The 144,179-nt window shown below is 38.0% G+C and overlaps 2 protein-coding genes across 3 annotated transcripts; one reads left to right on the forward strand and one right to left on the reverse strand.

Annotated features, from left to right (window-relative positions):
- Positions 1-53,261: 53,261 nt before the first annotated feature.
- Positions 53,262-61,550, forward strand: ERMN (ermin). 2 transcript variants are annotated; one of them, XM_025855765.2, is made up of 4 exons: positions 53,262-53,366; positions 53,659-54,598; positions 55,255-55,347; positions 58,430-61,550. In XM_025855765.2, the coding sequence occupies exons 2-4, from the start codon at positions 54,358-54,360 to the stop codon at positions 58,945-58,947; spliced, it is 852 nt and encodes a 283-aa protein (XP_025711550.1). In that variant the 5' UTR covers positions 53,262-53,366; positions 53,659-54,357; the 3' UTR covers positions 58,948-61,550. The 2 variants fall into 2 exon arrangements, with proteins under 2 accessions (XP_025711550.1, XP_073740017.1); XM_073883916.1 differs by lacking the exon at positions 53,262-53,366 and having other exon boundaries at positions 53,658-54,598.
- Positions 61,551-68,292: 6,742 nt separating this feature from the next.
- Positions 68,293-110,280, reverse strand: GALNT5 (polypeptide N-acetylgalactosaminyltransferase 5). Its single transcript, XM_025854374.2, has 10 exons — positions 108,731-110,280; positions 94,823-94,989; positions 93,118-93,237; positions 84,184-84,319; positions 83,472-83,591; positions 80,620-80,737; positions 79,357-79,680; positions 74,306-74,386; positions 71,366-71,527; positions 68,293-68,433 (listed from the first exon to the last, which is right to left on the reverse strand). The coding sequence occupies exons 1-10, from the start codon at positions 110,170-110,172 to the stop codon at positions 68,293-68,295; spliced, it is 2,811 nt and encodes a 936-aa protein (XP_025710159.2). The 5' UTR covers positions 110,173-110,280.
- Between the last annotated feature and the right edge of the window lie 33,899 nt (positions 110,281-144,179).

A 144,179-nucleotide genomic window follows, 5' to 3' on the forward strand; every position in this document is an offset into this window, starting at 1 on the left:
GACATGAGCTAAGACAGTGGTTCTAAAAGAACAGTCTTCAGACAAGTGCTGGCTTATTGCAAAAGAACCACCTGGGAAACTTGTAAAATGCACATTCCCAGGCATCCGATCCCAGAAATTCCACCAAATAGGCCTGGGTGGCATCCAGGAATCTTTTTAAACAAGCTCCCCAACAGAATCATACACAGGTGGCCAAGGAACCATGCTATGAGAAACACTGCTCTAGAAACTCATTATTCTCTGCCAGCTCTGTTATTGGTAAAGGGTTGGAATTGAGTGAAAAAGGAAGAAAAAAGTATAGGAAAAATTATGAAAAATGTCAAAAATTAAGTGTCTTTAGAAGAAAGCTACCCCCTAGTAATTTCCTATTAGATTTCCCATCGTGGTTGTGTGAAATCTTTACTCTTTCCAACCTCAATTTCTCCCTCAATTTTCAACAAGGGGTGATTCTGACTCCTACTTCACTGAAATGGAAGGCATCTGAAAGGAATGCCCTCAATTCTTTTACCCCTAATGATTTCTGTCTCCTTTTCCCTCTGCCCATGCTTCTGAAAAAAGATACTGACTGATGTGAATCCATGTTTTCCCCACATCTCACATCTTTTTTACTTATCCACAGATTCCTTCCATCAGGCCTATAAATGTTTGCCATTTTTCTTTGTTTGAATTTAACCAGTTGGGCCTGCTTTATCAGCATAGAGTAAAAAGAAGGTCGTATATCTTCAACATTGAGATTAATTTTGTGAGCCTCTGATTTGCTTAACTTAGCATGAGGAAACTATCATTCATGGATCCTATTCCATCTTCCTTACGAAATTCCATGAGAATGTTGGACCCTTAGTTGGTTGTGCTTCCAAACTTCCTGAAAAGAGAAATGGAGAATGTGAAAAGTTAGTAGGCAGCCCAGGTTCCGTTACTGTTGCTTCTGTTGGTGTCACAAAATGTCATTACTGACATCCTGCCTTCCAGAGCTCAAGGCACTGATATTGTTCCTGGTCCCAAGGCTTTAATATCTTGGGATTTTTTGGAAAGAGGCCAGTCCAGGTCATCTGGTGTTTAATTCAGCCAGGAGAATGTGAGCTCCCAAGATGACCGTTCTTTTAAGCTTTAATTTGCATGCTTAGTCTTTTCTCTTCAAGACCCCTTTCATAGTGGGTTGGTGAAATTGGAAGGAGTTATGGTCTAATTTTCATACTGGAGCAACCCTCTTTGCATGTCTAGCCGGGTTCTGGTATTGAGCAAAGACCATCTGTTGAGACTACTCCTTACCTTGTGTGAAATCTCCTTTGCATACTTTTCCTGTGAGTGGATCTCATTAAGGACAATCTCAATGCATCAGAGGTCTTAAATCGCTAATTTTAGAGTCTAAAGAGAGGGATCAGCATTTCTTTCCTGGTTTCTTGACTCACCTGCAACAGCATCCTACTTTGCATACCAGGGACAGCTGCTGTTAGCTGATAAAAGTTTCTATTATTTCTTTACATCTAGACAGTAGGTTACATTTAGTAACTAAAGAGCCACTACAGTGGCTTCCCTTAATAACAAAACCATACTCCAAGATAACTTGTCTCCACTCCTAGATTTAGGGAATTCTGTCATAATTTTATATGTTTTAAATACGTGTGTATATCTAGAGCTGTATGTATATACAAATAAAGATAAATGCATGTGTATGTATATATCTGTATTTTTGAATCTCCTCTTGGCTGATTTCCCCTTGAATCTGTTACTGTATCTTCCTCCTCTTAACATAACCCATCTTCTCGGAAAAGTGTAGCCCCCATTCGCTGTCTTCACAGCCTTCCAACGCAACTACAGAGGTTCATCCTCTGTGATCTAGTTTCTGTGTAGCTTAATGTCATCATTCATTCTTGTCATTGGTCACCTAAAGAACAATGTTAAGGCTTTTTATTAATCTGGGTCTTTCTCAAACTCTTTGTAACATTTGCTGTCTGCGATCAGGCTCTCTCCATTATGAAATACTCTACTCCCGCCTTCTTGATTATTCCTTTTCTAATTCTTCTTTCAGAGACCTAAATAGAGTCATTCCGTGAGTTGTATTCTCTCCTTTTCCCGCTCTCGGCTCTTTTTCCTGGGGTTCCCTGTGAAATATCACTTGGGTTCCTCAGCCATTTTCCCAGGCCAGAACTCCTTGCTTCTATTTTTTTTTTTAAAGATTTTATTTATTCATTGGACAGAGAGAGACACAGCGAGAGAGGGAACACAAGCAGGGGGAGTGGGAGAGGGAGAAGCAGGCTTCCCGCGAATCAGGGAGCCCGATGTGGGGCTCGATCCCAGGAGCCTGGGATCATGACCTGAGCCAAAGGCAGACGCTTAACCGACTGAGCCACCCAGGCGCCCCAAATTCCTTGCTTCTAATCTAACCATCTGATCCCATCACTCCCTGTCTCCCATAGAGATCTTTTCAATTGTATCAAATGGGCAAACTTTTCTGTAACTACAAAGATTAGGGAGAATACAATACATGAGTGAGTGGTGTAAGCAAGAAAAAGGCAAATCAGCCTCAGTGTCAGGACAACAGAAAGAGATGGGGACCGCAGTGCTTCTGGCTAGAAGGCCAGCTGGTACTCAGCTCCAGTGAACTGTTTTCCAGGTTTTCTGTATTTAATCGAGCCATACATGGTCTCCTGGTTTCTAAACACTGACCACTAAATTTTGAATTTTAGAAAACACAGTGCAAGCCAAAGAAAATACATTTGTCAGCCATATTCAGCCTCCCGGAAACCAGTTTGCAATTTCTGACCTAAATCTAGATTGTTGAAGAAACCCCTTACACAATCCACACTCCTCCTCCACTCTCTGCCTACTCCTGCTCGCCCTACTCAATTGCTAATTAATCTTTCCAAGGCTAAAGTGAACTGCAGAGCATGTCATTTCCCAAGTAAAATATTCCACTGTCCATCAGATTAACCACAAAACCTTAGCAGAGCTCTAAATGCCCCCTTCAACATAGTCACGATTTTATTTCCCCCTGCTCCCCTACATATATCTCATGCCTCTAGAGTGAAGTAGAGGCTTTTTAAACAGACCTCTGCATAATTACCTCATCAGACCAACACAGGCTCTCCATGCCTCTGTTAATTCACACTTGGTGTGTTCATGCGACTTCTGCATTCTCTTGTTAAGGTGGTGTACACTGTCCAAGGTTTCATTTTGTTCCCAAAAATTGTTGATGAAATTGGGTAGGACAATATAAAACATAAGAAGAAAACAGTAAAAATCCAAAATTCTGCACTTAGATTGCTTCATGAGGGTCTTTTAATTCTCCTCTCACTTTATAGAAATTAGGGCTGGATATTCTTTATAATGCTTTATACGAAATGATACTGTTGGCATTCCAATTAGCAACTCAATACTCAAAGGAGAGGACTTGGTTTTAGGTCACAATGTTGGTGAATGAATCTACATCTGTATATTTTAGGTGAAATCTTCAGGTTTTTATGATTACCTGCTTTAACAAACTTTGTAGATTTATCAAATGGATGTCAAATTATCTTAGGTTAAATCTGGTATTTTGCACCCTTCTTTCATCCCAAGCTTTCTTGACACTGGTGTCTTGTTGATGCTGTTCCCGTAGTCTATAGGTCCCCCTCTCTTCATTTCTAATTTTCTCAAATTCAGTGAATTGTTTACAAATTGATTCAGATGCCACCCTTCCCATCACCCCACAGATGTGCAAATACACACATGCACACACACCCATACATACACCAACAATTTTCCCCTTGATTTGTCCTCCTTGATGTGAGCTCTCCATCCTTTAGCCTTCTTTGGTCTTTATGCTTCCTTTTCCTAATAACACTAATTATATTCTTTGTTATACTGTATATAACAGTGTACAATATATAGTCATTCATGTTCTTATGCTCCTAAGAATGCCACCTTCTTTAAAGGTAAATTTGTTTACTTATTCATTTTCATGTTTCTCATAGTACCTCACATTGTCTATGCAAATGGGAAGTATTGAGACTGGCTTGGTTTCTTGTGCCTCAAAACTCTTCTTTCTTACTTGGGATCATACAATGCTGACTGGCAGCCTCCTCTGGGTCTCAGATGGGTGCTCAAACCTACTGTTAATCAGAGGGTTTTGAATGATTGTATTTGAATACTCAAGAAACTTAGAATCTGTCTCAGGATTTGCAGGCCAGTTATAACAAATGAGTGTCTCCCCTTTCTCTGTCATTGACAGATGAACCAGCCCCTGGTAAAAAGATACACTGAAATTAGAAATGGTATGTTGCCAGACCAATGCTGAGTTCATTGCTTTTAGCAAAATCTTTGGATTTTAGTGTGTGGTCAATCATGTTTGCAGTATATATGTTGATTTTACACTTTGAGGGATTTTAAAAAATTCCATGTGCTTTACCTTTGTGTAATTGGAGGGTTTTGATTGTTACTATGTTAAAGGGAAATTTTAATATAATATCCAAATATCCAAAAGATATTTATTGACATTTTTCGCCTTATAAGCAAAAAAATTTTTTAATGTTGTGTATGCATCACTAAGTATGGGACACACGAAAATTTGGCAGTCATTTTGGAAAACAATATAAACGTGTGCCCTTTGGGCTTATTTTGGAAACAAAAAAGAATTAAAAAATGTCAGATTTATGGGGTGCCTGGGTGGCTCAGATGGTTAAGCGTCTGCCTTCGGCTCGGGTCATGATCCCAGGGTCCTGGGATCGAGCCCCCCATCGGGCTCCCTGCTCAGTGTGGAGCCTGCTTCTCCCTCTGCCTCTCTCTCTCTCTCTCTCTGACTCTCATGAATATATAAATAAAACATTTAAAAGAAATGTCAGATTTATAAGAGCAAAATCCCCTTTGGGGTGCCAGAAAAAGGAACAAGCATGGATTACTTACCGGGAGTCAAGCATGGATTACCAGACTATTCTCAAATGAGAATGTCCATGAGCATAGTTGCTTAGTAGTGACAAAATAATTTTTATGCTTTTATTAAATCAAATTAAAAATGCTTCCAGTTAGCTCCAACTCACGAGTTTTCCTACAGGCCTTTGGGCATTTATAAGTTAAATTGTACTTAAAAATATTTATAATTTATATATGAAATTGTAGTTTTTAATATCTAAAAACCATAAAACATTTAAATGTATCTACACGAACTGAATTTTACTATCTATAATGTTCCACAACTTTATCTTTAAACTTCATCAGATGCATATTTTTTTAACCTTTGATATATCAAAACATTTCTGCTTTGCTTTCTCAGATGAATGCTCTACTAGTGGGATAGTGCTTTAGGATGGCAGCCCTTTCTCAGGATGGTAATATTGTTGATCTTTTGTCTTCTCATTTTGCATGTAACCAATCCAAAGCCAGGTTTTTTTTCTTTTACAAAGTATATTCTGCAATACTTATTCTTGGATTCTTGAAAAACATTCTGGGAAATATTTTACCTATAAATCAGACTAAGGAGTATGAGTGGTGTGTGTGTGTGTGTGTGTGTGTGTGTGTATTAAACTTGTTTAGATTGATCTTTTGACTTGAAAAATTATCTTTTTTTCCATCTCACTGATAGTTTACTCCTATTTTTGTTCTTTGACTATTGGCTTTAGACTATCTTTATTTTCTCGAATTCCCACTTTTTATAGTTTAAAAATCCAAATATTCTGTTCTCCAAGTCTTTTCTCTTTTTTTCCTCTGTATTGCCATTGTTTTTCTTCTTTTTTCTTTATTTGTGATGGCGTTCCTTCAAAATCAAGGTCTACTTTCCCTTTTGGTACATCGACTTATTTTTGAAAAACTCAGAATCAAGTTCTTAATATCTAGAACCCTTTAAAATTGAATTACATCACCTTTCTAAAAATTCTCTTCTAATGAGTATATTAACTCGACCTTAATAAGAGTCCTTTGTTCCCTGTGATCATCCCTGCACATGCTAATGATTCCTGATTTTCTTGTTCCTTGTCTATGTTGCAGATATTCAATCAACCCTCCATCCCCTCATCCCAACCTAGGTTTAAGATTATCCCAAATTTCTTGGCATCTGCCATGAACTCTTCTCTGAATCGTCTTCATTTTCCTTATTGTAGCCCTGGGGACTATCAAAATAATGCTGGTGTAAGGATTGAATCAAGGAGTGTTCCCTCTTTTTCTCTTCTCCTGGAGAGTTTCTGAAAGATTGGAATGATCTGTTCCTTGAAAGCTTGGTAGTACTCAACTATAAAGTCATCTGGGTCTGCTATTTACTTCTCTGAAAGACCTTTAAATTTTTATTTGACTTTCTTCACTAATTATAGGATTATTCAAGAATTCTGTTTCTTCCTGGGCCACCTGTCTGGCTCAGTTGGTAGAGCATGTGACCCTTGATCTCAGGGTTGTGGGTTCAAACCCCGAATTGGGGGGAGATTACTTGAAAAAATAAAATCATAAAAAAAGAATTCTGTCTCATCTTGAGAGATTTTTAATAATTTACATACTTCTGGGACTCTGCTCATGTCATGTAAGTTTCCAAATCTTTTAGTATAATAGTTTTCATAGTATCACTCTATTTTCTTTTTAATCTCTGTTAAATATTTAGTTATGTTATCTTTAAAAATCCTAATATTTGTTTGTCTCTTCGCATTTTCCCCTTTCAATCTTGGATAAGGCTTACTACTTCAGTAGTCTTTGAAGTATACATTTTATCTTTGTTGTACTTATTGTATTTTGTCTTTTATTTGATTTATTTTTGCCTTCATAAAAAGGTTTTATTTTTATTTATTTGACAGAGAGAGAGAGAGCACAAGCACAGGTAGGGAGAGGGGCAGAGGGAGAGAGAGAAGCAGGCTCCCCGCTGAGCAAGGAGGCCAATGTGGGACTCGATCCCAGGACCCCGGGATCATGACCTGAGCTGAATGCAGACTCTTAATGGACTGAGCCACCCAAGCACCCCTTGATTTTTGCTTTTTAAAAATTTTCTCCTTTCTGCTACTTTCTTCTAGTCTACTGTTATATTTCTAATTTGTTAGGATGGATTTATGTTTTTTTAAAGAAATCATTAAGGATACAGATGTCTTTCTAATTCTTAGTTTGGATGCATCCCTTGGGTTTTGACAAATATTGGATATGTATTATTTTTATTATTGTTTAGTTCTAAATATCTTAAGTTTGCATTATGATTAGTTATTTTGCAAATGAGCTATGCAGAATTGTGTTTTATATTTCCAAATGCATGGGATACTTCATTTAACTTTTGTGTTATTTAATCCTTTAATTAATTACAATTCAGATAATACAGTCTGCATGATACTTACTGTTTACGAATAGCTGGGATTTGTTTTTAGCTTGTTACATTTTCTTGTTGCCTTTTCTGTTGTTGCTCCATGTGCATTTGAGCAGATGTGTAATCTCTAATTTCTGGATGCAGAGTTAGATATAATTCAATTTTTTATGCTTGGCTATTAAATGGAGGCAAATACTTAGAAGTTTATCACTTTGGGTTAGATTTGTCAATTTCTTGTGTTTAAAAACATTTTGCTTCATATATTTTGAAGTTATTTTGTAGACCTATAAGTTTAGAATTATTACATTTTTCTGATTACTGGAAACTTCTATCACTATGTAGAGATGTCTTTTTCTCTAATGTTTTTTGGGATAAAGTCCATATTTCTAATATAGAATAGATATTATGGAATTCTTTTATGGTGGTTGTTTATTTGGCACATCCTTTCCACACTTTCAACATATGTGGATCTTTATTTTTCTGATGTGTTTCTTGTAAACAGAACATAGCTGGATTTTTTTTTCTTTAAATTTTTTATTGTTATGTTAATCACCATACATTACATCATTAGTTTTTGAGAACACAGCTGGATTTTTAAAGGTCCATCCTTAAAAAGTTTATCTTTTATTTGGAATACTTAGTTTTATTTTATTTGTTTTGATTATTCATTTTATTCGTATGTGTCCTATTACCTTATATTGTACTATTGATTTGCTTTCTCTATGCTTTTATAAATTCTCCTTTTAAAAAAATAAATTCAGGGGCACCTGGGTGGCTCAATCAGTTAAGCATCTGCCTTCTGCTCAGGTCGTGATTCCAGGGTCCTGGGATTAAGGCCTGCATGGAGCTCCCTGCTCAGCAGGGAGTCTGCTTCTCCCTCTCCCTCTGCCACTCTCCCTGCTCATGCTCTTTCTCTCTCAAATAAATAAATAAAATCTTTAAAAAAATACATAAAAATAAATAAAATAAATAAAAATTCTCCTTTTTAAATGAATGGGTTTTGTTTTTGTTTTTCACTCTATTAGACTGGATTTGAGGGTATACATTTCTAGTTTGTTCTTTTAATGGACACACTTGAACTTGTACCGTGTGCACTTAATAACCTAGCAAGGTCTGAAATTGACACACAGTTAACCTCCTTTTTTGAAGAAAGCAAGAATATTTACCCATTAACTGTGATCACCCTTCTCTTGACTTGTATGTTATTGTCCCCCAGCATTTCAGTTTTCTTCTACCCATACAAAATAAATAATAACAATGATTATTTTGTGAACATTTATTACTCTCATCTTTATTAATTCCTTACCTTTTCTTCTTAGAAAGCCTTCTGAGGCAGTCCTTCTGACATCATTTTCTTTCTTCCCAATATTGAATTTTAGTGAAAGTCCAATGACAAACTCTCATTTTTTAATATAAAAAAATCTTTTTTTAAGATTTTATTTATTTATTTGACTTTATTTCACATTTTTTGAAATGTGCCTAGGTGTTCATTTCTTTTGTTTATCCTGAATGGCATTTATTTTCCTTTCCATATCTAAGGCTTCTTATCTCTCATCAGATGAGGGATTTTTCAGCCCTATCTCTTGAATATCACCTCTCCTTCAGTCTCTCTATTCTCCCCCTCTGTATATTGAATTAGACATGTGCTAGAGAATCCCATTCTGTGCTTCTGTGTTTGCGTGTCTCTTTTGCATATTCCATTTCCTAGTTTCACTTTGTTTTCATCTTGCTTTCTTCAAAGTTACCAGTTCTTGACGATTTCTTCAGGTGGTCCTTTTACCTGTGCTTAACTACTCTTTAATTCATCCACTAAATATTTAAGTTCAATGCTTCTATTCTCTAAATGTTCTACCTATTTTTTTTTTCAAATTTTCATCACTCTTTTTTTCCTTGTACCTTAAAAGAGAAGTCAATCTTTTATTTGTAAAAACACCTAGTACACCATTATTTTATATTCTGTATCTGATACCTCCAATATCTGAAGACCTTAATGCTACAATCTGTTGCTTCTTGTGACTCTTACTGAGGGTTACTTGTCTTTACAGTGTGTTCTTGATCACTGAAGCTCTTCATTGACTACCTTTTCAGAATTCATAATCCCTTTGATTTTGTAAGAGCATGGAACATGATAGCTTAATTGTCTTCTGTTTCCTAGTGTATGATTTTATGTGTTTGTCCTTGTTCTTTTGTTCATTTTAAAAGTTTTTTGTAGCTTCTGGTTGAGGGTTTCATGTTGGAATCTTTATGTTTATTACTGTTTTTGAATGAAAAAAATAATGTTACTGGCCCTTAGATTCAGAGCGGTGTGGAAAAGCACCAATGACTTTAGCTGGAGCCCTGGGCAGCTTCAGATCAGGAGTCTTGCCTCACTAATCCGCATCAGCTCAACATTGTTCACCGACCTTGTTGCATGTTTCTTTTCAGCGTGAGCAGGTGAACTGGTCCAAGGTCATCTCGGGTTTCAGCAGAGCCTCTTGGCTTACTGTGGTTTTAGAAGTGATCATTCTGGATTTATTTCTGCTCAGTTGCATTCATCTTTAACTACAAATCTGATCTTTGTTCTCTTTTTATTCTTCTTCTCCTCAAGTTACCTCCAGATGGTTTTTTGAGGTCAAATATCCCAGCCTTAGTGTCAATTTCTCCTATGCTATTTGCATAGTGTTGACTTTGACTTTCTTAGGGATATTTCCCAAGTCTTTTGTGGACTGCCATTCCCTTGTTTTTTCTTCTTTTATGTAAAATGCCATTGGGGAAAGTCCTTAGCAATCCTCTGGCTTACTTTAAGATGTATTAGGTTTATAGTTTTCTCCTTCATTTTGGCCCATATTTTACAGAAATTGGCAGATTTTGTGTGAGTATGCTCCCATTATTTTTTTCTATGTTTGTTTGTTTTATAGCTCTTTTCCAAACTTGTAACGTTCTTCCAAATTTAAAAAGTTATTGGTACTTTTAATAGATTCCAAGGAAAAATACAGAATAAATATGTCTTTAATCTGCATTATTTCCTTGAAACTCTGAATCACACAATTTTAGAAGGATAGGAATAAATATAAAGCCTATTTCTTTCTCAATTGTAAGCCTGCAGGATGGCCATTTCATGTAGTGTACCATGAAATGCCATCTAAGGTGGCCAACCTGAACAGCAAAGCAAGAGAAAGAGTGCATTCACTAATAACTTCTTTCCAGAAAAATATTTTTAGGGGAGTCTCTTTCCTCCATGTTACTTTGATTATAATGAAATGGCACCTTGCATTCCTGTTTCTACACCAGAGTCTTGTAAATATTTTGGATCATAGAAATAGTATGGAAGCTTTCACTTACAGCCTCCTCTTTCCATAGGAATTGGATACTGGTTGACGTGGAGAGTGGGGTTGGAGGCAAAGGACAAGTCCTAGTAAGATTAACCACCACCAACCAACTGTAGCATTTTAACAGCATTTGATTAGGCCAAGGTCTTTCTAGGAATTTTCACTCTTATTATTGCAACTAGGTGCTTCATGGATCTCAAGAAATGCCCAAAGTTATTTGTATGGAGTTTAGCATTTCTATTCAAAGAACGTTGTTGGGTAGGATTAAAATTTTAGTTGGCATTTATTTAATGCTTACTATATGCTCTAGCACTCTTCAAACTCTTCCCTGTACATTGTGTCATCTCTGCTCATCTTACTCCAAGAGCCAGTTGTATTATTTTTCACAGAAGGAGACTGTGGCTCATTGAGGTTATATGTCTTGCCCAAGGTATGTACACCTAGTAAAATGTGATTTTAATTGAATTTTATAATGATTAAGAGTTTGGGTTTGTAGTCAGATAGCTCTGGAATCACATCCTGCTGCTACTTTTTGCTAGCTTTGTAATGTTGGGCAAGGCAGCAACTTACTCCTTCTGGGCCTGTTTCCTCAGCCATACCATGGAGACAATAGCGGCATCTAACTGGAGAGGACTGTGAAAATTAAATGAGATAAGTTATACAGAGAGCTTAACACAATGTCTGACACATACTAGGCTCTCAATAAATGCCAGCCACAGAAACAATAAATAACTCCTATCTCCATTGAAAACAAGACGTTACATCACGGGAGGGAATTCCTGTATATCAATCTGAGAATCGGAGTTTACTGAGATTCGTAACTAGTGATAATTTCAAGAGGAAAAGAAAATGGATTGTTGTGTTTATAAATTCATTAAAAATAGGAAGCCCAGTATGGAGACTGTCACAGGCTCTTAAAGAAAATGACAACGACAAATTGTCAGACTGTATACCATATCATACTGCTCCTTTTGAAGAATTCAATCCCATAAAGTATGGCTAAATACCAGGAGGCTATATAAATGGAAATGTTTGAGCAGAGGCTCATGACATTTACCAGCATCATGGTGAAGTGGAGTAGTTGAGAGCTACGACTTTGGAATCAGATGCTGGTATCCTCTGTCTAAAAACTGTATGATCTTGGCTTCTTTTGTTAATTTTAAAATGGATGGCAAAATATTACGTAAAATTGTTGGGTGATTAAATGAAATTGTTAATAGAAGCTCTCAGTACAGTGTCTGGCCCACAAAAAAGATTCCGTAAATGTTAATTATGTTAAAAAACTGCCACACTTTGGTATCTGTCTTCCCAATTCTTTTAAAAAGGTGAAAGTTGATAAATTTTTTCATTGCTTCTAGAATTTCTCTTTATGGATAATCCTACTTGAGTTCCCATAACTCAGATCGTTACTTTCCAACTAATAAAATTCACCTTAAATAATTCCACATTTCTCTGTTCCCCTTTCTAAAAATACCATTGAGAGAGAAGAAATTGCCTATCTTCTTAGCCTCTTACTTTAACTTATTCCTTTGATCCCTAAGCCTGTAAAAAAAAGGCAAGTTTCTCACATTATCTTTTATCTTGAGACTCCAAGATAACAGGAAGAAGTGCACTTGTGTAAAGAGGTGGTTAATTCATTGCCACTAATAAAATCCCTCAGTATCATTACAGCGGGACGATGCAGTATTTTAAAGGAAAATGAAAATATGGAATTCTTTTAGTTTCCTTATTTCTTGAATAATGCAGATTTCCTTAAATACAAATTGATACAGTTTTGCTACCTATACCAGTGAAGACAACTGTGAATTTAGATGTGAATATGTTTTAGGTATTATATACCAAGGGTCAGGCACTTTTAAGGTGATGTCTCATTTATGCCTTCCAACAGCTCTATGAGATTAATTTTTGAATTTTAATTTTACCGTTAAGGACACTGAGGCTCAGAAAGGTGAAGTGACTGGTCCTAGATCACCTGGCTGGTAAATGCTGGAGTATGGTTGCAAACATTTCTTTCTCACTAGATATTCTGTGCTTTTTTTTGCAATACCATAAGGCTTTCCTATAAAGTAGCCCAAATATATGCATTAAGCTATAATCTTACTTAAGTATTTTGTTTTTGACATTTTTCCCCCAGATTTTTCTTTTACCATTTCAATATACTAGTTCTTTTTCCTCTGTTGATGGAAAATATTGCTTCTAGAGGAACACGCTGGTACTAAAAAAAAAAAAAAAAAGACTTGTTCTCTACTTTTATACCACCAAAAATAATGTGTCCCTACCTCCAGCCCCATTATCCAATTTACCTCTGCCATTTTACTGTTACTAGTTCTATATGCTTATTTTGTGAAACAATACCTCCATTTTAACTCAAGTACCACTTGGTTTTATTTATTCATGTTGACAAAATATCTTCTGTAACTGTTTAAAAAAATGAGTTAAAAGAGTTTAGAGCTCTGAACCTTTAAATTTCTCTGCTCTTTAATCCATGGCTAAAAGCACCTGACTTATTTCCCAGATATAATGAACTGATAAAAGTTGGATGTTTACAATTACCTTGAGACTTACAGAAGTAAAGCTTTATAAAATTTTCTACAACTCAGGTCTACCTTCGTGACATTCATATTGAAATTCCCTTGCATCATTCATAAGGCTATGAAATTAGGTTTGCCAAAATACCAAGGACCATGAAGTTCAAAGTAGCAGCTTTCTATGAGAAGGCTTGTGCAATCATATTTGTACCTCAAGGACTTAGCTTGTGATCCCACATTATTCTTCCACTAAGTGCAATGGATCCTGGTCATTATCCTTGTAATACCAATACAGATTGCTGACTTTTTCTCTTGATCTTTACTGTTTACCTATTTGCAAGCCTTGACAGACATAATGTGATTATTTCCAAATCCTATCACAAGGAGTTCAGCTCTTTGCATTGCCTGGCAGCCTGACGCAAGGTTTCTAGATGAGCCAACAAAGAGGATAAAAAAAAAAAAAAGAGGGGAAAGGCCTAAAATGCAATGGTTTGTAGCCCTAATTCTCTGCAACATTTCCCTTTCAGCTTTTCATGAAAGTTGGCTCACTAGACTCCTCTTTCACTAAGAAAACTAATATACTGAACTTAAAGGATTAGGTTCATATATATATATTTTTGCCACTGAGAAATTCATTAGAGGACTTTGTGATCTGCTTCTCTTGAGTAGATTCAGTTTTAAATTTTTCCATTAACAAAGACACTTTATCTGTCTTGGCCACCTTTTGAACTCGCTCAGTTCAAAATTTCCTCAGTTCAAAAATACACAGGAGCTGATGATCAGAAATGAACTTTCTTTGCATTCCCCAGGCATGTTTCAGGCTTCTCCCCTCTATTTCTTTCATTGTCTTTGCCTTTACATAGTTTTTTCACATTTATTTTGTTTTCTCTTTTCATTGTCTTCATCTTTGCTGACCAAATTTTATTGAAATTAGGTAGTAGGGTTTTGAGCTTAATGCAACATTGTGCAAAAGGTATAGTCTTGTGGAAAATGCAAAGACAAAGTGGACTTATCTGTTATTACATAGGAAGGAAGTAGAAAATTCAGAATCTCTGGTCTTCCGACAGTGATCGCAGAACCAGGCTATGCAATGCAGAGACCAGTATAAAATAAACTGAGGGGCAAGGTTCAGAAATTCCTGCCTCCATCCTTCATTTTTCCTTCACATGTCGCATCAGTTAAAACACCCGTTGGCTTTGTCTCCATAACATGTCCTGAATCTGACCACTCTTCACCATCACCGTTTCTCCCCACCTGCCTGTTAACAGTAGTCCAAAGCCTGAGCTTGTTTTTGGTCTGTGCTACTAAGTGTTTCAAAAGCTGAAGTGATTTCCCCAATTCCATTCCTATCCCCCAAATAACCAGAGTAAACTCTTAAAAATGTAAATTAGATCTCATTGCTTCATTACTAAGACTCTAATTGCTTCCCATTGAATTTAGATTCAGTACAAACTCCTCATCGCCATGCACACGTCCATGCAGAATCTGGCTGTTGTCTGTCACGCTGACCGCATTCTGATTTCTGTGCTCCAGGAGCTCTGGCCTGTCTTCCCCAAACGTGTCATGCCACTGTAGTTCCCTGTGCTCTGACAATTTTGCCCTCCGGTGTTCAAGTGGCAGGCTTCTCGTCACTTGGCTCCTCTCCTCAGAAGACCCACCATAATCACCACATCTAAAGATGTTCTTCCTCATCCCCGTCTCTGTTGCTTCTCCTTATTTTGTTATCCATTTTCTTTTCTTTCTAACACTTGATTCCATCCGGAATTATCTATTAATTTATTTCCTTGTTTACAATCTGCCTTCCTAAAATAGATTTGTAAGTGTATGGGAGCAGAACACTCATCTGTCTTGTCGACTACAGTATCCTCAGCCCCAGAAGAAATGCCTTAGCCCAGTGTAGATGATCAATAAATGTTTGTTGAATGAGTGAATATCTAAAGATGATCATGTATTGAGAAAAAAAAAAAGCAAAACATCTCCTACTCTGATGTGACTTCCTTATGAGTTAACCACAACAGGAAGATTGGTCTCAAACAAACCTATTGTCATGGACATAAAGGTGTTTAAATAATCCATCCACTTGTCTTTTTAGTAACCAGAAATTAACTGCAGCTTCCCAGCTACTCAGTGAAACGATTCCCGGAGGCTAAATGTATATAGCATATTAAAATAAACACTTAAAAAAAAAGGCTTAGATGCGTGTATGACAAAAACAGCACAGGAAAACTATTTTTAGTGATATGTCATGTGATTCTTAATTATTATCTCTGCTTATGTGCTACAGTTCCCAGAACTTTAAACTTCACTGTCAATGTCCGATTTTCTTTTAAATTGTCAACATTCTATTTTAAGGTATCATTTAGGGCCAGACATATACCTATATCTATATCCCTTGATATAGACAACATACTCCTATTAATGTAGCCTAAGATTTCATTGGCTTTTAGCTTTGTCATCATCTTAGACTTGCAGTAGCCCTTCTCTGGGGCATTTTAAAATGTACTGTTGGCCTGAATTTTGTTCTTTTGTCATTGGAATTTTAAAATCTCTAATATCTGATTTAAATTTGTCTGTATTAAATTTAGTCTTATTGGTTTAGTTCTATTATAGCCTTTGGCTGCCTTTTCCAAAATGCTTCCAGTGGAACATTCATGTGCTCACAAAGGTAGTAAGAACACAGACACACAGGGTGCCTGGGTGGCTCAGTCATTAAGCGTCTGCCTTCGGCTCAGGTCATGATCCCAGGGTCCTGGGATAAGCCCCGCATCGGGGTCCCTGCTCAGCAGGAAGCCTGCTTCTCCCTCTCCCACTCCCCTTGCTTGTGTTCCCTCTCTTGCTGTGTCTCTCTCTGTGAAATAAATAAATAAAATCTTAAAAAAAAAAAAGAACACAGACACACACACACACACAAATACATTTCCCATCATAAGTTTGAGAAGTTCTGCATTAAAGAGATATTAAAATGGTTAAAAAGATTGAACTCTGCATGATTTCTTACAGCTTAATCTCTAGAAGAGAGAAATGGTGGGAGCTATTTTAAAAAAATTATTTACCATGGAACTCATTTTGTAGAATACTTACCAACATTTGCAGGAACACAAGTATCTTTGTGACCTCAGGCATGTTATGAATCTTCTAGAATGAATAGAAAGAAAGTGATGTATTTGACCCATAGAGAGAGCTCAAGGTTTCCTGTTGTTTTATTCTCTTTTGTTAAGATTTTTAGCTAGTATCCAAAATCTATAAAGAACTTATCAAACTCAACACCCAAAGAAGAAATAATCCAATCAAGAAATGGGCAGAAGACATGAACAGATATTTCTGCAAAGAAGACATCCAAATGGCCAACAGACACATGAAAAACTGCTCAACATCACTCAGCATCAGGGAAATCCAAATCAAAACCTCAATGAGATACCACCTCACACCAGTCAGAATGGCTAAAATTAACAAGTCAGGAAACGACAGATGTTGGCAGGGATGCGGAGATAGGGGAACCCTCCTACACTGTTGGTGGGAATGCGAGCTCGTGCAGCCACTCTGGAAAACAGTATGGAGGTTCCTCAAAAGGTTGAAAATAGAGCTACCTTAGGACCCAGCAATTGCACTACTGGGTATTTACCCCAAAGATACAAATGTAGTGATCTGAAGGGGTACATGCACCCCAATGTTTATAGCAGCAATGTCCACAATAGCCTAACTATGGAAAGAACCAAGATGTCCATCAACAGATGAATGGATAAAGAAGATGTGGTATATATATATATATATATATATATATATACACACAACGGAATATTATGCAGCCATCACAAAAAACAAAATCTTGCCCTTTGCAACGATGTGGATGGAACAAGAGGGTATTATGCTAAGCGAAATAAGTCAATCAGAGAAAGACAAGTATCATATGATCTCACTGATATGAGGAACTCTTAATCTCAGGAAACAAACTGAGGGTTGCTGGAGTGGTGGGGGGTGGGAGGGATGGGGTGGCTGGGTGATAGACACTGAGGAGGGTATGTGCTATGGTGAGCGCTGTGAATTGTGTAAGACTGATCAATCACAGACCTGTACCTCTGAAATAAATTATACATTATATGTACAAAAAGAAGAAGAAGAAGAAGATAGTAGGAAGGGGAAAATGAAGGGGGGGAAATCGGAGGGGGAGAAGAACCATGAGAGACTATGGACTCTGAGAAACAAACTGAGGATTCTAGAGGGGAGGGGGGTGGGGGGATGGGTTAACCTGGTGATGGGTATTAATGAGGGCACATTTTGAATGGAGCACTGGGTGTTATATGCAAACAATGTATCATGGAACACTACATCAAAAACTAATGATGTAATATATGGTGATTAACATAACATAGTAAAATAAAATTAAAAAAAATAAAATTAAAGAAAAGATTTTTAGCTCATTCTTTATGATTTTTCTACATATATTATTCTATTTAGTCAACGAAGTCCACAAAATGTTGACATTTGTCTTCAGGTTTCCAATGGAATTGTCAGACTCCTCCATGATCTTTTATCTATTCTTCACTGTATTCACTTTTACCTAGAGTTATTTTAGTCTTGTGTTCAAATACCAAGTTGAAATTCCACTTTGTTAGCTAGTTTTGATGAAGTTCAGTTCAACAGCTATTTCTTGAGAATGCTCTCCAAGCATATTGACCAGGCCTTCTTTGCTGTGCATCATGAGTCCTCATGTGCCTCTCCATCTTTTTCTCACTTCCTAGAGTGTGATCACATTGAGTCTAGGGACTTTCAGGCTTTCTTTGACTGTCTCAACCCAACCTCTAAATCAGACACACAGCTCTTGCTTATTGAGATGAATAGCTGATGCAGTAAAGTGATTATTTCAATTGAGAACCTAATCTCAAAGTGATCTTGGCCAATATTTGCAAAGTCTTTTCAGGTTTTGTTTTGTTTTAATTTTTGTCTCTTTCTGATTTTCCTGTGGTAGAAATTGAAAGAAATACATGAAAATGAGACAGAGATTAGGACCATATTTGCAACTTCTCTGTTTTGGTGGATCCTCTCTTTATATAGAAGTAACGGTGCTTCCCTTGTATCTCCCCACCCAGGTGTCTGGGGCAGTCACAGAGAATGCCCCAGCTGCTTGGTCAGCTGTGCTGTGCAGACCAGAAAAGAGTGAGGTGGTGAAGGGAAGGGAGCCAGGGCAGGGAGAAGATGTGGCTGAGCTAGCACATTTGCTTTCAAATACAACTCATAGTCATTTGGAATATTAGAATCCATTTTACTTTACTTTCTCATTGTCTCCCTCTGGTAATAATTAATTCATGGAAAATGTTAGTTAGGAACTTATGTGTATGGGCAGAACTCTTAAAATTACTCTTGAGTCTACCATTTCCTCTTTTTTGGGAATCTGTAGTCCCCAGGCTGGGTGTCACTGCTCTAGAGAATTTTATATGTGCCCATTAGCCATCAGCCCTTCACCTGACAGGTAGTGGATGTAGGATACAGGTCCTCTCAAGCACAGATGGGAATTTAGTATCCCCACCTTTTCATGCTTCACAGTTTCCTTTACTGTTTCAGGGCACTTTCTTCCTCAATCCTACAGAAGGAAACTGTGTTAGAACCATACTTTCATTCCCATAAGTACACATAACTGGGGTGTGTGTGTGTGTGTGTGTGTGTGTGTGTGTGTGTGAAATATGTGGGCAAAATTTGAAGAAGAGAGCACTAATCTTTAACACTCCTTTCTACTCCTAATTTCCTTTATAAAGTGAAGACTCATCCTGATTTGTCCTCACTTTCTTAGCAAGACCCCAACCTACCACCTTCTTGTATCTAATCACAGGACTCTTTCTTCCTGTGTGGTGACATGGAAGTTAATGGGGTATTCAATATGTTTCCTTTTCTGTCACTTAAAAGAGTTCTGTTCATGTTATCACTGTGCCACTTTCTATCTGGCTGATTCTGGCAAGTCTCTTAATAAATCTGGGCCTCAGTTTTTTCATCTGTAAGATGAAGGCACTGGATTAGAATGACTCTTAGGTGCTATCCAGTTCTAAGCGAAACTTTAGTTAGTAACCAAGGAGATGGAAATTTTCTTAACTTCTTAAGTATGCCATTTATCTCTTGGTAGAAAGAGCATGGGGCTCAGAGTCAGATAGCCTAAGTTCTCAATCTCACTTCTTATTGGATTACATCACTGTATCAGTCAAGGTTTAACCAGGACAATAGAAACCTCTATGGGGGACATAGCAGTCTCCCTATGACTTAGGTCACACTGCTTTCTCTTCAGAGAGATGTAGAAGTCTTTTCTTACTGGAAACTGAAGAGTGGTGGTAATAAGCTGTTCCAATAAATGATGCTAATAGTGGGCTTTCATAAAACTGTGGTCCAAGGACTTCTTGAACTTCATAAAAATATTCTTGGTGTAAGAGATCCTGATGGGGGTTTTTCTAACAATTGGTTTATTAGAAGAATTCAGGGAAGGGTGGCACAAATGTAAAAGGAGGGTATGTTTTGGAGTGTAAATAGAGTTTTGACCTAAGGATATGGTGAAGGAGGAAAACACTATTTAGGAACATGAAGAAATATATGTAAATATAAAATTCATATACTACAAGTTGCTTCTATATGCAATAAACAGGTGCTAACATGCATTCCTGGTCAGAAAATCTGGGAGTCACAAACTTACATATGGAAGCTTTCAGAAGGCAGTCAATTGTCCCAAGCTTTGTTTTTCTCTAGCAGAAATCTTGTCTTCTATGAGAAAGCTGAAGGGAGTATAGAATTTTTCCCAAGGCTTGGTATACATTCATGGGAGGAGTATTATTTGAAGTATTCCATTTCCAAGTGCTATTGGTCTGTTAGAAATGCTGTTAATGAGCTCCAGAGGTATGGCTTTCTTGAACTTGACAAAAAAGAAATAATCAAAAGTTATTCATGGTAAACACACACACACACACACACACATGCATGCGTGCACGCATGCACACACACACACACACACAGAAGGTAAGTAGAAAAATAGGACTTGAACAGAAGAAGCTTGGGAATCTGAATGACAGACCAATTATAAGCATTAGTAAGATGTGGAAGCCCATTTATTTTCTGTTTTCTGCAGAAGAGACAAGAGCATAGTAGCCATATTTTATTTTAACCACATATATATGAACTAACAATAATAGCATTTTAACAGAGGAGCTGTTTCACCATCAAAAGTTGCCGGAGAGGATACTAAATTTCTTTTGAGAGTTGAATTTCTGATTGGACAGATGAGGAAGAATAGTTGCTTCTTAAGGCAAATGATAAGCTAATATTGGATGCAAGTCAATTGAAATACTCCTTTTAATATTCTAAGACATTCTGAGGATTGACATTATGAATAACACTATTATGGAGCTGGCTGGCGTGATAGAAAGAGAATGGATTTTGTATTCAGACAGACCTGGATTTTAACCTTGCTCTGCCCTTCACAAGTTCCATAACCTTGAGTAACTTACTTAAATTTCTAAGCTCAGGTTTCTTACTCCATATAAAGCAGCCAGCAACACTACCTCACTGGGTTGTTGGGAACATGATGGGAGAAATTGTTTAAGGGCAAAATGGAGCTTGGTCTTTCACAAAGTTGTTAAACCAGATTCCTACTTGAGGGCAGATGGAAGACTGGTGGAAAGCTTGTTATCAGCAAGCAGTCAGCCAGCCTAATGTTCAGAGGATTCAGTAATCTAGGCTCCAATGAACAACCTAGCATGCCAGACAAATGTCAGAATTTTGGATTCTAGCCAATTATGTTATTTTGGCAGTCATCCATGTCACTTTTTTATTAAGGGCCTTAAGACCAAGAGTCAGAAATAAAGGAAAAACATAGTACTAGTTGAGAGGATTATATAGGCTTAAAGAAGAAACTAATCAAATGGAATTGGTGTGAACCCTACTAACCTGGCTTCAAGGGCAGAGGATTTTAAATCTACCTCTGACTGGCCTTCCTCTGCAGCTTTTGGATTTCCTTTTAGATATTCTAATGACAAATAATGCTTCTCATGAATATTTAAATATCTTCCACGATGAGGTTCTGGAAACATTTTGCATTTCTTTTTGGCTTAGGACTTTGAGCAACTTTCTTTGTGATTAGAATGCAGAGGGGGTTATTTTCTCTTTCCTATTGGTTATATAGGATTCAGGTATTTCAGACATTAAAATGTCAGCAGCCCACAGAGGATATGGATGTGGATGAGATCCCTGAAGAGTAACATCAAAGGTCTCACCTTCTGACTGTTGATAAAGGCCCTCTTTATAAGATACGTGTTGTCATGGTGATGGGGAGCAGGGACTGAATTGGGAAGGAATTAGAGAAGACAGTATAGCATGGTAAAAAGGATTAGCATATATATAAACTATGGAGAAAAGTACACTTCCTTGATCTAGTCTTAGACATCACACAGACTGCTTGCAGGGTACTGGCACACTTTAGAGAGTCAACATACAGCTGAAGATTCTGTGATCCCAACCGGTTTCTTTCGTCTCTACTTTATCTGAGCTATAATTTCAAATTTGAGAGTGGAAGTTAGGTGTGGAAATTGTCCTGCTTTTTAACATCTAGAGGCACTTTGAGGAGAGCCGAGAGGCACTGATATCTTAAACATAAACTTTCCCTATACGTCGACATGTCAATTCAAACATTTGAAAATTTACTTAGCAACAATTGTGCACTCAGATTCTGATGGTTACTGTAGGACAGGCAAAGGAGGCAGGATATCACTCCTAACTTAAAGGAGATAAAATCAGATATCAAATGCAAGTTGTATTTTTATTATTTATTGATTAATCCTTTTAAAATTCTGTGTAAGAAGTTTTGAGAATCAGCCTAAGAACCTGTACCGAGCTCTAAAGAACTATTTTTCCTTAGTAACAAGAAATAACTTCATAATAAAATATAATTTCATTGATAAGACTAGTATAATACATTTAAAAATGTGTACATTGAATTATAGAATATTTCCTCACTTATTTTTACTCTTTTTTTAATTAGCATAGTATGTATTATTTGTTTCAGGGGTGCAGGTCTGTGATTCATCAGTCTTACACAATTCACAGCGCTCACCATAGCACATACCCTCCCCAGTGTCTATCACCCAGCCACCCCATCCCTCCCACCCCCACCACTCCAGCAACCCTCAGTTTGTTTCCTGAGATTAAGAGTCTCTTATGGTTTGTCTCCCTCTCTGGTTTTGTCTTATTTCATTTTTCCCTCCCTTCCCCTATGATCCTCTGTCTTGTTTCTCAAATTCCTCATATCAGTGAGATCATATGATAATTGTCATTCTCTGATTGACTTATTTCGCTTAGCATAATACCCTCTACTTCCATCCACATCATTGCAAATGGCAGGATTTCATTTTTTCTGATGGCTGCATGATATTCCATTTTATATATATATATATATATATTTCATAGATGGTTTTTATGATATATATCTATATCTATATCTATCTATCTATCTATATATATATATATATATATCTTCTTTATCCATTCATCCGTTGATGGACAGCTTGGCTCTTTCCATAGTTTGGCTATTGTGGACATTGCTGCTCTAAACATTGGGGTGCAGGTGCCCCTTCGGATCACTACATTTGTATCTTTGGGGTAAATACCCAGTAGTGCGATTGCTGGGTCATAGGGTAGTTCTATTTTCAACTTTTTGAGGAACCTCCATATTGTTTTACAGAGTGGCTGCACCAGCTCGCATTCCCACCAACAGTGGAGGAGTGTTCCCCTTTCTCCACATCCTCACCAACATCTGTTGTTTCCTGATTTGTTAATTTTAGCCATTCTGACTGGTGTGAGGTGATATCTCATTGAGGTTTTGATTTGGATTTCCCTGATGCTGAGTGATGTTGAGCACCTTTTCATTTGTCTGTTGGCCATTTGGATATCTTCTTTGCAAAAATGTCTGTTCATGTCTTCTGCCCATTTCTTGATTGGATTATTTGTTCTTTGGATGTTGAGTTTGATAAGTTCTTTATAGATTTTGGATACTAGCCCTTCATCTGATATGTCATTTGCAAATATCTTCTCCCATTCTGTCGGTTGTCTTTTGATTTTGTTGACTGTTTCCTTTGCCGGGAAAAGCTTTTTATCTTGATGAAGTTCCACTAGTTCATTTTTGCCCTTGCTTCCCTTGCCTTTGGCGATGTTTCTAGGAAGAAGTTGCTGTGGTTGAGGTCGAAGAGGTTGCTGCCTGTGTTCTCCTCAAGGATTTTGATGGATTCCTGTCTCACATTGAGGTCTTTCATCCATTTTGAGTCTATTTTTGTGTGTGGTGTAAGGAAATGGTCCAGTTTCTTTCTTCTGCGTGTGGTTGTTCAATTTTCCCAATACCCTTTGTTGAAGAGACTGTCTTTTTTCCATTGGACATTCTTTCTTGCGATGTTGAAGATTAGTTGACCATTGGGTTGAGGGTCCATTTCTGGGCTCTCTATTCTGTTCCATTGATCTATGTGTCTGTTTTTGTGCCAGTACCACACTGTCTTGATGATTACAGCTTTGTAATAGAGCTTAAAGTCCAGAATTGTGATGCCACCAGCTTTGCTTTTCTTTTTCAACATTCCTCTGGCTATTCAAGGTCTTTTCTGGTTCCATACAAATTTTAGGATTATTTGTTCCACTTCTTTGAAAAAAGTGGATGGTATTTTGATAGGGATTGCATTAAATGTGTAGATTGCTCTAGGTAGCATTGACATCTTCACAATATTTGTTCTTCCAATCCATGAGCATGGAACGTTTTTCCATTTCTTTGTGTCTTCCTCAATTTCTTTCTTTCATGAGTATTCGATAGTTTTCTGAGTACAGATTCTTTACATCTTTGGTTAGATTTATTCCTAGGTATCTTATGGTTTTGGGTGCAACTGTAAATGGGATCAACTCCTTAATTTCTCTTTCTCCTGTCTTGTTGTTGGTGTATAGGAATGCCACTGATTTCTGTGCATTGATTTTATATCCTGCAACTTTACTGAATTCCTGTATGAGTTCTAGCAGTTTTGGGAGGGAGTCTTTTGGGTTTTCCACAGAAAGTATCATACCACCTGCAAAGAGTGAGAGTTTGACTTCTTTGCCGATTTGGATGCCTTTTATTTCTTTTTGTTGTCTGATTGCTGTGGCTAGAACTTCTAATACTATGTTGAATAGCAGTGGTGATAGTGGACATCACTGCCATGTTCTTGACCTTAGGGGGAAAGCTCTGTTTTTCCCCATTGAGAATGATATTTGCTGTGGGTGTTTCATAGATGGCTTTTATGATATTGAGGTATGTACCCTCTAACCCTACACTCTGAAGAGTTTTGATCAAGAAAGGATGTTATACTTTCTCAAATGCTTTTTCTGCATCTATTGAGAGGATCATATGGTTCTTGTCCTTTCTTTTATTAATGTGTTGTATCACATTGATTGATTTGCCGATGTTGGACCAGCTTTGCAACCTGAGAATAAATCCCGCTTGATCATGGTGAATTATTTTTTTTAATGTACTGTTGGATCCTATCGGCTAGTATTTTGGTGAGAATTTTTGCATCCATGTTCAGCAGGGATACTGGTCTGTAAATCTCCTTTTTGATGGGGTCTTTGTCTGGTTTTGGGATGAAGGTAATGGTGGCCTCATAAAATGAGTTTGGAAGTTTTGCTTCCATTTCTATTTTTTGGAACAGTTTCAGGAGAATAGGTATTAATTCTTCTTTAAATGTTCAGTAGACTTCTTCTGGGAAGCCATCTGGACCTGGGCTCTTGTTTGTTGGAAAAGTTTTCTTTACTGCTTCAATTTCCTAACTGGTTATGGGTCTGTTCAGGTTTTTTATTTCTTCCAGGTCATTTTTGGTAGTTTATACATCTCTAGGAATGCATCCATTTCTTCCAGATTGTCTACTTTGCTGGCATATAGTTGCTCGTATTATGTTCTTATGATTATTTATATTTCTTTGGTGTTGATTGTGATCTCTCCTCTTACATTCGTGATATTATGAAATCATGATTTCATTCATGATTTGGGTCCTTTCTTTTTTCTTTTGGATAAGTCTGGCCAGGAGTTTATCAATCTTATTAATTCTTTCAAAGAAACTGCTCCTAGTTTCATTGATATGTTCTACTGTTCTTTTGATTTCTATTTCATTGATTTCTGCTCTGATTTTTATTATTTTTCTTCCCCTCCTGGGTTTAGGCTTTATTTGCTGTTCTTTCTCCAGCTCCTTTAGGTGTAAGATTAGGTTGTGTATTTGAGACCTTTCTTGTTTCTTGAGAAAGGCTTGTATTGCTATATACTTTCTTCTTAGGACTGCCTTTGCTGTATCCCAAAGATTTTACACAGTTGTATTTTTATTTTTCATTTGTTTCCATGAATTTTTTTTAATTCTTCTTTAATTTCTTGGCTGACCCATTCATTCTTTAGTAGGATGCTCTTTAGCCTCCATGTATTTGAGTTCTTTCTGACTTTCCTCTTGTGATTAAGTTCTAGTTTCAAAGCATTGTGGCTGCAAATATGCAAGGAATGATCCCAATCTTTTGGTACCAGTTAAGACCTGATTTGTGACCTAGGATATAATCTCTTCCGGAGAATGTTCCATGGACACTAGAGAAGAATGTATTCTGTTGCTTTGTAATGGAATGTTCTGAATATATCTGTGAAGTTCATCTGGTCCAGTGTGTCATTTAAAGTCTTTATTTCCTTGTTGATCTTTTGCTTAGATGATCTGTCCATTTCTGTGAGGGGCATGTTAAAGTCCTCTACAATTACTGTATTATTGTCAATGTGTTTCTTTGTTTTTGTTATTAATTGGCTTGTATAATTCACTGCTCCCATGTTAGGGGCATAGATATTTACAGTTGTTAGATCTTCTTGTTGGATAGACCCTTTAAGTACAATGTAGTGTCCTTCCTCATCTCTTATTACAGTCTTTGGTTTAAAATCTAATTTGTCTGATATAAGGATTGCCACCCCAGCTTTCTTTTGGTGTCCATTAGCATGGTAAATTGTTTTCCACCCTTCACTTTCAATCTGGAGGTGTCTTTGTGTCTAAAATGAGTCTCTTGCAGATAACATATTGATGGGTCTTGTTCTTTTTATACAATCTGATACCCTGTGTCTTTTGATTGGGGCATTTAGCCCATTTACATTCAGGGTAACTATTGAAAGATATGAATTTAGTGCCACTGTATTGCCTGTAAGGTGACTGTTACTGTATATTGCCTCTGTTCCCTTCTAGTCTATGTTACTTTTAGGCTCTCTCTTTGCTTAGAGGACCCCTTTCAATATTTCTTGTAGGGCTGGTTTGGTGTTTGCAAATTCTCTTAGTTTTTGTTTCTCCTGGAAGATTTTGATCTCTCCTTCTTCTTCTTTCAATGACAGCCTAGCTGGATATAGTATTCTTGGCTGCGTATTTTTCTTGTTTAGTGCTCTGAAGATATCATGCCAGTCCTTTCTGGCCTGTCACGTCTCTATGGATAGGTCTGCTGACAATCTAATGCTTCTACCATTGTAGGTTACAGATCTCTTGTCCCAAGCTGTTTTCAGGATTTTCTCTTTGTCTCTGAGACTTGTAAATTTTACTATTAGATGTCGGGGTGTTGATCTATTTTTATTGATTTTGATGGGGGTTCCCTGTGCCTGCTGGATTTTGATGCCTGTTTCCTTCCCCAAATTAGGGAAGTTCTCTGCTATAATTTGGTCCAATATACGTTCTGCCCCTCTCTCTCTTTCTTCTTCTTCTGGGATCCCAATTATTCTAATATTGTTTCATCTTATGGTATCACTTATCTCTCGAATTCTCTCCTCATGGTGTAGTAGTTGTTTATCTCTCTTTTTCTTAGCTTCTTTATTCTCCATCATTTGGTCTTCTATATCACTAATTCTTCTGTCTTATTTATCCTAGGAAGTAGAGCCTCCATTTTTTATTACACCTCATTAATAGCCTTTTTGGTTTCAACTTGGTTAGATTTTAGTTCTTTTATTTCTCCAGAAAGGGATTCTCTAGTACCTTCTATGCTTTTTTTCAAGCCCAGCTAGTATCTTTATAATTGTCATTCTGAACTCTAGTTCTGACACCTTCCTATTGCCTCTTGTTCTTTTTTTGAGGTGAGTTTTTCCATCTTGTCATTTTGTCCATAGAAGAATAGATGAATGAGAGAACAAAATGTTAAAAGGGTAACAAAGACCTCAGAAAAATACACACTAAACAAATCAGAAGAGACCCAAAACCAGGGGGAAAAGAGAGGAAAAAAAAAAAGAATGTAATCAGGCTGGTGAATAGAACAGAACCACACACGAGATTTTGGGTGTATTTTGGTCTGTTAGAAGAAATAGCCTTCCAAAATTTTAAAGAAAGTAAAACATATATATATATATATATATATATACAAATAATAAGGTTAAATACAATGAAGGGATAGAGTGTAACTGTAACAATTAAAATTAAAAAAGATTTTTAAAAAGGAATTGATAAGATAAGATGTTGGTTGAAAAAGGAAAGAAGAAAAATTAAAAAAAAAAAGAAATAGAAAAAGAAAAAATAAAGAAAATTTAAAAAATTAGCTTTGAAAGACTAAAGAATCATGGGAAAAAAGTCATGGATTCTGTGTGCTGTGTTCCCCTAGCGCTGGAGTTTTGCCGTTCTCATTGATCAGTAAACTTGGTCTTGGCTGGATGTTCTTGCTGATATTCTGGGGTAGGGGCCTGTTGCAGTGATTCTCAAATGTCTATGCCCAAGGTGGAATTGCATCACCCTTGCCAGGGGCCAGGCTAAGTCATCTGCTTGGGTTTGCTCTTGGTAGCTTTTGTTCCCTGCAAGCTTTCAGGTATATAATACAGTATTATTAACCATAATCACCATGCTATACATTAGATCCCCAGAACTTATTCATCTTATAACTGGAAGTTTGAACTTTTTCACCAATATCCCCCCATTTTTCCCACCCCACAGCCCCTGGTAACCATCATTTTGCTCTTTGTTTCTATGAGTTCAACTTTTTAAAGATCCCATGTATAAGGGGTATAATACAGTATTTGCCTTTCTCTGACTTATTTCACTGAGCTCTTTTATTATTAAATATCTCAAATAAGTGAGTAACAATAGAAATTAGCAAATTTTTTTCATCAAGAAACAAGAAACTGAGCTTCCTTATTTCAATATCTTGATGACAGGCATTTTATTAACCAGAGAGGTAGGCAGCCTCTGCTAGTGATTTATTTCAAGAGGGATCTAGATTGGAAGTAAATTTTTTATTCATCTGCATTTGATAGAGTGCAATAGATGTATGGAGAAAGAAGATATTTAGTGTGGGTGGCAGCATAGAAAGTGTACTAGACTCTGCAATGACCCCCACTTTAAAGCAATGGAAATAAGGGAGATTAAATACTAAAAATATTAAGAAAATATAAGGTGACAACAGAGGAGAGAGCAAAGATCTGAAGATCAGATTTAGAAAGGCTCAGGTCCAAAATGGGTTGCAACTTATGATAAAACAAAAAACGATCAAAAGATCTTAGTTGCATTTAGGACAAGAATAAGATCATCATAAGAACGGGCTCAGGAATAGGGCAGTATGTCACAATTCCGGGATAAAGCTGATGGCTGACATAGCAGAGTAGTGCTCTTAAATTCCTATTTTGCTTTGTCTTTTCTGTGAGAGAGACTAACTTCTACACTAAACTGTATAGAGTAAGCACTGGTATGGAAGAATAAAGATTAATATGAGCTAAAGTAGTTTAATAATCCTGCTGCTAAAATGAGTTCAAATTTTCTGCTGTGGGGAAAGCAAACCCCAGAGTACAATATCCCGGGGTGCAAATGAGGACAGTGATATATGAAGAAATCTTAAGGACAAAGGGAAAATGGAAGATAGGAAAATGCAAATGTAGATTCAAATTTTAAAAAGAGGAACAAAAAAAGAGTGTATTCTAGATTAGCGAACTTTAAATTAATTTTGGGCAAGGTTCCAGAATGAATTATTAAAGAGATGATTCATAAAATCCTAGAAGAAGATTAGCAAAAGTTCACTATGATCAATTCATGACAGAATTCATCATTTTGATTTTTAGTAAAAAAAATAATGCCTGCTTTCTGAGTATATCTGATATTCCACAGGCACATTGCAATTTTTTCATAAAGTGTCTGGGGGAAAGGATGGAGAAGTATGTATTTAAAGCAATGGTGAATAATACCCTAGGTAACCATTGCAAGATGGTTCACATATGTCCAAACAAGGGATGCTTAACAGAATGATGTCACCCAAAGAGGAAGTTTTTAGTGCTGTTCCTCAGGATTCTTCCAAGTTTAACATTTCTTGCAGGACAGGTCTGCTGGTCATGAATTCACTGTTTATGTGTGTCTGAGAAAGTCTATTTCTCCTTCACTTTTAAAGGATAACTTCACAGGAATGGAGTTCTAGGTTGATGGCTTTTTCTTCCCCTTTCAGTAATCTATTTCATTCTACTTTTTTTGCTTGCAGAAGTTTGCATCATTCTTATTCTTGTTCCTCTGTAGACAAGGTGGCCCCCCCCAACCTTTTTTCATGACTTTCCCTTTTTGTGTTTAGTTTTCTGTAGTTTGAATATGATATGAAGTGTTTGTTTTGTTTATCTTATTTATCCTGCTTGGTATTCTCTGATCTCCCTGGATCTGTGGTTTGGTGTCTGTCAATAATTTGGAAACTTCTTGGCCATTTGTACTTCTAATATTTCTTCTGCTTCATTCTCTGTCTCCTGATATTTTAATTGTACGTGTGTTATGGCTTTTGAAATTGTTCCATAGTTCTTAGATGTTGTGCTATCTTTTTATTATTTTTCTCTTGGCATTTCAGTTCAGGAAGTCACTAGTGACCCATCTTTAAATATGTTGATTTTTTCCTCAGCTGTATTGGGTCTCCTGGTGAGCACATTAAAGGCATTCTTCATTTCTTTTACAGCATTCTTTTCTTTATTTTGAGGATTTCCTTTTGATTCTTGTTTCGAGTTTCCATTTTTCTTCTTGCATTGCTCATCTGTTCTTTCATGTTGTATAATTTTTCCATTAAAATCCCTAACATATTAGCCATTGAAATTATATTATAAAATTCCTTTCTGATTTTCAATATCATTTCAATATCTATGGCATATATGAGTCCGGTTCTGATGATTGCTTTGTCTCTTCAGACTGCGTTTTTTGTTTTCTTTTTGGTATACTTCGTAATTATTTTTTTGAAAGTCAGACAGGCAAATAGGTAATAGGTCTTTCACGTAAGGATTTATGTTAAGCTGGCTAGCAGTTGGGCTGTCTTTAATGTTCACTAGAACTTTGGTTACCAGAGGCTTCAAGTTCTTTCTTAAATATCTCCCCTCCTGCTTTGGGTTTCCCTATGCGCTTTTTTTCAGATAGACTTTGTCTTGCAACTCCTTTAACTGTAATCCATCATTATTATACCAAAGCCGCATTGCTGTGGTGGGAAGGTGTGGGGGAATGGAAGCATTTAATAATTTTATGATTAAATCTCAGTCTTTTCTTTGTCGGGTGGTGCTGTGTTTCTGGGCTGTCACCTTTACAACTGTTTTTTCAGTGGCATAATTTTTAATTTCTTCCTTAGGTTGTACAGGAAGGCTAGAGGGGGCTAGACTGAAGGAATGCCCTCCCTTAGTTGGAATAAGGCTCAGGAAAGTCTCCCGCCTCCCCAGGAGTAAGCCTTTGTTATGGAGAAGACTCCAGGATATTTCACAATGATGATTCTTCCCCATTTTCTGCCACAGCCAATAGGGAATCTTTCTCAGATCTTCACCAGGAGAACCTGGCTGGGTTTCTGGAGGTTAAGCTCGTATATGTGTGGGAGCACCCCTAAGACTGTGACCCCCAGGAATTTTTCCTCTCACATTAATCTTCACTCAGTCTCTAGCAAATTGTCAAAATTACTCTGTAAATGTTCCTAATGGTTTATAATTCCAGTACCTTCTGCTCTAAGTAAATACATATCAGCTATGTCTCTCCAGATTACAGAGTAATGTTTTGTCCTCAAACCTCAGTTCTCTGATGGGTACAAGAAAAGTCATTGAGTTTTGGTTCATCCAGATATTTTAATCATAAGGCTGGAAGGGATGACTTCCAACTTCATTACACTTTGAAGCTGAAGGTGGAAGTCCTCAATTCTTCTGTTTAACATTTATAATTCTTGATCTGAAGGTGAAGACATGGTCAACCAGTCTGAGGGTAGTTATACCAAGAGGAACAGTGACCACACAGGATGACAGAGTTGTGATATTGACAAGCTGAAACAATGGCATGAATTCAACCAAAGGTAATAGAGGAAGGATAAAATTAAATTCCTGTTCTTGGGTTTGAATCACATTTTTCAAGGAGGGAGAGGTGATCTGACCCTTAACAATGACATGAAATTTTTGTGGGGCTCTGAGTCATCATTTAGATTACCATGACTCAACAGTGAGAATCAGCTTCCAAAATAATTAAAACGTTGGTTCACTAAAGTGTTTTTGGGTATTAAATAAGAAAATGGTCAAACCTCAAATACATTAGGTAAGCCATTCTCTTTATTTAAGACTGTTTTAGAATCTTTAATATGTTCAAGTTCATCATGATTTTGCAAGAGGATAAAGAACTGGTAGCATTTCCCAATTTTTTTGACCATTGATCTGTTTTTTAACTCTAACTCTGGCATTTAATAGTTGTGAAACAATGGGTAAAATATGTAACCTATGAGGCTCTTAGTTTTCACATTTATAGAATAAGAATAATGCTGACTACTTTATAGTCATGCTATAACAACTAAATGAGAATAATGTTTGAAAACACTTGCCATTGTGCTAGGCACAAAAGAATTTCTGAGTAAATGTTGGATTTTTAAATTTGTAATTTTTTTTTATTTCAAGGCATTATTTTTAAAAAGATACTTAAGAATGCGTCATGTTTAAAATATTTAGCAACTAATACAATTCGGTCATTTACCAATCAATAAGACAGTGGTCTATGAACAACCCTTGGTTATTGGTCATAAAGATATCAAGAGGGTCCCAGATGATGGGGAATTATTTATAAATGAAGGAATTTGGGTAAGATACTTTTTTATTCACTCAACAAACATTTGTGAAGTGTGTATTTGGTGGCAGGCACTGTGTTAGTTCTCTGTGGGTGATGCAAAACTGCAGGTCCTTGCTCAGGTTCTCTCAGCCCATGTTAATTCAGTGACAAGATGTTTGTGATCTTAGGTTGCCAGGCATTGTCTCTGAAAAACTCTTAACTGGATTCAGTCTGAAATGATTTGCTTCAATCGTATCAAATGAATACCTGGTTGTGAAAGACTGTGACCCTGGAATGCTCCATCTATACACACATGATTATTATCCCAAAGCCCGTGCACCGGGCAGGAGGGGTTAGTAATGAGAAAGGGAACAAATCACTGTTGAATTGTCACCAATTCCCCTTAAGGATGACTATGAGTTCTGATTCCTGCCATTTCCTTACTTGTTTTCCTCTTGTGCCTTGGGATTTTGGTTGGAAGAAGTGGCAAGTTGCTCCTTAAAATTGATTTCAAAAACCAGCCCTATAAACGAATTTCATTCTCAGTTATAGAATCTCTGAAAACATACTTGGGAAACATTACCCATTAAACTATGTTTCTTGCTTGCAGATGGTAAAAACGAACTATAATCTTTAGGCTTTTAGGTGCACTTTAGCTCTTTCCCCCAAAAACAGCTTTCTGTAGAGATTGCTAGGACTTCTGCATCCTTTCACCACTGTGAATGTTGACTTTCAGTAAAGATCGGTTTGTTTTATCAGGCAGCTCATTTTTAAAATTAGACATGCATCCATTGCTGCAAGTCTGTCCGTAAACATCAGACTAAGAAATGGTAACAACAGGAATTCAGTGTTGGGATATTGTAAGATAAAAGAAGTGGAGACCCACTGGAAGAGGAGAAATTAAAAAAAATAATAGTGGTTGAATGCATTAAAAGGCAGTGTGTGATTACAGTATTTGTGACCTATTGTTCTTCTTTTGAAGAAGAGCTGTTTAGTCCACATGATTTGGTTTGGTAAAGAATATTGCTATATTTTTAATAAAGGGTGGATCTGTGTTTAATAGCATAGGCTCTGGAGCTCGACATTTTTGGTTCAGAACCTGGCTCCTGGCTTTGTCCCTTATAGAAAAACCTTGGCGGGGCGCCTGGGTGGCTCAGTCATTCAAGCGTCTGCCTTCAGCTCAGGTCATGATCCCAGGGTCCTGGGATCAAGCCCCACATCGGGCTCCCTGCTCAGCGGGAAGCCTGCTTCTCCGTCTCCCACCCCCCCTGCTTGTGTTCCCTCTCTCACTGTGTCTCTTTCTGTCAAATAAAATCTTTAAAAAAAAAAAAAGAAAAGAAAAACCTTGGCAAGTTACTTAAACTTTCTGTTTCCTCATCTGTAAAATGATGACCATAAGAGTGCCTATCTCAAAGGGTTGTTTTGAAGAGTAAAGGGCTGTTGTATTAAAAGCTCTTTGACCAGTCATGTTGCATAATAAGTGCTAGAGTGTGTTGGCTATGATTATTATTATTATTATTTTTTATTATTACTATTCCCAGAAGTTTGTCTCAAGGCTTTAAGTTTTAAGTGCTCCAACACAGTTTGTACCTTTCATTTTTTCCTTGGGTAGAGTGTGTTGGAGGTCAGAAAGTGTAATGCTTATTAGAATGTATACCCGAATCACCCAGGTACTTGTTTATAATACATATTCTGGGCCTTAGCCAAATCAGAATATCTGACAGCTGGTAGAAATCCATGTTTTAAACGAGGACCCCAGGCTATTTGGGGCAAACTGAAGTTTGATGACAACTAAATAGAACAAGCATGCCCTGCTTTAGCTCAATCACAGTGGCAGGCCCTTTCTACAGCATGTGTCTGACACCAGCTACCAGACTCTCTGGACAGGATCTTAGGCCTCTGAGGGCAGGTCCTATCATAATCTCAATTTTTCAGATCAGGAATTGTGACTTCCAAGAGTTAAATGACTTGCCCAAGATCTGCTGGTGAGCAGCACATTGAAAGATGGGATTGGGTCTACTTGGCGAGAATCTGGTCCTAAACATGTCAAACAAGTTACGTCCTGAGCACATGCTCCTCCTCTGCAGAAGCTTTCTGCTCTGGGAAATGTGACCAAAAATATTCGCCTCCAAATTAAGGTTGACTTAGAAACCCCTCTACTATAGGACGTAATACACTCTTCTAATACAGGAAGAATGTATTAGCCAATGTACATTTTACAGAGAGGGTCTGTCCAGTGAGCAGCCTGGAGGTGGATGAGAACAGCCTTCTGTGCAGCCATAGAGTTGTGTTTATTTCATTTTCTAACTTAAATTCTGCCTATCTACCAGTAGGTGGTGTCTTCTAAATCCTACACTGTAGAAGACCCAAGGAATGCTTAGATCCTGAATCCCTAATATTTAATAATAACAAATTTATAAAAGAAGGATGGAAAATTGGGTCAGGGATATGTTCAAATGAATTTTACTGTCACATTAGAATGCCAGAAACCGCTAGGGCCAATTCAAAGTGTATGTATGTAACATAGACCATGAACCAGGTGCAATGTTTGCTCCTGCAGAAATACAAAAATGAATCACAAAAACTTACAAGGAACTGATAATATGTTAATAAATAGTATAGCTATTATAATTCAGCTTTCACTATGTGTCAGGCACTGTAACAGGTTATCCACATATATTTTGTCACATAATCTAATCTTTTGAAAAATTCCATGAGGTAGGCATTCTTTGGATGCTCTGAGGTTCTGAAAATAAAGTAATTTGCCTGAAAATTAAGCTCGGACAGCTTTTCAGTGGCAGAAATGAGATTTAAATTGAGGTCTTTCAATTACAACATAAGATTTTTTGGTAGGGACGTAAAACAATTGTACAAATAATAATGCAAGGCAAAATAATGAGATTTCAGTAAAACATAAACTGTGAAGGAGGCTCAAAGAAAAATCCAAGTAGAAACTGTGGGTACAAGTGTCATAAAATACTTTCTAGAGGATGTAATATTTGTGGTGGGCCTTGAAACATGGGTCTGACTTTTGTGCAGAGTGAAAAGGATGCTAGGTGATGTGAAGAGGCAGGTGTTCCATGTGTGGGAAAGAATGAGCCAAGACATGGAAATGGGGAACCATGTTTGGTAATAGAGAATAGCTGTCAGTGAGAAGAGTAAGAAAAAGAACTGGGCAAATTTTAGTGATAAACCTAAAAAGTAGCTGCATCACGTTATGAGTTTATACATAATATGACAAACAATGCAGCAAATGGGCAAAAGCTGAGTTTGCATGTGTGTGTGTATATGTGTATGTGCACATGCATGTGTGTGTGTGTGTGTGTGTGTGTGTAGGAGATTAGGGCAAATAGAGAATCTTTTAAAAATTCATTTTTTTTATTGAACATCTACAATGAACCAGATAACGTACTATGAGATTATTCACAATATCTCAATTTGGAGATGGGGCACAAAGGATTGCAGACTGGAGGTGGGGAAAACTAGGCAAAAGACTACTAAACGGTCCACGTGAACAAATCTGAGGGTCCAAATTTACTTTACGGTGTCAACCCCACTGAGTGAGCGTGCTGTTCTCCCCACTTTTGTCTTGAGTTGTTCAGCCCCTGAAGTGCATTTTCTGTTTGCCTTCAAATGTTTGGGGATGAGTAAGTGAATCAATAGAGCTTTAAGAACATTGCCCCCCGCCCCCACTCACCCTCTCATCTAAAGGTCAGGAGAATCTACACAGCTGTCCAATGTTCCATTCTTGGACTCAACACAAAGGCTTTACAAGAGTTGCTAATATATCTGCAGATTTATTTCACTCATTGAGAATGTGTGATTTTTTCCTTTGTACCTTGAGACAAAGTTTACTGAGCTAAATTATCAGAGGCATTTTAGGAGAAATTATATTTGTTCATGGTCACATCACTATCACCTTCTTACAAAAGCAGAGATGATTTTTTTTTCTTTAAGGAAAAATGTGTTTAATTATTTTTGTTGCCTTTCTCCTCTGAAAAACAACATGTTGCCCTAAACTCCTAGTGACATTCAAAATAGTTCAGGAGAGATGTTGCTGATAGTGACATTACTTTCATACAGCTCTGCTTCCCCAGGAGGATTATAAAATACTTTTAAATTACCAAGCAGTCTATATGCATATATAGTTAAAAATTCTTTTTCTGTGGTTTTATAAACACCTGTGCACATTCCACTTCTATCTACTGAGCACTTACGGACTCTTCATGAATAGAGAAGCAATTCTTTCCGTTAAAATGCATCAAGGAAAATCCCACTGTAAGTAAAACAGGATTATAACCGCCTGGCTAAAAGCTGTAGAGAACCCAGTCCATTGGAGAACTGCCTTATGCATGTAGGATAGTATATTCTTAAACTTATTTTGTGGGGCTTCCTTTTCCTTATCTGTGCAATTGCTCTCCAGTACTGTCAAACATAATTCACTCTCTCCTGCATGGATTCATGTGGGAGATAGGTCTGTGGGTCAGGATTTACAAAGCCACCCTATTATTTCATACTTTTTAAGGATCACTTTCTATTAAGTCAATGCAATGGGGTATTTGTAGTGGCCATAGACTGGGACTCACACACTAATCCCAATCCCAGATAAAAAGGATGAAGTCATGATACTCAACCCAATGTTGTTATTAGATGGAACAAATGCCACCATTGCTTGCAATGATCCCCTACAACAAGCCATTTTAAAGGTGCCAATAACTAAAATATTCCCAGGGACTACAGGAAAGGACAGAACTGAAGCCACATTAGATCTAAACTCCATGTATGTGCACAAGTCTCATGAGCAGGCATGTTTAAGCCTCCACATTATCTCCTACTGATAACAATAGCCCTTCAGTGATCAAACTCCACCCAAACTGCTACAAGTTTCAGTCAAACCTGTACCATCAAAAAGATGACAGAGAAGAAAATACAACCTTATTACGAGAGGTCTTTTTGTCCTGTAACAAGCAGTACAAGATAGTTGAGATTCAAAAATATGTATCCAACAAATGGTTGGAAAGCTAAATTTTCTTCCCCTAGCCAGTCAATGAAAATGAACACAAAGAAACAAGAAATTAAGTTTATTAGCTTCCTATTGCTGCTGTGACAAATTGCAACAAATTTAGTGGCTTAAAATGGTACAAATTTATTCTTTTTCAGTTCTGGAGGTTAGAAGTCTAAAATCAAGGAGTCAATATGGCTATATTTCATTTAGAGGCATCAGCGGAGAATCTGTTTCCTTGCCTTTCCAGCTTTTGTGGACTGTTACTTAGCTCGTGATTCTTTCTCGGTATCACTCCAAACTCTTGCTGTCTTTTCACATGTCCTACTACTTTCTTTGACCTTCCTGCCTCTCTTTTATCAAGATCCTTGTGATTATTACATTGGATTCAATCTAATGATCCAGGACAATCTTCCTATCTCAAGTTCCTTAATTTAGTGTCTGCAAAGTCCCTTTTTACAATGTAAGGTCACACTTATTTATTTATTTTTTAATTAACATATAATATATTATTTGTTTCAGGGGTACAGGTCTGTGATTCATCAGTCTTACACAATTCACAGCACTCACCATAGCACATACCCTCCCCAATGTCCATCACCCAGCCACCCCATCCCTCCCACCCCCCACCACTCCAGCAACACTCAGTTTGTTTCCTGAGATTAAGAGTGTCTTGTGGTTTGTCTCCCTCTCTGGTTTTGTCTTGTTTCATTATTCCCTCCCTTCCCCTATGATCCTCTGTCTTGTTTCTCAAATTCCTCATATCAGTGAGATCATATGATAATTGTCATTCTCTGATTGACTTATTTCGCTTAGCATAATACCCTCTACTTCCATCCACATCATTGCAAATGGCAGGATTTCATTTTTTCTGATGGCTGCATGATATTCCATTTTATATATATATATATATATATTTCATAGATGGTTTTTATGATATATATCTATATCTATATCTATCTATCTATCTATATATATATATATATATATCTTCTTTATCCATTCATCCGTTGATGGACAGCTTGGCTCTTTCCATAGTTTGGCTATTGTGGACATTGCTGCTCTAAACATTGGGGTGCAGGTGCCCCTTCGGATCACTACATTTGTATCTTTGGGGTAAATACCCAGTAGTGCGATTGCTGGGTCATAGGGTAGTTCTATTTTCAACTTTTTGAGGAACCTCCATATTGTTTTACAGAGTGGCTGCACCAGCTCGCATTCCCACCAACAGTGGAGGAGTGTTCCCCTTTCTCCACATCCTCACCAACATCTGTTGTTTCCTGATTTGTTAATTTTAGCCATTCTGACTGGTGTGAGGTGATATCTCATTGAGGTTTTGATTTGGATTTCCCTGATGCTGAGTGATGTTGAGCACCTTTTCATTTGTCTGTTGGCCATTTGGATATCTTCTTTGCAAAAATGTCTGTTCATGTCTTCTGCCCATTTCTTGATTGGATTATTTGTTCTTTGGATGTTGAGTTTGATAAGTTCTTTATAGATTTTGGATACTAGCCCTTCATCTGATATGTCATTTGCAAATATCTTCTCCCATTCTGTCGGTTGTCTTTTGATTTTGTTGACTGTTTCCTTTGCCGGGAAAAGCTTTTTATCTTGATGAAGTTCCACTAGTTCATTTTTGCCCTTGCTTCCCTTGCCTTTGGCGATGTTTCTAGGAAGAAGTTGCTGTGGTTGAGGTCGAAGAGGTTGCTGCCTGTGTTCTCCTCAAGGATTTTGATGGATTCCTGTCTCACATTGAGGTCTTTCATCCATTTTGAGTCTATTTTTGTGTGTGGTGTAAGGAAATGGTCCAGTTTCTTTCTTCTGCGTGTGGTTGTTCAATTTTCCCAATACCCTTTGTTGAAGAGACTGTCTTTTTTCCATTGGACATTCTTTCTTGCGATGTTGAAGATTAGTTGACCATTGGGTTGAGGGTCCATTTCTGGGCTCTCTATTCTGTTCCATTGATCTATGTGTCTGTTTTTGTGCCAGTACCACACTGTCTTGATGATTACAGCTTTGTAATAGAGCTTAAAGTCCAGAATTGTGATGCCACCAGCTTTGCTTTTCTTTTTCAACATTCCTCTGGCTATTCAAGGTCTTTTCTGGTTCCATACAAATTTTAGGATTATTTGTTCCACTTCTTTGAAAAAAGTGGATGGTATTTTGATAGGGATTGCATTAAATGTGTAGATTGCTCTAGGTAGCATTGACATCTTCACAATATTTGTTCTTCCAATCCATGAGCATGGAACGTTTTTCCATTTCTTTGTGTCTTCCTCAATTTCTTTCACGAGTATTCTATAGTTTTCTGAGTACAGATTTTTTGTTTCTGTTTAGATTTACTCCTAGGTATCTTATGGTTTTGGGTGCAACTGTAAATGGGATCAACTCCTTAATTTCTCTTTCTTCTGTCCTGTTGTTGGTGTATATGAATGCCACTGATTTCTGTGCATTGATTTTATATCCTGCCACTTTGCTGAATTCCTATATGAGTTCTAGCAGTTTTGGGGTGGAGTCTTTTGGGTTTTCCACAGAAAGTATCATTTCATCTGCAAAGAGTGAGAGTTTGACTTCTTCTTTGACGATGTGGATGCCTTTTATTTCTTTTTGTTGTCTGATTGCTGTGACTAGGATTCCTAGTATATGTTGAATAGCAGTGGTGATAGTGGACATCCCTGCTGTGTTCCTGGCTTTAAGGGAGAAGCTCTCAGTTTTTCCCCATTGAGAATGATATTCACCATGGGTTTTTCATAGATGGCTTTTATGATATTGAGGTGTGTACCTTCTATCCCTACATTCTGAAGAGTTTTGATCAAGAAAGGATGCTGTACTTTGTCAAATGCTTTTTCTGCATCTATTAAGGGGATCATATGGTTCTTGTCCTTTCTTTTATTAATGTAGTGTATCACATTGATTGATTTGCATATGTTGAACCAACTTTGCAGCCCAGGAATAAATCCCACTTGGTTGTGGTAAATAATCCTTTTAATGTACTATTGGATCCTACTGGCTAGTATTTTGGTGATAATTTTTGCATCCATGTTCATCAGGGATATTGGTCTGTAATTCTTTTTGATGGGGTCTTTGTTTGGTTTTGGGATCAAGGTAATGGTGGCCTCATAAAATGAGTTTGGAAGTTTCCTTCCATTTCTATTTCTTGGAACAGTTTCAGAAAAATAGGTATTAATTCTTCTTTAAATGTTTGGTAGAATTCTCCTTGGGAAGCCATCTGGACCTGGGCTCTTGTTTGTTGGGAGATTTTTGATGACTGCTTCAATTTCCTTACTGGTTATGGGTCTGTTCAGGTTTTCTATTTCTTCCTGGTTCAGTTTGGTAGTTTATACATCTCTAGGAATGCATCCATTTCTTTCAGATTGTCTACTTTGCTGGCATATAGTTGCTCGTATTATGTTCTTATGATTATTTATATTTCTTTGGTGTTGATTGTGATCTCTCCTCTTTCATTCATGATTTTATTTATTTGGGTCCTTTCTCTTTTCTTTTTGATAATTCTGGCCAGGGGTTTATCAATCTTTTTTTTTTTCCAAAGATTTTATTTATTTGATAGAGACACAGTCAGAGAGGGAACACAAGCAGGGGGGGTGGGAAAGGGAGAAGCAGGCTTTCCGCTGAGCAAGGAGCCCGATGTGGGGCTGGATCCCAGGACCCTGAGATCATGACCTGAGCTGAAGGCAGACGCTTAATGACTGAGCCACTCAGGCGCCCCAGGTTTTATCAATCTTATTAAATCTTTCAAAGAACCAGCTCCCAGTTTCATTGATCTGTTCAACTGTTCTTTTGGTTTCTATTTCATTGATTTCTCTTCTGATCTTTATTATTTCTCTTCTGCTGGGTTTAGGCTTTTTTTTGCTGTTCTTTCTATATAAGAGAGAGACTATGTAAGGTCACAATTCACAACTTATGGGCATTAGGACTTAGATATGTTTGGGGTGGTCATCATTTAACCTACATTACTCAGCTGAGATAGGAGACCCAGAAAAAGATTGAACCCTGAGATTCACCCAAGTACCTCCTAATCTCTTAATATTCACCTTGTTTGTGATAGAGAGAGGAAGGTTACCTGTTACATTGTTTAAATGCTTGGATCCAAATAAGTAGGAAACCAACTCTGGACTTTCTAGTTAAATGATCTGTTAAGTTCACAGAGTTTAAGATTCTTTAAATTGAGTTTCTATCATCTGCAACCCAAACAGGCTTGATTGGTACACTTGCCCAGGGTTAAAAAGCAGCAAAGCTAGGATTTCATGTCAGGTTGTCTGATGCCTGAGTCCATCCTCTTGACCACTATAGGGCTCACTGATGATAATGCCCATTTGTCCTTTATTTGAGGGTTCTTCTTAATTCTTGGTTGGTGCTCTCCTCCCCACCCCCCACCTCTCCTTATCTTGGCCACAGGGACTTATGTTGTGGCTCCTTTCTTTCAGGGTATACTCTTCTCCCATTCTCAACAAATGCCCAACCTGTTTCTTCCAGTACTTTTTCTTAAAACTCCAGGCTCCAGACTCTAGGACCTCAAAGAGACATACCTTTCCTGGGGTATAAGAAAGTCCTCATCTTTACAGAGATAATGGACAGCCCCCACCCCCCAATCCTGACTTATCTCTAAGATTGGAAAGCATACTTCTTGTGAGATATGGTTTTAATTTTCAAATTCTATTACATTAAATTCTTAAAACTCACATACTACCCATAGACTTCACTATTGGTTTTCTGGGAAAAAAAAACCCCACAAAGCATCCTCTATACTTTAAGATCTTATATTGCCAGAATGGCAGTTCTTGTTTTATACCAGGCATAAATATAAGCACAAGGTTCTAAGATGGTATCAGATAATCAACTTTATCTAATTTACACTAGGTGGCAGGCAATTATTTTTTGATGTAAAATATATAGATATTGATAGATTTTATTATGTTATATTTTATATTTCTGTTCACATTAGCTGGGTTGTCCCTTTAGTTTGGAATGTTAATCCCTTAAGTGAAGTAATTCAGATTATCTAATATCCTTCAGGACTGCACATTCCCTTGAGGTTTTACCTAGTCCCTGTAGAAGATTCTAGGGTTATTGGTAGGATTTTGAGCTGAAAATTTGCACGTGGTACCATGCTGGCTCAGAGAGATGCTGAAAGCCCATGGTTTTGATGCTCTTTGTCAACCTGGCCAGTCTAAACTACATTTCCCAACATTCCCTTTCCCGATTGTTTCCAGGAAAAGAAATGTGAAGTAAACAAGACATTCTTGCGTGAGATTTGTTGGGCAGAAGTGAAGAAGCAACTATTTTGTAACTCACATACTCTTATTAACCTGTTGGATTACCTGTTGCATGGCAGCACTGAGCCTGCAAGTGCTCCACCTTCCTCTGGATCTTCCTTCAGCTTCTCTGATTCCTAGGCCATGGCATGGTAGATAGATAGATCACAATAGATCGATCTATAGATCTCTTAGTGCTTCAACACTTCTGTTTCAACCCTGATTGTTAGAATACCCCTTTTCCAGCCATACAAATCTGTATAAGAATTGGATCCAAGCTGTCAAGATCAAAAGCTGATCTTTCAAATTTATTTCTTGTTTTTATTCAGTGATCATTGACCATCTCTTAGATATAACACTGACTTGTGGCTTGGCTTTTTACATATTATTAAAGGTCAGGATTTTATGACTTTTCCCCAAATCTTATTTCTGGACCTAATATAGCCTTAACATTTATCATTTGGTATTTTACAAATGGAGTGTGGATATTTACATACTTTTATTTTGATATTTTACATTCCCAGGTGATGATCCTTTCATCATTATCATAATTTGTTATAGACATGATAATGATTATATTTATATGATGTCTTTTACCATTAAGCATAATAACCAGGAAAAAAAGACAAACACCCCACTAAACCATCTTAAAAAAAGTCATATTTCATGCAGTGGAGATTATGCAGTAGTATTTGAAGTAAGAATCATTAGTGCAAATTCTAACGTACTATACAAGTCATAGGTTGTTACTGAGGAGGAAAAAAATGTTGCCACCCCAATATTTGATTCTGGAATACTGATTATTTTAAGCTTTTAAGAAACTACAGAAAAAGATAAATTTTGAAAAACAAGTAGATATTAGACTTTTGTAAGAGATATTCACATTTATAAAGGATATTTCCATTTGTAAGGGAGTTTTCCTGCTCTACCAGAAAGAGGGGAATGCCTCAATCTCTAGAAACTCTTATCAGTGGAGAAGACAATGACTTAAATCTGCATAACAAACTTACCCTTATTTTCTGTGCTTTTCCTGGTAAGCTTTCATAATTGACTCCCCATCTCTAACATCTTTTGTATTTAGCTAAAGATGGTATTTAAGGTGATGGCTTCAGCTGTGCCAGGGAGTTTTTCTGGTTCTTTCTTGTGTATATAGGATGTATATGTGTTATAAAACTTTCATTTGTTTTTCTCTTGTTAATCTGTCTCATGTCAATTTAATTCTTAGGCCAACCAAAAGAATCTTGAAAGATAGAGGAAAATTGTTCCTCCCCAACATTACAAACAATCCGTGACAACTTACTTTTTATGGATAAAACACCCTATGTTTTATTTAGTAGTTGGATAGACAGATCCTGGTGCTAAATGTATCTTGTGTTGCCCTGTGCTTGTAAGAAAGATAATACATGTTATAAACTATTTATCTGACCTCCGTTATTCCATAGGACAGTGTTAAAACTATGCTTTTTATAAAGGTGAACATGCTTATTAGACAGAACTCTCGATTATTTTTCTATGTTCTAAATCTGAAATTCTAATGCAGGAAAAAAAAAAGTCAAAGCAAGGCAGTCAGAAAAAAGATAATCCAAAAGAGAAAAGTGAAATTCCCATAAAAAACTAAGGTATAAATTGCACATTGCTATAGGGTCACAGAAATCTAGGAGTAGGAGAGAGATAAACTGAACTCTTTAAACTGCCACATCCCTGAATTGAAGTGTATGGCAGTCTTGAGGGAATCGTGAATGATTGGAGTTAGGACTTTAAAGCTAATGTGAGCCTTTCCCCTTTTCTATGTTTATTGCTAGGCATTTCATTGAATTTGTGTCACTTCCTGCCCTTAAGAGTCTCACAATCTAGTGTATCTCCATGTGTTGCTAGCTTTGGTCTTAGTTTCTTCATTCCCCCATCTGATTCCAACCAATATTTTCTTCTTTCTCCAGATCCAGGGCTCTTCTAATTCTAAGTTAGTGAGGCAGCCTGAAGTTTCAGATTCTGATTTTGGAATTAAGTGGATAACCCCTGTTATTCCTAGTGGGAGGAAATTCCCTGTCTTCCCAGTATTGGCCACTGCAGCTGGGGTGTCTGTCTTGGGAAGGCCCCAATATGGCCTCAGGCCCTCTGCTGCCCTCTCCTGGCTACAACTACTTCTGCTGCCAAGGAGGTTAATGCATCAGGCTCGACAGAGCCCTCTGGGACCTCCTACCCAAGGAAACAACAGCCACTAGGCCAGGGATGGCCCTACCTTTCATCTATACTGCAAACTCTCATCAGTAAGTTTACTAGCTATGTGACCTTGAGCAAGTTTCTTAATCTCTCTGTGCTTCATTTTTCTAGTGTGTAAAATGAGGATGATAATAGCACCTGCCTTATAGTGCTGTTATGAAGATCAAATGTGTTACTATTTGTGAAGCAAATTGAATAGTGCCTGGCATATAATAAGTGCTATATAAATATTAAAGAATTTTTAAAAAGAAAAGATTTTATTTATTTGACAGAGAGAGAGAGATAGTGAGAGCAGGAACACAAGCAGGGGGAGAGGGAGAGGGAGAAGCAGGCTTCCTGCCGAGCAGGGAGCCTGATGTGGGGCTCGATCCCAGGACCCTGGGATCATGACCTGAGCCGAAGGCCAATGCTTAATGACTGAGTCACCCAGGCGCCCCAAGAATTTTTTTAAAAATAAATGAAGGTAGCAGATTATGCCACCTCAAAATATACCACTTTATAGGTAGAGGGACAATTATTTTGAGCTGATTTTTTTTGAGAAATACCAGACACCGAAGAAGTTCTGAAAACAGAGTATAAGTTAGCCTTGTGTAGGGGAAACTGATGTTTATAAAGAAAAATTTCATTTGTATGTCTTTCTGTACCAGGAAAAGAAAAATTACTAAATCACAGTGGAATCTCACCAATGGAAAAAGCATGCACTTAAATCTGCATAACAAATCTTACCCTTGTTTACTATTCTTTTGTTGGTAATTCTTTGTAACTTCTGCCACCCCCAACACACACCTTTTCTTCTTTTGTCTTTAGCTGAAGATGGTATTTAAGTTGGTAGTTTGGGTCATTTCAGGGAGTTATTGAGTTACCATGGGTATCTCCCTTGTATATATGAGATACACACGTTAATAAACATCAATTCCTTTTTCTCTTGTTTTTTTTTTTTTTTAAAGATTTTATGTATTTATTTGACAGAGAGAGAGAGACAGCGAGAGAGGGAACACAAGCAGGGGAAGTGGGAGTGGGAGAAGCAGACTCCCTGCTGAGCAGGGATCCCGATGCAGGGCTCAATCCCAGGACCCTGGGATCATGACCTAAGCCAAAGACAGACGCTTAATGACTGAACCACCCAGGTGCCCCCCTTTTTTTCTTGTTAATCTGTCTTTTATTGCAGGGTTCTCAGCCAAGGACTTAGAAAGGTAGAGGGACAATTATTTTTCCTCTCCTACACAAACAATTAGTGTGTTGGGTAGAGAAGAGCGGGTGATGACAAGGGAGAGCATGTTAGGGTCTGTTAAAGATTTCTTCCAAGGACATGGGAAAAGAGGATGAGGCCAGAGTGCCAGGTATTTATCATACCTGCTATAGACCCTAATGGCTCAGCCTTACACACAATTTTAAAGGTGACAAATTTATAATTGTTTGCCAATCTCTGTTCTTCTTCCTTTTAGAAATGACCTGAAGTGTATTCTCTTGGAGTGGAATTTATTTATTTATTCAATAATATATATATATATATTTAATATAAGTAATATATATATTTATCAAGTATTTACCTCATTCAAAGCAAATGGCACAAATTAGAGATACATGTAGATGAGCTAAACAGGGTCCCTGACTAGATAAATCTTAGGTTCTGGTTGGTGAAAGAGACATTAGATGGATAATTGTGCACTTATTTGTTTAATCACAAATTGTGAAGAGTACTTTGAAGGACAAAGGTAATGTGAAACAGGAGTCCCATCTGAATCTAGTGGATCAAGGAGAGTGTCTTTGAAGAGATGATATTTCACCAGAAGAGCTGAGAATTTAAAGGAGATGGTTAGAAAGGGGTTTGGCCTTGAGGAAGAGAAAGGCATTCCAAGCTGAGGCAGCAGCATGGGCAAAAGTTTCTGGAATCATTTTGCACTGTATGAGATCCTAAAAAGAAAAAAGAATTAATGTCTTCCTTTAAAAAAGAAAGGTTGGTAAGTTTTCAGAATTAAGATGGCAGAATAGTAGGGGGTCCCTGAGCTTTCCTCGTCCCTTGAACAGAGGCCTCCTCACATGTACCAAGACTACTGATCATAGCGTGTTCCAAAGTGCTAGCTTCAGTTCTGGTGGAAATAGGACCATGCTTTTAAAAAAAATTTTTTTTTTACTTCTATTTTTCCTTTAATTTTATTTATTTATTTTCTTTTTTTCTTTGGAATCAGAGTTATAGTTTTTTGTTCATTTGTTGGTTTGTTTCTTTGTTTCTTTTCCTTTTTTCTTGTATCAGGCTTTTTTTCTTTTTCTTTTTTTAAATCAGGCTTATCTTAACAAAAAAAAATCAAAGCACACCTAGTTAAAGATCCAAAACTCCCCTTGCAAGCAAGAAGGAACTCCATAGAGGACTGACCTGTGGCAAAGAGCAGCCAAAACACAACAGCAAAAGGCACACAACATACACCAGAAACACTTCCTGAAGCATCAGGCCCTGGAGAGTATAGATCCCCTTGTTAATATACTATTACTGTCAGAACAGAAAACACAATGTGCTTTCATAACACACAAGAGACAGAAACCTAGACATATGGCAAGATGGAAGAATTCTCCTCAAAAGAAAGATCAAGAAGAAATCACAGATCAAAACAGATTTGCTCAAAACAGATATAAGCTATATATCTAAACAATAATTTAAAACAACAGTCATAAGAATACTAGCTGGGCTTGAAAGAGCCATAGAAGACACAAGAGAAACCCTGTCTACAGAGATAAAAGACCTAAAAACTAGCCAGGCCAAAAAAAAAACTGAGATGCAAAACTGACTGGATGTAATCACAATGAGAATGGAAGAAGCAGAGGATTGAATAGGTGATATAGAAGATAGAATTATGAAAAATAATGAAGCTGAAAAGAACATGTAAAGGAAACTATTAAATATGAATATATATATATGAATCAGTGAGTCCACAAAGTGCAATAATATCTATATCATAGGAGTCCCAGAAGAAGAAGAATGGGAAAAAGGGGTGGAAGGTTTATTTGAACAAATTACAGCTGAGAATTTCCCTAATATGGGGAAGGAAACAGGCATTTAAGTTCAAGAGACACAGAGAACTCCCCTCAAAAAAACAAAACAAAACAAAACACATAAGGTTAGAAGCAGACCCGTCCACAAAAACTTGGCAGACCAGAAAGCAGTGACATGCTATACTCAACATGCTAAATGGGAAAAATATGCAGCCAAGAATACTTTATGCAGCAAGGCTGTCATTCAGAATAGAAAGAGAGATAGAGTTTCCAAGACAAGCAAAAACTAAAGGAGTTCACGAACACTAAACCAGCTCTGAAAGAAGTACTAAAGGGGACTCTTTGAGTGTGAAAGAGAGACCAAAAGCAACAAAGACTAGAAAAGAACAGAGACAATCTACAAGACTAGTGACTTTCCAGGTAATACTCTGGCACTAAATTCATATCTTTCAATAATTACTCTGAATGTAAATGGACTAAGTGTTCAAATAGAAAGACATAAGGTATCAGAATGTGCTATGGTGAGCGCCGTGAAGTGTGCAAGACTGCTGAATCACAGATCTGTACCTCTGAAGCAAATAATACATTATATGTTAAAAAAAAAAAAAAGAAGAGCAGGAGGGGAAGAATGGGGGCGGAAATTGGAGGGGGAGCTCAACCATGAGAGACTATGGACTCTGAAAAACAAACTGAGGGTTCTAGAGGGGAAGGGGGTGGGGAATGGGTTAGCCTGGTGATGGGTATTAAAGGGGGCACGTTCTGCATGGAGCACTGGGTGTTATATGCAAACAATGAGTCATGGAACACTACATCAAAAACTAATGATGTATGGTGATTAACATAACATAATAAAAAAAAGAATGTGTACATACACACACACACACACGCGCGCACGCGCACACACACACAGCAAAACCCATTGATATGCTGCTTACAAGAGACTCATTTTAGACCCAAAGATACCTCCAGAATGAAAGTGAGGGTGTGGAGAACCATCTATCATGCTAATGGATATCAAAGAAAGTTGGAGTAGTCAGTCTTATACCAGACAAACTAGATTTTAAACCAAAGACTGTAATAAGAAATGAAGAATGGCAGTATGTCATAATAAAAGGGTCTATCCAACAAGAAGATGTAACAACTGTAAATATTTATGCCCCCATCTTGGGAGCACCCAAACATATAAATCAATTAATAACAGACTTAAAGAAACTGATTGATAATAATACAATAATAGTAGGGAACTTTAACATCACATGCACAGCAAAGGACAGATCATCTAAGCAGCAGATCAACAAGGAAACAATGGCTTTGAATGACAAACTGGACCAGATGGACTTAACAGATACATTCAGAGCATTTCATCCTAAAGCAGCAGAATACACATTCTTTTTGAATGCACATGGAACATTCTCCAGAATAGATCACATACTGGGCCACCAATCAGGCCTTAACCAGTACAAAAAGATGGAGATCATACCATGCATATTCTCAGGCCACAGTGCTATGAAACTTGAAGTCAAGCATAAGAAAAAATGTGGAAAGACTACAAATATATGGAGGCTAAAGAACATCTTACTAAAAAATGAATGGGTTAACCAGGAAATTAAAGAAGAAATTAAAAATACATAGAAGCAAATGAAAATGAAAACACAATGGTCCATAATCTTTGGGATGCAGCAAAGGCAATCTTAATAGGGAAGTATATAGCAACACAGGCCTACCTCAAGAAGCAAAAAAAGTCTCAAATACACAACCTAAACTTACTCCTAAAGAAGCTGGAAAAAGACCAGTAAATAAAGCCTAAAATCAACAGAAGAAGGGAGATAATTAAGATTAGAGTAGAAATAAATGATACAGAAATTTAAAAAAACAGTAGAACAGATCAGTGAAACTTGGAGATTTCTTGGAAAGAATTAACAAAATTGATAAACACTTAGCCATACTTATCAAAAAAAAAAGTGAAAAGACCCAAATAAATAAAGTCTTGAATGAACGAGGAGAGATCACAACCAACACTGGAGAAATACAATTATAAGAGACTGTTATGAGCAATTATGTGCCAACAAACTGGGCAATCTGGAAGAAATGGATAAATTCCCAAAAAACATATAAACTACCAAAACCTAAACAGGAAGAAATAGAAAATTTGAACAGTGTTGTCACCAGCAAAGAAATTGAATCAGTATTCAAAAATCTCCCACCAAAGAGTCCAAGGGCAGGATGGCCTCCCAGGGGAAATTCTACCAAACATCTAAAGAAGAATTAATACCTATTCTTCTGAAACTGTTCCAGGAAATAGAAATGGAAGGAAAACTTCCAGACTCATTCTATGAGGCCAGCATTACCATGATGCCCAAACCAGACAAAGATCCCACTAAAAAGGAGGATTACAGACAAATATCCCTGGTGAACCTGGATGCAAAAAATTCTCAACAAGATACTAGCTAATCAAATCCAACAGTACATTAAAAGGATTATTTACCATGATCAAGTGGGACTTATTCCTGGGCTTTAGGGGTGGTTCAATATCAACAAACCAATCAACACGACACACCACATTAATAAAAGAAAGGATAAGAACCATATGGTCCTCTCAATAGGTGCAAAAAAAGCATTTGGCAAAATACAGCATGCTTTCTTGATAAATACCTTCAAGAATGTAGAGGTAAAGGAAACATACCTCAACATCATAAAGGTCATATATGAAAGACCCACAGCTAATATACTCCTCAATGGGGAAAAACTGAGAGCTTTTCCTCTAAGAAAGGGGACAGGGATGTTTACTCTCACCACTGTTCTTCAACACAGTACTGGAAGTCCTAGTCTCAGCAATCAGACAAGAAGAAGAAATAAAAGGCATTCAAATCTGCAAGGAGGAGGTCAGACTTTCACCATTTGCAGACAGCATGATACTATATATAGAATATCTGAAAGACTGCCCCCCAAAATTGCTAGAACTGATACATGAATTCAGCAAAGTCACAGGATATAAAATTAATGTACAGAAATCTCTTGCATTTCTATACACCAATAATGAAACAGCAGAAAGAGAAATCAAGGAATTGATCCCATTTACAATTGCACCAAGAAACCATAAGATGCCTAGAAATAAACCTAACCAAAGGGGTAAAAGATCTGTATGTTGATAACTATAGAACATTTATGAAAGAAATTGAAGACAACACAAAGAAATGGAAAAGCATTCTATGCTCATGGATTGGAAGAAAAAATATTGTTAAAATGTCTATGCTACTCGAAGCAATCTACACATTCAATGCAATTCAGATCAAAGAAACACCAGCATTTTTCACAAAACTAGAACAAACAATCCTAAAATTTGTATGGAACCAGAAAAGACCCTGAATAGCCAACATAATGTTGAAAAACAGAAGCAAAGCTAGAGGCATCATATTCCCAGACTTCAAGCTGCATTACAAAGTTGTAATCATCAAGAGATTATGGTACTGGCACAAAAACAGACACATAGATCAGTGAAACAGAATAGAGAACCCAGAAATGGACCCTCAACTCTATGGTCAACTAATCTTTGACAAAGCAGGAAAGACTTTTGGAAAAAGACAGTCTCAACAAATGGTGGTGGGAAAACTGGACAACAACATGCAAATGAATGGAATTGGACTGCTTTCCTCCAACACACACAAAAATAAATTCAAAGTACAAATACAAATACAAAAATAAATTCAAAATGGATGAAAGACCTAAATGTAAGACCAGAAACCATCAAAATCCTAGAGGAGAAAACAAGCAGCAACCTCTTTGACCTCAGCTACAATGACTTCTTACTAGACATGTCTCTGGAGACAAGGAAAACAAAAGCAAAAATGAACTATTGGGACTTCATCAAGATAAAAATCTTCTGGACAGCTAAGAAAACAATAAACAAAAGTAAAAGGCAACAGACAGAATGGGAGAAGGTATTTGCAAATGACATATCTGATAAAGGGCTAGTATCCAAAATCTATAAAGAACTTACCAAACTCAACTCCCAAAAAATAATCCAGTTAAGAAATGGGAAGAAGACATGAACAGACATTTCTCCAAAGAAGACATTCAAATGACTAATAAACATGTGAGAAAATACTCAGCATCACTCAACATCAAGGAAATACGAATCAAAACCACAATGAGATACCACTTCACAACTGTCAAAATGGCTAGAATTAACAGCTCAGGAAATGACAGACCCTGGTGAGGATGCAGAGAAAGGGGAACATTTGCGCTGTTGGTGGGAGTGTAAACTGGTGCAACCACTCTGGAGAATAGTATGGAGGTTCCTTAAAAGATTATAAATAGAACTACCCTTTGATGCAGCAATTGCACTACTAGGTATTTATCCAAAGGATGCAAAAATGCTGATTCGAAGGGGCACATGCACCACCCTGATGTTTATAGCAGCATTATCAACAATAGCCAAATTATGGAGAAAACCCAAATGTCCATAGACTGATGAATGGATAAGGAAGATGTGGTGTGTATATATATATATGTATATATATATATAAAATGGAATATTATGGAATATATAATCCAATATATAATAATGGAATATTACTCAGTGACCAAAAAGAATGAAATCTTGCCATTTTCAACAACATGGATGGAACTAGAGTGTATTATGCTAAGCAAAATAAGTTAGTCAGAGAAAGGCAAAACTATATGATTTCACTCATATGTGGAATTTAAGAAACAAAAGATGAACATAGTGGAAGGGAAGGAAAAATAAAATAAGATAGAAGCAGGGAGGCAAACCATAAGAGGCTTAACTATATAGAACAAACTGAGGGTTGTTGGAAGGAAGGGGGATGGGCTAAATGGGTGATGATATTAAGGAGGGCACTTGTGATGAGCACTGGGTGTTATAGGTAAGTGATGAATCACTAAATTCTACTTCTGAAACCAATACTACACTATATGTTAAGTAACTTGAATTTAAATAAAAAAACTGCTTTCTTAACTCAGTGATCACTGTGGTATTCTAAGAAATTAATACAGCAATTCTTATTTTTAAAAGCATTTGGCTACATTAAACTACCCCTTTTCTGCTCCCGTTTGTCAGGGCATCTTGTATGGTTTTAATCTACATTTATCTAGATTTAATATAGATAACCAATCACTGGAAAATGCTGATCTACTTTACAAAGAATCATACCTTTTTATTATAATCTATTCTCAAACTGACACTTTTATTTTTCAGTTGTATTTGATGTTATTTCTCTACCTGTCTCCTTTCAGTCTTGAAGGAATTTTTTCCAGTTTTTAAATTATTGGAGTTCCATGAGTCAAATTTTCATATGGAAAAGAAGCTAAACTTAAAACAAGCTGGTTTCATGTTGTTTCTCACAGAAAACCAATTAGTGCATTATTCACTGCCATGAAAATTTTTTCGTACATCTTTTGTGAATGTGTATTTGAATTCATATTTTCAATATCACAAGGAAAATAATGTGAATTTTTAATGTATTTCCATTGAAACTTAATGAGTTTTCATTGTGTCATAAAATAAATTCTTTTTTTTTTTTTAGGATTTTATTTATTTGACAGAGAGAGACACAGCAGGAGAGGGAAAACAAGTAGGGGGAGTGGGAGAGGGAGAAGCAGGCTTCCTGTGGAACAGGGACCCTGATGCGGGGCTCGATCTCAGGACCTTGGGATCATGACCTGAGCCGAAGGCAGATGCTTAACGACTGAGCCACCCAGGCACCCAATAAAATAAATTCTTCAATGAAAAAAATGAAAATAAAAAAATAAAAAGTTAAAGTTGGTAAGTAGCAGATGTTTTCCATAATTATGTTTCCACCAAGGGCAGGCTATGTTGTTGCTATGTGATTTTACCAGCATCATGCAACATCAGTAGGGAATACTGAGAAAAAATCTGATTGGGAAAAGGGAAAACTCCATGGAGGAAATTATATTAAGAGTTTAAAAGATAGTATGAGCTTCAGTAAACATAAATAAACTAGAGGATAAGAAGCTACAGACCAAATGAATTATTCTAAAATGTAAAATTTTTGGTATTAGCAAGATGGTAGAATTTTTTGTTTATTTTTTCTTAGGTCTTTCCTCTGGGTTCCTGAAACACACCATGGAATCTGCTGTCAGAACCACTTACAATAAAGTTGTCCTATTTACAGGTTTTTGATAAGCTGTTTTTATTCTTTAATGAATAAGAAACGATGCCATTATCCCCTACAAAATAGCTGAGGTTTTACTTGAACAAAATCTGTTTGGAAATGCTAAGCTGGTTACACAGAACTAATATGCCTCAAGGTGGTCATTCTCTCTGGATTAAAGCTGTGGAACAATTGTGGCTCCTGTTACAAGGAAAACGACAAAGGGCCATTATGAAAAGGGACAAAAATCTCTGTTCCCAGGGGGGCACTGACAAGCTGAAAGTCCTCCTCTACATGCCAACACAAAAGCCTGATTGCCTCAGATTGTTTGTTTATGTAAATCAAAAGGCTGCCATTAGTTCAGCAAGTGAGGCTGCCCAGCGACAAAGAAGGTGGTGATTGGCTGGATGCTTGCTCCTGGGCTGGTGGCAAATCTGACAAATCCTATTGCTTTTGTTCTAAGCTCTATCTGGACACCTTTAGGAAAAGCAGTTTGTTATTATGTACTGAAGCAAATACTTTGTATTCTCAGAGTAGGAGGTGGAACTATAGAACTTGAAGGGGAGAGAACACATCTAGCAAAGATCTTTTCCTTCAGTTTCTCCAAAGCTTTCTTTGGGTTCTTGGACTCAACTGTACATCATGACAGACGTTCCAGGGACACTCAGTCAGGCTGAGTGCAATGGGGATACACCACCTGAAAATGGTCAACAACCAATCACTAAAACAAATGAGGGATCCAGTGATGTGGATGGTACCTCACCATACTACAGGGTAGAACCCCATCTTGAAGACTTACCCACAGAAGGAAATCAGGAGAAAAGTGAAAAGTTACAAGGGAATATGGTAGTCAACTGGTCCACTGATGAGAAGATTCTAAAAGGTAAAGCATTTTCCTTTCTCTTTGATTTGTTTGATTTAATTTGTAAACTCACTCGTGATCCTTTTGATAAACTGTTATGATGGGAATGTGCTGTCCATTCTCCCACCCATGTCCCTGCCTAAATGTGGCCTCTCATTCTACTGGGGCTGGATAGCTAAGGACCAAACCTCTGCCTCAGGTCAAATCCAGGCTTATTTATTTGATAGCTTTATGACCCTGGGCAACTTCCCTAGCCTCCTGAAGCCTTAGCTTTCTCGGTTAGCAGAAGACAGAAATATAAGTACTGCCATTTGTAGGGTTGTTGTGAGGATTACGAAGTGTTGGTTAAATGTTAACTACTGTTATTTATTATTATTATGGACAGCCCCATTATTATTTAAGCAAAGGAAATTCAGCACTTCAAGTTTTCCTTCTGAAATATACCTGAACATGTCTGAATTCATGGTTCTATAACATACAGACGGAAAAGGAGAGGTTATCCTTATGTTTAGAAGTAGGAACCAATAAGAAATGAGTTGGGAGAGTGAAATAGCTACTTTTAGTGATCACATTGCAAATCAAATTGATCTACCTAGCTAGAGTCTAAATTGATAATTTATTTACACTTGAGCTGCTCAAATATTATAGTGTTAATCTTGTGGGTTTTTTTCCCCCAGAAAAACCCGAAGAGAATCTTTTTCTTGTTCATAAGGCTATCACAGATCTTTCTCTCCAAGAAACAAGTGTTGATGAAATGACATTCAGAGAAGGTGAGAGGAACTTCCATTTTGTACACAGACATTGTCTGACTGAATATGGATGGCAGTTTTTGCATGGGATGTTTTGTGAATGTGATGTCGAAAAAGCAATCCAGGCAATGCCTTCAAAAACTCAAAGCTGCTATAGGCAGATAAGGGAGTAGTCCTGATTATCTGTGGGTTTCACCTTAAAAAGTATTCCAGAAGCATCAAGACTGAGACTGCATGGATTGGTATAACTGATTGACATGTCTTCACCTGACAAAATGATATTAGTCTCTTAATAAGTTAGTCCACTAAATCAATTCTTTTGTAAGATTTATTTAGTGTCTCTAAATCTGTGTCAGGCACCTTGTGAAATGTGAATGTGTTACCTAAAAGCTTACCACATTGACATACATTTTAAAGTAATATTATAAATTTATTTGATCTATAGAAAAATTCTAGGCCTCTGTGTAAGCAGAAAATGGTTATCTAATTCTTGTTAAAGAAATCTCCCAGGTGATTAAGCTCATTTTAATTGTGTTCTTTCAGAAAATGAGAGAATAAAAAGAACACTGATTTTTAAGTGACTTATATTTCAAATAAACTCAAGAGACTAAGAAGAACAAAATCTTTTAGATTTTACCTCTAAGAAGATACCTACGTTGAAGCAATTTCTAAATCAAGTGCAGGATAAACACATATTAATTGATCACTCATTTCCTCTTTTGCAACCATAAACATCTTATCTCAAAATTGAAGTCGATTCATTAGACCTTGAGCAATTTAGCTTAGTTAGGACCTTAATAGGCAAAAATGGAAGAGATTATTATTTTTTTAATATTAGAACATCACATAAAACAGTAGATGCCAAGGAAGAAAAGGATGTATAATTGGCAGTTTCTTGGGTTTGTCCACTTTGCTTGGACACCTCCCAGACTATCTGCTGTCCCTATGTAGTGGTGGAACAACCACTATTGTAATAATGTAGTAAAGAACAACCATCATTAAGCTTTTACATTATCACAGGTAATTTATAAAACTTAAGCTTTAAGCCCCGTGAAATGAACTAAATAACTTCTCTCCCCTAATCTTTCTGTTTCCAATGTAGCAAGTTCTCACAGGCAGTGCATCTAGAGAACTTTCCAAAAAATTTTTTAAATTTACATATTTATTTGGGAGAGAGAGAGAGAGCACCCAGGCAATGGAGAGGGGCAGAGGGAGAGGGAGAGAGAGTCTCAAGCAGACTCTGAGCTGAGCATGGAGCCTGACATGGGGCTTGATCTCATGACCCCGAGATCACGATCTGAGCTGAAACCAGGAGACTGACACTTAACGAACTGCACCACCCACGTGCCCCAAGACCTTTTCAAATATCTGATCAGAAAGTCCACTGGAGACAACAGTTTGCTAGGATCTTTCATTTTATCAAATAGAGAATCAAAGCAGGCTGAATTTTTTAAGTAGATGGTGTCAGGGTGAATTTTTCCCTGAATGAATCCTTTTGTGTTTGGTGGAACATATGTTTTCCCTGTAAGGCACATGTTGGTATCTTCAGTTTTCACAATGACAAACAGCTATAAAGTCTCCAAAGAGAATACTCCTGGGTTGAAAAATAGCAAGATGCTAAAAATATTGAGGAAAAACTATAATTTAAATTCAAGAAGTAATTTCATGCATGACAGCTCCATGCCTGAGTCATGGTGTGAGCAAAAAATCAGCTTCTTTGGTTCTTATGGAAAAGAAGACAATAAAAGAAAGTTTAAGATTATAGCAAACATGCTAATGTATATTTATTTATAATGTAAAGAACATTGACTGGGCACCAACAACCTGATAGGAACTGTGTACAACCAGTTAGGAATGATAATCCATCTTCACTTCTATCTCTTTTTGTAAGTTTACATCTGATTCCTGTAGTTGGGAAAACAAAAAAATGAAAAGAGCATGAAAAATCTTGACTGGTAATGGACTTGTAAAAATTTTTCAGTGAAAGTAGAAAGCTGTGGCGGGGAAAGGCAAAGAGGAACATTGCCTCTCACTTTATTTAAAGACTCTTGTGGTGTTGAAAGGGAATAGTGAACGGAAGGAAGCCTGACAAAGCACACAATCTAGACAGTATTTTCAAGTCACGCATAGACTGAAGCTTCTCACAGAAGTCCCTTTAGAGGTGAAAGCCCAGAGAACAGCCTCCACTCTAATTCTTTTGAGCATGCTCAATAAATATTGTTAAGGATATGCTGATGTGATCTGTTTGAAAAGTGAAATTTGACATGAATTAAGCCTTGTAAAAGTCACTATATGGTACCAAACAACTTGAGTTAATTAGTTGTTATTAGGGATATGTCTAACATGACAGGCTAATCTAGCACTGTATAGAGATGACCACAACATGGTTTTAAAGCTTGGCTCTCTAGAAATCAATGGCAGATCTTAGATGACATTGTGTGTGCTTTGGTGGGCTTGGTGTCACTGTTAGCCCAGCATATGACTCCTGACCATCCATGGCCCCCTGCTCCTCCTTCCACAACAGGAACTTTAGCACAACTCTGAGAAGCATGGTGGCAAATACTGAATGTGCTACTCTGAGCATGCCCAGATGTGGGAAGTCATTGTTTTTACTACTGGAAGAAAGCCTTTTTTTTCCTGTGAGATATTTTTCTAATTTTCCTTGCGGAATATGTGTGTGTGTATGCGTGTGTGTGTAAGAGATAGGTCCAAATATTTTATTTTCTATGTTCACATTTCCAGTCACTTCGGGCTAGACAGGATTTTAAAAGTCTGTCTCAGGAACACCAGTCTCACTAGATACAAAAGTCACAACAAAAAAAAAATGTTTCATGGTCAAATGAAGTTGAGTTGTCGACTTCTTAGAGATTCACAATATTCATTGGTATTTTAAATACTTGCATAAATTCTGAAGCTTACTTAACTGTGTTTAATGCAGTATTTTCCAAACTAATCTGACAGTACAACCCATTTTATTGTGTAAAACATATTATTAACCCACAGAATGATATCCTATAAAGCACGTGTGGGGAAATGATTGTCCAGAAACATAATTTAAAGAATAAGAGCTGGGTATTTCAATTACCAATTGATTTTGCTACAGGACATCAATGGGAGAAGATTCCTCGGAGCATCAGTAGCCAGGAAATAAGTAGACAAAAGGAAAGGATTACTGAACAACCTCTAGAAGAGAAGGAAGAGGAGGATGGGAAGAGCAAAGCTCACCAGGCAACTGAAATGGAATGGTTGGGATTTCGGAAACCTAGCCAAGTTGATGTGTTGCATTCTAAACATGAGGAGGAGCAAGAGGTTTGGGATGAAGAAATTAATAATGATGACGATGATTGCAATGATGATGAAGATGAAGTTCGAGTAATAGAATTTAAGAAAAAAAATGAAGAGGGTTCTCAATTAAAAGAGGAAGTTGATGCAAACGAGGACTCGCCACTGAGCAGCCCCAGTTCCCAACCTGTGACACCTGAGGAGCAGCCAACCTTTGGGAAGAAGAGTGATATCTCTAGAAATGCTTATTCAAGATACAATACAATATCCTATCGGAAAATCAGGAAGGGGAACACCAAGCAGAGAATTGATGAATTCGAGTCTATGATGCACTTATAAACTAAATGGAACGAGGAAATTCTCCTGCCCACTAAAGCAAAAGCTAATTCTATTTTCCTGAGATGCATCTTTGCATGTCTTATTTGAGTCATCCCCTTTAAAGATGTGAAACCTTAATCTCTGTTTCACTGTAGAATAATATGGAAATAATCCTAGACAAAATTCAGTCTGGTAACCTCAAGTCAAAAAGCTTTAGATTCATTCGTGGGCATTTGCTTTTTAAAATTTCACTAATACAGCCTTGTGTGATAAGCACTAAACAGCAAACAGCAAGCACCCCTGGAGAATCTGGCATGATTTGGCTTTAAAAGTAGCAACACTGAGAAATACAGTCATCAGATGAAAGAGGACTATGAGAAATGACCTGTATCTCTTTTGGTGTCTTTCTTCCTGCACACTGAGGGTGCTAGAAAGTCTGGTATTAAACTTCTCTTTCTTTTAAACATGTTTTTATAGACACTGGCAATAAGCTGTCCAAAATGTTTTGCTTTTTCTATTATCTTCAAATAAGATTTTAAGTGGTTTTCCTTAGCCTTTAGAGTGAAAAGTCTGTACAGGCCTTCTTCCTAGGTGTTACCATTCACTGAATTTTCTCACTAGAGGGGCCGAGCAATTGTCAGTCAGGAAAATTCTGACTAAATGTTGGCTTTATGCACTCAAGATGAATAAAATCCACTGTGAGGTTGATATAGGGAGGGGCTAGAAAAATTGGTGGGCAATAGACTAAAGAGTCAGATACTTTATTTCTGTAACTGAAAATAAAATCTCGTCTAGCACAGTTAAAGTCATTACAAGTGAAAATGACAGCTTTAGCACAATTTTAAGAAAATACCCCTCTCTATTACCACACTTTCTCTTATTAACAGTATCTCAGAATAATTTTCTTTCCTTAGAAACCCAAGACAACTCTAGTCATAACTGTACTAGTTACTATGATAATGGAAATAATTATCTTAGGATATTTTCAAAGTAGAATGTGAGTATGTATTTTTAGTGAGAAAGCTCTGATAGTTGTTGGGAATATATAATTTACTGGACCTCAGCCCAAATCAAGATGCTTAAAATTGTGCCTATGGAGCTTCACTCAAGCCAGTGTGTCAAATAATGTATTAAATATTTATGAAAAGGGAGAATCTATATTTATATTCTTAGATAGTTTCATAATTTTTCATTTCAGGCTCCCGTATATATCACCCTGAACTTTCTGTCACCACAGATAAAGATATTTTTGGCCCTGCAAATAAAAAGACAATTCCTTATTGTCTGAATGTAATACAGTCTTCATTGTACTATTCAACCCTTTGTTTATTTCTTTTTCACTTTGTGAAAATACCCAGATTAGGCCTTCTTAGATTATTGCTTATTTATGTGTAACAAATCCCACACATTCTAATGGAAATTTCTTTAATTCTCCCTGGTCATATAATATATTTCCATGGTATCATATACTATTATTTACTGTTTACAAGACTCAATTTTGAATTCAAGATTGAAGAGGTTCTTTTATCCTTTCAAACAGATATTTTGCAACCTGATCATGTAAAAGTCTGTTGCTCTTCATCTGTAGAACCTATAGATTTCCTTCTTGATAATCCAAGTTTTCAGAAGGAAGCCAGGGAAATCAGGTGTTTATTGGTAAATTTAGGTAAAAGATTGGTGCACTCAGACAATTTCCTATTTATTTAGATACTCTGTTCCACCTGGACAACCTATTTTCTTTTCTGGATTACTGATGACCCCTACAATTTTCTACTTAGCTTCAAAGCACGGTATTTTATTATCCATCATGGAAGAGGAGCATATCGTTAACCTACCATCAACAGAACCTCTATTTCTAATTGTCCCAGCAGAAGTGTTGAATTCCTGCAGAATTTGAGTGAGCTGGGTGGTCTATGGTGTGACATGGCCAAGCAACTGGATCTTATGGGGATCCAACACATAGTAACCCTGGCCTTTTTAGCTTTGTGCTCTTACCATATAATTAACCAAACATGAAAGATTTTGTCAACAAAGACTTTATCAGGGTATGTTCAATGAGCAAATGCTCAGTGCTTATGGGTGAGGCAGTGTAGCTACAAAAGAGCACGGAAACTACTCTTTGACATTAATGCCCATTGCCCTGTGCTGCCATCTTACACTAAGGCCACAGAGTTAAGTGATCATAAGTAACATTGATGGGGTTAGGTGACTATTTAATTCTTTATAACCTAGGAAAGGCAAGGGTATGGTTCTGATTTCAGGAGGGATATTTAACATATTAGACACTCTTACAAGACAAGGTAGAACACAAATTGGTAACTATACTGGAAGATTTACTGCTTTTGTGATTCAAGGTTCAGGGGTAGATGGAAGAAGGACTCTGGTACCTGTTAGGAGGGAAAATTGATTTCTGTGAGAATGTTGCTATTTCTTACATGACTTAATTTTTCTTAGTTTTGGGGTGAATAGGAATTAATAAAAGCTCTATTTGTCAATATAAAATTTACCTTTTATATAATGCTACACTGGAAAACGTGGAATATGTCAGACTCTATTATCTGTCTACAATTTAAATAAAGAACTGTTGTGTCTGACTTGCTCTCAATAAAAGTTTGTGTCCCTGTTTTTGGTGTCTAGAATTTTTTTTCTTTCGCTGCCCTTTAAAATTTAGGAAGAACGCTTGCATATCAGCAGCTATTAAAGACCATTAAGAAATGCTGCTTTAGAAATCAAGAGAACCCCTTATTTAAATTCAAAAAGCATTATTTCAAAAAGGTCTTAAAATGATTGTGTACAGAATTGCAAAAAGAATATCTGGTAGTTGGTATGTAATGTTCATGAAAAATTTGTATTATTTTTATAGGAACTGAGCTCTTGTTTTAGATACACCTTAACTCCAACAACTTGAAAAACATATATATATATCTTTATAGCCATCAAGGTAATACATTTAAACCATGCTGACACTTTTATAGTCATTGTTTCTGCATATTTACATGGGATAGTACTTTTGGCACATTTTCAAATGAAGAAAGGACATTTAATTTTTCAAAGTGATAGGAAAAACATTTAAAATAAGTAATAATAGAGAATTATGGCAAAAGATAAAGCACCAGAGTATCATAAAGAAGAAATATGTTTGACCATATGAGAAAGGCAACTACTTTTAAAGGCTTAACATTCATTGCTCTATAAAAACAAGAGGGCTATAAAAAGTAATATCAGAAGTTATAGCAAACATTTGCCAATATTAAAATATCAGACAGTAACAAAATAAATATGAATACCAAAATGTGTATACAGCTCATGAGGAACATGAGGTGACTAAGCTATACAATCAACATAAACACAATGACATGGGTAGTAATCAACAGCAGAAATCACCCAACAGATACAAGGCAAACTACAAAATCAAAGGGCAATACCTGGTAATCAACTGACAGTGTGGGAGAGTCTTGGAAATGAATTTGGAAAGTAATCTGAATTTTTAGGTAGCGACTTAAAATTACATATTTGATTCCTTCTTTATAATAACTTCAGTTAGTAGAGGCTGAAAAATTGGGTACTTCAAAATGTTCAAATTAACTCCAAATTCCTTTATATTCCATTGTTTCAATCTTGTTCTCCCATTAACAGAAGTTTTTAGGTAATCAATGAGAAAATTCACTAATTTGACCTTTGCCTTCTCTTATTTTTCTGTCCATCTCTGATAGCTAATATGTGTAAAACTAGCAACATCTGGGCAGTTGTTTGAAGGAGAATTAAGGCATGTGCATAATCTAAAATGAACAACAGGCATCTTGATAATTTAGAATTTGGTTACTCCCTTCCAGTATGGAAAATGATACCCAGAGTGAAAGTCCACTGGAGATACTTTTGTCCAGAAGGCCAGATGCAAAATGGTACACTTAAAAGAATTAAAAATATCCAAAAACATTCATAGTTTTCTTTATATTTATAAGCAGGAATTCTTGGTCTTATTTTCTCCCACTTCAAAGCATAAAATATAGAGACTCATTATATATATATATACACACACACACATATGCATATGTGAATATATGAATATATACACACATTTATCTATATGGGTATATATGTATGTATACATATATATTTACAAAAATCGATGTTTTTGGTCAAGCAAAGATAATCTAGGCCCTCAAAAAATTAGTGTTTATATCTAATATAAAGGTTTTATTTATATAGATATTTATGACTAATATCCTTGAACTGGTAAATACCAATCAATCAATAATAAAATAGAAAGCCCCTGTTTTCAAAGATATTATTTGTTACTTATTTAATGGCAACCGTCATCATCAGAAACTCACCATATTAGAAGTTGCTCTATTTGTTGAAAAATGAGAACTTTCCTGTATGTTTTTGCAAAGCAATGATTCACATAAACTTGCAAAGAGACCCTATTGGGATGGTAACTACTAGTTGACCTATTAGGTTGAAAACAGTGGCATTGAATCTGCTTATTGTGATGGGATTATTTTTCCTTTCTGTTAGGTGTCAATACCTACCTGAAATAACATCCATTAAACCTCATCAGGAGTATTTAATACTTTACATAGCTTACCCAAACTTTTCCATGGAATGGCTATTTGCCAAAAATAAATATTTTATCTATTAGCTTTGGTTAGTGTTCCTTTCCTCATTTCAAGGCACTTGGCTCATAGCAATTTTTGAATAACCTACACAAAAGTTGTAAAAGCACTATGGTGACAATCTACACAATGAAGTAAAAGTTACAGGCTTTAGTTTGTATTTTAAATTAAGGGACTCTTCAATGTTTTACTTCCCACCTCTGTTGAAATTGGGCAATCTGTCAGTTTTGATTAATGGTTGGGGGAAGAAAGAGTTGGCAGTATTATTTACAGGGAAGCAATTTCTCTATGTCTGCTTCTCCTTCTCATATTTATTATAGGAAATGGAAAAGAATATGTCCTGCATGAAGTCAAGGAGATAGACAACTGCAAAGCAGGTGGGGATAGCTAACCTTAAGCCTACATTTCAGTTAAAGGAAAAGGTGCAGCCTCTATATCACAGCCTAGGGAGATCTAAGACATTTGCCTTCACAATGAAGGGATTTTAATTAAGCCCACACAAGTTGACTGCCCTGCTTAAAGAAAAAAAAAAAAAAAACAAATCATAGCAACATGTTGTTGTCAAAGAGACTCTTTTCTTCCTCTTCTTTTTTTTTCAGCCAGATAGAATGAAAACCAGATTTCAATCTCTTACTAGTGGGATGATCTTAGATAATACCTCTCAGCCATCCTCTTTGCATAATGAGGAGAGTAAGACCTAATTCACTGAGTTGTGTACAACAGTGAGATGGGGTACAGTCGGTGCCTAGCACATGGTAGGTACTCAAAGATAATCAGTTCTCATCTGTTTTCCCTTTATTCCCTATAAATTCCTTGTTTGTATCAAAGATACTGGAATCCTCATCTGAGGCGTAGTTTCTTTTCTGTGTTTGAACATGGAAGTTAAAGTTGTTAAAACAAATAAAGATGGTACTATCTGGCCAGCCTCAACCCCACTCTCTTGCATGAGAACCCCTTGAAAATCATCCTAAACCATTCATAAATTCAAGGTTGACTGGAGAATTTGAATTCCTGTACACTAAAACTGGTATCTTTGCTCCTCTACAATCCCTAAGGCAATACTATAAACAAGGTGTTTTCAGATCTAAAAGAATTTTCCAAATTAGTTGTGGAAAACTAACAATATGATTATGGCATATGGTGGTTTTGGGCCCTGTGAATGACAGCTGATTGAATGTCAGCAAGCGGAATTGAGCAAATTTGATGCTGGTGATAAAACATGGTTGTACCAACAACAGCTGTGTCATCCTTCAGGGAGAAGCTCTGGGTAACTGTTGAAAAAGAGAAGGGAACTGTGCAAACCAAAAGTTCAGAAGCACTCAGATGGTCTGGTAAGTTAGTTTTTGATCAAATAAGTCCTGTAAAATATCAAAACTATGCTTGTGTTTAAAGTAACAAAATGTATAGACACTTCTCTAAGAGAAGTCAATGACTCAAGCCAACCCAAGGAAAACTCTGAAGTCTCCCCATAACATAGCCTCCTACTGAAGAATTTAGGGTTGAATAGGACCCTAATGTGTCCCACTCAGGGGTTTCTCACTAGAAGTGCCAGAGGCCTAGTAGCATTTACACCTTTATTGCAGTCTTCTGAAAACAAAATGTAGAGGGGTAATGCTTTAGAAAGTGTTGGTAGTGGTTGCACCAGCTTGCATCCCCACCAACTGTGTAGGAGGGTTCCCCTTTCTCCGCATCCCCGCCAACATCGGCCATTTTCTGACTTGCTCATTTTAGCCATTCTGATTGGTGTGAGGTGGTATCTCATTGACGTTTTGATTTGGATTTCCCTGATGCCGAGCGATGTTGAGCACTTTTTCATGTGTCTGTTGGCCATTGGATGTCTTCTTTGCAAAAATGTCTGTTCATGTCTTCTGCCCATTTCTTGATTGGATCATTTGTTCTTTGGGTGTTGAGTTTCATAAGTTCTTTATAGGTTTTGGATACTAGCCCTTTATCTGATATGTCATTTGCAAATATCTTCACCCATTCTGTCAGTTGTCTTTTGGTTTTGTTGACTGTTTCTTTTGCTGTGCAAAAGCTTTTTATCTTGATGAAGTCCCAATAGTTCATTTTTGCCCTTGCTTCCCTTGCCTTTGGCAATGTTTCTAGGAAGAAGTTGCTGTGGCTGAGGTCGAAGAGGTTGCTGCCTGTGTTCTCCTTTAGGATTTTGATGGACTCCTGTCTCACATTGAGGTCTTCCAACCATTTTGAGTCTATTTTTGTGTGTGGTGTAAGGAAATGGTCCAGTTTCATTGGGGGGGGTGGGGGATGGGTTAGCCTGGTGATGGGTATTAAAGAGGGCACGTATTAAATGGAGCACTGGGTGTATACGCAAACAATGAATCATGGAACACTACATCAAAAACTAATGATGTAATGTATGGTGATTAACATAACATAATAAAAAAACATAAAAATAATAAAAATAGAAAAATAAAAAAGGAAGTAATTAAAAAATAAAAATAAAAAGTGTTGGTAGGAGATTTCATAATTAGTCAATACTCTGCAGTTTAGGCCTATAAAAAGATTTCCAATTAATGATTAGTTCCTTGCATCTTAGAGTAGTTGAGTAAATACATGGTAGAAGCTCTTTTTAAAATTCTTTCCAAGAACAAACATGTCATGTATGAAAACAATCCTTTGCTATATCAACAATATAGATTCCAGTAAAGCTTTTTCTTATGTCAAGGTGAAGTCAGGAAGATGATACACTGAACAGACTGTAGAAGATTTTTGTGAAAAACATTCAAATTTCTTTCACTTGTATGTCCAAAGGTAAGTGTTTCCAAACCATAATTGTCTTTTTCTGAATAGACTTGATGTGTTTTGTGGAAACTGTTTTCGAATAAGGAAAGTCTTCAGACTGGGGGCAAAAAAACCTTTCAACATTTTTGCAGTTACGCAAAGAATTGCACGAGGCACTCAGCATATTCAGTTTGGTCAGCAATTCAGCTAGTCCTTTGGCAACTGACTTGTGTTTTATCCCCCATATGGCTCTGTTTTGAAAAGAATTATCTCATTTTCTAGTCATTCTCTTATCTCATCTGCAATATCAATTATCTGACTAAAACCTCTTAAATATGATGCAAATAGGCAGAACTGTTTCTCTTCTGAGTCATAGCTCTGCTTTTGTGCAATTAATTGGGAGATAAAATTAAATTTGAAATAGGAAGTCAGAACTAAAGATGCCCAGTTTAACCATCAGCTCAACTGAACAAAGCTTTGTTTTTCTATTAACAAGCATATAGCATGGTTTTCCTCCAGAGACCCAACGCCAGCAAAAAGGTTTATGTCTCTCTTTCTTAAGAATGCTGTGAAACAGATTTGTTTAGGTCCGTGGCCTGGGGCAGTGGATTGAGCCCTGTCTCTGGAGATCCAAATTTGAATCCTCATCTCTCACTAACTGCTGTGGGACTCTTAGACAGGTAATATGTTTTCCGGGCATCAATTTGCCTACCAAAAATCAATACAAAGGATGTTAGGATTTCTAGAATCTCTTCTGGTATGCCTAAATACTGGCATACGTAAGGTTAGGAATTCAGTGTGGATTGAAGAACTATTGGACTTTTCCCCAAATTTATCAGTGTTATCATTAGGCCCACATCCACGGCCTTAGCTCCCACACCCACCCCACAGAGGTGCCAGGTTCCTTTTCTTTTCTGGCCAAGTCTAGGTCAATTTTTTTCTTAACTCTCTTCCAGAGGGTTGCTTACCTCTTTCTCTTCCCCTTTCATTATATTTACTTCATTTTACTTCTACTTTGAACTCTTTTAGAGCTTACTTGTAGCTTACTTCATCCCTGTGAATGCTGTTAAATCTAGTCATATTTTATATAAATCTTTAATATTTTTCAGTGCTCTATTGCTGCTTTGTTTCAGCTCCTCTTATTTGGTCTTACATTACAGTGTTATTAAGTGTATTTTTAGGGTATTTTTGGTGACTACAGTGCATTGTGACCCAGCCCTTTTTTTTTTTTTTTTTTAATATCCACCTAAGTCTAGGAAGTTACTAGCAGGACTCTTCTTTTAAAGTGTAGCTTTAAAAGCCCAAAATGAATTGAAACAATGTCTATATCTAGAACTGAATAAGCATTTGACTTCCTCACTTAAAGTTTTTTTTCCACTGACTCAGACTGGGGGAAAAAAAAATAAAAAAACATTATGTAGTCATCTAGATCAAAGTCTATTGAGGAGGAGTTGAGGACTATGATACGATACTGTTAGGTGAACAGGCATGTAGCTGGGAGGGACTTCACCAAGATGACAGCTGTGTGTTTCTGAGGCCTTTTTGCTATAGGAACTCAAGTAATTTTTTGAATTAAAAAAAAAAAGCAAATAAAAGAATAGGTTCTCATTGATTATACCTACTTGTGGGCCAAAAGAGCTGGTTATTATCAAACTCAGTCATCATGAATATCATTGTACTTCCTCAAGTACTTTTGGCTTCATTTCCTGTATTTCCTGTTACCTGTTTGATTGCATGGGGAAGTTGGCAGGCTGAGGTCCATCCAGCACAGGGCAGGAAGCATGCAATTCAAAAGGCCACCTAGAGCTGGAAATGGACTCCAGTTCAACGTTAGGTTGTTTCCCTGAGCTTACTTTTGGTTTCTCAAATATTGTGGGTTTTTAAAATCTCCTATTCAAATGCTCTTAATTTTGAAAATGTAAACTACCGTGGAGAAATACAGTCCTCACATCCACTGTCATTTTCACAGTGTCTAATGGGTTTACTAGATAAAAATATTAGTTGTTCTTTAGTCTTCATAATACTTTTCAAATTTCCACTTTTGGTATTGCTTTTCTGGGTCACAAGCAGCAACTTTCAGGGTCTTCTGAAAAACATTTCCTTCTAAGCATAACAACTGATGATAGTTCCCAAAAACAATGTGATTCACCTGGAAAGAAAGGGGATCTGGGAATGAGCCACAGAATGAATTTGACCACCAAAATATAAAGAAACGAAAACTAATTAAAAAAAAGATAATTACATTTTTGATTCCTTAGGAATTCTTCTGAACTAAACAACAATGTGAACACAGCCTTTGGACTGTATTAAACTTGTCTCCATCTCAAACTAACTTCTCTCTTCTTAAAGCTACAAGGCTTTTAAGACTTTTACAACTTCCTCAGGGAGGAAGCAAAAGATTTATTTTCTGATGATGGGTCTGATAACTATATTGTTTAGAGGAAATTATTCCATATGCATTTACTATATTTGATGGATGATGGCTTTCTAATTGATGGTGATCATGAAAAAACAGCCATCACAAAAAGTGAGTCAGTTAATTTTTTAATTAAGTTTATACCTTAGAATGCAAACTTGGGATACAAAGTGCTAGAAATGATGTATTTATTTATAAGCTACCCATCGTAATATCTGATAGTATGTAATGCCTGATGTCCAGAAAATCCAGATGTAATTAGAAAAAAGTCAAAGGTATTTCAGAGGAGTTCTATTTACTGAATATCCTAGAAATAATAGCTTGCTCATGACTTTATAATTTTTTTCACCTATTAATCCTCTCATTTTTTTCCATGACTATGACAAAGATAATCTTAATTATATGTATATTGTTTTGAAATATTTAAAAAAATATACCAAATAGGGGTGACTTCATAATAGTTTATTTTAAAGATGTTCCTACAAAACCATTGTCATCCTTGTAGGGCTTTGGAAATATAATGTTTGAGTATGCTCAAGGTTTTGTAAAGGAGTTGGCCTTGAGCAAAATCATCCTGGATTATCTACAACATTCTGCCAGTGGACTGTAAAGAGGTAATTGAATAACTCGTCCCCAACCTAAGGACACTTGATGAAGAGACCAGTGGTGGAGGGTCATTCCATGTCACAGTACCTAGGAGCTACCTATGAAACAATTTCCTCTTAGGTATCTATAATCCACAGCATTTGGGGTGGGCTGGCCTAGAGAATATCTTTTAAATGCAGATTAGAAATGTATAATTTTAACAATTCATTGGTATTCAGGATCAAAGTCACTGTTACCCTATTTCCTTCTATGAAGCTCTCGATTCCTAATGCTAAAGGGGGAGACATCTTCCTGTTATTCAGTATTTTTCTCCATTTCTTTTTTAAAGACTTAACAAGCTTTGGATGCCTCAGGAGGTTTAGTATGAAAATTACCAAAATACTGAAAAAATAAGGAATACTATTGTCAACATATTAATCTCCATGACATCTAGCAGCATGGAAAGGGGAACTTAAGGTAGAAGGCAGCAGTGTGACATGCTACAAATTCATAGGCACTAACAGGATTGGGAAACATCGAATTTTTGCCATCTTAATTAAATTACTCTCTTTACAAACTGGCTTACCATTTATAGGGACCAAAATTAAGCCTATATAAAAATCAGCTAATGAAGCCTTAAGTTCTCAATGGGGCCAACGCAGTTTATAAATAAGACATATGTGATTTAAGGGCTGCTTACTCCTAAATATTTTCTCACTAGTGTGAATTTTTTTTTCTGGTAACAGATTCATTTCTGGAGATGAAAAATGTGTTCTCATTCTCATCCTTTCTCACCTCTGGCCCCACCTCCAGCTTTCTTTGGCATAAGGTCAAGGAAGCAGAAGGTAATATCTGATAGATGTTTATGGATTTTTCCAACACTATGCAACATAAAATTAGTAACCGGTACACTAGTAATTCCTAATTTTTCTAAATAACTCAATTTTAGTCATTATCACTAAAGAGAAAAAAAATGCCCAGAAGAAATCAAAATATAACAGAGAAGATTGAAAGAGAGGAAGATTGGGAACTATGTTGCTCAAGCCCTGATTTTGACCCCAAGTAGGAAGAAAAATGCCATGAAGGGAGTAGTCACTGGTTGTGAAATCAAAAGAAATGGAGGCACTTCAAGGGCAGGGAGGAGTGCTTACTTTGGGGACAACCCTGAGCAAAATGATGGTCTTCATATACCCAGTGCATTTTGTGGATTTGGTGATTACTTGTTAGTGAGATAATAGAAAATTTAAGAAGGTTGGCCTGAAATTATTTTTGTCACTCCAAGATCTTACACCAAAACTTATGACTTTGTATCTTGTTAAAATAGAATTGGGAAAACCTATCAGGACTTTGAGAGTAAATAGGATATAGCAGGTGTAGTCTGATAAATATTAACAACTGGACCTCTAGAAAAACATCCCTGGATTAGGAGCATGGGTTTACAGAAATCCTCCCATAATGGCTGGTTTCAAGCTACCCGGGTGATGTCACTGAATGTGATGTCGGCAGGTGCACGCAGCACACTGTCAGCTCCTACAAGCAGCGGGGAGCTGCTTCTAACACCTGTTAAGGCCCAGGTCTCTGGCAACGAGGGGGGTGTGTGTGTGTGTGAGAAAAAGTCTCCCTTTATGGAAAGGAGGCAGAATGCTGAAAAGCAGAGTCATACTAAAGTGCAAGGCTCGTAGGAAGCATACTGCTTCTCTCTTTCCCCATATACTCTCCCTAAGGGCTTCTCTGGTAACCAGTGAGAACAAGTTCTAGCCTATAAGCATGATTTTTGGCATTGTTAGTTGACTGAAGTAAATGTTTCTTTAAAAACAAAGATGCTGATAGCCATATAACCAAAGAAATGGGTGGCTTATATTTAAAATAACAGATTTGAAATAAATTTTGTGAAAGAAAAAAAGGACTTGACAATTTGCAAAACTATCCATTTATCTCTCTGTTTGAACTATTACACTGCCTCTTTTGCCACAGACAAATTGAAAGCTTCTGATTGAAGACGTGGACAATGAGAGTTTTATGTCCCATTTAATTGGAAGTTAGATTTGAGATAAAGAAGAGGTACACATATTTTGCTTACCAGTTCTGGATGAAAGACTGATGTTGATTTATGCAGCCATCTTAGCACTTTGTTCCTGTTATCGCAAGGGTGCAGCCTCAGAGCCCCCATATCAGGGACGGGAGCTAAGCACCATTCTCCATGTTTAATAAGTCTTAGCCAGGTGTAATTAAATTGTTGAAGCTGTCAGGAAATGAACAAGGAGAAGGTCACCAGGCAGCAAACACAGGTAGGGGCTTTGCTGAACATTTTCGTTAGCAATGGTCAAGGATATAGGCACTTTGATCAAATGTTTTGTACCCAAATCCCGGTATTGCCACTTTCAATTCTGACAGCATGGGCATATTATTACCATATCTAATTTCATTTTTATCATTTTTAAGTTGGATAGCAATAGGGTGTATCTCAGAGAGTTGAAGTAATGACTGTTAAGTGTCTAGCACACAGTAAGCTTTCAATAAATGTGAGTTGCAGTAATAAAAATTATTGAGTACGGTTAGTATATGTCTACAAATAGAGGTCATTTCAGGTGTTCTGAATCCCAGAGAAGCCTGGTGCCTGAAGTAGTGGAACATTCAAACCATCCATAGCCATTAGGGCTATAAGAAGATCCAAATCACAGTCCTAAATTACTTTGGTGGAAATTATTATGCTTCTTTGTTTAGACTATCTAGATCTAGAGGCATTGTAGGAAAGGTTAAAAAAATCTTTCTTAAGGCTAAAAAACGTTTCTATTGTAAGAAAGGTTAAAACTCTTTCTATGCTGATAGCCAAAAGAGTCGTCAGGTTCTGCTCTACCAGCATCCCCTAGTTCATAAGAACTACTCTTGGAGAAGTCCAGCTTTGGGGAGTTGCCAACGTCTAAATCAGGTAATGGAACCATGTTTTCAGTTTTTATAAGTATTTTATCCAGTTATTTACACCCTAGTACTATCTGCCTGGTCAATTTATTCTAAGTCTGTGGGTCTGTGGGAAGTTTGTTGTTTTGCACCAATGTGAACATAAAAAAAAATAGACTGCTGGTAAAATTTATCTAAATGCTTTTACCTACTGAATCATTTGTAATGTAATTGAGATTTAACTTAGATTATCAAGTATGTCATTGAGTTAGACCTCACCACTCAAAGGGTAGGCTCTGGCCCAACATCAGCATCCACCTGGGAGCTAGTTGGAACAGCTGAATCTCAGCCTCTTGAACCTCTTGAATCAGAAATGAACCTCTTGAATCAGAAATCTGTATTGTAACAAACTTTCCAGGTGATTTGTGTGCACATTAAAATTTGAGAAGCATGGTCTTATGTCATAATATAAGGAAGTTATGTGGCTACTAAGAGAAGCTAGACATTACCTTTAAAAGGGACATCTCAGCTGGTTGAAAAGTTAATAGCTAAGGAGACTTTTTAGGTAAAGTGAAGGATAAGGCTTGGTGGTTGAATCCTCGGGCTTTATTCCTTTTGAGCTTTTTTTTGGATGAATGCTATAAACTGGCTTGGTATTAAGCTTCGTTAATTCTGCCAAAATAAGTTACCTTCCTCCAAGTCCCTTTACTTTTTATTATTCAAACAAACTACAAGCTTAAAATGAGTAACAAGACAAGGGAGACGGGGTTTGTGGAAAGCAGGGGCTGCATATTCATACTTTCGCCTCCCAGCATCCCCTTGAGAAACTCAGCGGTTATCCAGACCACAACTTGGGTCTTCAGATAAAATACTGGTTAATCAGGCACAGAAAAGCACGAGAAGAATGAGTCTTGAAGGGCTGAATGAAATAATACTTTACTTTCATATAATTTGGACTACTTGTAGTTTTATTTTGTAATTTATGACTTTATTTCCTCTTTGAATTGTTAATATGAGTTGTATCTTTCAAATGATTTTTGACACTTTTCTCGTCCCTCTGCCTCCTTTCTTTCCTAATTAAGAGTTCCCTCAGCCTCAAGTTTACAATCCATAGCTGAATTATAGCAACAGAGAAGACAAAAGTATCTTTTCAGCTTTGAATTAAGAGGTAGAGAGGAGATGTGCTCAGAAATAGAAGCAATATCTCTAAGTCGAAGAAAACAGGTAAGCCGAGGGAAGCCTAGATTCTCATCACAAAATAATTTCTTTACCAAAGAGTGATCTACAACTTGAGGATGCTGAGTTTTACTCATGGATTGATGTTTTTATGAGTTTTATTTGGCATTGAAACCAATAATATCTGCACAGAATGAGAATTGGTGGGGAACATTTGCTGAAGAGGGAGGTGCCATCACTCAGAACTCACCTCCAGCTCTGCAGAGTCCCTGCTCTGTTCTCCCTGGCCCTCCTTCCTCCCCTAACCATTGTGCTCTGAGTTTGTCAGAGATTTGCTAAAGGGTTTTCCACCATGGATCATGGATTATGTAATTTGCATGACTCCCTCAATATGTAGGAGAATGGGGAAGAGGGGACTGAATCAGAATAAAATGTCTCCCTTAGATTATTTAAAAATATGCTCTGCCTTTATTTCCTTTATTTTTTTATCTTTAGATGTAAGTTTTTTCACATTTTTTGTCTTTATTATCATAACAGTGAACATCTGCAGAGCACTGAGTGTTAAATATTGTTCTACATGCTTCATCTGTATGACATAATTTGATCCTCAAACCTGATTTAGGGGTAGGTGCTGTTATAACTGCTATTTACCTAAAGGTTAAAGGATTTGCAAAGGTAACACACTTGAAAGTGACAGAGCCAGAACTGGGTCCCTGGTAGGTGGACTTCAGTACTCATAGATTTACTCCCGTGGTCACTAACTTTACATTTAGCGGCAGGCTGTCTTAACAGCAACCTTACGATCATGTAAAAATTTACACATTAATTATTGTTTGTACAGCAAAAATAAATTTTTCAAGTGAGTGGTAAATGTGCACTTATCAGGTATACTTGCTCCATCTATCAACCTTGTCTATGATGAGAGAGGAAACCCAGCCCCACGTACCTTGCTGCTCGCATCACAGTCTTCCAAAGTGGCTATGGTGTTTTCAATGGAAATGCACTTGCCCAAGGCCACATTAATAAGCTAGGGAACAAAATATAAAATATGCATTAAGAAAAAATATTTTAAAGTAGAACAAGACATTCAGAAAGCACAGACTATAAAACTATAATAAGGTTAGAAGATAGTTAAGTTGATAGCTTAGCATTACTTAGCACTATACGGTTTTATTGGTTGCTATCTCTAACAGAGACATAATGTAATCTTGCTAAAGTACAGCTTCAATCTGTCAATTTAGGCCTATGATTCAGCCACAGAGCCAACAAACAGAAGCTTTTAATTAACCCTTGCCTGGAATGCTGAATAGGGAATAAGCAAAAGGTAGCATGAAAAGTAGTTATTTTCTTGTCTCAAGTTTTTCTGATGCATACATTAAAAGTCAATGCATAGACTTGCAATTTAATCAAACCAACAGTTACAGGCTCTGTTCCCTGGCTGACCCCTTCAAGCTATTTCACTGCTTAGGCACTGAATCATAGATAAATTGAGTCCTTCAAAGAACAGCAGATTCCAGCTGATTCTCTGTCAGAATCTTCCTAATGACTCAGGCAAGCTACAATTCATCACAGGAAAGTCATGAAAGCTAATACAGAGCCAAACTTAAAGGCACTATCTGGCAGGCCCCCAGGTTTTTAATGGATTTGCAGGGTCAAATATGGAGGCAGCTTTCTATAAGTCACCATTTAATGCAGAAAAATGTTGATTCCCTTGCCCCCTTTGACATCTTGGGTAAGGCTAACGAGCTGGTGAGTTAATAGTGCAATTTAGACTTCTTAGATTCCTAGAAGAGCTGTGTAGAGTCAAGTCTACACTCAGGAAAGCCTTCTGAGCTGCGAGGTTGTGAAGTCTTTGTTGGCAAGGTCACTATTTATGCCCCATCCTGTTCTGTGGTGCCCAACACAGAGCTCTAACTCTGGGGTATTGCAAGATACAGCTGTGTAGCTCAGAGCTGTAAGCCTTCATAACAAGGTGCTCACTTTTACATGCATAGCTTAGCTTGCAAGAAAGTCAGGGGCATCTTCAGGGACCAGAAAATGAAACAAAACAAAGCCCTTCAGCAAGTGGGGAAATGGCAAATGCTGGTAGGCAAGGGACCAACATTGTAAGAACAGGAGAAAAAATAAGAGTGAGCGAGAGAGTTGGAACTGCAGTCTTCCACATAAAGATGGACGACTAAAAAATTAGACCCTCAGTAGAACAATGTCCCAGGAAAAACAATTTACCCCGTAGGTAGCACAGGGAGACAACGGGGAAACTAGAGTCTCCCTTGGGAATCTGAACCTTACATGGACCTTCATTTGGGTTTGAGATGCAAGTTTATACTACTTCCATTGGATAGGAACTTTGACAGACATAAAAATAGTACCAGGTTGAGGGCGTCTGGGTGGCTCAGTTGGTTAAGCGCCTGCCTTTGACTCAGGTCATGATCCCAGGGTCCTAGGATCCAGCCCCACAACTGCCCAATTCCAAGCCCCACAGCAAAGGGCTCATGCTCAGTGGGGAGTCTGCTTCTCCCTCTCCCCCATCCCTCTGCTCCCCTCACCCCACCCCCACCTCACTCATGCCCTCTCGTGCTCTCTCTCAAATAAATAAATAAAATCTTAGAAAAAAAATAGTACCAGGTTGGTTACTTCTGGGGTGGCTGGCAGGTAAAACAACTCTAGAAGGACAGAATTTCCATCAGAAATCTTCAAAGAAAACTCTATTCACAATGTAGAGTGACAAATGTGGGAGGAGACAATCCACCATTAGGAAATGGAGCAGTCAGGACGCACAGAAAGAATCAACTTTAGAGAAGCGATTTAATAGAAATGCATGAAAGAAGGATAATCCTGGAGATTAAAGAAAGGAAATGTGCTCCAATTGCTCTCTGGATTTTAACAGAGATAAGTATAAACTTCTGTATTTGTGGATTACTCAGAAAATATTCTGTCTTCCCACGCGTTTGGAAAACTGGCTTCAATACAGCCAAAGAGGTTGTATAGCTCCAGAACCTCGCAGAACCTCCAGTACGTTAATGTTTAGCTCTCTGCTATAAGAGGGAGTTGAAGCATGAGTGTCTGCCAAATATATTTGGCCCTGGGATCCTATTTCTGGCAGCACAACTAACATTGCCCAGAGCAGTGTAGGGAACTCCTGGTTTAACCGATTTTTTTTTGTATTTATTTTGTACAGTCCCTTCTGCCAAGCATGGAAAAGCATTAGATGGAAGGAAAAAATTTTTCTTTCCCTTGCTTTCCGCTCCCCTGCTTTCTCTGAAGATTTGTTTTCCTTCCTCCCTATCAGAAATTTCTGGAGAAACTGCTTTTCTTCACATAGAAATGATTTATGAAGTCCTAAGGAGTTGTTTTTCTTTATCTTATTATGAATGGTTTTAAAAATGGAATCCTCATTTTATTTTCAAGGAATTGTATTTATGCTTTTATTGTAAACCACTTCAATCTTTTTTAAAAAATCAGGCAGTCTATACATTTTAAATTACCCATTTTGAATTATTTCACTTTCCAATTTAGGAGGTGGAGTTCCCCACAGTTCATCACAGAATTACTAAACATTGGGCTACAGGCTATTTGCTAAGCATCTAATCCAATATAAAGACACATTATTAGTGAGGTTCTTTCACTCATTAAATATTTTTGGTTCAAAAAGGTATGATATGTTCTTATAAAAAAAGAAAAGGAAACAAAAAAATCTTGCGCTGTAAATCCTAATAGGATTGAAAGAAGGGAAAATGTGGAGCAAATGACAAAAAGTTGTAGAGTTTATTTTCTTGGGACTTTTCAAAACTGTCTGTCCAAAATAATTGTCACGTTAATCTTCGTCTGAAATGTCTGGAAAAAGATCTTTTTTAAAACTGGTAATAATGCTCCCTACCGGTTATTTAAGAAGGGAACAAATGATACCTTGATTATAATTTGTCCAAGGAAAGCAACAAATAGAATTTAAAAAATCATTTAAAAATATTTTCTGCATTTTAATATATTATAGCTCAGGCATCAGCAGAAAGCTGTTACAGGAGAGCTCTTCAGAAATTTCATGGGAACTCATACACAAGTTAACCTCACAGGGGAAGCAAAAGGTAGTTTTTTAGTTCCCTCTGGTGGTTAAAGTTCAGTAATGCTCTTGCTGAGATCCTGTGTTAGGAAAAAAAATTACTATGCTGAGAATTTCTTTTTTTTCTTACTCAGGAGTTAGAATTAAAATATATATATATAAAAGTTTATTTTACAGACACATTATTTGAACAGTGTATAAATCCGGGCTATTCTTCCTAACAAGTTACCTAGAAAAAAAACACCAGGTCAAGAACTACCAGAAATAGCTGCTATTCTATTTTGACCTATAAAAATGACAATTTTATACTACATTATGTTACATACAAACAGGTCACATATATTAGTTTGTCAGTTGAATTTTTATGTTTCCTTTCTTTCATACTCTTCCAGAATCTCCCCTATATGGTCGAGGAGAATGGCTTTACTAAGTCCTTGTCATCAGGAAATTTCCCAGGCAGAGAGTGAGAGTGATTGGTTTGTAAAATTCACTTTCTAGGGAGAACTGAACAAACATGGCCTAAAACAACAGGCTTACAAGTGATGGTCAACTCTGAGAACCTCTTTCATGAAGAAAAAGAAAATTCTTAAAGAAAATGAAATAATGCCTGGAATATTTATAAATAAAAAATAAATGAGAAAACAATAAAACAGATTAAAAATATGCATGACTGGGGAAGAGCTCTAGGTCAAGGCTTGACTAATAACTTCTAAACCTACTCTATGGTAAATATCCTCATGTCTTGCCATCCTCTTCAAATTAAGCCCCACCCCCAGAATGGGTTTGAAATGGCTTTCATCCAGGTTCTCTGCTTTCTTGCTTTAGTTCTTAGCTTTGTACTCCATCCAATCTGTTTAGCTTGGTTTCTTCCCTTTTGGCACATTACATTGTGCCCTGGAATTTTTTGTCATCATTTGATGATTTCTTTTATTTTCAACCTGTGTTTGAAATCTGTAAAAATCTAATTAAATCATGTTGTTGCATTGCTTAACCTTACTCAATAACCTCCTTTTACATTTGGGGGGGAAAGAAAGGAAAGAAAGAAAGAAAGAAAGAAAGAAAGAAAAAGAAAGAAAGAAAGAAAGAAAGAAAAAGAAAGAAAGAAAGAAAGAAAGAAAGAAAAAGAAAGAAAGAAAGAAAGAAAAAGAAAGAAAGAAAAGAAAGAAAGAAAGAAAGAAAGAAAAGAAAGAAAGAAAGAAAGAAAAAGAAAGAAAGAAAGGAAGGAAGGAAGGAAGGAAGGAAAGAGAGAAAGAAAAAGGAAGGAAGGAAGGAAGGAAGGAAGGAAGGAAGGATCCTTACTCTGCCTTCAAGGACCTATGTAACATGACTCTTCCTCCCTCCTCCCCTTCATTTGGTGCCATTCTTCTCTCCTTCGCACCTTGACAACATTCATTCTCCTTGGCAGTTCTTGAATGCCTGGATAGTCATCTATCTTAGAGTTTTTGCACCAAGGGAGTCCTCTGCCTAAGACTCGATCCTTTAGAGCTTGGCTGACACTTGTCTTCCAGGCCTAGGCTTCAACATCTCTTCAGGGTTGAATACTCTAGCTTAGAAGGAGTCATCACTTGTGACCAGTTCCCTAAATGAGAGCCATTCTATTTTTTATTTAAACGTTACATACTTGTACATTGTTTTCCCTACTCAACTTCAAGCTCCACAAACAGGAATCAAGTCTGCTTTATACATCACCCTATAATCCAATTCTGAAATGCTGTCTGGCTTATCGATACCCAGTAGGTATTGGCTGAAGTAATCAATGAACATGGCTGCTTAAAAGCCTCCCTCAAGTTCACCTATATTTAACCCTTAACCGTGCTCTGTCTCATCTGCACTCATACTTAGTATTTACATATAATGTAATTCATTCTTTTCCACGCATTTTCAAGAGTTTTTAAACTTTATTTTTACGGAGTCAGAATGTAATTGCTGCTTGAACTTACCACACCATTAGCCCTCACAATGGGAGCCTTTAGATCAGGAAAAACATTCTCCAAGTACCATTTGAAACCTTTGCATTTTAGTTTCTTTCGAAGTTCCTGTTGTTCGGTGAGGTTTCCAACATCTAACCCTTGGTCTATGAGGTGGTCCCCATGGCCATAGAATAGCTCCTTGTACTCATCAAGCCAGACCTCAGCAACCCGCACCAAGTTCCGCTCTACTGTCTTCATCCGGTCTTTGGGGAAGGAGTATGGATTGTCATTTCTGAATATGTGGCCCACTCGGGAACAGGGAATGATCTCAATTTCACCACCACACATCCACACCTGGATGATAATAAACATCAATTATCAAATGATGTCTGCAAATCATGGGCAGTTATCAATGACAAGGAATGACCTGGTGACCACTCTCTCCTCCCCCCAGTCTGAAGTAGTTTTTTTTCCATTAGTTTCAAATTAAACTCAACAGGTTTATTTAGTTTTGTACATTGCTGTGGACCATTTTAGGATTCGTAAAACATGTTTTTTTATTCCCTACCCATCAATGTACATCTTCTTATTTTATAAAGAAATTCTCACTGAATTGCAAAGTATAAAATATGGAATATGGATTCCTGTTTTGGTTGGATCAGGGAAAGGAGTGTATATTTCCATGTTTTCAACTTTCCCTTCTCATCTTGGGATGACCCATATGGCTTATGGAGCACAACTTGAAAATGAGCTCGAAGTAATAGCCCTTTTACTATATACCACCCCACTCCTCAGGAAAGCAGTTGCCTTTTGGATTCTCTTTACTCTGGCTGCTGCCAAGGCTTTCTTAGCTGTTGATCAATGACTATAAATACCCAGAACTGTCTGAGATGTCCAAAGTTGGTGCACCATTGCCTGTTGTACTTCTGTCTATCTAACATGACCCATTACTGAATGATTTCATTACTTCCGATATACTAGAAAAACGTTCCCAGAGATATTTTGTGTGAAGCATGAATCCCACAGCATTTATACAGAATGGCAAGATGTTATTTCTCCCAAGTCACATGTAGAAAAAGGACTATAAAATACTAGGGAATTCTAATAAATTTCATGAGAGCTATTGATTCTTCCAAATTTAATCTGGGATATAAAAACATTAATCTAGAGGCCCTTAAATTTCTGTGGAATTTCCTCCCTGAGGCAGTCCCATATCTCATTATATATTAGTAAAAAGAAACCAAATGATAAGGTCTTAATTGTAGAGAGGATTTGAGGACCACTTGGTAATACCTTGAATGAAAGCTCCATATTTTCTCCACCCCAGACATCAAGCCCAGGGTCGTATGTTCCAAGTTCAAAAAAGTAATTTTTATCAATAGAAAACAATCCACCTGCCATGACGGGGCACCTACAAAAAGAAATGTTTGATATTTTAAGCTTGCATGTCTTGGGAATTCAACGTTTCGAGTGGGTCCCTGTGCAGTTGTGATGGAGTTAAGAGATATTTTAAAATAGCTACCAAGCACGGGAAGGTCTTGGAATGGAGTCACAAATAGCACTGAAGTCATCAGTTCCCTAGTTAATGGTGGCAAAGCTTGATTAGGGTCAGCAAAGATGGGGCCTGGAAGTAGGATTCTTATTTGCCCTTTACTCTCTGACACAAACTCTCCAGATAGGTTATTATTTTTTTCCACGCAGAACGTTGCCTCTTTAATCACCAGGCATCCCTCCACGCCCCTCCCCTCTAGAACCCTCAGTTTGTTTCTCAGAGTCCATAGTCTCTCATGGTTCTTCTCCTCCTCCGATTTCCCCCCCTTCATTCTTACCCTCCTGCTATCTTCTTCTCCTTCTTCTTCTCCTTCTTCTTCTCCTTCTTCTTCTCCTTCTTCTTCTCCTTCTTCTTCTTCTTCTTCTTCTTCTTCTTCTTCTTCTTCTTCTTCTTCTTCTTCTTCTTCTTTTTGTTAACATATAATGTATTATTTGTTTCAGAGGTACAGGTCTGGGTATGTGCTGTGGTGAGCGCTGTGAATTGTGTAAGACTGTTGAATCACAGACTTGTACCTCTGATAGGTTATTTTTAACAATGCCTATTTAATTGTACTAAAGGAGTACCAGGCACTGTTGTAAGTATTATGTATGTAATTATCTCAGACTTTATGAAAATCCTGCAAGTATGTACCATTAAGAAACCAGAGCACAGAAACGGTTAGGAACTTTCCCAAGGTCACAGATTAGTAAGATGTACTTCGGGTGTTCAGTTTAGGTGGTCTAGTTTGACTCTATGATCTCTCACTCCACTCTACTGCCTCAACTGTAGACAGATTTTTATTGACAGCTTATTATGTGGCAAGCACTTTTTAAAGCATGTTATATAATAGGATTTAATTCTTAGATAATAGAGGTAGCTCCTTCTATTAGTCTTAATGCAGAAACAAAACAAAACAAAACAAAACAAAAAATGAGGACACAGAGATTCAGAGAGGTTAAGTGACTTTTTAAAGCTCACACCATTAGGAAGTAATCAAATTGAGATTTATATCCAAAGAGTCAGACTCCAGAGCGTTCGCGACTGTTATAGATTATGGGGGATAGAAACTACACTTGAATCAGCAACTAGACAAGGCAGCAATCCCTTCCCATGGTGGTTACCATTGAGCCAGTGGAAAGGTTTGTGTGGAAAGCCTGTCTTGTGTTTAGGGTACAAAGCAATGTCAAGGATAAGGTAATTCTTGCCCCACACCTACTTCCCTACCCCCATCATTTATGTACATATTCTGTCTGATTGCCCAATGTCCTTTCTAGTCCATCCAGAATGCATTGTCTTCCTAATGTTATGTGGAATATAATCTGAACTCAATCACTACATTAACTCTCAAAATGGGAGTCTAAAAAAGGCAAAGAGGTTCTTTAGATGTGGGATCAGCGTAAGTGTGTTAAATGCAGGCAGATATGGGTTTGAGTCCCAATTTGTTCTTTTACCAGATGTATATCCCAGGGAAAATTACTTCTTTTAGGCTCAATTTCCTCATCTCCACAATGACAATACTACCACCTCTCTCCTAGGGTTAGAGAGAGACTTAAATGCACAGTGTTTAATAAATGATTGTACTTCTATTTGACTTGCTAGGAATATCAACTCTGACGGCATCATACCTAGCAAGGGATGAGGCATGCAGTATTGAGGGTTAAGTTCTGAGAAATAATGTTACAACGCACAGTCTGGGCTGGGGCTTTCTCTTGACACTTGTCTGCTCAAGTTCTCTCTCCAACTGGGAAGGCTTTGGGGACCCCTGTTGCTCTGCCTGAGGCTGGCTGCATGCTTATCCTGCAGGTCTAGACTCTGGGGGAAGTGTTCACTTTGGCTTCAGGTCTAAACTGTGATCTTCAATCCAGCTTCTCCAGCAATAAAGCCCCTCTTTTAATTCATATCCACCTTCTGTATCTATTTCTCAATTCATTCACAGAATTTGGCTCCCATGGGAAGGGTAGGATTCGAATTGAAAAGAAAATCCAAATGGTAGCTATTATTACAATAATATTTTTACCACTATTATTTTTTTTTATTTTTTTATTTTATTTTTTTTAAAGATTTTATTTATTTATTTGAGAGAGAGAGAATGAGAGATAGAGAGCATGAGAGGGAAGAGGGTCAGAGGGAGAAGCAGACTCCCTGCAGAGCAGGGAACCCGATGCGGGACTCGATCCCGGGACTCCAGGATCATGACCTGAGCTGAAGGCAGTCGCTCAACCAACTGAGCCACCCAGGCGCCCCACCACTATTATTTACTCTTCTCATTTTTACTCATGTTGGCTTTAACATTATATGTGTTCATACAGCATTTATGCAGCATATTCACTTAGTTTATATTTCTTACATTGTCTATCCCAGGGAACAGGAATAGTGTTAGTGAATTTCCCTGGGTTCAGGACTGAATAAGTTGCACTTAACCATTTAAAAAATGAGGTTTGGTAGTGGGAAAGTAATATCTTAGGAAAACTTTGCTTTTGATCATCTATTGGCTAAAGCTGTAATTCTTGATGGTCTACAGAATGACAGGAAATACTTGTTTTGTGGAATTGTTTCCTATGCCTTTATAAAAAGATACACGATTGCTTTCCAATCTTAAATTTCACACACTTACCTTATTATATCTGTTTCTTTAATTCTGTTTTTTGCAACAACGTCTGGAGGAATTGTTCTCCAACCAAAGTTCATGGGCCACACAAAGATGCCTCTTTGAAAGTTGTCCACTGTCATGTAACTAATCCAGGAAAGAAACAAAAGTGCTACCTGAGATCATACACATATACTTAAGCAACCTGACACCATGTCTTGTTCAAATGAATGAAACAAGTTCTTACACAAATGATTTTAGATTATCACAAACTTTTTAATAACATTTCAAGCAAATTTATGAGTACAATTTAACATTAGTGACTAACTGGCTTGATTGCTAGTTTTTAACTTATACTTTATTTTAATAATGTTCTGACTATTTTTGAGGGAAAAACAATTTAGGAGCTTATGTATTATTTCCCACTAAAAGAGGAACTAATCTTAAGGAAGATAAATATTTTCTGGGTTCAGGTACAGCTGAATAGAAAGAGGAAAGAACAGGACACTGAGTATTAGGATTTATTGCTATTAAGAGTTAAGCATTTTGATGATCAAATAAATTACTGGATTGACCTTCTCTGATCCCAAGATATCTATTATGTGTTTCCATTTATTTAAATTGATGCACTGTGTATTTCTTAGATTTGCAAAAATGTGCATTTTAGGAATATGACCAGTACTTTCTGCTGCTGTTAAAGACTCGCTTAGAAGTATCTTGTGGAATATGACAGTATTACCTCATATCCTTATCATTGATGACTTCAATTACTGGACAGGCTACTTTCTTTCTACTTAAATAAACCCTTTCCAGAAGAGGTTCCAACCAACCAATGTTACATTCCACGTGAGAATCCAAGAATGTCAACACATCACCTAGAGAGCCAGAAAAAAAAAAATCATTTGAAAATGTGATACACTGAATGTATGTACTTCATGTTCAAAGGTTTTGGGGATTGCTCCAGAAAGGTGATTATAAGGGCAGTAGTCTTCTCATTGAATTCCTGGTCCCTATAATTTCATCCTATAATGAAATAAAATAAATTTTGTTTCTAGAAGTCCTATGGGACAAGCATCATTTCTGTTTGTGAAAAATTGATAAGCCACTTAGAATGGATAGCCAAGACTTTGAAGGGAATCCTTAGTAGTAAAGGCTTTGTCTCTTCTAAGGAGGGTGGGTCGCATTAACCTGGGGTGGGGGTGTGTGGACCAGGTAGAGTTTGATATTCCAAGGTGGGCCTTAGGAATGATGAAGAGGAGAAATCATTCTGCATAACAAGGGTGAAAACAAATAAAAAAGGAAGAATCAGCAAGGCTAGAAGGTAGTGTCAAAAGTGTTACAGGGATGGGGAGGGAGAATAGGGAATAGTTTAATGGGTATAGAGTTTTAGTTTTGCAAGATGAAAAGCGTTCTGGGGATTGGTTGCACAACTGTGTGAATACACTTCAGAGTACTGGACTATGCACTGAAGAAATAATTAAGATGGTAAATTTTATGTTACGCATATTTTGTTGCAATAAAAAATCAAAGACGTGCAGGAGAAAAAAAAGAAAAAAGAAAAAAAACTTGGAGGCCAAAAAATAATCACTAAAAATTCTTTTTTTCCTATTAGTTGTGTGAAGTAACACTCTCTTCCCAATAAAAATCTCCATAGCATCGACATTGTTCCAAATGATTTTATACAAATGGAGTGTGTGTGTGTGTGTGTGTGTGTGTGTGTGTGTGTGTGTGTGTGAAGATTAACAAATAACCTGAGGAATTGGGGCTATGGCCAAAATCCTGTATGTGTCCTTTCAGGCCCAACCATTGGCCCATTACAAAGGCTTTCCCTGGCAGGTCCTCATGGCTGGAGGCTGCCCTCTCACACCAGACGTGGTCTGCAGCCAGCGCACCACAGCCTCTGAAGGGACTTGCAGTCAAGAGCTCAGGCCCTCCCTCTCCCTCAGTGGACGTGCTTTCAGCATAGCTTCAGTCCTAGCTCAGTTTCCTCCATCGGAGGCCTCGTTCAGGCTAAGATCTCCGTCTCACCGCATGGGAGGTGGGGAGGTCGCCAGGACCTTTTCCTCCATCTGACTCAGCTTTCAGCACTTTCCCACTCGGAGGCTTCTCCTTTTTCTCACCCTTGGCCGCAGGCTGTAGAACAGGAGGAGCCATTTGTTCTGGGCTCCGTGGACAGTGAGACCATCCTCACATCTACCCAATCCATCAACCCGTTTCTCTACAGGGACTCATGGGACATTCAGGGAGTCAGCACTTTCTTCTGTTTCAATTCTTACTTATACTTCTTACTTATATTAGTGCAGGAAATGATTAAAGACTTGAGGGTTGCTTTCCTTTTTGGCTTATTGTTTGCATTGACCACTCTGACACCTGGCTGCTCCCCTCTGCTCTTGACAAGCTTACAACATCAATTACCTTCTATTAAGTGCTTACTCCATGCCAGACACTGTCCTAAGCATTCTACATGAGTGTCTTGTTTAAGCCACACAACAAACCTGAAGTATAATCTAATTTTTCTTTCCATTTAAGAAATGAGACGCAGATCTAAGTTTTATTCCCATTTAAGAGAAACAAAGAACTGAAACAATTTTTTCAAGTTTGCACAGCTAAGTGGCAGCCTGATATTTGAAAATACATAGTTTATTCCATTGCCTGTGTTCTTAAAAAAAGAAAGAAAAAACGGTCAGAAAGAGGCAGGGCTATGAGAATGGGAAGGCTTAAAGTAAAAGCAGAAGACGGCAGCAGGCAAGGAACAAGGTGAAATTGAATACCTAGATGATGGTTCATTATCCACTAAAAGCTATACCTCTTCATTAATGGTTCAGTAGTGTATTAATTGATCAACAATGGAATTTTTGCATGAGGGTAAAGAAACTGATTTTAGCCAAGGTCTTGGTGAGGAATGCTCTTGAGAAGTCTCTAGGCAGGACCAGGTGCTAGTGCTAGACTGAAGCCCCTCCCCCCATTATCCCCAACTCCTGGAGACGGTGGTTACAACTCCTGATCATGCTGGTGGAGTCCTATTTTCAGAGATTATGGCTTATTTGATAATGAAAGGTCATTATCAACTAAGGGTGTCATTTTGCACAGCCCGCTCCCTGTGTGGGAAGGTTCACAGGGGTTATCTAGGTGCGTAGGGTGTGTAAACATGGCCTGCTAAGGTCCTACTTGGCTAGTGAATAGCATGTGCAGAAGATAACCTCCTTTTTGTCACTACTTCTACTGCTGGTCCGTTCGAACCAAAGAGCAGTCTCTACCAGACTGCCTGTCCCTATCCCCAGAGTAAGCTGGTACGGTCAAAGGGGCCTGGATCGACTTTCTCAATCCCTGGTGGCAGCAGGATGGGTACCCAAACCTACATTCATTTCCCACCTGGCCCAGATTCCCATACAGATTTTCATTCACTTGTTGCCAGGACCCAAAGGAAGCAGCTTCTGCCCAAAACACAGACTGGAATTTTATACTGTTTTATTTTGGGTGAGAAGAGAATCCTCCCATGCATGAATGTCATTGCTCCACTTTCAGACACTTTAATTTAAAATAGGATCTCCGGAACTAGACCAGGGAGCTATCTATGTAGCTGACTCTGGTTAGGACTTCTACTTGTAGAAGGTATGGTCTGCGGACGTTTCACATACACCCTTCCCAACCCTGAGGGTCATGGTGAAATGAACAAAGTATCGAAGCCACATAGCTCTGCTTTCCTTAGCTACAATGGATAAATTATTTAACCTCTCTGAGATCTACCTTCTTGGGATAGTTCTAAGATCTTCCTAATACCTAAATTCCTTATAAATAGCTAGTGTTGTTACTGTTTTTTCCATGAGTGTTTAAGCTAGAGCCCCAAATAATCCTATCTTGACGACCACCTGGCAGGCTTTTCTGTTTCCTAAGAGTAGGTCCCAGCGATGCTGGATTGTTTGCACATGGGTTTGATTGTGACTTATTCATTTATTTACTTCTTGACCAACCCAGAGATGCTCCCATGCCAGAAAGCTTTGGCTCCTTGTTGAGTACAGACCCCCATTTCTATTTAGCCAACCAGCTTGGAATATTGTTGCCAGCATCAATTAGTGTTGGAGTGTTGTCTTTAGGGTTCCTTGAGGGATGTGGACCTGGCTGGCCATTTAATTTTACATAATAATTTATAAGTGATGCTAAGAAACCACCTGTTTTACCCGCAGCAGAAACAAGTTGTAGAAATTTACAGAAGGACCATCGCTTTTCAGGAGACCTTAAGGTTGTCCAGGAGTCAGATGTCATTTCAGTCCACATACTTCAAGTGAGCCAACTGATTCTTTGGAATGTTCACAGCAATGTCATGTATTTTGCCAAATGCCCTTGTTATAAAGGAAATGAGAATCTGATCTCTACTCTGACTCTCTAGAGTGTACTATTGAACCTGCCCATCTGCCGACTCTTCTTGGCAGGGCAATAACTTGCTCTTTTGTTCAATACTCACACGAGATCTGAGTGGTCAGCTTGTTCACTTTGTACCTCATTTACTACAAGTCTCTTTTTACTTGTGTTGGCTTCCTATAGGACACTTTCCCTAGAGATCCACTGACCGTGGCCTGCCCTTCGGATTTTTAAATCCTACTTGAACTCTCTATCTCCTCCTTCTCAGGAAATAACTGATTGGACCCGATCTTTTTGCCTGAAGCATATCCAGATGAAGAGCCTATCGTGCACCGGAAACTGAACATGTAGTGAACGTTGTTAGTGGTCAGAGAGTCACTGTTTTGCCCCTATTATTTTGTATTATGTACTTTCAGAGAGTCTAATAATACTCTGGGATCAAAATAGTACCCTGGGACCAAACCTGACCAATTTCTGCAGGTCCTTGGATCTTTGATCTCATCCTTACCTGTGGCTTCCCCTCCCTTTTCCCTGAATTCTAAAGGGTAAATCTTTAGGAAACAATAGCTGTCAAGGCCTGTCAGATTCTGCATTCAGATTCTTGTCATTCATCTCTTTGTTTGGCTGAGGCAGTCCAGAGGAAATCTCTGCCCCTGGTATCTTTGCTGATCTCTGATTACAGAGACTTTTCAGGCCCCGAATGTGTCCTGCCTGTGCTTTACTTGGGGTGGCTGGGGGATGCCCAGGGGAAGTCTGGGAGAACTAACAGGCTGGCCAGCCCCGCTTAGGGCCAGGCCCTGGACAGTTCCTGAATTATTTCCTCAGCTAAAGCTGCTACGGGCTTCTGAAGCCCCTTGAATTTCCTACAGGAGCCAGGTGCACTTCAGGGCCCTTGGATGTATTCTTGGACAAGGCTGTTAACTAATTCCATCAGAACACACTTTTCAGCTTCTTCCAAGTTCAGGCATTGGCCTTTTGCTAATGCTGCTCAAAGTGGGGGCCATAGACCCTGCTATCAGAGATAGGAACGGAAATTGAGAATGGATGATTTAAAACTCTAGCAGTTTGCTGGAATTTGTTAATTTATTCTCTGTTTTATACAGGTGTATGTATATAACCTAAAAGTCATTACTTATGTCATTTATGTCTTATCTATGTTATACATACACACATGTATGTATTATACATAATAAATTTATGTATATATCTATATACATAGAGTATAGATGAATGCATATATAATTGTGTACATATCTTTCTTTTTTTCCATTTCTTTCTTAGGTAGTTTATCTTTAGTATAATTTACAAAGGGGCCGGTCCACAAAATTTGGAAATTAGAAAAAAAAAAGTTCTTCTATGATAGTTTGAGAAGCAGCTCTTCACTAGACAGTGGCAAGCAATTAAGATGCACCTAGCTGGCCTCTCCAAACTAGAGCTGTGACCCCTTAGCAAGTCTTTACAACAATATAGTGGGCTCGGTCAGAATCTTAAAAAACAAATAAAATAGAAGATACTAGAATCTGCTGCACATGTTATTTCATGAAATGTCTACTGTAGTGACATGTGTAACATATATATGCACTGGGTTGTGGTGTAAGATTTATTTCTTAACATGGGTCATGGTACAAATAGTTTTGAGAGTTACCAAACGGAAACTGAGCTCATGCACTCAAGGGTGTTAATGACTGACTGAGAGCCAAGTTTACCTTGTTACATTTGGATTTTCTAAATTCAAAGAAATTATTTGCTGGCTCTATAACCGCGATTTGCTGGCTCTATAACCACAAGTGCTTGAGCAGGCCGATAAGGCAACTTCTTTGAGTGAGTTCATTGCAGCCCATCTGAAGAGGCCTTCCGTGTTGTCTAACAGTTTAGACTGTTCTGGAGATGATCGCCAGCATGCTTTGTGTCCCATGCAGGCAGAGAGAAGGTTTTTGTAAGCAGTACATTTTTGGTTCTACACTTGTCAGCTTTCTCTACATGGATGTCTCATTTTCATCTCAAATTTACATGGACAAAATCGGAACTCAACAGCAATCCCAAATCTGTTCCTCTGGTTATGGCCCCACCGCCCACCAAGTTGCTCAGATGCCAATTCTAGGGTTTTTTTTTTTTTTTTTTTTTTTTTTTTTCTTTTTCTATTATTCTCTTCATATCTTATCTGATGACAAGCCCGTGGGCTCCATGTCCACAGTATATTCTCACTCTGACCCCTTCCTTCGTCTGCCCGAGTACCTCCCTGGTGTTTGGACAACAATAATAGCCTCCCCCCACTTTTGTTTTAAGATTTATTTATTTATTTGAGAGAGAGAGCGAGAGAGGGAGCAAGTGGGGGGGGGAGTGCAGAGGGAGAGAGAATCTTTAAGCAGGCTCCCCGCTGAGTGCAGAGCCAGCCGCAGGGCTCAATCCCACGACGCATGAGATCACAGCCTGAGCCGAAACCAGGAGTCAGACTTTCAACAGACTGAGCCACCCAGGCACCGTGATGATAACCTCCTAATTGGTCTCCCTCCTTCCTCTCTCATCTCCCTAATACCCATTCTCTACAAGGCAGCCAAATTGAGCTTTAAATTAAGTCAAACAATTTTATCCTCCTCTTTAATGTACTCCATTGGTTTCATATGATACCAAGAATAATGCCTACACTCCTTGAATGACTCATAAAACTTTACAAAAGCCTGCCTTTTCCTTGCCCCCCAGATGAATCTCCTATCATTCTCTCCATGGTCAATACCCATCAGCCATAATAAACTTTCATTAACTTTAATACACAGAACATATTTCTGCATCAGGACCTTGCACTCCTTTTTTTTTTTTTTTTAAGATATTTATTTATTTATTTATTTGACAGAGAGACAGCGAGAGAGGGAACACAAGCAGGGGGAGTGGGAGAGGGAGAAGCAGGCTTCCCGCGGAGTAGGGAGCCCGATGTGGGGCTCGATCCCAGGACCCTGGGATCATGACCCGAGCCGAAGACAGACGCTTAACGACTGAGCCACCCAGGCGCCCCAGGACATTGCTCTTCTTGTTCCACTTGTCTGGGAATGTGCTTCCTCCAGATCTTAGCCCCAAACTTGCCTACTTGGCCTATTTCCTCACTATCCTACTTCTGTACAATTTGTGTGCAATTACTTCCTAAAAGAAATCAAACATGGATTTTTACTTAATCTTCCAAATGCGGTCTATCATTAAGAATCTTCGTTATCACTGCAATGTCAATTTTGATGTGATGTGTTTGTAGTTAATTTTTAAGTTTCCATTACAAGCCAAAGAAATTAGCAAACCAATGAGATAAGAAAAGTTCAAAATTTGGGGTTTAGTTACAAGGAAGTGTAACTTAGGTGAGCAGATAATTTACGATTAGAACATGCTTAAATGCAGGGTGCCTGGGTGGCCCAGTCTTTTAAGTGTCTGACTTTGGCTCAGGTCATGATCCCAGGGTCCTGGGATCGAGCCCCACATGGGGTTCCCTGCTCGGTGGGGAACCTGCTTCTCCCTCTCTCCATCTGCCTCTCCCCCAGCTCTTGCTCTCTCTCTCTCTCTCTCTCTCTCTCTCAAATAAATAAATAAAATCTTAAAAAAAAAAAGAACATGCTTAAATTCAAGGTGGTGGAGTTATGCAATGCTATGGTCTACAGGGGAGAGTGGCGGCTAGATATCGAGAGACAACAAAGTGTAGCAGATAAGTGCAGATTTGGAGCCAAGGTTTCTGGCTTCCGATCCTGCTGTAGCACTTGCTAGCGGGGAGAACTTGGGCAAGTCATAACCTCACTGTGCCTGCCTCCCTATCTTCATCTGTAAAATGAGGAAAATTATTGTACCTAGCTCCTAGGGTTCTGGTGAGGATTAAATCAATTACTGTAGAAAGTATTTAGAATAGAACCTGGTATATAAGTTCAGCAATTATTATGGGGTACGGGTCCTTCCACAGAAGGATACAAAAATAAACCAATATGTTTGATGTCATTTTTTAGAGTACTCATGGGCAGAAAAGATTTGACTCCTCCCATTCACTCACCAACCCACACACTAAAAAAAAAGTGAAGAAAAGAAGTCGTATTTATTGCTCTTTGGGAAGACAGAGAGAGCTATCAGAAGAGCAGACATACCCATAGGTCAGGGAAGAGAGAAGGAAACAAGTCTAAGTCCTCAAATACTGATGGGATCAGGCAAAAAATGCATAGGCTTGGAGGGGCTCCAAGTGGTCAAATTTGGGACAAACTGAGTACAATAGACAAACGAAACAAACAAACCAATCAATCAATAAATAAACAGAGGGAGGGATGAAGGAAGGAAGGACAGAAGGAAGGAAGGAAGAAATTTAATAATATACACATTGAATTTTTTAAAGCATAAATTAGTATCGATAGGAGCATAAGAGGGGAAGACGAAGGAGGGAGAGAGTGGAGGGGAGGAAGAAAAAAAGAGGGGGGGAAGGACGGAGAGATGGACAGCCCTCCGTGTAATAACTGATTTAAGCAATGATCACCAATGGGTGCAAAACCATTGAGTAAAATGTAAGGAAAACAGTATTCATATGAATCAAAGTATCACATCACAAATTACTTCTTACTCCCAAAAGAAAAACCTGGCTGTGACATTTTAACCAAAGGCTCAAAATTACTATCTCCCATAGGGGGACAACTTGACATCATGGGTCTCTTGATTTGAAGCCATAGACAATAAGTAATTCCCACCACCTACGTAGTACAATACTATACAATATTCACTTCCATAACATTCATCATGAGTGTAACATGAGGCAACAATGATAAAACTTCAGAATGTGGTCACATGTACAAAACAAATGGCCTGGACTTTAAAAAAAACCGAACAAGTCAACAGTAAGTAGTATGTTGTCTTCTCTAGATTGAGGAACTAAGGAGACTAAACAACCAAATGCAGTGCATGGAACTTAATAAGATCTCAAATTTCAAAAGAGAGAAGTAGCTATAAAAAACATTTGAGGAGCAAATGAGGACGTCTGAAAGAGCATAAACCAGATGATATTTAGATAGGAAAGTGTGCTTATCTAAGAGAACGTCTGTATTTTGCAGAGAGGCCTACTAAGGTACACAGAGTTGTAGCGGCATGATATCTGCAAATCCAAAAGTTGAAGACAAAAGTGGGTATATATAAACACGTGTCTGTGCACATGTGTGATGAAGCACATGGTGCAGAGAGTTAAAAATTGGTGGCATGATGATGGCTATGTGGGTGTTCACTGTGGTATTACTTCAAATTTGCTATATATTTGAAAGCAAATAAACTAAAACAAAAATATAACAACAACAAAAAATTAGCAGCTTCTTACCTTTTGCATTCTGTGCTCCTGCCAGCCTGGCTCTTATTAAGCCATGTCTCTCTTTGAGGCGAAGAATCCGAACTTTTGGAAACTGAGACATGTATTTATCCAAATTACCTTTTAGGTAGTCTGTATCACAGTAAGAATAGACAAGGAAACATGTTAAGTAACTAGATCTGGATAATACTAGCAGTGGCTTCTCAGTATCAAATTCCAGAAACTATGATAGTTACTGTAGTCACTAAATTTTATTCCTTGGACCATGATTTTATTTTTTGATGTCATTTTCTTGGATGGCTTTTTGTCTGCATCCAGTACTCCAAGCTATCTGTTTCTGATTCCAAATCCTTCTTTCCAGTGTTGCCAAGTGACATAGAGGAGGGCTCACCTTTTCTGGGTATTTGTCAGGATGGGCAAATTTGCCCTGAAATAAACGAAACTCAAGTTTCTGTACAAACTTACAAAGGCCTGTGCCAAGACCCAGACAAGAGGCTAAACATTGTATGCAAACTGGAAAATTTGTGAAAGAAAGATATTACAACTGCAATTGGTTAAGGGCACTGTCACTTCCCTACTCTGACACCCTCTGAGTCATACCTCTTTTGTCTTGTTGGGTGGCCAAAGAGGTATCCATCCAAAGGAATGTTGTTGGGGTTTTATGGGATATATTTACATGACTTGCAGTCACTTCGATGTGTAATTAAGCTATTGACAGGTATCCCAGGTAGGAAAGGCTTCCAGAAGTACTTCTGCTGCTCACTTTCCTACTGATTTTGTGCGTTTTTTTTTTTTTTTCTTAAAGAGGACCCTGAAAACCATATAAGCTCCAGGTCTCTCCAAAGGGTTCTTCAGGTCCCTGGATCTGCCATTCATAAAAAGACTATTATTTGCTTGGTGACTGGATATTATTTCTGTTTATGCTTTCAAGGCTCCTTCTCAAAGTTTTCAACCAGTTTTTCTTAGGCATCTCACTGCTAAGAGAACTCAGGGTGATTGTGGTAGGAGCTCTGAGGCTGAGGAAAATGGCTCATGCCGTTGTGGTCATGAAAAGAGCTAAGCTGTTCTATTAGGGCTATCCTCTCTTTGCTATTTTCTAAAATTTTCTGAAGTGGGCTGCATTGTGAGAATTTGTAATGTGATGGCAGTGGGACCTCGAATGGAAATGGAGCACTTAATACACAAATTATGTGATCTCCCCAAGAGGGAGATTCTTCACTTCTTCCAGACCATGGTGGATTCTGCCTTTGCACTCTGTTGAAGCCTCATCTCTTTGGTTCTATTGGCAATTTGTCTTCTCAACACTTAACACATAATGTACTTTGCCCTTGAGGAAGAAACCATTGGCCTTCCATTTCTTTGTTTTCCATAGAGTCTAACTCTGACCTCTTATTACCAGTAGGAAAGGCATCCTATTAATTGTGGGGTACTTGCTTATTAGACTTCATAAAACAGTTGAACATCTTCTGGTCTCTGGAACTCCAAAGTGCTCCAAGGAGCTATAGTTAGAAAATCATTTCTACATGGCAGAGAAGGCACAGCTGAAGGGAAGTCTGAGACAGCTAACTGAAGATAGAACTCACTTTCTATATCCCGTAGATGCTTGGCTTTATGCCTCTAAAGCACCACACGAAGCAATGATTTGATATTTTTGCCATCCACCCAAATTGTTATCACCTCATATCAAACTTTAATTTTCCAGGAGTGCTTTTCTTACCTTTGGTGCTGAAGTCATCTACCAGTAGAATCTCCTTGATGAGGTGTGGAGGAGAGCGATTAAGGACACTATGAACAGACCTCAGGAGAGTGGACCACACTTCATCCACAAAGCACATGATGACACTGGTGGTCGGGAGGTTATCGTGAACTAGCTGCTCTGCACACCTGGGCCAGGACACAAGCAGGGCTCATTTTAAAGCCGAAGAGATGGTTTTAAAAGTCACAGAGTGTAATTTTATGTAGATAGACATACACTGACATGCTCTGTTTATCTGTCTGCGTGTCTATCTGTTTGTCTATATATCTGTTTATCCATCCAGCCATCCAACAACGTCTACTACATATATCAGTGATGATTTTATCATGTGTTTTTCTTGAGGAGGGGTATAAGCAAAATAAACAAGCAGAGTAAGAATAACCAGGAACAGTAGTTGCTATAAAAGGACTAGCAATGCAAGACATGAGAAGTTCCTGTGGAGGCATCTTGCTGTAGGGGACAAGACATAGTAGGCTTTGCAGGTGGTTAGACACTATTTTGAATCTCACCCCCAATATTTCTCAGATCTTTATCCATTGATACCATACTTAATCTTTCTGTGTCTCCATTTCTTCATCTTTAAAATTAGGTAAATGTTCTTATTCAACAGAGCTTTACAGTCTAGTGAGAATGCACGTAAAATGTCTAGCACAGTTCCTGGCATAGGAATTCACCAAATGGTAGCTACTGCTCTCCTACTTAGACCATATACCACAAGAGAACACTCTTACTTATTTAATGTTACCAAGTAGTTTCTGATTGCCCTTCCAAATGGCCTCCTGCCAAGTGCCAAAGGAAATATTCTCCCTTTCTCCCACCCTGCATGTGAGTGCATTTATGGATATATATGGAAATGTATAATTAAACTCTTCATCTTCTCTGTCTATTTAGGGGTTACTTGCTGAGACTCTCTGTGCTACAGAGTAACCACAGTAGAACGAATCCTCCTACCACAGGGAGGAGGATAAAGCTACAGTGGGAGTTGGTATTCAGGTGGGTTGTAATTGGTCTTGGGTTTTTTTCCCACACCCTGCAATGTGTACTGCCTTGCTGCTGGCATTCTTCCATCCCCTGCCTGTTACTCTTCATAGGAGGGTACCGACTGGAACCTCACAAAAAGTATTTGTCATCCTTCTAACTCAGCTACTATTAGCAATGTCATAATTAAATTACAATGATCATAAATAAATATTATAGGCAGGCTGTATTATTTCAATTTAAACCAACAACATCTCTTCCCCTTTTTTTATGGAGGAATAATTGAAATCATGGTGAGGCTAGTTCATGATTATACTGTTAGTAAATGGCAGAGTTGGGACTCAAGCTCTGGTCCAGTCTGGCTCCAGAAATAGCCATTCAGGAAGCCTTAAGTTCTCAAGAATAAAAGAAGCTGGCAGCAGATGTAACATTTTGTGGGAGCAGGAACTTCTGCCAGACATTATAGCTATACTTTTCTTAGTCTGTTAAACAAGAAATAGATAAGAGCAAAAACCATGGTAAAACCATATTTTGATGCATCCACCATTTATCAATAGTACTTAATAAAGTACTATTATGTAGATAATTGTAACAACTGCTTGGGATCCATATTTTTACCCTCGTCTCTAAATAGAGCAAACTGAAGCTGGAGAAGTTAGATGACTTACCCAGCATGATTCACCTAGAAAGGATATGTATGGAAATGTGAACAAATAGTTGTCAGTCCACTGCACTATGCTGATTATTCTGTACTAAGAGCATGGGTTTTGAATCAGATACATATGTGGGCAAATACCTGATCCCCTGAATACTGGCTTAGATTAAAGTTGTGTAACTCTTTTGAACCTCGATTTGCCAGAGATTAAGAACCTCCAAGCAGAGATGAAGAATCACCTTATTGTAAGACTAAATGCAAATACTTTATAGAACTCACCTACTATATAACTGACAAACAGCAGATACTTAAGAATTTCTTAAGGTAGGCAAATCCAGCTTTGGTCTGTAATTTCAATGGTTCCCTAAAGTGGATGGTTATGATACTAACCTACAAAACATTATGAAAACATACATATCCAATCACCGACCCCAGAAAATCAATTCGGCAGTTCTGAATAGGCCCTGAGAATCTGTGTCTTAAAAAACAAACAAACTAACGTAGGTAAAAATCTACAAACAAAAAGACAACCCACACGTTGTTGATAAGCCAGTTTGGGAACTTGAGCTCTAAGACAAAGTGGATTTAATTTTACTTACCATTGGTGGATAAACTTAATAAATAAATAAATAAACAAACAAATAAATAAATTGAGGGCTGATAGGAGCATGTCCTGAATCTTCAAGTGATGTAAAATCAAAATGACACATTTTCATCAGGTATCCTGATCTAGTGATTAGGTACCCAATGTTAACATTAACTAGCAGCAGCCTAGAGTAATCTGATTCTACCCTAGAGATCCATGAATTGGCATTTCTAAATAACACAAGATATCCCTGACTTCACTAAAGGCTGTATTAGTTTCCTATAGCTGCTGTAACAAATTACTGGAAAAAAAAATCTGCTTATCAGTTTCTTCCTCAATTTATCTCTTTCTTCTCACATTTTACTCTGAACAGAAAAGAAATACCAGGCCACCCTTCAATACTTGGCTTGGACTTCTCTTCAGCTAACTAACCAAGTTCATGGCTTGCAATTTCTGCTTCCACACAGCTATCTGACACAATTTAGCCAAGGTTTCTGCCACTATCTTGGGAGGATCATTTTCCCTCCAGTTCCCAGTAATGTGTTCTGCATTTCCTTCTGGACCCTCACAAGATGCACTTAGAATGCTCATATTTTTACCAAATTCTGTTCAAGACAGTGTGTATTCTTAAAAGGGACAGAAGCTTTCTTCTCTGTACTTCTCACTTCCTTCTAAGCCTTCACCTGTAACATCTCTTTTTTTTTAAAGATTTTGTTTATTTATTTGACAAGAGAGAGACACAGCGAGAGAGGGAACACAAGCAGGGGGAGAGGGAGAGGGAGAAGCAGGCTTCCCGCTGAGCAGGGAGCCCAATGCAGGGCTCGATCCCAGGACCCTGGGATCATGACCTGAGCCGAAGGCAGACACTTAACGACTGAGCCACCCAGGCACCCCCACCTGTAACATCTTTAACATGTGTGTTTCTACCAACAATTTCTTCAAGGCAATGTAGGCTTTGCCTGTCATGCTTCTCAAAATTCTCCCAGCTTTGATCTATTATTCAATTCTTTGGCTATTACTTGAATAATCCTTCCACATTTTTAGATATTTGTTACAGCAGCAACCTACTCTTTGAAACCAAAATTATATTCATTTCCTCTGGCTGCTGTAACCAACTTTATGGCTTAAAACAACAGAAACATATTCTTTCACAGCTCTGGAGGCCATGGCATTAATTTATTGATTTTATTTCTTGGCTTCTGCATCCAGAATTTCCTGCTTACTACAATGCCACAAGCTTCTAGCATAGTTGCACATAATTAATATTTGATAAATATGTATTAAACGGGAGGACGAAAAAATGGAAATGGAATGGAGCTTAAATCAAAAGATTAATGGGGGAAGGAGAGACATTTTTCTTTGAGATAGGAAGAAAAAAGGTGGTAATGTATATAGATGAGTTTATGCACAGAGAAGTTGAAAGAATTTGTAGCTCATGTTGGAGGAAAGGTTGTTTGTTAATGTGATAGGGTAGGGGTTTGAGAAGAATGGAGAATATTTGGAATAGACACTATGGATAATGGGAGAGAGTACTGGCCAACTACACATAAAAGGATTTCTGGAGATCTCAAAATTTTAGTCAAAATACCGGCGTGATTTACTCCACCAGGGTCTGTCAGCCTGGGTGTAAGAGGAGATAAAGGCAGACTGGTAAATTAGTCCAAGTCTAGGGGTCATCAGAGCAAACAAAGTAGAAAGAAAAATGATAGAGGATTTTGAGGATACTGGTATAAAATGGGTAAAGGTTCCATCGTGGGCTGTATGTTGGAAGAGAGGAAGTAAAACTAAGAGGAGTTTAATAGCCTGAGGAAGACATCAGCGACTTCCTATGACTTCCTCATCTCTAATTTTATAATGTAAGTGGATGGAAAATGCACATTTTACACTTAAAACAAACCAATTCTAAAAAGGAAGGGTCAGCTGCACAAATTTCGCCTGAGCCATCTGAACCAACAAGTCTTGCCATGAAGTCCTAAGAATTGCTTTATTGTTAAAATTTGGTTGACATTAGAAAATCTAGTTACAAACAGGAATACATTGGGAAGTTAACCATGTAGGCTAACGCAGATGAATCTTCTTATATAATAATAAATCAGTAGATTTTTGGCCTCTTTCAGAAGGAACTTCCAAGAAGTGTTGTAACATTAACCAGTTTGAAATTGGAGATGGGAAGCGCTCTCAGTGATTTGAGATTTGGGGGAGGCACCTCCCACTAGCCAAATATCTGAGCTTCCATTCTCCACATCCCATCATGGTGTCTTAGTTTTAACATTAGAAATCCATATGGGTGGGATCATGAAGGATTCCACTAGATGCCAGTATTCCAAGAAATAAGTAGTACCCGTGCCAATTATTGGCAGACATGTACTTCAGATGCATTTTAAGAACCCACTGAAGATGACTCTGTGGGAGATTATATTGTACAGGTCACATTGGTGCCTGGAAAAAGGGGCAGCATTAAAGGTTGGGGGAAGGGGAGCACAGAAGGAAGTGAGAGGCTCGAAATATGAAGTTGCAGAGTGTCCCTTGCTTTGGGTGGCTGAGATGTCAGGCCACTCTGATATTTATATGTACCTGGTTTCTTGCACAACTCAGCAGGCTAAACAAGTTTCCAGGTGTCTAGAAAAACTAGCAAGCTTGCTTTGTTTAAAGGCACAGCGCATCAGACCAGAAAGCCTTTCCACATGAACTTTTGCACCCTTCTTATGTACTGACAGTCATCTAGGTTACTACAGGTTGTAAAAACAATTTCAAATTATCCTCCACTGACCAACTAAAAGCAAATTTCCTTTCTTCCAATTTGTCTATTGAAAACCCTGCTTTCTGCTATATTGAGGGGAGGAGTTGCAGCTCAAGTCAAGTCTCATTTAAATGTAAGCGATTTCCGCGTTTGTAATCTTTTTTGAGGTTAAGAAATCATATTTTTATTCTCTATGCTCATCCATTCCACAAGTCAGGTGTTTAGAGTCCACAGAGTCCATGCTATATGTGAAAATGAACCCGATCTGTTTTGTTTGGTGGAAGCCTGGAGTTCCATATGGCGGACAACCAAGTACTAAACACAAACAGGGAGTCTGCCATGAGGTCCACTGTCCAGCAAATAGTTGATACTACTGTGGTGGCACAGCTTTCTGAACTTTCTCTAGACTTGGGAAAGATGACAAGGGACAGAGTTTTAATTCCTTTCTGACACTTATTGGCTGCGTGACCACCAGTAAACTGTGTAACTGTGCACACCCTCAGTTTCTTTACTTTTAGGGTGAAGATTACAATACCTTCCTCACAAAATGTCTATGACGATTTGACGTGATAATGGATAAAAAATACTGTGTAAGTCCCATAGTAAAAACCCATGTGAGGACCTGTGAGTGTCCACAATGCAAACACACACGTTTTGACTGGGTAGACTGACCTTTTCTCAGGCAAACCTTTAATTCAGATCTATCAAGTGCTCATCAGTTATCAAGAGACTCAGGGAGTGATGTGTTTTGCCTTTTTGGCTTGTGTGTGCTGAATACTCAGCCACTAACCTGATTTGAATGTCATCTATCCAATAAAGAAGGTTTCAGATCATAAGATTGGGGGAATGATAACATTCTCTCATTTTTATGAATTTTTCATTTTATTCCAAACCTGTCAAAATGTACTATGTGGGTCAAGTTTCAGTCTTCTCAGGTTTGAACAGAAGGTCGAGGAAAATATTTCTCAACTTCGATTTGCAATTCAACTAGTGCCTGGAGGTAAGCCTTCAGGGGCCTTCACTCCCTAAGCTCTGCTATCTTCGAGAGGATCAGAAGGGGAATCGGGCATGCTGAGGAGGAGCTCCATCCAGATTTGTACTCTTTTCTACAAGACGTTCAATATATTGGGGCTTCTTGGCTTCTCCCTGACAACAGGGTATAGTTATATAAAAAGTTTACTTTTATGTTTTGTTCTTTCTAGGGTAGACAACCCTGACATTCAGTCAGAATTGCCTGACTGCTAATTGAGAAGATTTCAGTCACACTCACCACTACTCCCAAGGCCTCAGCCAGCTGAGGCTGTGGTTCCTGAGGTCACCCTATATCCATCCAAGCTACTGGACTCAGGATCAACATTCCCCACTTTAACAATCATCTATTTTGAGCAAGCAGCTGTCAGAGTGAAATCGGGATGAAAGGGAAAAGAGCAGAGGTGGTGTCATGTGGCAGAAATAGTTCTCGGTGGCGGTCAGGGCACCTTGGGGGTGGCTATGACCTTGAGCAAGTCACTTCCCTTCTCTGACTTCGGGACCGGATTAGATTTGACTTTGACGCTTCATCCAGGACTAACATTCTCTGGTTGTCTATGCAACCTGAGCCTTGTTCACCTGTAAGTGCTTCCCTCTGGGTCACGAGGCCCCTGAGAAAAGGTAAGTTAAATGTTTGTTTTTGTTTTTTTTTTTTCCACATTTTCCCACTGGTCCTTAGAAGAACCTTAACAAGGTCCTAAGGGGATCTGGATTCTGCTTACTTTCCATGGTCTCATTTCCATCGCTCTCCCCCACCGCATGTCGGATTTCCTTCCGTTTCTTAATGGGTCATTTTTTTTTTTAACCCTTTTTCCCCACTTCTCTGCCTCCCTACCCCTTCAGGTCTCTGTCCTCTCTCAAGCCAGTTTCGGGCTCTCCCCTCCTTACTCCGGGAGTACCCTGTGCTTCCACAAAACGTTCTGCTGTAGTCGCCTTGGAGGCAGGGACCTTGCTCAGATGGTAGATCACATAGTGGGAGCTCAGGGCCATTTGCTCACCACTGAGCTGTGGTTGGCAATTTTAGACTCTCCTTTGCTTAGTGCTGTATAGAAAATAATTTCCTATCAATTTTCTCTCTGAGGAGGTAGCTGACATGCAACACTAATTCCTTTCGCACACCTCTGACTCATGTGTAAGGAAGAGGAAGAGAAGTGTTTTAATTTCTGCCAAAGTTATATGATTATAAGTAAGCAAAGGAAAAGGAAGGAGGAGCTGTATCCTTATGGAAAGAGGACTAGGATTTTATGTCAGGAAACTTTCCTTTGAGTCACAACTCGACTGTTGGCTTGCAGGGACAGCAGATAGATCATTTGTTCCTCTCAAACCTTGGCCCCATTTTCTCATCTGTAAGTCATCTGAGTGTCAGTACGTCTTTTGTAGCATTGCTGTGGGGATTGGTTAGAATTAAAGTGCGCACACACATACTTATAACACATACATGTGCACACACAAAGACACCATTGCCTAGAACATAAATAAGCACTTTTTTGGTGAGGCCCAGCAAGCAAGAATCCCCTTATTCAGACAGCCTGGGCAAGCCCAAGAGAGGTGAGGGTGATGGTCACTCTGAGGAGCTGGTTCAGGGAGAGAGCCAGCCCAGTGTGGTAGAATCGTTACTGAGCGAGAGGGAATTGGAAGGCTAAAGTTTGGGTCCCAATGCTGTCACTTGTGAGCTGTTGGACCTTTGGCCAGAATACCTTTCACTGTGTTTTTTTTTTTTTTTTTCCTCATCTGTTAAGGGGATGTAACACTTTATCTGTCTGGGACGACTATTGTCAGGATCAAGCGGGATGGTGTGCGTGAAGCATGAACGGTCCCAGCTGCTTGGTACAGGGAGCCCCACTCTTGATAGGCGGTGAGCAGAAGGAAGTGGACTGCTACCAGCAAATTATCTGCTGCCATCTGAAACCTCAGGTGTCTTTTCAGGGTCCGGTTTCTCCATAGGCAGAGCTGGGACGGTGACTGTCCCTGCCCTAAGGAACGGTTTTAAGGATCAGATGAGAGGAGGCAAGTTGGGAAGGCCCTTGTAAATACTGTCTCTCCATACTGCTCCTTCTCACACATGTCCACATAACAACATTTTAGAAGCAGAGCCAATTTAGGAGATAATTTAGTTTGGAATAATGTAGACTTTTTTTAAACATAGAGGGGACTCTAAAAAGCTCCTTTCATTTTGAAAGCAAACAACAAAAGAGAGCTTCTAAACACTGTTATTTTTCCCCAATTTTCTGACCCTTGAGCAAACAATGTTTCATTCTTGAGAGGTTCTGCTGGGAATGGGTTGCCCAGAACAGCCCAACAGGTAGTTATTTTCTGAGACAAGAGTACCCAGGGCAATACTGCAGCAAGAGTTTGATAAAATTAGGCTGGTTAAATTAGGCACATGGATTAGATGAGCAAAAGAGAAGTGTAAATAGGTTTGAATTCTTACATTTATTGACTCTTCTCTCTCAGAGACATTTCTAGGTCTTTGGCAGTATTTAGGAGAAAAAGTCACTGATCTGCTTTAACATTTCTCAGTTTTACACTAATCAAACAGTTTCACTGTTTTCTTTTCTTTGAGTTAGGAGCAGAAATGTGTTTTATGTCCTCTGATCATCTTTCTCCTTATTACTCTTATGTGATGGGGTGAGTGTGATAAATGAAAAGTATTGAAAGGCACTGTGCCATCTTTCAGTTATGTTTAACCTTTGTATGCTATGGTCTAGCCTGTACCGTTTGAACCGATTTTGCTCTTTATTTCCTGCTCTCCGACGTGACTTTTCAGTGAAAGAGCACGCTGTCCTCTAACACACAAACACAAATGTGCACTAATGTACACACACACACACACGCGTGCACGCACAATTCAGAAGCGCCAGAAATAACCCTTTTAAATCATCTTGGCAGATGTTTCTTTCCTGCTCCTGTTTAGTTTCCCAGGGAACTTCTGCAGTCAGTTTTAGATAATATTCCCTTTTCACTGTTAGTCACAAAAGCAGTCTCATGTCATCAATTACAATATCCATCCTGTGTAAAAATAAAAAATTTGAACTTCATTTAACTTTCGAGTTTCTCTTTTCTCCCAGCCCGATAAATTCTTAGGAGCCTGAACTTCAGACAGATATGTGGTCAGTTTACGTTTTCTCTCCTGACTCCTCCTCCTCTAGTAATTTGTTAGTTACGGTTTTTGACCTCAGTAAGATTGAGAGGGGAGGAAGGGGTGGAATTGAAGGTTCCAGAAAGGTTTTTCTTCCCCCTCAGTAATGTAGACTGGTTTGTGGCAAATGTATGGTGCTATCCTTTGCTTTTCATATGTGCCGGAAGAAAAGTCTCTGTAGCTGTGTAGGAAGGAATCAGATTATTGGTTGACAGTCCCAGCTCTGGGCTAAAGAGAGTAAAGATCGGTTGTAACTGCTTTATAGAGGGGCTGGCCAGAGTTCTGTAGGAAAAGCAAAGTATTAAATTAAGCAACCGAGTACCTCGTGATGATGCAGTAGTGGTAGAACAGCACGCTATAATTCTTAGTGTACTTTAACCAACTAAATGCTGGCAGCAAAAAATTTTTTGAGTCATTTTTCTCTAAAACAGATTCCGGAAGTGCACTCTTCAAATAAGTTCATTTTTGGAGTGTCATCTTAACTAGATAGTGGCAGGCCAGAAGACAGACTTCTTCCCATAGAATGGCCCTGCCTTTTCCACAGATAGGACTGTGTTTTAGCAAAATCTGTGTGTATTGATTATGGCTGACTGAAACAAACTTCAACAATTGAGAGCCAGAACTGTAAGGATTAGCTTTTTATAAAGAAGAAAATTAAATATGGAACTTTGTTTTTTTATTTTTATTTTTTTAAAGATTTTATTTATTTATTTATTTATTTATTTATTTATTTATTTATTTGATAGAGAGAGAGAGAGAGACAGCGAGAGAGGGAACACAAGCAAGGGGAGCGGGAGAGGGAGAAGCAGGTCTCCCGCCGAACAGGGAGCCCGATGCGGGGCTCCATCCCGGGACCCTGGGACCATGACCTGAGCCGAAGGCAGACGCTTAACGACTGAGCCACCCAGGTGCCCCTAAATATGGAACTTTAAAATGACTATCAAAAATTTTTATTTGAAGCATATTTTATAGGCAAAAATTCTAGGCAAAAATGAAACTGCATTTTACTTATGGACATCAAACATTGTTATAAATAAAATAAGGAGATTTTTCCTCCCTTGAAAGTCAAAACATTAAAATGAAAAACCAAACAATAAAACTATGAACTAAAGAGCAAGTCTGAATCAATGAATAGATCATAGTGTTAGAACAGGATGTATTTACCTGAAACCAGATACTAACATACTCTATATATTCAAAGTGAAAAATTAAGAAGTCATTGTTAATTTATAAAAAGACTTACTGCATGCCATATTTGAATAGCTACCCCTCATTTATTGTTTTAAAGTAATATCAATTTTCCAAAAATGCATTTCTGAGAAACATATCTTTTAAAACCATATTGCTCAGGGCCAAGGGGGCAAAAAATGAAGGAAAAGACAGAGTTTCCTGGAGAAGCTTATACTTTCACTGAGGAGGCAAAACAGATCGTCAAGGCTCGAGTGAAGGAAGAGCACATGATAGGGAGGGTTTCAGTGACTGTGAGCACATTAAAGGTCGTTGGAATTTAGAGCTCACAGTCAAGTCATGGTCTAGGAGGAGACAAGCTGCAGTTGGATTTTGAGTAATGTCAGACCAGCTGAGGATGGTGGGGCCGGTAGGAAGGCACCAGTTAAGAGGAACATCAGTGGATGGTACGGAACATGAAAAGCAGGAAAAGGTAATGAGATACGTTGTTAATGCGAAGGGCCCACAGTAGAGAGAATGTCACATGCAGAAAGCTCCAGCTATCCTGCAAGGGACAGAGACTAGGGTGGCACTGCAAAGGAGAGCGAGAATAATGCTGATGACAGAGAGGAGTCGTTGTGCTTTTGGAAGAGGCCATGACTACATCTTAACAGCTTAGAAATGGTTCTCTGGGACTCAGGAGAGAAGGAAGAGCAGCTTTGGAAAAAAGGGTTTGGTTTTGGAACTAGAGCAGGTGAAATTGCCCTGGACATCCTGCTTGTCTCCTCTCCTTCTCAGGGCCAACCTCATCCTGGCATATCATTTAAATCATCCTTAAGAAGATATTAACTTAACTGGTACTGGTTAATATCTTTACTCAGGGGAATTGAATTTAAATGAACGTACTAGCAAATCTATGGCTTTCATCCTTTTTTTGGCTCAATGTATATTCAATAGGCAGTTATGATATGCCAGTTACTGTGTTAATCATCCCATAGTGGTGCATTTTTGGGAAATGTAAAGAGCAGTGAGGGAGATATACCCCAGAACTCTTAGAATTTAAGGGCTTCAGTGGGCTGCTACTGTGGCTAATTTTAAGGCAAGCCCTCCTGTCCTCCTGTGTTCTTAGAGCTCTCTCTGTCTCTCTCTCGTCTCTCCCTCTCACGTGTTTTCTTATTATATTCTATGACAATTTTCCCCTTACGCTGACTTTTACAATTTAGTATATTCAAAAATCTTATTGTGTGCATTCTTGTGAGCTATTTCAGATACTTTGTGAGCAAGGCTAAAAATAAACTCAAAGTAAGAAGACTTCAGATCATGCCAACCTGATGAATCAAATGTTTTTCATTTGTATTTTCTCCCAACCTTTATCCATATGAATACATAATTTGCACATATTTATAGTCAGAGTGTTCGGGTAAAAGAGAAGAAAAATAATTTACCCTCTTTCAAGGAAGAGTGGCACACACGGGCTGTAAATACTTCAGCGGGCCCTGTACATAGGATCCCTGGTGGCTACAGAGTCACCTCCATCCTGTTGGCATAGAGCATCAGGGAGGCAGCTTGCCGAGAGCGCCTATGTTTAGCCAAGGTGGGTTGTGTGATAAGAGGGCGGGGGCCTGGCCACATGCTATCTGACTCATCCTCTCAAGCACACGTGTCAGTGTCTCCTCAGTTGGGACCGCCTCCTTCAGAAGACAGAGCCTGCCTGTGACTTTTCTGCCACCTTCATCAATTTTCAGAAACTAATAGGCGCTGGGCACTGTTGAGCCTTCAGTAACTCACGTGGCCGATAACATCGTTATTACTTGCTGCTGGCCCTCACGCAATTGCCCTTTCTCTGGTTTGGAACTGCAGCCCGAACTTCGGTGCAGTGCCTGGCTCTTCCCCAGCCTCCAAAGCAGTCTGCCAGGCCACTGAAGGGATGCAAAAATGAAGCTACTTGACCTACTGCTTCGTTCTCGGGCATTTCGTGTTCCATTTCTGTGTGCATACATAAATATACGCGTGATACGTGATTTTGGATCATAGCTGGTCCCACATAATTTTTAGGATCCTTTTGGGGGGTAATCGGCCAGAGATAAAGAGCACAGCATAATCTTGAGCATGGATTTTAATAATTACTTTACATTTACTGATCTATGACCACAGCCTCAGTTTTATCATCTTTATTTTGGGCCTATTTGTGTTCTCCTCAGGGTTCTGTGTTTTACCAGGGTAAGGGACACGAGTGGCATGGTGCGTAGTCTAAGCAGGCGTCGGTGTTTGACTGATAGCCGTCTGCCAACGGCCGAGGGAGCTGCAGACGGCTTCCCTTAGCTGACATCACCATGAAGAGGCTCTTCTTACAAATAGGACAGACACATCTATTATCTGCCTTCCTCCTAGGAACACTGGCCACCTAGATCGCAAACAGTTTTCCACTGAGGTCAAACAAGGTCACTGGCTTACCTACCACGGCTGCTAAGTCTGAATCTTGACATTCCTTAATTCCAGCTTCTAGGCCAACATTGGCTCAGGAGTCGACTATCAGGGCATACGTGGAACTGTATTATCAATTAATGGATATGAACATATGGCTACAAAGTACCCTCACTTATGAGGGAGCCAAAAAGAACCAGGAACCAAACTGCATTTGAATCAGATGAGATACCTGTGATTTGGTCCACTCCCTGGCGATGTAGTTATAAGACTTTAATTCATTGAGGAACCGGTTCACGAAGGCTCACTGGGTGGCTTTAGCGCTGTGCTACCTTGGGAAAGTGATACAGCTTCTGAGGGCCCTCACCTATGAATCTGAACCCATCATGTCTGCCAGCTCCTTTCTGGGGTTCTCATGAAGTTCACGTGGTGCGTATGTAGGCTCTTTGTAAATGGTGAAATTCTAAACATATAAGTGGTTGTTTATAGGCTCTTATGCATCCTGCAGGTGTTGCATGCTATTAACTGGCCGACTTTTCCCAACATTATTTTCCCTCTATAACTGAACTCCTGAATGTCTACCATCCCACCTACAACGGACATTCAATTTTAGGGAGTAAAGTCATTTCTTCAGTTGCTCTTATGGTGATCATTAGTCATGATTAGGCAGAATTCTACTGGTTAAGATATAATTCCAGGGAGGCCTAGAAGGCACTTTGTGCTCATTTCCCAAATATATCCCTGACAAACTTGCTAATAATGTAAAGTTCTGAAATTGGGAATTCATGTCATTGTCACAGTTTTAATGGAATTACATTTTAAGATCTACCATTCAAATATGCCTTATTAGGAATTACGTTCATCTAATAGTTTGAATAGGTTTTCAGTAGAGGAAAGGAATGGAACATGAGCTGATAGGGGTGAGAGCCAAAGTCTCAGAGAAGTTAAGTGTAGAGAGAGAGAACACAGTGGATATGCTATATCAGAATTTTTCTCCATGTGGATGGTAGACTATTTGGACTATGTCTCATGATTAATGTTGTCTTAATTCTCTAGGTGACCAAGAATCATGTAAAATTATCTAGAAATAAATCTCGACAGAAGGGCCAAAATACTTCAGATGGAGGAAAGAGAAGAGAAATGCATCTTACCCAGCAGGTCTGGTGTCTTCAATGGCTCTGTCCACTGGGATCAAATCACTGAGGTAGACATTGAAGTTTCCTTCTTTCCATCTTCTCTCTGCCTCCTTCTCCTTTCCACGGGGAACAACGACGGGCCGTCCAAATTGGCCTGGAGCTTTGGGATCCCTTGGAGAAAGTGTCACGTCAATTTTTAACACATGGTGCATTCCACGTTCTTCAGGTAACAAGGCTTTTATATGATTTTGGTTGAGTTCTGCAGGTTGGGCCTTGGCAGTCAAGCTGATTCTTGCTGGCTCTAGCCCCTCAGCTACGGCTTGATGGGATTGAGAGACTGTTGCTCTCCGTGGAGGGAAAGATGCCTCACTTCTCTTCCTGGAAATGTGTTTCCCTCGGCTTTCACCCAATACAATAGGGAGCACAGTTTTGTTTTTAGGATTGGGGGCCTGTTTGGTGTCTGTCTTTAGCTTCTCCTCCTTAGTTATAATCACAACGTGGCTTTCAGAGAAACTGAATTTCTTCCCACCAGCCACTTTGGCTCCATCATCCTTTGGCAAGCCTCCCAACGGTGTTTCGTTAATAGATTGCTTCTTTGAGCGATTTGAATTGGCAATAAACTTGGAAAAGGGAAGGCTCTTATTGGCTCCGTGTTTATTTGAATCTAGTTCTTTGCTCTGAGTCTCAGTTTTATTTAAGGCTATGGCTTCCCTAGATTTTGGCAACAGTGGGCTGGCAGGGTGTGTCCTCTCATTTGCTACTGCCTGTGATTGCTGCTTTGATCTGTCAGTATCAGGACTGAGGGTCACATTTGGATTTCTTTCGGCTGCTTGTTTTGATGCATCACTGCCAAGACTAGAACTCTTCAGGGCCTCCTGGTTTATACGGTCAGGCCCTGCATGTGCAGAAATTTCGGCCAACTGAGTTTCTCTTGCAGCTAGGAATGGGGTTCTCTGAGCCCCCTGAGTTCTCATTTGCTTTGCCATGTGGCGAGAGTAGGCTTCAGGTCTGAGGTCCTGCCTCTCTGTGTTTTGCTTGGTCAAAGTCACCGGAAGGGTCTGTAGATACTCAGGATGCCACAAAGGGGCAACCTTGCCCCTTCCCGGGGTGTTCTGCATTTTTCTTTCCCTCTGGGTTTGGTCCAAGTCATCCTCAACCTTGAGCATACCCTTCTCAGTTTTTCTAAAGCTCTCTTTGCCCCATATGCCCTTCCCATGTCCCCTCAGTGGGGGCTTCATTTCTTTTATGCTGCTGTAAAGGATCTTAGTTTGGTCTGGCTGAACTCGGAATCCTATCTGCTCCCTCCTAACGATGTCTTCCTTGAGGACCCGAGTGTTGACCTCACTGAATGACAGGCGGAGAGCTGCCATGTCAAAGAGCAGCCAGATGACAGAAGCTACAAATATAAATGCCAGGACTCGCCCGCTTCCTCGGAAAAACTTTCGAATCTTGTTCATGGTGCAGAGGCTTCGCTTGCAGCCTACCCTCCCCTGGAGCCTGCTTACCTTGAGTGGGAAGAGGGAGCTGAAGTAGCAGCAGCAGGGTTGCCAGAAAGCACCCCTCCCCTGAACCCAGCGGCAAGAGCGGTCCAAGGGGGAAAGCTCAGCTCCGACTGCTTGTCAGTCTCCGCCTGCGTGGCATTTCACAGCAGAGCCTCTGTGCCTGCTCAGCTGTCCCCTGGCTAAACCATGCTAAACACTGCCCGTTGGTCACTCCGGGAGCAGTCGATTCCAGCCACTGGACAGTTCAACATATCACTTGTCTCCCCCCACCGAGCCCACGTCCACCTTCCTATAAGCCCAAGAAAAGGTGGGGGCCGGGCTGGGGCTGCCACTTCTCTCCTCCCAGTGCTCCGTCTGCACGCTGTAACTCAACACCACTTCTCATAAGGAAAACATTTCAAGCCATTACCCAGAAAACTTCATTCAGCTCTCACCTTCCGTGTTAGGTGAGAGCGTGTGTGTTTTCTGGGCAATTAAAAGGAAAGAAAAGTTGGAGGGCATGTGTTCCTGGTTTGTAACCCCACCTACCCCATGCCTGCTCATTAACCCTGTTGTGCCCAGTTCTCTGAACGACCTGGCCCAGCAAACAATCACTGACCTTCATGTTTCGGCTTTGAGAGGGAACAGCTTAAAGAAGGGGTCTAGTGCGATCTCAATATCGGAGGTGGATCTTTAATCACTCAGCAGTTTTCCTTGAGTGGGAATCAAAATGTTTCTTTAGAAGTCAATGGTTTTTTAAAATGACTCCATCTATTTTTATTATTAGATTGACTAGACATAAACTTAATTTGTCATATTGCTCTAAAAGCTTCTAAACGCTTACTCTCAGTTTCGGTACTTATCTTGCCACAGAGTGGTAACAAACACTTTGCAGAGTGTCTTGGGGGTTGGACCAGACTTGGTACCCCAGCACTGGGAGACTGGCAGAGCAGTGGTCCCCACACAGGCTTCATGTTAGAATCACTCTAAAGAAGTGGCCCCCCAGCCCCCTATTCTGATTGACTGATGGGGAGTGGGGGCAGCGACAGCAGTTGGTCTGGTGTTGTGCTTTTGCGAAGCTTCCCGGGTCTCTATAATGTACAGCCAAAGCTGAGAAACACTGGTCTAGAATAAAATACCTCTCATTTTTTTTTAAAGGTTTTATTTATTTATTTGACTGGGAGAGAGAGCACAAGCAAGGGGAGTGGCAGAGGGAAAGGGAGAGGCAGACTCCCCACTGAGCAGGAAGCCCCACTCAGGGCTTGATCCCAGGACCCCAGGATCATGACCTGAGCCAAAGGCAGACACTCAACTTACTGAGCCACTCAGGCGCCCCATATTTTTTGTTTGTTTTTGAACACTCTCATAATTTTTGTGAAATTCCCTCCCAGATAGAGTAAAACTGAATCAAAATCCGCATTTTAACACCACCTATTATAAACATTGTCCATGAAGTTTGAGAAGCACTTCCAGAGAGCACTGTTCTCTTGGGATCTTTGAGCAATCTGTAGACGGCAATGCCACTTATTATTCCAGTGTGGGGGAGGGTGGGGGCATAGCGTCTCTGCTCTCAGGTAAATATAGGCCCCTGAAGACTTGGGAAGGGAAGAAGGACAAATTCTGAATTCTCTATACTGATGCATTACCTTCTGTAGCATTTGGCCTTTAAATCCGCACCTTGCCCCAACGGAGGGAAGCCCGATAAATGCAGCTATGGTAACATGTTTCTTGAATCCCTGATTCTCCTTTTTATTCAGTGCCTGCTCACTCCAGTTTGGATTGTCCACATGGATGACAGCTTTGGTAGTTTAGTCATTTCCTGCCTGCTGTTATTCATCCACCTTTCCAATATTTGCTATGTTTTATGACTCAGATCCTGTGTTAGGTATTGAGGGATATGGAGTAAAAGGCCATAGTTCTTGTCTTGGACCTCTCACACTCTATTGGTGGATACAGACAGGTAGGCGGATTTACAGGACATGATACGTAATACGAGAGAATAATCTACTGGATTCTACAGGGACCTAGTTTAGTTTTGGGATGCATGAATAATTTTTGAGGAAACTATCCTTAGACTTGAGGGGTGAATGAAAACATAATTATTTCTGCCCATATTGTGGTCTGAGAAAAGAAATATTAGTTGGATGGTGAAAGGGAGCTAAATTAGCAAAAATCATAAAGTGAAGAGAGAGTATAGGACCTGAGGGGAAGCACAGATGTCTGAGAACAAGCAGGACTGGAAACACAGGCTTTGCCATTAGTGGGCATGAGTGTGTGTGTGTGTGTGTGTGTGTGTGTGTGTGTGTGTATGGATGTACCCGATGTGTCCCAAACAGGTTACTGATCTCTTTCCATAGAGCATCTCACTCAATCTCCACACAACCCAACAGGGAAGATACAGTGAGAACTATCACTCTGTTATCAAAGAAACAAAGCTTAGAGAGGTGAAACAACTGGCAGTAGAAAAGGAGGATTTGGATCTGGAATAAATGACTAGGTGACACTGTAGTACTTACATGCCACACGTGCTGCTTCTCTAGCCGTCCAATCTTGTACATTAGTTAATGCCGTGTGTTTACTCTGCGATTAAAAAAAGAAAATAAATTCTGCCTTGCAGGGGAATGTAAAGATTAGAGAAAACAATTTAAAGTTCTTGTTATATTGAACGATAGAGTCACTGCTTCTAATACGGTTGCTGATATCTTGTGTGATAGGAGTGTGGGGTGCATGTGGGAGACAGCATACTGGCTCTTCTCAAAAATCAAACAAGAAGACTAATGACTAACATTCTTTTGGCAAAAGGACAAGAAGGATATTTGAGTATTTTATTTTTGGCTTGCTGTTCCTAATTCCCTTATTTTGGACTCACTCAATGAAGTCACTATATGCCCAAAACACTGAAGTAGTAACTTTGTTTCTGCCCCCTAATGACTTTAAAACTCCACTGAATAGAATAACTTCGACATAAAACATAGCAAACTATTTAGGATCCAAGTTCCAAAATAAAGTAAGAGATTGTTTTTCATATCATGGATATGTGGTTTACATTACAATATTGCTTTAAATATGAAAATAGGATGCTTTGAAATATTTTACTATCCAAGATTTAAGTCTTGTCCAACCACATCTCCACCCCAAATGGCAGCTGGAATTACTCAAACTCCTGTTAGAAAAGTCAGCCCTTATTACAACCTTATTAATCTCGACAGCTTTAAAACACTGCTTGAAAAATATCCTGAGTCTTCTATATTTATTTGATCTAAGAACAATGATTTCTTTCTCTCTCTCTCTCTCTTTCTCTTTCTCTCTCCCTCCCTCTCTGGTCTTTCCTTACAAATCAAAACATAAAGCAATTGCAACAGGAGGGAAGATTGTTAAGAAAATTAAAGGAGAGTCCTGGCTTATCTACCTTAGGTAGTTACTTATAAACTCTGGCTTAGTATTGACTTCTAGCTGATATAAAATACAGAATAAGACATGAAGAGTACATAAGAGAGAAAAAAAATGTTGACCTAGTCCTTTGCAACAGAAGGATTGGATTGGCAGACTTGGTCTAAAGTACTGACTTGACCATTAATAGACATAATCATGGATATGATCACACATGAAAGAGCTCTTCTAAAGGCCTCTTCCAGCCACTTCCCCATTTTTTTTCCCCTGGTGAGTCTGTAAGAATCTGTAAGAATGACCGAAGTTGGTTATAAGCTACATTACCGACCCAACGTTATGGAGCTTCAGGAACCCAGCAATAACTTCTGGTGGCTCCCAGCAGCTATACATAGCTCCTCTTTTTCCTCTCTTGTCTGGACCCATGATGTTCATACCAATGACAAAGTGTGGACAAAAAGAAATAGATTAAAAAAAAAAGAAATAAAAAAACAAAGAAATTAAGAAATTCTACACTTAATGGAAGTCAATACACACATTATCCAACAGATGACATTTCATATATGTAAATGGTGCTGTTTTTTTATTTTACTTGTATTAATTTCCATGTTACCAACATAAAAATAAATATATAGGTGGGCTGACTACTTAAGATATGTGTGGCTGTCATCCCAAATGGTAGCTTTAGCTGCTCAGATTTCTTAAGAATTTATACATAGTTAGTTGGAGTGGGTATCAATCTAAAAATCTTGAGTTATGAAGTAATCCTTGGGAGGCTTTTGGAGATGCTATTCTAATTTTCATTCTGACTCCACCTGTAGTAAAAAAAATAAAAAGTTTTAGCTTTTTCTTCCTTAAAATGGGTATATCAGTGGGGGGGGGGTCTCTCCTTTACTTGGTTGCTGTCAAAATAATCATATTAATAACAACTGTTTATTGAAAATTTACTGAGTGCCTGCCAACCTAGTGGATCATAGATTGTTCAACAGCACAGCGCTGTGTATTAGAGTGGGATCTGAACCTTTATGCTATGTCCATGGCAAATACCTCTGAATCATCCTCATTGTTAGTTGTAGGAGATTAATAAACCATGTTTTTATTTCTAGCCTCAAACTTCCATAGTGGAAATATAGAATCTTAGAAGTACTGGTTCCAGTTCTCTGGATTTGCAATAAAGTTACTCTCTCAGAGTATTTGACTGTTTCTTGATTATATAAGTCTACTCTGATTAATTAATATCTATTTTCTTTTATGATTTTTCCTCAACTGCTTAGTCCTAATTACAAAGGATATAAAAAGAAAAATGCATTTAGGCATATATTTTATGGAGAATAATGATAATCTATAGATGCATCACTGAATTTGAATTTAGATTTAAATTTAGAGATTCTAGTTAAAGACAATATGGAATGAAGTTATTATTCACTTGAGAAATTCAAATAGGAAAACCAAATAAATATTATGTGTATCATTTTGCTTTCTTATTTTAATATGGTCATTTTTTTCCTCCAAAATTCTTTTTTTTTGACAAGAAAAAATGTATTTAGCAGGATAACACCATCCTGTGAACAAAATCCACAAAAAAAGAGAGAAGATTGAAAATTATAATTTAAAGCCTGGAGTTATTGCAAAATCCATGGGTAAACTAAAAATACAAATCAGAATCTTATTCCATTTTAAGCCGTTCTTCCAAAGAAGATGGTTGACTATAAATTCTGGCAGCCATCTAAGATATTGGTGTATGTCTCCTTCTTTAGAAGTTTTGGAAGCTGGTTAAGAAATGGCCTCAGTGACTACGGCCCACAGAAGGAGAGCTGCTGTAATACTCTGTTAGACATTTGTTCTTGAAAAGAGTTTCCCAGGGCTCCTGGATGGTTCAGTCAGTTAAGCGTCTACCTTCAGCTCAGGTCATGATCCCGGGGTCCTGGGATCGAGCCCGGTGTCTGGCGCCCCGCTCAGCAGGGAGCCTGCTTCTCCCTCTCCCTCTCCCTCTCTAGCTCCCCTGGCTTGTGCACACTCTCTGTCAAATATATAAATAAAATCTTAAAAAAGAAAAAGAAAAAGAAAAGCGTTTCCCATGTTAGTGGTGGTAAATCACCATCAGTTAAACCTGTGTTTAAAGAAAGCAAGACATTCCTCAAAAGAGATTATACTGGGCTGAACCTCAGTTTTCACTGATAATTGAAGAGTAGAACCAAACCAACATTTGTGCTTATAGGTCCCTGGCCAATTTTAACATTTTATTTTGATTAAGAAAATTTTAATAAATTTAATGGAAAACAATAATTGAATATCTTCCTTGGGCAAAGAATTGTGCTAGTTATCAGAAAAAAGAAAATGAGAAGCTCCTAAAGCTCAAGTTGTTAATGAGTGCAAGACTTGTAACCCAAATAAGAAGTTAACAGAGCCATTGGTATTGGTTAATTATAATTTTGGAGATAAAAAAGAAAACACTTCAGGGTGTTTTCTAAGAGCTTCACTAACTCAGACAGGAAAGTAGGGAGAACAATGATAGTTTGAGAGAAATGGGAAGTTCAGATTTAAACATGTTGGCCTTGAAATATATGCAGATTAACACCAAAAAGAAACCAGATAATAATAAAAAAAAATGGGCAGAGGACCTGAATAGACATTTTTCTAAAGAAAACATACAGATGGTATGAAAAAATGCTCAACATCACTAATCAGGGAAATGCAAATTAAAACCACAACGAGATATCACTTTACACCTGTCAGAATGGCTAAAATAAAAAACACGAGAAATAATAAGTATTGGCAAGAATGTAGAGAAAAAGGAACTTTTGTGGTGAAAATGCAAACTGGTGCAACCACTGTGAGAAATAGCTTGTGGGGGGCGCCTGGGTGTCTCAGTAGGTTAAGTGTCTGCCTTCTGCTTAGGTCATGATCCTGGGGTTCTGGGATCGAGCCCTGCATTGGGCTCCCTGCTCAGCGGGAGCCTGCTTCTCCCTCTCCCTCTGCTGCTTCTCCTGCTTGTGCTCGCTCTCTCGCTCTCTGTCAATAAAACAAATAAATAGAATCTTAAAAAAAAAGAATAAGCAGTTTGGGGATTCCTCAAAAAAATTAACAATAGAATTACCCTATGATCCAGTAATTCCACTATTGGGTGTTTACCCCCCAAAACCCCCAAAATACTAATTTGAAAAGATATTTCCACCCCTATGTTTACTAGAACATTATTTACAATAGCCAAAATATAGAAACAACCCAAGTGTCCATTGATGGATGAGTGGATAGAGATAATGTCACACACACACACACACACACACACACACACAGTACTATTACTCAGCCAGAACAAGGGAAATCTTGCCATTTGCAATGACATGTTGAATCTAGAGAGAGTATAATGATGAAATAAGTCAGTCAGAGGAAGACAAATACCATATGAGCTCACTCATATGTGGAATTTAAGAAACAAAATGAATGAACGAAGAAAGAAAACAAAGACAAAAAACAGACTTAGTTTTTCTTTCAAGATTTTATTTAAATTCAAGTTAGTTCACATGTAGTGTTGTATTAGTTTCAGGGGTAGAATTTAGTGACTCATCAGTTTCATATAACACCCAGTGCTCATTACATTAAGTGCCTTCCTTAATGCCCATCACCCAATTACCCTATCCCCCACCCACCTTTCCTCCAGCAACCCACAGTTTGTTCCCTATAGTTAACAGTCTCTTAATGATTTGCCTCCTTCTCTGTCTTTATCTTATTTTATTTTTTCAACAGATTCCTTAAATACAGAGAACAAACTGGTGGTTGCCAGAAGAGAGGTGGGTGGGGGATGGGTGAAAGATAAAGGGATTAAGAGTACAGTTATCTTGATGAACAGTGAAAAATGTATAAAATTGTTAAATGATTACATTGTATACCTTAAACTAATATAACACTGTATGTTAATTATACTTGAATAATATATGTGTATGTATATATACATATACATACACATATATGTATTTTATATATATATATATGTATATATATAGTTCTGTGTGTGTTTGTGCATGTGTGTATCACAAATATTTATTGAGTACTTACCATGTACTAGGCTCTGGGAAAACAGAAACTGAAGCTCATAGTTTAGTGTAATTGTTCTCAATTTTTTTGTATGTCAAAAAGCTCATGGGGAGGGATTGTTATAATATAGATTCCCATGTTCTACCCTCAGAGATTTTGAGGTCAGATGTAGGACTTAGGAATCTAGATTTTTTAATTAGATTATTGGATGATTCTGATACAGGTGAACCAAGAACCATACTTTGAATGATTCAATGGCAGAGGCAAATATAATGATATTAAATGAAAAAAGTGAAACAAGCAACTGATTTATTGGGGGTGATTGAGAAGGCTTCTGGTGGTGACGACTGTAATGAAAGAAGGCAGGCAGGGACAAGGGGCCCTGCCCAAAGAGGAAACCACCCTTAAGAGGATTTTGTACCACACTGGAAGGAGCCCTCCACACTGTCCCACGTGATAATTAGATGACAAAAACCTGACTGGGTGAGGCCCGTGGAGGGTTAACCAGATTAAAAAAGCCCTCCAACAAGCCCATAAAACCCCCTAGACTTAGAAACTCTGGTGGCAACCCTGTCGGGTCCCCTCTCTCTTCGGGAGCTTTGTACTATCGCTCACAAAACTTTGCTGCCCACCACTCTTCATCTGGTCTCCCTCTTCATTCTTATGAAATGGCATGACCAAGAACTGCGGGCACCGAAGGAAAAGAAATCCCACAACCGTTGTATATGAATTCACCTATGGATAGGGAGGGATTCCAGACCCAGACCCAGACCCAGGGCAGAGATTGTGCCAGGGACCCTGGCACAATCCAAGGGTGATGGTGAAGGCTTTAGAAGTATGTGAAGAGGGTGAAAGGGAGGAGGGGTGGAGGGGTGGGAGGGTGGGGGAACAGAACTCAATTCTTAGGAGGGTTTGGTCATCAATTATAATTTCTCAGTGAGTGAGACAAGGAATATGGAATAAACCCAGGGAGTACGGAACAAATTCAAGATTTCTACTCAGGTGCCTGGGTGAATATTATATTTTTACCCAGTGGTTCCCCAACTTTAGCATGAAGCAGAATCACCCAGAGGACTAGTGGCCCCACTCCCAAAGTTTTTGATTGAGTGGGTTTGGAGTGAGTCCCAGAATTTACTTGTAATTTATAATAAATTCCCTAATGAGGCTAATTGTGCTAATCAGGTGACCACACTTGGAGAAACATTGGCTTTTGCTGAGAATGAGGACCATAGAGGAGAAATAACTATGTGGAGGATGATGATGATTTTGACTGGTCATGTTGAGTTTCAGATGCCAATGGATATTTGGTTAGAGATGCTCTTTGTTTAAAAAGAAAAAAAAAAGAAGAAGATTGGCTTGGATTTTAGGAAAGAAGCCAGGGCTCAAAGCCTCTGTGGAGTCATAAGCATATATTTAATATTGTATGCATAATGTTACTCTACTATGGCAGAGAGCACAAGCCAAAAAAAGGGCTGAGAAACTCATATAAAGAAGGTAGAAGAAGTGTATAATAAAAAAGAATGAGAAAGAATATAGAGCAGGAAGGCTGGACAAGAATAATGTCATGAGATCCCAGGGAGGTGAGAATGGAAGACAGTCAACAGGGTCAGAGGCTTCTAAGAAGTTAAGTCAAATATATTCTGAAAATAGTCCTTTAGATTTGCCAGTTAACAGTTCTTCAGTGGACTTCAAGTGAATCTGTTTTTATTGAGGTGAAATCCATATAACAAAATTATTTTAAAGTGAATAATTCAGTGCCACTTAATATATTCACTGTTGTACAAACACGACCTCTACCTAGCTGCAAAAATTTTCATCATCCCCAAAAGACACCCACTTCATTAAGCTGGCAAGCCCAATCTGCTTTCTGTGTCTATGGATTTACCTATTCTGGATATTTCATGTAAATGAAGTCATACAATATGTGACCTTTCCACAATGTTCTGGGCACTGAGAATACAAGAGTACCTAAACCAGAGACGGTTCCATCCTCCATGTAGTTCACACTCCAGTGGGGGATACACAACTAAATAACCTGACAAAAAGTACAATTTTAGGTATTGATGCATAGTAGAGAGAGAAATAAAAGGGAATAGAGAGAGATGAAAAGAATATAAACCAGGCACAGTTCCTTAAAGAGATCATATCTAAACAAAAACTGAACCAAGTGAGAATGCACGAGAATATCCAGGGGGAGAAATTCTACATGAAGAAAGCAGAAAGAGCCAAGACGTGAAATTGGACCCAAGCCTGGAGTGTGGGGAATGGGTAGAAATAAGAAAGCAGCTGGAGTGGAAGGGGTGAGCTCTGGAGTCAAAAGAGATGAATTTGGAGAGGTAGGCAGGGGCCAGATTTTGTAGCTAATTTATTGTATATACGATTGAATTGGCTGAAAGAGTGGACTAGAATTCATGGCATTGCATACATTACCTCAAGTAGTCTTTTTATTTTTTATTTTTTATGACATTTATAAATTAGTTCAATGCAGGATATATGTGTGTAGTTAATGAACTTCTTCAAATGTTAGGCCTTTATTTATTTATTTATTTTAAGATTATGTATTTATTTATTTGACAGAATGAGAGAGCAGGAGAGAACAAGCAGTGGGAGCGGCAGAGGGAGAAGGAGAGGGAGAAGCAGGCCCCCCCACCGAGCAGGGAGCCTGATGCTGGGCTCCTGGGATCATGATCTGAGCCAAAGGCAGTTGCTTAACCAATTGAGCCACCCATGTGCCCCTCAAGTAGTCTTTTTAAAAAACCAACTGGGTGAAATAGGTGCTAATATCCCCATTTTACAGGTAAGAAAACTGAGGCACAGTGAGGTTAAGTAACAGGCCAAAGCTCATACAACCAGTTGAGCATTGGTGGTCCAGGATGTGAACCCAGGTAGTGTGGATCCACACCAGTGCTTCTCAATCTTTTCATTATCAGACCCCACTCCTTGGCAGAAAAATAAATTAAAACTCTCCCTAAAGAGAGAAATTAATTTAAGAATTACTATTTTGTTGAACTTTGGAGGGTCAGAAACAGTTGCAGTATTTTAGAACTTTTTGCCTCCAAAGAACCAGTTTTTAGCCCCTTAAGGGCAACATCACTGCATTGCACTTTAATGCCTCTCATAAACACATAACTTATGGTAAAATTTCTTGTAAATAAATCTTATAAATAAATGAATACTTTTTCTTATAAATAAATAACGTCTTTTAAATAAACACTTTTATTGTAAAATTTTCTTACAAATAAGGGAAGAAAAAGGAGAAGTCGGTAACTTGACGAGACCTTTATTTGAGGATAGAGAAGACCTGCATGTTTTTCAAGAGTAAGGTAGGAAGATGATAAGATTGAAGATAAGTAGAGATAAGCCTTATCAGATGAAAGTGAAGTCCCAGAGGAGGCAGAAAATGGGCCTAAGAACCCAGGTGGATAATTTAATTTATTAGAAAAGACATAGGGGTATATTTCATTTTGAAATTGTACCTGTTCCAGGGCAGATAAGGATGAGTGGATACAGAAGCAGGGGAAGTTGGGGGAATTTGTGCCCAAAGGCTTCAGATTGTTTTAAATAAGTACAAGGCAGACATGACAAGTTGGGAGCCAATGAGAAGGGGGTCAATGCACTTGGTAAAAGGTTGGAATCAGTTGCTACAAAGAGAAAGAAATGCAGCTAACTCAGAACAAGAGTAAGAATTGTCAGAGAACTTCAAGAGTCCTGCTGAGATTTAAACCAATGTTTCTAATCCAGGGGAAAACAGACTGAGTGACAATAGAACAGAGTGGGGATCTGGACAGTCACAAAGCATTCACGAAGCAGAGAGACAGAGGGTGATGGGGAAGCAGAAACAGAGTGGTGATTTCTTTTTCCTTCCCTTCCCTTCCCTTCCCTTCCCTTCCCTTCCCTTCCCTTCCCTTCCCTTCCCTTCCCTTTCCTTTCCTTTCCAGTAGACTCCATGCCCTGAGATCAAGACCTGAGTTGAGATCAAGTCAGAGGCTTAACCGAATGAGCCACCCAGGCACCCCCAGAGTGGTGACTTCTGACCAGCTTGGTGGAAGCAGGATGTCATGGAGTATGTCTTAACCTCTTGTAGGAAGTGGAATGGTTGAATCTTGAAGCATTCATAGAACCAGTACAGGTTAGAATAGGAAGTAGGTACTAGGGTTTTTTGCTGTTGTTTCTGTTTGCTTTTTTGGTGGAAGGAGACAATACTTCGATGACCACATCAAAGGTGTACAGGGGATTTATCCTTTGAAAATCTATTACCAATGATATAAAAATTTTTCCTCCGTTACTTTTGGCAGAAACTGGATTAATCTTCAGCAGCTCTTTGACATCACTTACTTAAAAGTTTCAGTGACTCATATGTGGAGCTTGGGTTAAGAGAACGAAGATGTGGGCAAGTCTTTGGCCAGAGCAAAATTGCCAGGTGCAGTGAAATGAGCACTTGCTACCCAGTCCTTTGCCCTGACCCCCAGGGAGCTCCACATGCCCAGCTTGAGCTCCCTCTGTGGTATTCCAGGTGCCTACACAAATAATGCCCTCAAAACATATCCTGACACTGCTTTCTCTTCTCATCCTTCCTATTCTAGAACCTTCCTGTTCTCTCTAGGACCTCCATTTTAGCAAAGAGAGGAGGAGTAGAAAAAGAAGTGTCATGGGAGGAGCAGATAGCAGGAGCGATGGAGGGCATTCAAGGGCACTTTTCATGTGCTGTGAAGAAGTGGGATGAAATTAAAGCCTTTCAAATACAGCAAGATGCTGTTTCTTCTTTCCCTCCACTCCCCCCACCAACTCAACTTCTGCCCCCAGGAGGCAGATCAAAATAACTTTCTGTGGGATGAAATGCTGACAATGACTTTGGATCCAATTACATTATCATAACCTGTAAACAACCCTTTCATTTGAGGCTTGTTAAAGTCCTGAACTGTGAAACTCAAATCCCAATGTGAGAAATGAAAGAGATTTGAACTCAGGGCCCTTTGGACATTTCCCTCAATATCGAAGTAAATTTTTCAAATCTGAAAACTGGAGAGGAAAGGGACAAGTGATATGCTACCTGAGAGATGGTGGAAACAATACCTCATTGGAAATGAAGCTAAGAAAGGAAAAGACAAATAGGTTCAGATTAATGTCAGGCTTGTAATTTATCACAAGATCTGAATTTTGTTTACATTATCACATAGTTTCAGAGTTACTTAGCTCTTCTGATGTAGAGTGTCTAAGTGTTTCCTTTACCTTTGGAAGATGAGGATTAATTAATTACTCAAGGCTGGGCACACAGGAGATGGAAGTATGCAAGCATCCATTCATGGTTGAGTTATGAGAGGTAAAGACAGCTCTAAAGCACCAACCCCAACCAATTCCAGGGGGATGAAATGTCTGGAATTAGGCAAACTCACCCCACATATTGGGGCTGGACTGGAGCTACGCAAAGAAGGAACACTAGAGAGAAGGAAAGATGAGCAACATACAGATTTTACACGTGTGCACACGTGTCTACAAGTTTCCATGCACACAAACTCCATGTGCAGTTTATGTTTTTGTGCACATATTCATAGTCACATGCATATGTATGTATGAGTTTACAGAGCACACCCAAACAAATGCACACCAGATGTGCTGATTTGGAGCTCTGTAAGAAAAAATTACTATTGAGAAAGAAATGAAAAAGGACGTTTAAAGACATTGGTCATACTACCAGTTATCCTGTTTTTAGGAGGACATATAGTATGTTTTGCATATGTTTATTTTGAGTAAAAGAAGACTCAGGGGCAACATGACAACTGTTTCAAAATTTGGGAGCAATATCGTGGAAGAAGGATGTAACTTACTCCATATGGTTCCAGGGGATAGAAATGAGGCTGAGGCATAGCAGATTTCTATTCTAAGTGAGAAAGACTTTCTAACAATTAGTACCAAACAAGAGAGGCGTGGATTCCTTCTAAAAGTAGATAATGATCTGCCTTGCTCTTGGAAATGACATGTGGCAGAGGCTGCATGGCCATCTGTCACAGAAGTTGTCAGGGGCATTCTTCCATTTGGTAGGCGTTGAGACTGCACTCGTTTGCTAGGCCATCTCCATTCTGAAATTCAATGCTTCTCAAAAATATATAAACATATTTTGAGGCAAGTCAAGGCAGATAATGGTTTTGACTTTATGACTGTTTTTATCTTGTTCAGTGACTTGTGAACAGCTGACTCCTATCTCAATAGATCCTACAGATAACAATATTTTTTCCTTCTATTTGATTTCCTTGAAGCTTTATATTTTCTGCTCTTTTTTTCCTTGTCTTTCCTTCATCCTGCCTGTGCCCTCTGGAGGTAAGGGATGGAGTAAAGGCAATGTTTGTTGAGAAAGTAAAATGAGGAAGAAAAATGTTTAACTCAATTTTATTTTCACTTCAAATTCTGGCTGTGTAGGAGTCTGTGAATATGTGTAGTGTACGTATGTGTGTATAAATCCTCAGTGAGCTGTGCTATTGTTGGGGAAATAAGGCTGGTAGTGTTTTTAACCTAGACTATTTCTCTCCCAAGTGGATGCTTGGAAAAGCTGGGGCTTGAGAACCACTTTTAATTTAAATCGTGCCTAGGGGCTACGACTAGCCTTTAATGGGAAAAGGGAAGGAATGTTCAGGGTCCTAACATGGGTGGGGACAGTCTCATCTAATCAAGTATTCTGCCTCTGCAAATGACAACAGAGCCCCATTCACCCCACAGGCGAAGGTTTTGGAGATACACCATCATTTTCCACTCTGTGATCTTGGACAAGTACTTTAGCTTTTTGTCATCTGTACTGTGGAGGGTAATAAGAGATTCCACCTCACAAGGTTGTGTTGAAGATGGAATGAATTAACAAGCCCAGTGCTCAAAGGAGCACAGACAAAGGAAACGCACTCAACAAAGATTAGCAATGATTTTTATTTTTCTGAAATGGCCAGGAATGGACTATTTGGGTTCATTTTACACATTGAGTATATGTAAGTTTCTACATGCTTTAACCAGTTTTCAGGGAAGTAGAACATGATGAAACTACTTACAAAGTGTGGCCTATGGACACCTTCAAGTTGTGGAGTGGTTGGGACACCACCATGGACGCATATGTGCAGTAAGCATTGGCAAGGTAAAATTAGTCTTTCTTTCCCTTCTTGTACATATGCAAAATATTCCTAAACATTTCCCTAACACACACACACACACACACACACACACACACACACACACACACACAGTTGTAATTAATAAAATATGAATTCATTTAAAGTCCTAGGAGTTTTGTTCCTAAGTATTTGCTCAGCAAGTGGATACAAAAGTACATTTACAACATGTAGGGACAACAGAATTTTGAAAAAGTTTTTTTATTTAATTCCTTATGCTTGAACGGGTTGTGATTCATAGACCATTTTTAATCCTATACTGATAATGAAGATTATTTTCTTTTTAAAGAATGACTCAGAAGGCCTTTCAAGATTTGCCATATCCCAAGGTCAGAATCATTCTGTCATAAACCAGCTCTAGGAGGCACATTTAATTAAGAGAATCAGTTAAAACATTTTACTGACATAGAAATTCCTTTTAGAAAAAAAATCCCTGGCATTTGCTTATTTACTTGTCATTTTTAATCTGTTTTATGCAAACAGAGTCAAGATTCTTCATAGTAATGTATATTTTGGTACAATGAAATATATCTCCAATTGATTTTAGTCCTTTTTGTTTAGATAATTTCTCTTTCCCATTTTGAGTGACCATTTGGAGAGAAACGCAAGTGTATATGACAATATGTGGTCTGAACCATATTATTCCCCTTTAAGGTGACTATTGTATTTTTCTATAAATCTATACTGAGAAGTATTAAAACTTTTTGAGCCTTTCCTGGATACATTTTCTGATCTACCTGTGGCACATGTAGCCTGCATGTGTGGATGGCATACATTCCATGGAGAGAATGGAGACATTTTATAGTTTATTAAAATGTGTATACTCACCCACTTTTCACTATTTATTATGAGGATTAAAAGACGTCTTACAAGTCAAGGGTTAGAAAAGCACAGACAAAACATTCAGCAAGTGTCAGCTATATTTTGATATTTCTGAAATGGCTGTGAATGAGCTACTTAGATTCATCTTACATGTTGATTATATGAGAATTTCTGTATGCCTTAACTGGTTTTCAGAGAGCTGGAACATGATGAACCAGCACTCAAAAATTCCATGGAGAGAATAGAAATACTGTATAATTATTAAAATAGGAGTACTCTATGTACCACTTTGGTCCAGGATCTTGATAGTGGGGGCAGCTGTGAATGTCGGGGGACAGGAAGTTTATGGGAACTCTATGTACTTTCTGCTCAGTTGTGCTGTGGAAATAAACCTGCTCTAAAAAATAGAGTCTATTGGGGTACCTGGCTGGCTCAGTCAGTAGAGCATGTGACTGTTGATCTTGGGGTCATGAGTTCAAGCCTCCATGTTGGTTAGGCATAGAGTTTTCTTAAAAAAAATAAATAAAGCCTATTAAATGCTCAAACATACTACCAGAATTAAGATTGAGATTATAAAGTAGTAGTAGTAGTAGTAATAATAATAATAATAATTGCATAATTCAGGGTTTATAAAACCAAAACTTTAAATGACTTCTTTTCTCTCGTGTGTACCTCCACCCGTAATTCCACTGGGAGTGTTAACAGAATTTGACTTTATAGATAATTCTTTTTCTTTTAAAGATTTTATTTATTTATTCGACAGAGAGAGAGAGAGAGATAGCAAGAGCAGGAACACAAGCAGGGGGAGTGGGAGAGGGAGAAGCAGGCTCTCCTCTGAGCTGGGAGCCTGATGTGGGACTTGATCCCAGGACCCTGGGATCATGACCTGAACCGAAGGCAGACGCTTAACGACTGAGCCACCCAGGCGCCCCAGAATTTGACTTTATAAGGAATTTTATTTATTGATTTGTGTTTGTCTGCCTTTGAGGAAGCCCAGCTTAGGAAAGAAAGCCAACAATGGTCTTCATGGCTATATGATTCACTTGCTCAGGGTACTGCTGCTCTGTCTGAAGTGCTCTGGGTTCACTGGTTTACATGGCCATGATTTGGGTATCATTTGCTTTGTTTCCATTCATCTCTACTGTTCTGTTTGCTAGTGCTTTTGTGCATTAAAGGTCTAGTTGCATAAAAAGAAATGAGTATTTGCCCATTACTTATTTTTTATAAAATAACAAAACATTGAATAGAGAACCATATGTACAAAATTCTCTTGGGGAAACAACCTGGTATGGTAAAGCGCAGACAGAATTTGAGGTCACAGAATCTTTAATTTATATCTCAGCTCTGTTGTTTTCTTGTGATGGGGCTTAGACATCCCAGAACCCTCATGTGCGAGCTGTGGATTTTGATGCTTATTTGTTAGAGTTGTTGTAAGAATTGGATACAAGCAGGGTAAAAACACCTAGCTCTGTGTCTGGCACATAGTAGATGCTTATTACATGCTAGGGTAGCAATTAATGGCAGTTGCTATTTTTTTGCTTTAACATTTTATTTAAATTCAATTAGTTAACATATAGTGTATCATTAGTTTTAGATGTGGAGTTCAGTAACTCATCAGTTGTATACAACACCCAGTGTTCATTACATCATGTGCCCTCCTTAATACCCATCACCCAGTTACCCCATCCTCCCACCTACCTTCCCTCTAGCAGCCCTCAGTTTGTTTCCTATAGTTAAGAGTCTCTTACGGTTTGTCTCGCTTTCTGATTTCATCTTATTTTATATTTCCCTCCCTTCCCCTATGATCCTCTGCTTTGTTTCTTAAATTCCACATTTGAGGGAAACTGTATGATAATTGTCTTTCTCTGATTGACTTATTTCGGTCAACATTATAACCTCCAGTTCCATCCATGTCAATGTAAATGGTAAGATTTCATCCTTTCTGATGACTCAGTAATATTCCATTGTGTGTATATATATATATATATATATACCACATCTTCTTTATCCACCCATCTGTTGGTGGACATCTAGGCTCTTTCCATAGTTTGGCTATTGTGGACATTGCTGCTATAAATATCGGGGTGCAGGTGTCCCTTCAGATCACTACATTTGTATCTTTGGGGTAAATACCCAGTAGTGCGATTGCTGGGTCATATGGTAGCTCGATTTGCAACTTCTTGAGGAACCTCCATATTGTTTTCCAGAGTGGCTGTACCAGCTTGCATTCCCACCAACAGTGTAAGAGGGTTCCCCTTTCTCCACATCCTCACCAACATTTGTTGTTTCCTGACTTGTTAATTTTAGTCATTCTGACTGTGTGAGGTAGTATCTCATTGTGGTTTTGATTTGTACTTCCCTGATGCTGAATGATGTTGAGCATTTTTTTATGTCTGTTGGCCACTTGTATGTCTTCGCTGGAGAAATGTCTGTTCATGTCTTCTGCCCATTTCTTGACTGGATTTTTTGTTCAGAACCTTTGGGATGCAGCAAAGGCAGTCCTAAGAGATAAGTATATAGCAATACAGGCCTTTCTCAAGAAACAAGTCTCAAATACACAAGCTAATGTTACACCTAAAGGAGCTGGAAAAGGAACAGCAAATAAAGCCTAAACCCATCAGGAGATGAAAAATAATAAAGATTAGAGCAGAAATCAATTAAATAGAAACCAAAAGAACAGTAGAACAGATCAATGGAACTAGGAGCTGTTTTTTGAAAGAATTTATAAGATCGATCAACCTCTAGCCAGACTTATCAAAAAGAAAAGAGAAAGGACCCAAATAAATAAAATCATGAATGAAAGAGGAGAGATCACAACCAACACCAAAGAAATACAAACAATTATAAGAACATATTATGAGCAACTATATGCCAACAAATTAGGCAATCTGTAAGAAATGGATACATTCTTAGAAACATGTAAACTACCAAAACTGAAACAGGAAGAAATAGAAAACCTGAACAGCAAGGAAATTGAAGCAGTAATCAAAAAACTCCCAACAAACAAGAGTCCACAGCTGGATGGCTTCCCAGGGGAATTCTACCAAACATTTAAAGAAGAATTAATACCTATTCTTCTGAAGTTGTTTCAAAAAAACAGAAATGCAGGAAAACTTCCAAATTTGTTCTATTAAGCTAGCATTACCTTGATCCCAAAACCAAACAAAGACCCCCACCAAAAAGGAGTATGACATACCAATAACCCTGATGAACATGGATGCCAAAAGTCTCACCAAGATACTATCCAGTAGGATCCAACAGTACATTAAAAGGATTATTCACCATGACCAAGTGGGATTTATTCCTGGACTGCAAGTGTGGTTCAACATCCTCAAATCAATCAACATGACACACTACATTCATAAGAAAAAGGACAAGAACCATATGATCCTCTTAATTGATGCAGAAAAAGCATTTGACAAAATACAGCATCCTTTCATGATTAAAACTCTCCACAGTGTAAGGATAGAGGGAACATACCTTAATATTATAAAAACCATCTATGAAAAGCCCACAGTAAATATCATTCTCACGGGAAAAAACTGAGAGCTTTTCCCCTAAGGTCAGGAACATGACAAGGATGTCCACTCTCACCACTATTTTTCAACATAGTACTAGAAGTCCTCGACTCAGCAATCTGACAACAAAAAGAAATAAAAGGCATCCAAATTGACAAGGAGAAGGTCAAACTCTTGCTCTTCACAGATGACATGATACTTTATGTGGAAAACCCAAAAGGCTCCACCCCAAAACTGCTAGATCTCATACAGGAATTCAGCAATGTGGCAGGATATAAAGTCAGTGCACAGAAATTAGTTGCATAACTATACACTAACAATGAGACAGAAGAAAGAGAGATTAAGGAATTGATCCCATTTACAATTGCACCCCAAACCATAAGATACCTAGGAATAAACCTAACCAAAGAGATAAAGGATCCATATGCTGAAAACTACAGAACATTAATGAAAGAAATTGAGGAAGACACAAAGAAATGGAAGAATGTTCCATGCTCATGGATTGGAAGAACAAATATTATTAAAATGTCTATGCTACCCAGAGCAATCTATACATTCAATGCAATCCCTATCAAAATACCCTTGACCTTTTCCACAGAGCTGGAACAAACAATCCGAAAATTTGTATGGCACCAGAATAGCCAGAGGAATGTTGAAAAAGGAAACCAAAGCTGGTGGCATCACAATGCCTGACTTCAAGGAATATTACAAAGCTGTGATCATCAAGACAGCATGGTACTAGCACATAAATAGATACATAGATCAATGGAACAGAATAGAGAACCCAGAAATGGACCCTTAACTCTATGGTCAACTAATCTTCGACAAAGCAGGAAAGAATATCCAGTGGAAAAAAGGCAGTCTATTCAACAAATAGTGTTGGGCAATTTGGACAGCCATATGTATAAAAATGAAATTGGACCATTTTCTTACACCTTACACAAAGATAAACTCAAAATGGATGAAAGACCTAAATGTAAGACAGAAATCCATCAAAATCCTAGAGGAGAACACAGGCAGCAACCTCTTCAACCTCAGCCGTAGCAACTTCTTGCCGGACACATCTCCAAAGGCAAGGGAAGCAAGGGCAAAAATGAACTATTGGGACTTCATTAAGATAAAGAACTTTTGCACAGCAAAAGGAACAGGTGACAAAACCAAAAGACAACCTACAGAATGGGAGAAGATATTAGCAAATGTCTTGTCAGATAAAGGGTTAGTATCCAAAATCTACAAAGAACTTTCAAACTCAACACCCAAGAAAAAAAAATCCAGTCAAGAAATGGGCAGAAGACATGAACAGATATTTCTCCAAAGAAGACATACAAATGGCCAACAGACACATGAAAAAAAGGCAGTTGCTATTACTATCGTGATATTAAAATCTTTGATAAATGAGTTTTGTTAAAGTATTATCACTTGTTTTTAATTATGACACTCTGGGGTAGTGCCTGTAGCAATAATGACAACAACAAAAAGATTTGAGACTACGCCCAATAATTTGCTATGTAGTCAATAGACAGAAGCCCACAGTTCCCAGACAATAACAGCCAAAGACTTTAGAGACAAGACAGATGAATACTACCCTATGTGACTGAAATATGTGTATGATGACCCTACATCTACACATCATAATCACTCAAAGTCCATTGTTCACATTATAGTTCACTCTTAGTGTATACATTCTGTGGGTTTGGACGGATGTATAATGACATGTATCCATTATTGTGGTATCATACAGATACCACAATATCATATTTTCACTGCCCTAAAAACCTCTGTGCTCACTTATTCATCTTTTCTCCCACTCACTCCCTGGCAATCACTGACTTTTTTTACTGTCTCCATAGTTTTGCCTTTTCCAGAATGTCAAATAGTTGGAATAATACAGTGTGTAGCCTTTTCAGATTGGCTTTCAGCTTGACTGTTACTCCATTCTTCCTTAACCTGTGCTTTTCACTTTCTGTTCATACACCCCATTCAGCTCAATGTTCTATTTGATAAACCACAATAACATTGTCCATATTAACTAAAATAAAATGAGATATTCTTGTTCTTGACTTAAGGTTAGTCTCAGCACTGAGAACTAGGAGGTTGAGGGGAAAAGGGTAGAAAGTGCCATGATTATTTGTTTTTTGATAATTTTGCCCCGATTACATGCCTCCGCTTGTAGCAAAAGTAAATTTTACATGTAGTTATAAGTTACCCATAATACTTTTTAAAATATTTTGAACACAGTGGCCCACCTTGCAGTCAGACAGTTTATACACAGACATTTATATGGACGATGTATCAGCATAACCACCATATGTCATAGCCCCTCAGATAGAGAGATTTGGTTTCTCTTTTGTTGTTTCCTTCATGTTACATAAAATATTTGGTCACCATTTTTTTTTAATTTCCTTTTAATCATTAGCTGGAGGAGCTTTCTAGTCACAAAGAATATTTGTCTTGTTCTGCTATGAAGTGTGTCTTACTACTTAACTGAGAAACTCCACATCTTTGAGTGTTGAAAGACAGCTCTTCATGCTACTTTACAATTGGAGTGGTATGGACTTAACTAATCAATTTATCCGTACAAAGATGACTGTTTTCTCAAGGGAGGAAATGCTTTTCAAATAGACCAGAATATGTGTTGTATTTGTAGAGAAACTCAGTCTATAGTGCTTGCAGTGGGCATATTTGGCCAGGCTAATAGAAATGTTTTTCAGAGTTCAGGCCAAGAGCACAAAGTTTAAAAGTATAGATGTTATCTTCGGGACTCCTTATGAGAAATTATGAATCATCAGCTATACAACTGAGCTGTGTCAAATAACAGATGTCATTTTCTTCAAAAATTCCCTCCACTTTTCTCCACCTCTTTCAAACATAATAATTTTTAAAATGAAAAGACAGTGACATAATAACAAGTTGCTATTGGAAATTTAATTTAGAGAATTTTATAATTGGCAGAAATGTACATTTTTCTCTTTCCTTTCTTTTTAAAGAGAGTTTCTTATTTCATTTTAATATAGAAATAGCTACCTCATTTAATGTCAGGATATTCTAGATACTATATTGATCCCAGTTTTAAACCTCTAGTACCACTCAAGAAGCAAAGACTGTTGTAGCAGGAGACCATTTTATGATCTTCAAGTATCTGGAGATTCTTCCTTCCTTTCTCTCTTTTTCCATTTATTCATCCAAGTTATCTGTGACAATTGGGAAGAAATGCAATTGTCATTGTATTTTAGGTAATATGATTGCATAAACAAAAAATTAGAGCCATCTATTGATAAATTATTAAAATTTGTAAGGATTTAGCAAGATTGCTGTGTAAGAGGTCAATTGAAAAAAAAGTCAGTTGCATTCATATATATGGCACACTGCAGGAGCTGAAATAAACTTCAAAGTTAAATCTTAGCTAACTCACCTAACCAAATGCAAAATTTTAGACAGATTCAGAAGTGGAATTAGTTTTAATCCAACTGAATTTGTAAAAAGGTTCTATCCCAGAAGACTTTAAAATTCTCTGAAGTTTGTGCTTTTATAGTCTTTTTTGCAGTAGAATCCTATAGGTATTATGAGTTATTTGAAGAATAAGTGAAAGAAGTTATTTGAAGAATGAGCCTCTTTTTCTTTTATCTGGGCATATCAATATCTACACAACATCTTCCAAGATGGCAACAGACAGCCAAGTCTCATGCTGGAGAAGCCATCACCAATAGTTAAATGGGGTTTTGTTCTGCCACACTTCCTCCCTGCTTCTTCCCAGGTGTCAGCATCTCCTCGTGAGCAGGCTCTCTCTTTCCAAGCCCTCCCTGTGGTGATCCCAAATGTTGTTTATCAGATGGGTGTAATTCAACCCACTAAAATACATGCTTGACAATGGGATCTGTGCTCTGAACTCCAACCCCCTCTGTCTAGTGACATATGCAGGTTGTTCTCAATCTGCGTCATGAAGATCTGTAGGCAGATGTAGGTGGTACCTAACACATGCAAAATTATTTTTTTTTTTGTATTTTTCTTGCATCATTTGGACACAATGGTAGAAAAGTAATCATTCCTTAGTTATAAAAGATTCAGAAAGAGAGTTGGCTATTGGGGCTGTCCTCTGACCCTCATCTGTGTAATGTATCCTGCTCAATCTTTGGACAGGAAAGAAACCATATCAGCTTTACATTCTGCAGTTCATTTTTATCCCAGGCATGCCTTATTGGAGTTCTTCAGCTGGGCCACACTCACCTACCACACATTTCTAACTGGCAAACAGGGCAGGAAAGGCAAGACCTGCCTGAATGGAATCTGGAATTATAATCACAGCATTGACTTTCTGCTCATGCTAATTTAAAGATGCGGTTGACATTATTTGCCTCTAACATTGAAACATTTTTAAAGTGGCTTCTAGGACTCAGAAAATATAAGCATGTTTTAATTACCTAGTAACCCTCTATAAGTTTAGTAGACAGATGAGAAATATGAGAGAAGAAAATGAGAATATGATTATAATAAAAAAATTTCTTTTAAAAAAAATCTGCTCTCTTACCAGGAAGAACAGGAAACTCCCTACATTTAGGGTTTGGAAAGCTCCTCTGTTCAGTTAAATCCTGAGCAAAACAAAAAACTCCAAGTGGGTAACCTATGTTATTCCCTCTTATTTTTTACAGAATGTTGAATCTAAGGTGAATTTCAAAATGATCTGGACACTTTTTCAGATATTCCAGGTATTGTTTCAAAACATCATTCATAGTAGTTCAAATAAACTTAAAAAACTGAAGACAAGACGATGCACCTTGCTACATCTAAACAAGATCATTTTAGAAATCAAAATCGTGACATTTGAGGAGGATCTAAACTTGGCAGAATTGTGCCTAGAAAAGAAACAGTAGATTTTGAAAGTATTGGAAGACATGTGGTTCATAATGGAAGATTTCACCACATGATCAAATCGTTTGTTTAAATTTAAAATCTTTCCCCTTCTTCTAAGCGATGTACATTTTGATCTCTATCTTCCTGTTTTCAGATTTGGAGCTGAATACCACTTTAGCTTCAGAAGTATTGTTTTTAATTTTTGCTTAAAAATGTCAGATTTGAGGGGCGCCTAGGTGACTCAGTCAGTTAAGCAGCTGCCTTCGGCTCAGGTCATGATCCTGGGGTCCTGGGATTGAGCCCTGCAATGGGCTCTCTGCTCAGTGGGGAGTCTGTTTCTCCCTTTCCTTCCTGCTCATGTTCTCACTATCTCTGTCTCTCTCTCTCTCTCAAATAAATAAATAAAATCTTCAAAAAATGTCAGATTTGTATTGTCTTTTCATGTATTCAATGGGTTTGTTGTATTAAATCAGATGCTATTTTTAGAAAGGAGAGGAAGATTCACATTTAGTATTTTGATTGATCCTGGCATAAATCCCAAAGCTTTTCACTGTCAGTGGATGAGTGAAGATAGCCACTTCTGCTGTGTCCTTGCTGTTTAGTTGTAATTGTCTACCAATTTGAGAGTATTGCCAAGATTACCACATTGTTTTCTAGGAACCCTCCTCAGTATCTGTTTTCAAACGTCTAAGTTATTACTTGAAATATCTCTATTGGGTAACAGTAAATCAAGGCCCTGTTTCATTATGTTAAAAATGACTTAGGGCTTTCATATACCCATTTCTCTCTTTTCACTGTACAGCCTTCAGAGCGATATCAGGCATAGAATATTGATAGTACAAATTGTGCCAGAATGCTCCAACACATGATTTTTTGGTGTTATTTTAAGCATAAACCTGTTTCTGCAGCATAGTCCATCATGGATTTTTTAAGACTTATATTTAAGAATTGATTATGATTTATCATCTGAAATTCACACTAAATATACTAAATTCTTAAACCACTGGCAAATAGTCATCTGCTCCTTGTCCAGAACACATGATTTTGCCAGGTCAGCGTAATAGGGTATGTCAGGCTCTCAGTTTGTTCTGAGCCGGCCCCCGTTCTCTAACACAGTATTGACTCTGCCTGACCTCCTTCACTTCCTGACCCCAGGAGAACATTTCAGTTAGCCACTTCTAATGGGGCTCCTCAGCCCAGAAGGTAGCCATCTTGGACAGAATCTCATGGACTTGCTTCAAACCCACCTACTTTAAGTAGTGATCATTTGGCCTAAGGAGACTTAGGCTTCCTAAGTACACCAACTGCTGAAAAGGGCAGGTTGATCTCACAGCTGAACCGTCTCTTACAATCTCAAATCCCCTTTCCAGTTTATTTTCTACTCTATAGAGGCAGGAAGTCGGTCATTGTGATCAATAAAATTGTTATATCATTTCTGCCATTTTAAATCTAGCATAGGTGTATTTCAGATTTTTTTTCAGAAGGTGAATATGCTTCTTGCCTATGATTTTCATTAGTGGGGCTTCAGCAGAATTTCCACAACAATAGGAAAAGTTCCCTTGACATCCTGTTGCATTCCCTTATTGAGTAGTCAGCAGGTTGGCAATTTTCATGGTTTTGAAAAGAGTTAAATATTCTTATTAAGCAATTACTAACTTTCTGTTCACATGTTTCTGACTAAATTTCTGCAGATTTAATTCCCTGAAGTGACTGAAATACATGTTAAAAGAAATCATGGAGCCATAGCAAGGGATTTCTACCAGAGGTTACCCATGAAGTCAAAAGCCAGAAGAACATCCCAGCTCACTGGAAAAGCTGAAACTCAAATACCAGAAGCAGAAATAAAGTCGAGAGTAACAGATTGCGAAGACTAGGGCTTAGTAAAGATGAAATGAGGAATTGATTGGGAATAAGTAAGAGGAGGCTAATGAGAAAACCTGTAAACCTTTGTGGATATTTAAGGTATGTGTTAATGGTTTGTGGTATGTGCATGTATTTGAGTTGGCCTGGTTTAAAGAGCCAGAGCTAACCATGAGAGAAATGAATACATTTTTTCTTATTTAAGTGGATTTTTTGGTTGGAAACCCAAGATGCCTATGAGAATGAAATTTCAAGGCTCCTTACATATCTCTAAGGCATAGGCTATATATTAAGCTCCTGGCAAGTTCTTATCTCTTATTTATGGTAACCTAAGCCAATCTATTTTAAACATATAATGCTCTCTGGGAAAGCAACAATAACATATACAGTACCACGAACCCCAATGGGTCCAGAAGACAGATTTAGGCCACAATCTTAAACCAAATTATGAACCAGGGAGTAAAGGAAAAAAAACTCTAAATGATAAATGATAGTGTAGAGCTTTTTCCAGAAAAGAGTTGGCACACTTTCAAAATCTTACCCAGAAAATTGTATACAGAGAGCAGATGAAAATTGGTAACATAGTAACAACCACGAGAACAGCTAATTTCTTTTTTTAATTTTTTTTTAATTTAAAGATTTTATTTATTTATTTGACAGAGAGAGACATAGCGAGAGAGGGAACACAAGCAGGGGGAGTGCGAGAGGGAGAAGCAGGCTCTCCGCTGAGCGGGGAGCCCAATGCGGGGCTCAATCCCAGGACCCCGGGATCACGACCTGAGCCGAAGGCAGATGCCCAACGACTGAGCCACCCAGGCGCCCCGAGAACAGCTAATTTCAAAGAAGGCTAGAGGACTCCTTGTGTAAAAGAGAAGCAGATTAGGAACAATTTACCCAGAACAAGGCATCTCATGAATTCCTAGGTTCAATAATTCATAATCAAAATGATAACCCTGAATTTGTCATTATAGAAGTTAAGAAATTTTCTCAAAAAAAAGGTGGTTTTCAAAGTGTGATATTGTTAAAGGGATTTGTTTCAGAATTCATGCTAAATAGTTGATCTTCCTAATAATGCTAGACACATTATATTTTACTACTTGTCTTCCAGATGATACATTTGAATCTTTGAAGACTTGGTTGGAAAATGACTGGCAGATTGCTGATGAGGAAAGTCATGAATTTGGAATTCCTGTGTCTCACCAACACAAAGAAATATAACTGTTGAGTGGCTATGTTTGGAATTGTGGTAAAGGGAATGGGCAGAGTCTGAGGTTTTTTACTCATTGCAAGCCTGTAGGGTTAGATCCTGATCTGTGAAATCTTTAAAACCAGATTTCTCATTGCCAATTAATGAGTGGTACTTGCTGAATTTTGTGGTGTGGGCCTCCATTTTTATCCACTGCCCAGGTTATGGAGGTCAAGATTAAGAAGTTAGTTTAGGAAAGAGGAATGGAGCCAGAAAGAACTAGGACTCGGTTATTTCTAGAGAACCAGCTAATTTGAGGTACCTCTATTATAATTGCTGGTGCTGCTTGTATTCTGCTCCTCACCACAGAAGGCTTCATCATAAGACTAAATAGTGAGAGCAGTAGAAACCAGTACTTTCATCTTCTTCTTTTTGCCTTGGCTGCAAGAGAGTTTACAACTAAAGTAGGTGCTGAAATATGGCAACCACCTTTTGCCACATTAAAAAAAATTGCAACTATTTCAGGTTGTGCCAAATTGCTTATTTTTTCCCTTTATTGTGGTCTTAATGGGTTGGTTCTTTGTCTTCTACTGTATGTCTTTTATAGTAAATTTTTATGGAAAATTAACATGAAGCACTCCATAGATTTCTTGCAATAGAAAGAAATTTTAAAAAGGAGATAGCAGGAGGGGAAAAATGAAGGGGGGGAAATCGGAGGGGGAGACGAACCATCAGAGACTATGGACTCTGAAAAACAAACTGAGGGTTCTAGAGGGGAGGGTGGTGGGAGAATGGTTTAACCCGGTGATGGGTATTAAAGAGGGCACGTTCTGCATGGAGCTCTGGGTGTTATACACAAACAATGAATCATGGAATCCTACATCAAAAACTAGTGATGTAATGTATGGTGATTAACATAACACAATAAAAAAAAAAGGAGAGAAAAATTCCAAAAGAGAAAGGAAAGGAAAAAAGGGTAGAATATTTCAAACAGTGGAAGGATTGTGATTGTGAAAATGTTAGAAAATGGTGAATGAAACCTAAAAGCTCTCATATGTGTTGAATAAATATTGAAGGCACTTGAGCTATGCCCTTTGAAACACAAATTGCCGTGGGTCCTAATACCCAATCCATTAGATGCATTGTGGCTTGTCTGTGGTGATATTGCCTTGAACTGGGCACAGTTGTATTCTTACTCATTCATCATTGACATGGTCCTTAGTGAAATGCAGATAGATTGGATTTTGACTTTGGATGTGATATTTGCATAATATATAATCATGAAATGTTTTTTCCTTCTTCCTTCCCTCCCTTCATTCCTTCCTTTCTTTCTTTTGACATAAGGGAGAGAATTTGTCTTTCCCTATGGTCCATACACAGCTTCTTTCATTGGGGCATGGTGTATAATTTTAGTTCTGCTTTTGAGTTATTGAGAACTTACAGGATTGTGATTAATATGCCTTTCTTTTGGCATTGTAGGCACAAGACTTGAGATTGAATGTTTCTTAGGGCGCCTGGGTGGCTCAGATGGTTAAGCGTCTGCCTTCACCTCAGGTCATGATCCCAGGGTACTGGGATCGAGTCCCGCATCAGGCTCCCTGCTCCTTGGGAGCCTGCCTCTCTCTCTCTCTCTCTGTCTGTCTGTCTCTCATGAATAAATAAATAAAATCTTAAAAAAAATTGAATGTTTCTTAGGATGAAATGCAAGATAAAAAAATTTTTTTTTTAATTTTGAGGAGTGCAATTATATGGACTCAACTGATGAAGTAATTTACTGCTAAAGTAATTTCAGTGAGTTCTAAACTGGGGTGGGATTAGTCTATGAATTGAAAAGATAGTGCTTCTCAGTTCCACTGCCTCGTCACTTTAGGGGATTTTCAACCTGATTATTTTAGTTAACCAAGCAATTGTAAAATTAAATATAATTATATAATAAAAATGTTTAGGTTTAAAGGAGGCCAGACTACCTTATATTATCATTTTGAGCTTAATCTTTCTAGTATGGCTCCCAATTCCTGTTCATCATTCTTCCAACAATTTAGTTCCTATTTTTGAATTATTTTTATTATTCTTCTCTAGGTTATTTAAATTCTCTCTATATACCAACAGTAAAGTAGCAGTAGTTTCCATAAGAATTGCTAAGTTATATAAAAATAGGCAAAACACAGGAGAACCAAGACTGCTTAGCATCACATTATAGTCCTTCAACATTTATTCCAAACTTAACTATATTAATATGTACTTGTTTATCTCTATAAATGATAATATCAAGCAAAATCTAAGAAGAAACTTTTCATGAGATGTATGTATAGGTGTTATCAGTAGGTTGGCTTTAAGTTTGGGGCAGGGAAAGATAAACATAATCTGCAAGTTAAGAGCAGGGAAGGATTATGAACAACTGATGAGCTGTGTACAGACAATATGAGTTATGTCTCTAGTCAAATAGCTATATAACTTAATGATCATACTTTGACTTTTATGATGTTAACCAAAAATTCTTTAAACTTCAATCTTCTCATGGGTTAAATAAGATAAAACATACATTTATGGAACTGAGTTGGAGATTACCTGAGTGGTATATAGCTAGAGATAATCTGAGTGGAGATAGAATGAGTTGCTTCTCAAAAGGTTTTTATGTCCTTCTTGTAAACAGAATTTTGACAAATCTACTTAATTGGTCCTTCAGTTGTGCCCAGTCTTGAGGTACCTGAGTCATAGGGTGAACATAGCTTAGTGTAGGATGGGAATAATTCTATAAATATATCCATGTTATGATTTATTAAGATTCCTAATTAGCTTTTTACTCTATTCATTTGGAAACTTGCTGTATATTTTTACCATTATGATTTCAGATATATTTTCTTGTTCATATCATTCACTATAAATTGATAAAAACATGTTGAAAATTCTTGGCTTTGGTTTATGCTATCCAAGCAACTTATTGGAGGAGAAATGTGTAAGGTTACCTATATTTTGCAACTTTGTAAAAATGTCTTGGATAGGTTATGATATGCAGGGTTTTTCCCTCTATAACAGTACTTTAGTTGTGGGTAGGGAACAGAAGGTGGTGGTCACCATAGAGAAGAGTGCGGTTTTGAGTATGGGTGAGTACATGTGTTTGGGTGTATATTTGAATGACAGCAGTGGCTAAACAGAGGGCTACTTAGTATTAGTGAGGTGAGCTTTCAGCATTTACTGTGAAATGAAATGAAAATAATACATTTCATGAAAATGTATTAAAGACATGTTAATATATTTTTCTTGATTTTTTTTCTGAATCACCATGAAAATAAACCCCAAATCTTTGGCAAAGTCAAATGATATTTTATGATTTTTTATTTGTACAAATGTTACTAGAGCTATCAGGCTATTATAAAAGATTAAATTACTTTGATAGGGGTTACTTTTCCAAAGCCATCAATGTTTTGTTTTTCAGTGCACTGTCTTATTCAAGGTGTTTTCAAATTAATCTCATTTTAAAAAATAGAATCATGATATAAATGTGCATTTGTGCATGTACTATTCTTTGAATATAGGACAAAACCTCGGTAACAATATAGTTTGCCTCTTTATGCATTCCACAATAATTGAAAGTAATTCTTATGAAAAAAGCACAGCAAACTTCAGGATGTAAATGAAAATAAAATCAAGGCTTAGTAATTTGTGCAGAGGTTGTCTTTCATTAATATGTGTCTCCTATAAGCAGACAGCATGTAAAAATAGATGGCATATCTGACCAAGAGTTTAAAATTACAAATTATACATAAAATGTGTGTTAAATTAATTAGGGAATTAATTGAGAAGTATGAGTTAAGGAGAAAACTAGTTGATGTTGTACAACATTTGATAATCAGAGTCGTTTTTCCACAATTGTTAAATGTAATTTATCTCATAATGTTATCCTTTGGTAAACTGTTACAACACTGTATGATATATGTAGCTTATTAACAGTTTCATTAATTGCTATTAGAGGAACAAAGCTATGAAAGCTGGTGCACATAGGAACAAATGTTGAGGCAGATGGTTGAAATTAGCGAAATGTGATCAGTTGCTGAACTAGTTTACTTAATGAGCTTTCTACATCAGAATAGTTGAAACAAATTTGTAATATTGTCTTCAGAAAATCGAAATTCAGAGATCAATCATCATATATCATAGTTTTAAAAATAACAAGACAAACAGCAAAGAACTGTGGGCGCTGACCCATGATCATGAGTTTGTTCTGTATTGAGTCGGCTGAACGGTTTAGAATGAGTGGGAATTTTCCCATCAGGGAATACCAATTGCACTGACATCTTTCCACTGCCTGTTAACAGGGAAAACAGGGAGAAGAGCAAGTGGAAGTTGGCCACTGCCCACAAAATTTCCTTGATGCTGTTACTTCTTAATGAATAATGTTTGAATAATTCTTAGAGAAGCTGAAATAGATTTTTGGAATAAAAATTCTATAAAACAATTTCATCTTCAGTGAGATTCCATAAAATTCTAAGGCATTGAAATTTTAATAATTTTCATGCTCAGGCCATTCTTGGCTATACTACTGGGGATGGGAGGGAAGAATCATTTTTTTCAGGTACTTATCTTCAGTTAATTCTTATAGACTTGAATTTGGCACCAGCACCCATAACATGAACAACAAATAGTTGAAGGTGGTGGAAATTCTGGTGGGAACATGGTTCATATATTGGAAAAAATATATGTTCTGAATTGTTAATGGAATTCTCCAAATGCGAGGGGAATATTACATGGTTTATACCTGCTGAGGTTTATGTAATTTTGAAACAATTTATTATCCCTTCCCACAGGAATGTTTTTCTGTATTTTCTTTTAAAGAAACTCTTTTTTCATGTGTTTGCTCATATGAATCTGAATAATTATAAACATGTATGATCCATTAATGACACAGTTCCCGTTTTCCCTATTAGGATGTAAAGTGTGTTTTTTTCTGCTAGTTTTAGTTTATAAATTGTTTGATTTAGGAACTACAGAGCTGCTGCTTCTAGTGCTTTGGCTTTGTCATCTTCCCTGCCTTTATCTCTACCCTTGTACTTGGGAAAGGAGGTAGGGGTAAGATTATTTTATTTATAATACATTTACAGGCCCTGTGCCAAGAACCTTTGAATTTTTTAAGGTTCCAGAGAATATTTGCATCCTGAACTTTAAGAAAATGTATTCTTAAAATATGAAACCAAAGTTGAAACTGATAAGTTTTTACTTATTTAAAACATGTAATTCAAAAAAGTAATCAATTGCTATTTTACTACTCTTCAACAGTAAGATATAAATAGCATTTATTGTGGGAAGTGGGTTTGTTTTTTATGTTTGTTATGAGGAAAACTTTAATATAAAATGTAGCCATCTGAAAAACTACCTTCTTATTTCCATGCTTTTATTCAACAAAGAAAGGAAGGTGCATCTTTACCATGAGTTGAAGGCTATTACATTACATTTTAGCTGTTAATTCTAATACTCTTCATAAAGGACAAGAAAATGTTAAGTATGATGCTAACTTATTAAAATTTAGCAATAAAATTTAGGGATCCTAGAATGATTATCTAAAAAATAAAGAAGCTTAATTTTATTCTTACAAATGATGACAAATATAAGACAAAACTATTACAAATATTCTGCATGTGAAAAATATAGAGATAAAAGTATACCATAAACGATGTTATCGGGCCAATGATAGTATTATTTTGATACTGAGCAACATAGGACTGGCTCTATGCAAAATTTGAGTCAGCAAAGCATTTTTGTAGATCAGAGAGTGTCTTGGTGTTCTAGGTTCTTAGCTGAAAGAATATTATTTAATTATTCTCACTGAACTACTAGAATTATTGTTGCAAACCCATCATTTTCATGCACTAGATTTGTAAAGCCTTAAGAGTAGAGACATTGCATCATTACTTGTCTTTCCAGTTATTGTAGAAAAAAACAAAAAAAACTGACAGGTGTTTAATAAACATGCTTGATTAAAAATCTTTTTACTCTAAATGTTGGGAGTACTGGGGAAAGCTGCCTCTACTTTGGATATAGATTACTCTTAATTTAACAACAAAAATATGAGATCACCTATAAAATCATAATTTATTTGTTCTCATCAGAGAACTGAGGTTGCAAAGAAACTAAGATCACCGAATTTCAAAGGGTGACAAGCCTCTCCCAAGAGAGGAGGGCCACAAAAGATTTGCCTTTGATAGAGCACAGCAAAATGAAGAGGCAGCCATACAATCACATAAGAAGAAAACAACTGTGCAATGGTTAATTTTATGTGTCAATTTGACTGGGCGATAAGATGCTCAGATATTTGGTTAAACATTGTTTATTGTTATTGAGTTTTATTATTATTAAAATTATTATTGGATGTGTCTGTGAGGATGGTTTCTGAATGAGATTAACATTTGAATCTGTAGACTGAGTAAAGCAAATTGACCTTTCTTTTTTCTTCTTCTTTTCAAATTTTTATTTAAATTCTCTACAATTCAGTGATTCATTACTTACATATAATACCCAGTGCTCATCAGAACAAGTGCCCTCCTTAATGCCCATCACCCATCTAGCCTATCCCCACCCACCTCCCTTCATCAGTCCTCAGTTTATTCTCTGTCTTTAAGAGTCTCTATGTTTTTTTATCTTTTCTTTTTTCTTTATTTCCCCCCTTCCATATGATCATCTGTTTTCTTTCTTGAATTCCACATATGACTGAAATCATATAATATTTGTCTTTCTCTGACTGACTTATTTTGCTTAGCATCATACAAAGCTTTAGCTCCATCCATGTCACTGCAAATGGCAAGATTTCATTCTTTTTGATGGTTGAGTAATATTCCATTGTATACATATGCTACATCTTCTTTATCCATTCATCAGTTGATGGACAATTGGGCTCTTTCCATAGTTTGGCTATTGTTGATAATGCTGCTATAAACATCAGGGTGCCTGTACCCCTTTGAATCAGCATGTTTGTATCTTTTGGGTCTGTACCTAGTAGTGTAATTGCTGGATTGTAGGGTAGTGCTATTTTTAACTTTTTAAGGAAATTCCATACTGTTTTTGAGTAGATGCATCTGTTTCATTCCCATCAACAGTGCAAGAGGGTTCCCTTTTCTCCACATCCTCACCAAAACATATTGTTTCTTGTATTGTTAATTTTACCCATTCTGACAGGTGTGAGATAGT

This window comes from Callorhinus ursinus, unplaced genomic scaffold (assembly GCF_003265705.2).
Source record: "Callorhinus ursinus isolate GAN/ISIS: 27379988/994484 unplaced genomic scaffold, GSC_fseal_2.0 scaffold2, whole genome shotgun sequence".
NCBI lineage: Eukaryota > Metazoa > Chordata > Mammalia > Carnivora > Otariidae > Callorhinus > Callorhinus ursinus.

What these genes read in the sequence shown, in the direction of transcription:
- ERMN (XM_025855765.2), top strand. Translation starts at nt 54,358, where the DNA reads ATGACAGACGTTCCAGGGACACTCAGTCAGGCTGAGTGCAATGGGGAT. An exon ending in TGATGAGAAGATTCTAAAAG is followed by an intron (nt 54,599 to 55,254) that starts GTAAAGCATTTT and finishes TTTTTCCCCCAG; the next exon opens with AAAAACCCGAAGAGAATCTT. An exon ending in TGAAATGACATTCAGAGAAG is followed by an intron (nt 55,348 to 58,429) that starts GTGAGAGGAACT and finishes ATTTTGCTACAG; the next exon opens with GACATCAATGGGAGAAGATT.
- GALNT5 (XM_025854374.2), bottom strand. Translation starts at nt 110,172, where the DNA reads ATGAACAAGATTCGAAAGTTTTTCCGAGGAAGCGGGCGAGTCCTGGCA. An exon ending in GAAGACACCAGACCTGCTGG is followed by an intron (nt 94,990 to 108,730) that starts GTAAGATGCATT and finishes GTCCTGGCCCAG; the next exon opens with GTGTGCAGAGCAGCTAGTTC. An exon ending in TTGTGAGGGCTAATGGTGTG is followed by an intron (nt 74,387 to 79,356) that starts GTAAGTTCAAGC and finishes TTTGTTCCCTAG; the next exon opens with CTTATTAATGTGGCCTTGGG.